Here is a 144,179-nt window from a genome sequence, read left to right as displayed (position 1 = left end):
CTGGGGAGCCAGACCCCTGCCTGCCACCTAGCCACACAGCACCACACTTTGGGCACTCTCATGCCCCAGCAAGCCCCAACACTGCCTGATGCTGCCACCTGGAGCTGAGGGCTGACCTATTGCACCTGCCAGCAGTTAACTCTGGTGTGAACTGCGCGGGAGTTTATTCTGTCACCTTAATTTCATGTGCAGATGCACCCACTGAATACAACAGTTGAGAATAGATAGGACCTACTTCAACAAAATTCAGGAGCATGGAATGCTGCGTTCCAAAATGTAACACACACTGGATGAACATTGCTATGCATTATTTCAATTCTTACAAGTAAATTAGACTCTACTTTGCTGAGTAGAAATGGCCATACTTACATAAGCCTTAAACAGAGACCTAATCTCTTCATCTTCCTGCCACCAAGATGTTGTTATAGAACAGAATGTGAAGAATGGAGGGAATTTGAATATGCAATGTATCCTAGAGAAGACACATGATAGTAACCGAATTAAGATGATCCTCTCCCAACATGTTTTAGTGATGATCAAAAAGAAGGGTTACAGTCAGGGTAAAAATACCCCAAACAATATAAACTCACAACATCAGAAGAGGTCAGCAGTGCAGGGATGTGGCCAGGGGCCTGGTGCACAAGTGTAGCTACAACATCTTGCTGTTGCTGTATTCAGAATTGCAATTGCACAGCTGCCAGCAGCAGCTGCTCTTTATTGCCCTGCTCTCCCCCTTCCCCCCAACCTACAACCCCCTGATCCTTAAAGCTGGTACCTGGGGCCATGCTAGGGTGCCCAATGCCAGTACACCCCTGGCCACACCCCTACTAATATACTGTAAGAAGTGTCACAGAGCCGATACTTTAATTTCACGACACAGGATGCTACTAGGTCAGGAAAATACACTCATTCTCTGTATAAATCACAGAGAAAAGCCTACAACACTATCCTTTTCAAGGCAGATATGATGATCCAAATGCTGCTAGAATGAACGTCATAAGCAATGCTTATCTCTCAAGACAGATCCACATATCAATTTACATTTCAGGGACTGTTTTGAGATTAAATGTTTATAGATCAACTAAGAATGCCTGTTGTTTTTTAAACGCTTCTAATTCTCTGTCCTCTAAGAGGAGTATTAAAACCTCCCCTCAGCAATAAATTAAATCACACTGCAAAACTTATCTGATGATTAAAGCTGCAGTATGTTACTTCTGCCATTATAAACTTGACATGACTTTTTCACTGTAGTCAGTTTTGTCATGGTATTTGCAGTATTCCCTATGTCACAAAAATCTTTGATAAATATTGCAGTGCTATAAACATCAACATTTCAATGATATCCACTGCATACTCACAATGTGCTAGTAAGTTTCTCCTACTGATTCCATTGCATTGGGAACTTGGGAGGACTTTGCACGATGAACTGAACATTCCCTGGACCACTCAGTCTGCACTTAACTTGTCAAGTCAGCCTATGTGAATGGATCATAAGCTGCTGCTTTACAGCTCAAATTGACTAGGGCAAAACTTGCTTTATGTGCAGCTGTAGCTTCCCCGCACACTACAGGTGACTTAAGTCCCTTCTCTTTTTTGTCTCTACACTTTGTGAAAGTAATCAGGAGAAGCACTACTACTTGTTCCTGGCCTCGCCTCTTAAAATCTATTGTCTTGCTTTCCTCCCCTGACCTCAAATTCAGCTTTTACCTCTAGAAATGGCTGTTCCAGCAAGTAGTGAAGAGTTACTTGGGGTATCTATCAAGTGAGTGTGTGCTGTACTGAGTAGGCCTGTGCAAATAGGGAAGTATTTCATTTGGATTTGGCCAATTTGGAGGACAGTGATCCAGTTCAAATCACTGTCCTGAACTGATTCGGCTGAATCGGCTTTAGAAGATTCGGCGCTGATTTGGACAGATTCGGCAATTTGAATCAGCTAGGGAGAGGTAGGCACAACTGTGTGGCTGCAGGTTCTCCCATGGCTCCTCTGGCAGTGCCTGCCTCTCCCCAGGCGGGGGGGAGCCATGGGAGAAGCCCCCATGGCTGCGCTGCCAGCCCCATCCCCTGCCCAGCTCCAGCCTAGTCCTGGCATTTAGAGAAGAAAAAAAAAGAAAGCCCCATACCTCACCAGCTGCAGCAGTGGCAAGTGGGGCCTCTGGGTTCTTGTGCAGAGCCCCCCCACACACACAGCAGGGGGCAGCAGGGATTGCCCCCCCATCTGCTACCTGCCCCATGGTGCAGGTGCTGGGTAGCTCAGCACCTGCGTAAGCTCAGTAGGGCATCTTTTACAGGCCATGAGAAACTGAGAATAAATGAGAGAACCCCTAAGGATACTCTCACTTATGCCAGGACTGAAGCAAGCTCCTGTACTTCCTTAAAATGTAGGAAAAGCAAATCCTGTTTGTACCTTCACCATCTATGGCCCAAACATGTAACCAAAACAGGGCCTTCTTTTTATATAGTACACAGATCCCCCTAAACCAGGGTTATAAAATGAATGCTTTAACGTGGATCATTGTATCACATTCCTTTTATTCCCAAGGAACAGCACGGTAAACAGGCACAAGCATATAAATCTAAAATAAAGAAGTAAATTCACCCACGCTTGACTGCTTGATTTAATACATATTGACAATGTCACTGCATCACTAGCAACATTTACTGCTAAAGAAGCATTTTCCTGCATACCATTTAGTTTATTTATTTGGTATGTCGTATCTGCACACGACATGCTAGGTTATACAATATCAGAGTTTTATTTGTTAACTCTCGACAAAGGGCTAGCTCAAAATATTTTATATAAAAAAAATTAAGCCTCAATTGTAAATTATCCCTATAATCAAGGAAATGGAGCGTGCACCTTTTTTCCTAGAAAAGCTCGCAATACACATGTTTATTGTAATGCCTTCTTTAGAGATGCAGCAGTGCCTCTTAAAATCCTGTGCCCTTCCCCCCATGTCATATACAAATGTTTACAGCACCAGCAAAGCATTCGATGAGATTTCTTCTGCTCATAGATCAGGGACCTGAGGAACCTGCCACACCTCCTCAAGAAGGGGATTTTTCCTTTTGTGGAAGTAATACTTTGAAGGCTTGTTTACACTGCCTGTTTCGACCTCATGACTGCCAACAAGAGACTCATCCTACCTATGTGCCTCTCAGAATGCACCAAAGCCTAGATAGGAATTCAAGGTTAGAACAGGTCTGAATGAGCATGCCAGGGACCCTCTTACATTTCCTGTTTTGAACACGCTTCACCACCTGTAAAAGCCAGCACCAGAGTAATCAATAAGCAATAAAATGTGCTTCTTGGAGGCATTTGGTATTTTGCCTAAATGGGTAATATTAGTTAATATAAAGCTTGTAAGTTTGTAAACTGCAAATGTAACTTGTCTGTCAAATGATACAATTAACTGTTCATGAAACTGACTGGGCCCCATAGGCAAAGCTGTAGCTGTAAGATTAGGAGACCTAACGGTTTTTTGCTCAGGGTTTAGCCTTGATGATAAAACTGGATCTAACTGCCTGGCACACCCAACACATTCCAAGAAAACACATCCCAAGAAAGCATATTCGAATGAAGCCTAAAAGGGATTGGAACTTAGGCGGAGCAATGTCAATTTCAAACCTAAAGATGCTGAATCATAATTTGCTTATTGGATAAACCCTAGTCTGGGTAGTAACCTTTTATGATAATTTTAACACCTTTCAATCCCATAGGGTAACAGCTATAAGGCAACATTATGAGTGGCTCTGAGGCCATCAGATTAACATAAGACTAGGTAGAAAAAGCATGTGCATTGGGTAACCAGCAGGAAGGAGGGAACAGAACGGTCATTTCTGTTTCATGCCCAGACCCCAGACTCCCAGTGCATGAGGATCGGATCCTGATCAAGGGTCCTTTCCTGGTAATCCCTGTGACAGCGTTGATCGAAGGATGCCTGACTTCACTGGAATCACTTGATGCATACCTGGCATTGAGGGACTATCGACAGGTTGCCAACCCATGTCGGTCTGTCTGTTGTTTGAACAGCCCAGTGGCTAATACCCTTGCAGTGCCCAGTTGGCCTGCAACAGAATTGATCTATCTCTCTGTTATTATCTGTTGTCATTTACTATTAGCTCTTTAATACTATATTATCTGCTTATTGCATTTATCTTTCTGTTAACTGTTGTGTGTGTGTAAGCTATAATAAATTTGCCTTTATTTCACTCCCAACTTTGCCTCCTTGATCCAAAACTGAACCTAACAGCCCAGTTGGCCTGTGATAAAATTGATACACTCACAGCACCCAGCTGGCCTGTGACAAGCACCCAGATCTGCTGTGAGTCAGCTATCAAAGCTCAGAAATTAGGCAGGATGTACACTGAGTAGAAGTGAGTGGATGGGATGCACTTTGTGACTTTGCTCCTGGGTTCAAAGAAGCAGTGTGGACTTGGCCTAACAAGATTCTTTTGAAATCTGTAATTAGCACTGTAATAAAGTTTTACCCATAAAGTCCACATGTACACCTACACTAATAGTACCCTAGCCTCCCAGATCTAGATTTGCATCGGTATTCAACTCTCCTTTCAGCACTGTAACTCTAGGCTACCTGCCAGCCGACTTCCTTAGACTCAGAAACAAATTCTTGCAGAACGTATTCAGTTCCATAGGGAATCTGTTTAACAGTTAACATAGAATTAAATGCCTTTAAAGAAGCCTGTCTTTACATCATGGTATCCTTTGGGATAATGGATTCTACTGCAAGGAAACCCTGAAACAGAGAATTTGAACAAAACACCCCAGAGGCTAAAGAGGTACTATAGAGCAAAAGAGTAAACATACAAAAAATGTTTAGATCCATGCAACTCAGGGGCTAAACCTCAAGCTTACTTTTTGGGTGAGCTCCCAGGCAGGAATCACCATTCTGATGGATGAGAACATCAGAGATTACTCCTTAAATACCTGGCTCCTTCTGGGTGGGTTGCTGCCTGGGAGGAGGAAGAGGGGATCTGAGCCTATTTTTATTTTATTTTGGGGGTTTTTTAGTTACATACCTCAGACTCTTTGCAAGAATGTCCGTGGGAGAGAGCCTTATCAACTCATGGACTACATCCACTGTATTTCATTATTTGAATTGGAAACACCTCAGTTTCCCTTAGTGATCATGGGATAGTTTTTAATATTCTATTGAAAAATGAAGTACTGTATTAACCTGGATTATTCTCGTTGCACGTCTCTGAACTGTGATACCTGTATAACTGTGTGTGTGTTTTATCAATGATCTAAACAAAAACAAAAACACAGAAGTTTATTTGGTGAAAGGTACCTCCTTCCTGTGCATATATATTTTTTATGTAATCACTTTTATCAGAACAACCAAAACTGCACAGAAGCAAGATTGGGAGCCAAAAATGCACAGTTAGTAGCAGTGGCTATGCAAAACAGCTAAGAGATGCATAGTACATATCTTCAAAATTTATAGGATACTATTAAACACCACAGTTAGAGCTTAGGTAGGGAAGAGTCTAGGGCTTGATTTATTTTTATTGCTTCAAACTTTGCAGATTTGTTTTCATTCTACCTTGGGGAACTAGAGTTTTTAATCTTGCTTGAGGCATACTGTGGTATGAGGGGCACTTGTCTTCAGCTAGACTATAACTTCTTTCCTATCTGCACTAGGCTTTCTCCCTACTCCCTCTCCCCCCTCTGCCCCACCTTGGAACAAGTTTCTTTTGATGTTCTTACCCTATACTTGGATAGCTGAGGATTTAAATACAGCAGCTCTGGCAGGTTGATCCAGAGTGGGGTTCATAAACTCTGGAGATAGTATGGGCAGTTCCCTGGAGTTCAGTGAGAGGAGATGAGTTCTCTGGCTGGCAAAAGATGATGTTTCTACTGTTCTCTGTTTTCAGTTTTTTCACATATTTTGAATTATGGTCCACTTTAAATGTCAACAGCCATCAGGACTATGCAAGTGGACACACAAGGTGGATAGATTTAAAAAATCTCTACCTAAGTGCTGGATTGCTCCTTCATTTCTTGACTTACAAGAAGAGATTCTCTATAGACTTAATGTCCTAAGAGCAGAAAGACATGAACCTTCACTCCTTGCCTCTAGCCTAGGGAAAAATACTGTTAACTTTCTCTTCCCTGGCAGCCAGTTATCTCCACCCCCACTAACTCAGCTGTGCTACCAGGAATGTGGGGATTGGGAGTAGAGCAGAGACTCTATCTTGCCCACCTGCATGGTTGGAGGCAACATAGTGTAGGTATTCTACAATTACATCTCACTGGCTCTGGAGGTGTTGGGAAGCCATGCTGGGCAGCAAATATACCTGTCACATTGCCTTATACCCTACAAATGCATAAAGTAAGGTCACAACCTGGCCCTAATTCTCTGTAAAAGGCATTTAGCTTATTTTCCTTTAAAATCCATATAGGCTCATGGGGAAAACACATTCCCCTGCTTCCCTTGTATATGATCTGGGACAAATCCCAAAACATAAATTAAAATTAGTTAGGGTAAAAATTTTCAAGGCATCTTGCTGTGTTGTGTAGGGTACACAACTGCAGGCATCCTAAAGAAGCCTAATTTCAATGAAGTCCTCAGTCTCCTGCCTCTGAAAATAAAGTTTGTTTCAAGTGGCTGGGCCCAGAGGCAGGCTCAGGACAGGGTCATAGCCTGAGTCTGTGATGCAAAAAGCGGTTCGTTTCTTTGGAGGCTCGCAAAGAATCTCAGACACACACTTATTAGCAGCACAAAAGGTGTATTTGCAAATAGGGTCAGAGCAGAGTCAAAGACTCAGATTACTCCGAACCCCTGAGGAACTTTGCAGCCCATATTTATCCTTTCCCTCCTGGGCATTGTGCAGAAACAGGAACTCTTACAGCATATTTCCGTTTCATACAAACATGTGTGTGGTTACGTCACTACATCCATCGCATGTACATTATAATTAACTACTTAAGTATGCAGGGCGGAGAAGTAAATATGCATCAGCTAATTGCCCATGCTCAGAAAGTTCTTTAGGTCACCAGAGTTTAAATCCCCCCCACTTTCAAGGACACAGTCAGTTGAATTCCAGCTTTTGTAATCTGCATGAGAAAAGCTAGGGGGAGGCTGGGGGAGAGTGTGATTTAGTATAAGAAGAACTGTGGCAAGGCTGGCCAAGGGAAAAAGTCCTTGGCAGTGTTTTTTTTCTTATCAGGTACGAGATGCAAACTGTGCATTTCTAACAACACTCCATTTCTAACATCTGGGTGGCAAGAACAGAGAGGGTCAGGAAGCTGGAATGGTGGTTAAGGAGAAGTCAGTGTCAAGGAACCAGAAACAGGAAGCTGCAAATCAAAACAAGGCCTAGATGCCAGAGTAAGGAAGGTGTGGATCATGCCAGGGTAAGAAGCTGAGTCACAGGAGCAAGCCCAGGGTTAGAAACCAGATTACAGGTACAAGGAAGTACAACCAAATTCAAGAGGGGTAGGAACAGGAAACAAGAACAGGAACCAGAACCTAGGCAAGAGCACTCTACACGCTCGCCAGAAGACAAGTTCAGACAGTTTGCCACTACAATATACCCTTCTGGTTTTAAGGATGAGTTTGGGGTGGAATCAGTTTCTGCTAGCACAGTAACTAAGGCCAGAAGGTCACAGCAAGACCTTCTGTGACTCAGCTCACAGGATCATAGGAAAAGACGGCTGGAAGGGACCTCATAGGCTCAAATAATTCAGCCCCCTGCTCAAGGTGGGAACATCCTTAAGTAAGCCATCCCAGTGCCATGTCTGCCCAGCCTGCTCTTAATAATTTCCATGATAGAGATTCCACAACTTCTCTAGGTAGCCTGTTCCAATGTTTAATCACCATCATAGTCAGAAAGTTCCTCTAATCTCCAACCTAAATTCCCACAGCTGCAGCTGAAGTCTATTGCTCCTGTTCCTGTCCCCATGGCCACATAGAAAAGCCCATCTTCATCCTCTCTGTAATCATCCTTCCAGTATTTGAAGACTGCTATCAAGTCTCCATCATTCTTCTCTTCCCCAGACTATATAACCGGAGTTCTTTCAGTGATTCCTCATAAGTCATGCTTCTCAAGTCTCTAATAATTTTTAATCACCATTTGCTGAAGTCTTTCCAATCTGTCTGCCTCCTGCTTGAAACATGGGGCCCAAAATTGGACACAGTACTCCAGGTGAGGCCTCACCAGTGATGGAATAGAAGAATCACTTCCATTTATTTGGCAGTGATGCTCCTGTTAATACAACTCACCATACTGTTGAACTTTTTTGGAACAAGAGCACATTGTTAGCTTATAGTCATTTGAGATCGTCCATTGCAATATCCTCACCTTTGGCCATAAAAGTTTCCCCTGCTAGCTGTCTAACGTGCTTCCACCCAGGATTTGCAAGGTAAGCTTCCTTATATCACAAGATAATTGCTTTCTTTCACATTCACTTCTTTCCATCTCTGCCAATAAGGATTCCAATTAGGTTGGTGATTATTTAAGATAGATGCATGACCACTTGGAGCAATAACTCTTCTTACTGATGCTCTGTTTCTAATCAGAAAAGTCTCTTGATCATTTAAAATATAAAATCTACCTGTGTCATGGCTTTGCACTCATTTTGCTTTCCTGCTTTCCTTAAACATTAGAATTAAATGAGATGGTTTTTGCTGATAGCTTCAATATACTTGCTTTGTGGGTCATCTTGAAATGAAGTAAATAGAAACATTCTGTATCTCTCTTATTTATATGAAATAAAACTCTGATTTTTCAGACAAGAGCTTCATTTTTACAGCTTCTCCCTACTGTTTTTGAATTACAATTTATTTGGATCATTAGGTAGGAAAACACTCATAAGTTATAATATGCTGCTTGAAAGCAGCACTAAAATGTATTCAGCAATTTAAAGTGCATTATTTTCTGTTAAAGATAGGTAATTCATAAATTGGAATACATTTATAACAGTACTTTTGTAAACACAGCTGAGCTTGTGTTTGGATGAGAATCAACTTACATGTGGTTTTGTAAAGAACTCACCTATTGGTGTAGAGAAATGCTCTCTTTAGCCATCAAAAGATCCAATGTTATGGAGGTAAGTGGACTTCCTCATGTCACCCTATTACATAAGACTTCCATAATGATCAGCTCTTTTCATACATATTTTGTTCACTGGAAGTAGGAATGTATATTTCCTCATATGAGGAAACAAAGGTTTTTTCCCCCCCAGCTACTTGGGAAGAGGAATTGGAATCAGGTGCTTTCAAAACCAGATAAAGATGTTTATCCATTATGGGGGAAAAATAGGAAAGAAATATTAGTAAGTAGTCCTCTCCTGAGAGCATCGCAGTTCTTCACAGGCTGCCCCTCAAAGTGAGCTAATGCAATAGTGCTTGATTGAATTGGCTTTTTCAGAGAAGACTAAGGCAAGGTTTTTCTCCAAGGGAAGCTTATTTTGCACTGAGTCACATCACTGTAAGTGGTCCTGTTGCAGTCCATAAAATTGCTTCCACATAACAGGGCTTTTTTAAAATGAAGTGCTCAGCATTTTGGGTGGTAATCCCAGGGTCCTGCTGTAGGGTGTTATGTATTATGGGATTTTTAGTGAGTAATGGGATACGCAGCAAAAGCAAACAGAAGCAACTGCAACTTTGGGATTTGTCAGCAAACTGAAAAATACCATAATTCTTCTTCCACTAGCCCATGCTTCATTTCTCTCTGGCTAGTAACAGATTGGAAATGATGCTTTCAGGAGAAATGGATGAAATAGTGCCCCATCAAATGATGCTGGTCAGATTCATGGCCTCGGCATATTTACAATAACATCTTGCTTATGTGGGAAAGTGCTTTCAGCTATCAAGCCCTCCAGCAGCTTTGAGTGCCAAAGGAAGGATCATGGATACAATGAGGATGACATCATTGACTAGTGCCTTGCAAAGGATCTCTTGTTCTATCAGCCTCAGTCACTGCAGCACCATTTCTGAGTCAGTGAAACGTGTGAACTAGTAGGAAATGAGCAAGCTACACACAGAGCAGGAATAGCTGCTAACAGGAATGTGCATTAAAATTGCCCTACTTCTGCACTGTTGCCAACATGAGAACCCACTGAACTTTTTTAAAGCTTGTGGTCCTGGCCATCTAGAAGCCTGCCACCCAAAATGGTTTTTGGTCAATAGCTAACCTATTCGGCGAAGACAGATGAACTGTTGTAACGGAGGTGTGTGCTACTATTAAAAAAGATATGGTCAGCCTGAGTATGAGGACTGGATGTTCACAGGAAATATTGACTATTTTTCATGTATCTGAATTGCACCTGGGCAAGTGATGGAACCCCTATTCCTATTCTTTGCCCCCTAATGCCAGTGAGTTTTTGGAACTTTCATGTAATTAATAAAAAGCCAGATTTGCTCCTAGAACCACCATGGACATAAATATTATTACTATTCCCCCTTAGCTTTGGAGGAACCTGCTTATCCAAGGAAGGGATTATTTAATTATCATACATGCAGATAAAGAATAGAGGTTGAGTAGGTGTTAGGAATTTTAAAGGGGAGATGCCACTGTCTCAGAACACAGACAGGGGCTGCCAGACAATATCAGCCTTCTGCTATATCTGAAGGTGGTGTTTTAGATATCTTTAAGAGCAAAGGAGAGAGTTTAATGAGAATTAGAAGCTGGGGTCAAGAGACTTTTAGACCAGTATGATCAGTCAATGAGATACTTTTTCTAAGATGAAACATTTTAGGGGCCTGTAAATCAAAATACCTTTTGTTCCTGCTTCAAGCATCCATTCTTGTGTAGCAGGCTTACCTTTTCGGACCTTGGGTTGAGTCCCAGGATCGAGGGTCTGCTGTTTGATTGGTGGAGCCTGCCCACCAATCTGGAGGCAGTACAAGGGAAGCAATGCCATGCCCTTTTCTGAAGGGAGGGGGCAAGGAGCAACTGGACCTGAATCAGAACTGCACCAGCCAGGTCCCGAGGACTTCAGAGGTGCAGCCCCTGAAGAGTATTGTCCCAGGGAGATGGCCGCCAGGGGATGGGGAACTCCCGTCCGCCCCCCCCCATGGTAGGACAGGGGATGAGGGTGACCCACCCCCACAGAGAAAGCCCTGAAACCAGGGCAAACTTAGCAATTTCAGGCCGGGAGGCATGAGACGAGCCGTGCCAGGAAGAGCTGCCTGCACGGTTTATAAGCTGCACTTACTTCTGGGTGGGGCCGGCCTGGGCAGCTGACGTCATTGTGGAACGCCGCCTGGCCAGAATAAAAGTCAGCACCAGCAGAGGCTCAAGGAGAGTGGGGGGAAACAGCCGGTGAAGGAGGCGCTCTCCACACTGAGCACAGGCAGTGCTGGCATACAGCTGAAGAGCCAGCGAGAAGAGAAGAGAGGTCCTCAGGTCCTCAGCAGGAGGGAGAGCAGGACACTGGGCTGTCGAGGAGAGCCAAAGGCATCACTAAGGAGAGGCTCTTGAGGGACTGGCCACCAGAGGATAAGCCTTGACTTCTCCAGAGATGAAGTATGAGTTACTGGGGAAGCGGGCCCTGCAGGGGAGGCTGACACAGGTGAGGAGGTTCTGCCGCCTCCACCCTCCATTGCGGGAGGGGCGTGTCCACATCCCAGGGCCCTAAAGGGGAGGGGCTTCAGGGAAACCCCTCGGGGAAGTGCTGAGTGCACTCTCTATTTTGAGGTTGTCATATTAAGGGCTATATAGCTAGGGGTATCCTTTAAAAGGGTTTATACGGTTTATGTGTTTTACTGTCTCAGTGTGTATGTTGGCATTGTTATTTGTGAAGGTTTAAAGAAATATTATGGCTAAGTTACTTGGGTGATATAGGTTAATATCACTATGTGTTAATTTTGTTGTATAGGTTGTAAGTTATTTGGTTCATATTTAGTATTATATGTTAAGTCTTGTAAATATTCTATGTATTATATTAAGTGTCTGTATTTATTCTTGTAATAAATAATACATAGTTAAGTATTTGGCTTTGGCCTAGCTGTATAGAGAGGGGAGGAAGCCGCTCTAGTAGCTGACTCCTTCCTCAGCACCCTGCCTGACCACCACCACTGCCATCAGAGGACAGGGCACATTTTATTTAGGGCTGATTTTTATGGTTTTCAAATCATGTTTTACTAAACTATGGCCAAGTGGCATGAGAACTACCAGGAGTCCAGTTTTTGTAACTAGGTTTCAGCTTGTTGATCTTGATTGCAAATTGTCAGATGCCATTAGTGTGACCTTGTCTCGCCATTTCTTTAGTGACAGCTTTGTATGCATCTGTCTTGTAAATGAACCTTCGCATCTCCCCAGAAGGTGAAGAAATCCAAGACTTTTGCACGGCTCCAGATGGGATGATTTCTACTTGGAAGTAGTTAATGGGCCTTTATACATGCCACAAAATTGGACTTTAAAGTGTAACCCGGGCGGTACTCCAAGAGGTACCCCCTCTCCAATAGAAGGGATCAAAGCAGGTGCACAAGCGCTGTGGGAGGTGTAGGGACTCTCCTCCCCTACAGAGCAGAGCCAGACCAACAACGGGGACTTAACCATATACCTTTTAATACTGGGAACATAACAGGCATAAATCAGAGAGTATAGTGGACACTACAATGCCCCAAGGGGGTAGGATTCAACAAAGGTTAGACAGTTACAATCATTGACAAAAAACAGGGTTAACAATATATAAAACACAAACAGCAGAACAACCAATACAGGTTGGTGAAATAGAAAAAGGCACAAAATGCAAAATGTCAAATGACAAGGAAATATAGGGCCTTGGTACCTGGAGGGGGAGGAAACACAATGGCCCCCTTCCACTGCAAGAAGATTTGCTTCTTGTTAGTTTACTCACCTGAAGTCACTTCAGCTAGGATTTGAATGCAGATCGCCCACATGGGCAGTAGGAACACTGCCACACAGCCACCACTGGTGGGACTGCTCCAGCCTGCTAGGGTCTTGACCTTCCCGGAGCCCCGGCCTCACGTCAAGCTGCCTGGCATCTGATTGGAGGAGCTGGAAGCAGAGCTGGGAACCTCTCAGGTCACTGCTCAGATCCTTGCTGGGGGGGAAGGGGGAGCCTCTCCTGCTGGCTGCAGCCTCTCGTAGAGGATCTTGGAGCCCAGCAGGGAGCCTCTCCTGCCAGCCACAGGCCACACTGCTGAGGGTCCCACTGCTGCCTGCAGGTCCTGCTTTTTCAGGGTCTTCTGGGGCACTGCTCCGGCCCCGCTGGCTCAGCTCTTGCTAGCTCTGTGAAGCTCCTTCCTTGTTGTCCCTTGCTGGTCTCTCTCCTGAGTCAGCCCACCCCGTCCAGGTGACCCAAGGGGCCAATCAGGGGACACAGGGGGTGAGTGTCTGGGGCCTGATTGGTGCGGAAAGGGAATCCCAAATCCTTCAATCATCTTTTACCCCTTCAAAACCCCTGGGCCAAATCATAACCAGATTGGTGAGGAAAGGCAATCCCAAGTCCTCCAACCATCTTTTACCCTTTCAAAACCCCTGGGCTAGGTCACTGCCAGCTAACCCGTCACAAAAGTTAAATGCCCTTTTGCACAGCTTTAATGGCACTTCTGTTTGCACGTTTGGCAGTGCAGTCCACTTTAATAGCGTTGCTATTTGCATTCTCAGCGGCATATTCCGCTTTAAATGACTTCAGTATGTAGCAAGATAAAACACCTTCGAGGTGTTTTAGTTTTCTACTTAAAGTGCAACATTGCACAGGGGTGCTGGAAGCTGATGTGCTAGGGGCTTGATGAGCTCCATGCAGATCAGGGTGAGCCTGATATTTTTTTTTTTTCTCCCTGGATCCTGCCTGTCTGCCTGAGCTGTATGAGGGCCAGGTGCTTTCCTCTGTGGCTGCGGTGCCCCCAGGACCACAGTGGGCAGGTGCCACCTGAGGCCCTCCCCGTGCAGCTCAGGGACTGCTTAGTCCACAAGCAGCTCTCTCCCCTCCCCCAAGGCAGGTAAGGATCGGGCTCCCACCCTTGTGTACATGCTGTGGGGGTTCAGTTCTCCCTAAATTGAAGTGGTGTTTTTAAAAACCCACTGTTTCAATTTAGAGAGAACTAAACTGAATTAAACCCTTTGGCATGTACAGTCAATGTGTCCAAATCTCTTCTGTGGCAGCTTAATGCTAACTGAACACACTTTTAAACAGGAGGGCAGAATATGCATCCTCTGGCTTCTTACTAAGAACTGTGTCATATGGACACATTTTAATGCAAATAAATTAAGCTTATTTGCAAATTAAACCTTTCAGTTGAAAAGCTCTCATTTGAAATATTGGATATAGTAATCTATGGAAACCTAGCTGCTCATTTAGAAAGAAAAGGAGAATCTTGCAACTCCTTAAGTGGCAGAAGGTCACTCACTTTCCACTCATGCCTCTCCTAAATCAAAGTGCAGCACTTGTCATACACATCTTAAATTGTGTACCATTTATCTTCTCTTTCTCATTCTACTTCTCCTCCCTTCTTTGTCCCTCTCTAATCCCTTGCCTTTTCCCTCTCCCACCTTCTCTACATTTCAGAAGTGTCAATAGCCATTATAATTTACTGACTTTACACTGACTGCTGTAATGAAGCCAGCAGCTGCCCAACCTGAGCTGTGTGCATGCATTGCAATGTTATAGGCACCAGCGTCTTAGTGCAAAAGCCTAAAGAAAGGTTTGTGGAAACTAAAACCCAATGGAGTGCAGCAGAAGAGTACAAGTAAAAATAACTCTTGTGGGAGTGAAGGATGATTGCTGCAGTGAGTGAGGAGAGAGCCTGTTTCTATAGGATCATTTTGTTGCCACATTGGAAGAATCAGAGCATTCCAATAGCTAAGATGAAAGTTGAGTGCCCTTTCTTTACTGAGGTTTACCATTTATGTATTTTATAGCACCTACAAGCCCTAGTCATAGACAAGCATTTTCCCAGTTACAGCTGCTGTCTGAAGACAGAAAAAAATATGGCCCCTCCCTGAGAGAGTTTAACAAGCAAATATAATCCAAGACACATCATGTGAACACAGACTGATGGAAGCACGAGGAAACAATGAGACAAGAATGGCTAATGTAATAGCTGGACCTGACACATCAGCAGCCTAGCCATTTTTATGACTTTTTGAAGACATCATGGCAAAAGGAGAGTTTAGAAGGATCTAAAGGAGACTGAATGGCAATTTTATGGATTTTCCAACCAGGAAGGGCAGCATGGGAGCAAGCACAAAGATATTTGTTTAAAAATAATATAACTAGTGATGGAAACTGGCATTAGGAGTTAATCTCTCAGTGGTGAGAGATAATAGAGTTGGGAGCGGGAACAAAATATGAAAAGCAAGGAAAGTAATTTATGCTCAGTAGGATAAAGAAGAGGTACAGGCTCCTGCCATGGTCAGATGTGGAAACTTCTCTGAAGGATAGAGGCCTTGTTTCTAACACTGTCTATATTAGTCTATAAACTGATCTTAAACCTTATGTGTGTTGGGCTTATGCCCCTGGCTGTCTTCATCCTGAGCCTACTCTACTTCTAAAGGTTAGATAGTTGATCTAGAGGGTTTGACTTCCAAGGGTACCCAATAAAGATATGCATGCTTTCATACCTAAAAAAAAAAATCAGGCTTCACTGATGCCAACCAGGTGGCTCACCTATCTCACTTAGCCAGGGAATTATGCCAATAACCTTCCAATACCACAGGTTTCACCTATGCTTATAAACAAAGATAATGCTCCTTCTCCCCACAGCTTGGGTTTGAGTTCAGGAGAAAAGTAAGGGTGGGAATGTACCAGTTAGATCTCCCAAGGCAGCAAGCTTATGGGAACATGCCCAACACCACACTAAGGCAGCTATTGTTAAGACACAACATTGTCTCCATTTTTAAAACAGAAGGAGAGAGACCAAGGTGAGAGAACAGAGACAGACGGCTGATTTATGGAACAGTCACATTTAGCTGAATAGGTGCTCACATCCCTGTTAGAAGCCACCAGTAATTGTGTTCTGTTGGACAACAATTGTGCTAAATTAAATTTGGTAACATGATTCCATCTTAGTCAATCAAATTCCATTTGCCAGCAAAAAGGGTAATAAATAGATGTATGCATAAAGCAAATGCGGCTGCGCCATTTGTGAGTAGCAAAGCCACAGCTAAGTTATGCAGATCATTGAAAAAAACATGGCAGGGATTCCTGTTTAATACACTAGTATACACATTGCACATCTCCATATTTTAAACTATTTATCACCAGCATGGCTCACTACTTCTGTATTCATCATTAAGTAATTAAGATATACTTTGCTGTTTTGTCCCCTACCATGCATCAATGGTGCTTGATGATTTATTAGAGAGGTCATTGTTAGAAAAAAACAAAAGAAAAAAAAATCCTGGGGCCAAGCTATTGGGGATGCTAGTTCTAAATGGAAAATTATGGTGTAACACTGAATGTACTTTTAAAAGAGGTGTTACATGGGTTATTCTTTACCCACTTTTAATTGTGCAAGTTTTGTTATCAGCTTGTACAGAAAAATGGAAAAGATGCTATTCAAATTGTGGATGATAAAAAGTTAGGAAGGTATAAGAAAACACATTTTAATATACAATGTACTTGATAAAGTAGAGGAATGAGCTGAAATGCATATAACAAGATTAAACACAGACAAATGGAAAATCATTCACACACAACCAAACACATAAATGTATCTAAAAAATGCTATGCAGTAGGACCAAAAAGAAGTATGTTGGGCGGGGGCAGCAGAGGGGAGGTAGTGGAAATGAAATCGTTAAGTGGTATCATCAATTAATTATAGCCCAGAAATCTTAGAAATCTTCCTTTGAAATATCCAAGCATAGTATCCAAAAGCATGGGGTTTGTGCATAGGATCTCCCTGTATATCTTGAACTAGGACCACATATTTTTGCTACTACAACCATGGAAACCAATGGAAAGGCTTTCATTAGTTTCAACAGGAACTATATCCTACTCTGCGCCTGCACAATAGAAGGTGCTCATGAATGCAGCAGTTGTTCAATATCTATTTTATGTCCAATGCCTTGCTCATATACATAGTCCAGCTTCCACAGTTATTGAGGAGATGAACTTCCACTTGCTTAACTATCCAACCTTGTCTCAGTCCCCATTCTATCTATCTGCCTTGCCTCAAAGGGCAGTCCTAACATCTGTTATTATGGAATTTGCTATGTAAAGAAAAAATAAGAAACACTGTGTGGAGCTTTCTTGGTTCTGCCTGCTCTGAGAACTCAAGCAAAAGAACTCTGTCTCACTGAATATACGTATTTTGAGGCATGAATTATCCAAGAATTTATATGCAACCTCATGCAATATACACATTAGTCACATATCTCATATCATATAATCACAGTATTATAGAACATTTGGGTTGGAAGGGCCCTTGGGAAGTCATCTACTTGAACCCTCCAGTCAAATAGGACCATCCCCACCTATATCATCCAGCCAAGGCATTGTCTATCCAGGTCTTAAAAACCTTGAAGGATGGAGATTCCACAACCTCTCTGGGTAACTGATTTCAGTGGTTTTCTCCCCTCCTCATACCTCATAAGTCATCTCATACATGTAACTGTGTGTATATATATGTATGTAGGCATACTTAAATATATAAATAAAGTGCCGTATGTTATACCTTACCCATAATCAAATCATTGCCAAACTACTACTGAAAAAAACTTTACAAAAAATAACTTGTCCAACTCAAAAATGGATTTAACCCAAGCATCAAAACTCACCTTTACACCCTAGTGATTATTTCTCTCTCACATTTCAGGATTCTCCAAAATTCCATGCTACACTAATTAGTTTCTTATATAACGCTATTCTTGAAAATGGCTGAATGTGTTCTTACTCAGATTTAACAAAGATGATGAATCCCAGGCTTAGAACAACCACTTGTTAAATGAACTTTTTGGCACAAAAAACCTTCTTCATCACCCCCCAATCACAATTTTATCTATTAAAGTATATTATGAATCAATGCTTGGATCTCTCAGTCCCCAGACTATCACAGCTACACTATTACAATACTATTAGGGTTGGGGTAGAAAAAGACAAGCTAATCAGTTGAAAGCTGCCGATACGAAGGAAGAAAGCTGCCTCAGGTAGAGATTGGTAACAATAGTGGGACCAGCATTCCTACTCTTCGTAAAAGTGCCATTGGTTTCTTATTTGGTAAGCACAAACATTCAGGATGACCTTTGCTTTTGTCACTTCTGTCAGAAATAATGCAGTGAGGATAGAAAGAGAAGAGTGCCACCTACTGATCACCAGCAGCACTTTTTAGCAGTCCTCTGACTTTTCTCAAGTGATGCTATTAGCACTGTATTATTAATAGCCATGGGTTCATACCACCTAACCAAATAAATAAGGGTTAGTAATGTAATAGTGTTGCAAAAAAACTTCCATTCCAGCCTCATTGGATGGGTCCAAAATGAATGAGGCCAGAACCCCATTCTACTCAGCACGGGAAAGATCTCAAACAAAAGAGTGAGTTCCTTTGGGGAACTGAAACAGCAACTAAGTTCAGAGAAGAAAAAGGAAGCAGTAGGAGCAGAGAACAACAGCAATGATGAAACTAATACTAAAGCTCTCAGTAGTCTCACATGAGAGACCTTGCCTGCCACATGCAATAAGAATGAGTTGTTAGAGTCAAGATCTGCAGGGTAGAGCCCAGAGAACTCAACAACTGACCAACAATTCAGGAAAAGTTAAGAGAAATGGTCTCTTTCACATCAGAGAAACAATCTCTGACAGAAGATACAGGTAAGTGATATACTGAGACAAAATGAAAACAACATAGGTCAGTTTTCATTAGTGAGAACAGAAAGGAATAATGGGCTGAGGGTGCATGAAAGGAAGTGTGAACCGTAGCAAGAATATTTTTACAACTGAGAGAAGCCATTGGACAGACAGTGCCCATGAGAAACTGTAGTATAACCTCCTCTGAATATGCTCAGCAATAGACTCAACTAAAAGGACTGATCATGCAGTCTGAGCACACAGCACAACCCCTCATCTCACTGCTCATGAATCACAAGTGCCCATTTGGTTCTCGGTGTGGGATGTAAGACTACACTGTCTTACATTGTCCGCTCAGCAAACAATCCAGCTATTGACTGATTTATTGGTAAGCAACCTCCAGCAGTACCACAAATGCAAAGGGAGCAGTCTGAACCTGGCAAGGTTCCTGCTAAACCCAAGTGATTCTGCACAGTCTGTTTCAAAATAATTTCATGCAACAGAACTGGTAACTCTTAAACTATGCTAGTGAGCAATAAGGCAGCAATCATAGTAAAAAAAATGTGTAGATAGATGAACATGTTCAGAAGTAATGTATGTGGCTAAATTATGACAGTGCTGCCTGGATTTCATTCTAAATTTTCTAGTTCAGTTCCATTGACATGTCTCTCTAAATTAGAAGACTGGCAGTAAGCAGTCGCTGGAGATTTGGAACTGCCTTTAGGTAATTTTTTTTGAATTTCAGATTAAGAGATTGTTTCCTTATTCATTTTTATACAGTCTGGGGCTACTTGGTGAAAGTCCATACCCAAAATAGAATTCTGCAAATTTATTAGTTTCTGCTTGTTTAACTAAAAAGTACTCTTCTGTGAGATCCACAGGGGTTTTCTAATCTATCGCTGGATGATCTTCATAGGTGAAACAAGTGCAGCATTTGAACACTTTTGTCATTTTTTATAGCCCTTATTGCAGACCTTCTCTTCACTACTGACATATTTATTTTGAGGGGATTGATTATTAAACAACTTCCATTTTCTTGATACACATACACCCCAGAAGACTGAGATAAGATCATCCATACTATTGTTACATGTGAACATTGTTAATCAATGTAGTAGATTCTCCGTATGCATCATTCTCTTCAGTCCTTATTACATAATCGGCACCATATCTCTATCATATGAGTGGGGCAGGGGGCTGGACTTGTTGATCTTCTGAGGTCCCTTCCAGCCCTAATGTCTATGAAATCTATGAGTGATTTATGTAAGGAAACAAATGAGAGAAGTCCATATTGCATTTTCATGCTGTCTTAAAGTCATTTATATTCTCCAATTTGAGGAACATGTTGGCCACTGCCTTGAGATTGCTTATAACAGGTTCATCTTGGGAGGAAATCAGGATTATTATAGGTGAAAGAACCTCAGACAGATGTCATCATAGCCAGATAATCAGAAGGAAATTCTCTATGTTGATATGCAAAACATAGCAAATCTATTTTCAGCACTCACAAAATCTTGGATTTTGTCATGCTTAACTTGTCATGTACAGAAAATTCTACCCATTCAAACAGCTAAGGAGTAGAATCAATAGGAAGACACAACAAACACTCCATGACTGCTATAGTGGATGTGTTACTACCAAACCTTACACAAAGTGTCATGAGGCTCAGAGAAGCCAACCGAGAAAAAAAATATGAAGAAAGAAAACTGGAACATCAGTATGAAAAGAACAGTTTGACAAAGACTGAGCCACAGAGAATTTCTACAACCTTAGTTCAGACCACTGCAGAGGGGAAAGGGTGCCTATGGCCCTTGACACGTTACATCTATCATGCAATTAACTGGTTAAGTGCACCGTAAGTTTAGGCACGCCACAGATACAAAGTAATTATCACACAATAAAAAATGATCCCCCATTTTTAAAATATAATAAATACAATATAATTATAAATAATATTAATACAATAATAGCAATAATACCATTGTTAATTAATTATAAATTAATAATAATAAAATTATTAAGTAATAATTTGTAATTAATTGATAATACATAATTCTAGTAATTAAAATTAATTATTATTCAATAATATTAATTTATAAACGATAAAAAATGGGGATCCCATTACAGTCACACACAGGGTGATAGTGTTTGGCAAGTTCCCAAGATACATTTCCCCCACTCTGAAGATCTTGCCCTTTGAATATGAAGCAGGTCACATGGCATGACAGTTTCCATTGAGTAGCTTGATGAAAGTTTCATTCTGTTGCCTGATGAAAAGATCATCTTCTGAGGACTTACCATTAAAAAAAGAGCCAAATCCCTACTCATAGACATGTTCTTGGCAGAAAATTTCTTTATGATCATAGCACTTCTAAGGCAAGAAACAATTTTATTTCTAAGTTCATCTGTTTCTAGAATGGCCTCTCAGGGCACATCTACCCTACCCCTTCCCCAGTTCTGTGTACATTTTCTAACCAACAACCTACTGGGCTGTATCAGTGTGGTGGTTGCCTTACCTTAGATATTAATTTGAGATACATTCATATGGCTGCAAGTCTTTCCATATGTCACTTTTAGTGTAGGCAGATGATGAACGCTGATGAAAATTTACTATGGCCCTCCTCATTATTCATTATTCAACCAAGACTGGATGTACCTCCCTAAAATAAAATGTGTAATGGTAACTTGTCATCCACTGCAGCATAAAATATTGAAAAAACAGGCCTTTTAATGAGATGTAATAGTAACAAGGGTTTATCATCAATAAGGGTAATAATAACAAACACTGACTTGGGACTACAAAAATATTGTTTTACACTCTCAGGACAGCAGAACAAAAATGTGAGAGTGCTAAATATAACCAGCCAGACATGAGATACTTGCAAATTGTTAGGAGGAAGGAAGCCTGTTAAAATACAATAGATTTAAGGTTAGCAAAGAAGAGGGAATAGCTACATAACTACTCTTAATTCACTGAATTGTCTGACTTGGTTTTTATAATCCTTAACTTCTCCTCTGACTTGATTTAAGATATCACTCTGCTCAAGACAATGAGATTCTGCATTTAAAAAAAAGACAATGAGAATAAAGTAGAAAGATATTAGGAAAGAGAAAGAGTAAATCACCAGTAGTTGTGTTAGTAAAACATTAAGTCCGTTTTAAAAAGTTAAAGATTACAGGTATGTAGCTATTTGCCTAATTTCTGTGTCGCACATTTTTGGATTCCTAAGGTCCTTGGAAGACATTACACTAAGATGTGATGAACAAGTTAGTCATATCTTTGAGTAGTAACCCAGCCACATGTTCATGCAATTAATGGTGTGATAAAACAGGTAATAAGCCATAAAATTATTATACAAAATAAATGTAATAATTTTGTAGCCGATTCCCATCTGGCCTTAGACTGAACATCTGGTCAGTATGCTCCCAGCGTTGAGAGCCTTGCTCAGCTTTTTGGGGCTCCCACAGCAGCAGTGCCAGTTAGCTTATCAAAGCTCCCAGCCCTGGGAGTACACTGAAATATACCCTTCTAATAATGAAGAAGTTTTTCTCATATCCATTCTAAGCCTGCATTGCTGCAACTTCAAGCCAGCAGCCCATGTACTCTCTGCAGCAAGGGAGAAAAAGTGTTTTCCCCTCTTCTTTATGGCAGCCCTTCAGGTATATGAAGACCGCTATCATGCCCCCTCCTAAGCAGCTTTTCTGCAAGCTTATTTCCTTCAACTTCTATTTGTATGACTTGTCTTCCAAGCTCTTTGTTATTTTTATTGCTTGCCTCTGAACCATCTCTAACTTCTCCATGTCCTTTAAAAAATATGGAGCCCAAGACTGCACACAGTACTGTAGATGGGGTCTAACCAGTGCCAAGTAGAGAGGTACTATAAACCTCCCATGTCTTGCACCTAATGGCGTTGATGCATCCCAAAACTGCATCTGCCTTCTGTGCAGCTGCATAACATTGCAAACTAATACTGAATCTGTGATCTACCAAGACTCCCAGATCCTTCTTCATAAGCTGACTGGATGGCAACACATCTCCCATTTTGTATTTGTATTTTTGATTATTCTCATCCTGTTAGCTCCAGCCTAACTTTTCAATCTGTCATGATTCTTCTGCATTGTGCTCGTATCCTCCAACATCTTCACAATCCTTACCAGTTTAGTATTGTCTGCAAATTTGCTCAAGATGTCTATGCCAGAATCCAGATCATTAATAAACCTGCTGAACAGCACTGGGCCCAGGACAGATTCCTGTGGGACTCTACTTGAAGCCTCCTATTAAGCCAGTTGGTTATCCACCTTAGTTTTGTCTAGTCCACATTTCTCCAAATTGTTTATGAGAAGGTCCTTGTCAGCAAAGGGACCTTGTCAAAATCTTTGCTGAAATCCAGATATGCTATAATCACAGCTTTCCCTTCACCCACCCAAGTCATTCCTCTATTAAAGGAGATTTGATGTTATTTGTTTTTCATAAATCCATGCTGGCTGTTTGTGATCAGCCTTTCTTCCACCAGATGCTTTCAAATGACTTTCTTAGGATATGTTCTAGTACGTTCCCAGGTATTTAGGTGAAGCTAACTGGTCTGTAGTTCCCTTTTTTCCCTTTTTTAAAGAGGGGCACTGCATTGGCCTTTTTTCCATTTGTTGGGTACCTCACCTGACTCCCAACATTTCATAAATGTTATTGCCAAGGACTCCAAGATCACCTCTACCAGTTCCTTCAGTGTCCTGAGATGAAGTTCATCATGTCCTGTTGACTTGAATCCTTTCAGACTCATCAAAAGGTCTCTGAATGTATTTTTTTTTTGTTATTTCATCCCTCAGCTTGTCCCCTTCCTTATCCAAAGGATCATTATTAGGTGTTTTCTTGAAGCTTAACTTTTCTGTGAAGACCATGGCAAAAAACTGTTGAGTAGCTCTATTTTCTTTGCATCTTCTGTTAAGAGTTCACCTTGGCTATTTAACAATGGACCCACAGCTTCCTTAGTCTTTCTTTTCTTGCCAACCTACTTATAGAAACTCATCTGGTTGTCTTTAAACTTCCTCCCTAGGTACATTCCTCATTTTGTCCCTACATGTTATTGCTGTTTTCTGGTATGCTTCTTTGGTGATCTATTTTTCCATTGCCTGCATGCTATCCTTTTGCATTTACAGCATCCCAGAAGCAACTTGTGCAGCAGTCACACTGGTCTCTTGCCATTCTACTTGTGCTTCTTGTGGGGCTTCCAATACTGTGCCCTCTAGAAGCTCCCAGCCCTCCTGCACACATTTATCCTTTTGTTTTCCTGTGGCACCATGCCTATCAACTGCCTGAGTCAGCTGAAATGCACCAAATTAAAATCTAGTGACTTGGTTCTGTTGATGTCATGCTCTCCCCACCTCAGGATCTGGAATTCTATCATATCATGATCACTTTTACCCAAATTTTCCATTAGGACTGTGCAGTTTTGGATCACAATTTGGATTCAGAGATGATTCAGAGGCTGAATATACAAATCTGAATTGAATTGCTAGAAGCTTGAGGCTGTCTGAATTGATTCAGAGCTTACAAATTCAGAAAAGATTTGGCGATTTGGCCATAGGGTATAATGGGGAATCAATGACCTATCTATAACTTTGTTGTTTTTTAGCTGATTTGGATGAAACTTGTAGGAGTGATAGATGCTGCTGAAAGCATAAATCCTGCTATGTTTCAAGGTGATAGGCACAGGGGTTTGTGGGAAACTCCACCTCAGAGTTCTGAAAGCAAAACTCATGTCGTGTGTGTTAAGCCACAGTGGGGTCAAAACTACAGGGATGGTAGCTCTTGTTGAGGCTCTTGTTGAGGCCTGCCAGGTTTCAAGGAGATAGGTGCAGGGTTTCTGGGAAACTGCACCTCAGACTGTTGAGAAACAAAACTCATGACACAGGTGACACTGTGTGTGTGTTCAGACACAGGGAGGTGAAAACTGCAGGCCTGCTGCAGCCACAAAGCCTGTCAGCTGTCAAGGAAATAGGTGCAGGGGGAGTCTGGGTTCTGGGTGCCTGTGGGACTGTGTGTATGTTCAGGTGCGCCCTTCCTGGCGCTGGGGACTCGGCACAACACAGCAGTGTGCCCCTGTGAGGCCTCCTCCTCCCCTACAGCCTCGATCCAGTCCACCACTATAAATGACAGCAGGTCAGAATAACTTAGCTGGCTTAATACCAATAGCACCAGCAGCATCAAAGGCAGTGGGGAGGGGGAAGGGGGATGTAGCAGCGTAGGTAAAAGTGGACCAGTACCTGGGGAGTCAGATGTTCGGCAGGTTGCAGTGTCTCAGATTTCCAATGTTTAGTCTATATTGAGTCCATGAGTTGCTGTACCTAGGAGGCTGATGAAGTGCAGTTCATAGGCCTGGCTGTGAAAAGTGGTTTGTAATTTGTTCCCTCTCAGGATCAGGCCTGAGAGACTGGAGGCAGAGTATTTTTCTGTTGAGGAATGTGCTCCCACAGGCAGTTGGATATTATTGTCTTTGATAGATCTGACTCCCCAGGTTCCTCTGCACTTTTACCTGTACTGCTACATCCCCCTTCCCCCACACCTGTCCCTCACCCCATGACGCCTCCATTTCCATTTTCACTGACTGGCTTTTCTTGCCTGCGTTGCATGCCAGCCTCTGGCTTCTTTATTATTCCTTCCATCCGGGACCACAAGACACACCAACTGCACATACTTCTTCAGCCTGACAAAGGGTTTTTCAACCCGAAAGTTTCTTAAGATATATTTTTCTAACTATTTCAGGTTTTTTTCATAATAAACATATAAACATAAAAACGTAAGATAAGCCATCGTGGCTTGACAGTTGGCAGGATTTGTGGCAGCAACATGCCCTAGCAGGCCTGCAGTTTTCACCCCCCTGTGCTTTAATCCACACACAATGTCACCTATATCATGAGTTTTGCTTGTCAGCAGTTTGAGGTACAGTTTCCCAGAAACCCCTGCACCTATCTTCTTGAAACTTGGCAGGCTTTGTGGCCTCAGCAAGAGCTACCATCCCTGAAGTTTTCACCCCACTGGCTTAACACACACGTGACATGAGTTTTACTTTCAGGACTTTGAGGTGCAGTTTCCCAGAAACCCCTGCACCTATCATCTTGGAACTTCACAGGCTTCATCCCCTCAGCAGCAGCTACCATGCCTGCAAGTTTCATCCAAGTCGGCCAAAAACAAACAAAATTATAAATATTTCATTTATTCCCCATTATACCCCATGGTTGAATCTCCGAATCTCTCTGAATTGGCTCCGAATCAATTTGGCTACATTGAATCAGAAGTGCAATTCAAATTTCTGAATCTAATTGGCCAAATCTGAATCAGCCGAATCCAAATTGAACAGTTGCCTATTCGCACAGGCCTATTTCTCATCATCTTTACATCCTACACAAATTCTTGCCTATTAGTCAGGACAAGATCCAAGACAGATAATCCCCTAGCTGTATCCTCAACCTTCTGGAGCAGTGGTTCTTAACCTTTAGTACCTTACGTACCCCCTGCCGATCAATGTAGCAAAAGTGAAACCAGAAGTCTCACTGTGACATTTGCGGTTTTGCCACTGTGGGAGCTCGATGCCGAATTATATAGGACTGAATTAAGCACAGGCTCAGACCTGTTCAATTTAAAACTTTTATTGTTTCACAAAGTCATAAACTAAAGGAGGTCTGTTGGTTCACAAGGTTCCCAAATCAAGCCCTTGCTCTCTAACCCGGAGGCTAGGTGCGGCTGCCTGATTCAGTAGTCTCAGAACTGGTCAACAGCTCATTTAAAAGGAGTCCCTTATCTTTTTTTAGGCAAAAGATACAAAACTGTCCCCATGGTGGAAGTGAGGCATCTAACATAACTTTACTATTAGTTATATATGATAACACTTATACATATGCATTTCTAATTCTTACTTCTATTGGTTATTTAGTTAACTTATCTATATTATAATATCAGGTGATAACCTTTGTATTATAATCATTACGCTTCTTATGTTAATTCTTAATGACCTTTATATTTCTTATGCTAATTTTCTATAACCTAAATACATTATTCATCTATATGTTTTGCTGGGTTTTGCAGGGTTAAAATGTCAAAACTGACATAATATGCAGTTGTTTTTTCGTCATTGCGGTTTAGCCATGCAGTTTCCTATTCTTAACAATGTAAGCGGCATGTCTGCTATTTTTATCATTGTTTAAAGGTTAGAAGTTCAGTATTTTCATCTAAGGGTCAGAAAGTGATTACCAGAATGTCAATCGCTGACTCCTCAACCTCCTTGAAGCGTTCTGGGAGTTTTAGTGCATTTTTTTTAATGCTAGGCCTTGCTTAGCATAAGCACTCTCTCACAGCCGCCACAAGGCAAGTCCCACTTTTTCCATCACAGCAAAGTAGCCTGTGCGGGGCCTCCCTCCCTATCCCCTGGCACACTCACGCTGGGAAGTGAAAGTCCTGGCACACTGGAAATGGTGGGAGGGGCAGCAGCCAGAACTTCTGGCTTGAGCAGGCAAAGACCAAAACACAGCACCCACATACCCCCTGCCTGTGTTTTGCATACCCCCAGTGGTACATATACCACAGGTTGAGAAACACTATTCTGGAACATAAAGTTGTCCTCCACACAGATTAGGAACTGGTTTGACATTTAATGGTTGGCTGTATTGTTTTAGCAGTAGATTCCTGGAAAATCAAAGTCTCCCATCAGTGCTATCTCATAACTTCTGGATAATTTTGTCACCTCCTTGAAGAGTGCTTCATTCACCTCTTCTTCCTGATGTAGTGGCCTATAATAAACCCCCACCATTATATTGATGCTGTATCTTCTGCCTTTTTTGTTCACCCAAATGCATCCTTGTCTGCTATCCTCTTCTTCCTTGACCAGGGAACAAGGTGACTTTAGCATCTTTAGCAAGGCAACTTTGGCATACAAGGTGACTTCAACACCTTTTCCCAACTCTGTTCTTCTGAAACAGAATGTCCTTCAGTGTCATAATAGCTGTCCTACCAAGTCTCTGTGGTAGTGCTTTTCACAGGCTGTGACTTACAGCTCATCTTGCTTATTCTCTGTACTTATCGTATTTGTATGCATACATTGGATGTATTTTACATTTTGAGTAGTTTGATTTCAAGTCAGATACTAGTGCAGCATTCTAATATAAGAAAAAACTGAGTCTGTCTGTCTGTGTGCCTGTCTGTCTGTAATGCTTTTGGACAACTGTGCATGTGCCGCTGAGAGGGTAGGCAGTGTTTGGCTATGGGGACTCTGCCTCATCAGGCAGGGAAGGAGCTTCTGCCATCTCAGACAGGGAGGCAGGAGCCCTGTTGCTCGGTGGGTGGAGGTGGAGGCATAAGCGGAGGTGGGCGGGTGGACAGAAGCCCTCCTCAGGTTCGGAGAAGCCCCACTGCTCCATGAGAGGAGGCTAAGTCACAGGCAGGCGAGTGGGTGGTAGGGAGGGAGCCACCGCCGCTGCCACCGCTGCCTCCTCAGGCAGAGGGAAAGGCCACTGCTCTGTGGGAGGAGGTGGAGGTGGGTGGGCAGATGGGAGAGAGGAACCGCCACTGCTGCTACCTCCTTAGGTGGAGGAAAGCTCCACTCCTCTTGTAACAAGGGGTTTTCTTAGGGCTGCCCACCAGTTTTGGGCCAACCACCCACCTCCTCTCCTGCCACACCTTGTTGTTTCTTAATTGTTTTTAATAAGGTGGGAGGCTGCCCAAGCTTGCCCTGATGCCAGGGGGCACTATCTGCAGCTCCATTCCTCCCCTGCACTGCAGGCCAGGCCTTGCAGATGGCATCCAGGTGACCTGATGCTCCCAGCCTACAGCCGGACCAAGCTTAACCCTCGTTGTCAGGCCTCAGACGCACACACATTCATACCACCCTCCTCTCACTAGGGCCTCTCACACTCCACCCCCTCTCACAGGGTCTCTTTCATGCCTTGACAACTTATACTGCCTTGCTCCCTCCCAGAGCGGGCCCCTTTGGCCATATGCTTTATCTAGGTCATATCTTGGGTGGCAGACGTACTGTCTTTTGGGCCTCTTCCACGACCCTTACCAGTAGTGGCCAGCCAATTATCCGACTGGGTCCAAGCTTGCCCTGGTCCCTCCCAGGGCAACTCTATACACACCCACACACATCTACTGGGCTCCCAGCCCTTTGGTTTCCCCCTCACTGGGGCTCCTCATCTCCGCTCCCTCACTGAGACCATGGGGCTTCCCTCCCCAGTGTGGCCTCAGGTGACGGTAGCCGTGCCTGGCCCTGCCTGGGTCTTACACTCTCCTTGGGTTCAGGTGGCCGTAGCCATGCCTGGCCCCCTTGTGCCCACAGTATTGTGGGGACTAGGGGTTAAGGCACCCTGACCCACCTTCACTGGGGTGGTAACTGGCCTGGCATTTCCTGGGGGTTCCTGCACCACTGGGAGCCCCACTAGGTAAAGTTTTAGGTCATGCCCAGGACCAAGAGCCTCCAAACCATCTCCTTAAGCTCCTGCCCTTACCTCCAAGATGTTGCATACAGCCTTGCAGCCAGGTGGTGTTTCTGCCTGGCTTGCCAGCAGTGAACTGCTTTGTTTATATAGGTGGCCAGAGTTCTAAAATGGCCACCATAATCAAGGACCCACTGGCTGTTTGGCTCAGCCCTTAAAGTGGCAGGCACCACCAGTGCCCTGCCACACCTCCGTGGGAGGAGGAAGAGGTGGGTGGGAAGGTGAGCGGAAGGAGACTCTTCCACCACTGCCACCTCCTCAGGTGGAGGCAAGCCCCACTGCCCTGTGGGAGGAGGAGGAGGAGGAGGCAGAGGCAGGCGGGTGCATGGGTGGGAGGAGAGAAGAACCGCCGCTGCCTCCTCAGGCAGAGGGAAGCCCCGCTGCTCCATGGAAGGAGGTGGAGGCGAGTGGGCAGGAGGAGAGGGAAGCTGCCACTGTCTCCTCAGGTGGAGGGAGTCCCTGCTGCTCCATAGGAGGAGGTAGAGGTGGACGGGTGGGCAGAGGGTTGGGGGTGGTGAGAGCTGCTGCAACCATCTCAGTTGGAGAGAAGCCCCGCTGCTCCAGGGGAAGGAGGCAGAGGTGAAGGCAGCCATGCTGCGAGGAGGGAGCTGCCACTGTCTTAGGCAGAGGGAAGCTCCACTGCTCTGCATAGAGGCAGAGGGGAGGGAGCCACCGATGCTGGCACTTCCTCAGGCAGAGGGAAGCCCCGCTGCTCCATGGCAGGAGGTGGACACAGGTTGGGAGGAGGAAGCCACCGCACTGGAGGTTGGAGGAGGCAGCGGTGGTGGCAGAGGAACTGTTTACATGCCCGGCCCTGAAGGGTGAGTGAGGGGGGTGGGGGAATGTAAATACTCCCTGAAACACTCCGTCATTCATGATGGGCAATTGGCTAGTAAAACAGACTCATCATGCTCTCTCAGATATATTATATTTGTTTTTTCTTGATTTCATTCACTTTAAATTAGACTGAAAGTATAAGTAGACTTATAGCAATTCTGCACAGGAAGCAAGAACTCCAGTGTTCAACCTTACCCATACACTGTTGAATTCTGAACACACTGGATGCATCTACACAGGACACTAACTGCACAGTAGCCTAATAACACTGTCTGACAGTGTGCCAGGAAAAACCTGTGCTAATATGCTACTGCACAGTAGAATTAGGCTACATCATCAGTAAAGAGCCATGTGCCAGTGCTGCTGTGCAGTAGCACCAGTTACTGCACATTGATTTAGTACTTGGTTATGTACTACGGCACATTAATGAATGTGTAGATGTACCCACTGAGCAGGAAGTGCATCTCTCTAATGTACCTTCTTGGAAGATGTAATAACCCCAAATTGTACTTTGGCAGTTTCGTATTAATTATTTTTTTAAAGAATTGGACACTTAAGTGATGTGGTGATTTTGTGCAGTGTTTTGGACAATTCTTGATATAATTTCCTGGAGCACATAAAACTGTCTGTTTTCTCTTCGGAGGGACTTCCGGTTTATTTCATCACAAATGAAGATTTCAACCTTCTTTCTGTAGTTTTTTGATGAACATGTGCAACTGCTATCTCTCTGAAGTCTTTGTTCATAAGTCTGATTCAAGAAGCAGCATATAACACAGCTGTCGCACACAATTTTAAAAGATTACATAACAGAAGATAGTTATACACCCAAACCCCATAAATAAGTCATAAGAGCAAGTGCTCTGAAAGTTTTGCAATGTCAAAGTGTAGTCAAGGGTGTTTTCTGAGGCTGCTGATGTTGTTATTTATCTTACTCATTTTTACTGTGATCATCCATAGGCTGATATACCTGTACCACTGGTTTCGCTTGAGTACCACCCAAACTATAATTCAACAAAATGAAATGCAGCAAACTGAAACCAAGCAAAACAGCTTCACTGCAGAATGAAGAGCTCATTATAGCCTGTTCAACTAACTGCTTTACACCAAATAATAACTAGCACAGTAACAAGAGCTACAGAACAAGCAGAGGATAATTATGCCACCAAGTGCCATTATAGATACTGAGCTTGACAGTTTAATTCCATCCAAAATCTGCTCCAACCACCAGTCCAAAGGGCAGATATCTAAATCCTTTTCAGTCTAAGGAAAGGAGAGCGAGGAAGCAGGCTAAAATACTGGCTATGAAGGAAGATTAATGGTTTGTTAATTCTGGATGTATAAATAGCAGGTTCCTCTTCTCAATATGACTGCTACTGAATACCTGGCAAAAACAAAACCCACTGTCTGCATGCTAGTGGGGTACGTAGGTTCCCGGTGACCCCTCACAGGAGCATATCGTATGACCATTACTTTAAGTTCAACATGGGGTCTAGGGCTTGAGTGTGAGAAACTCCACAGCTCAGTTTAGAAACACCATTTTGTTCTTTCTGCCCCTACTTCTGACGATGTATCTGTTCAGATGTTTGTTTTCCACCCTCTTCATCTTTTGGCAAGGCTCCCAAATGTTGAATGGACAACGGCTGGATCCTAGTCCAGCAGCTGCTTTCATTTTATTAATTCATATCCTAGATACCCAAAACAGCTTGTTTGGCCCATTTGCAGGCTGGCAACCCTGCCAAAGCCTTGTGCTTTTTTGGCAGGAGGGAGGTGATAGAGATAAACAAACAGACCAAGTATAAGAAAGAAGATGACTTCGGCAGAGATATTTTGATTTACCTATCTACTAGCTCTAGATCTGCATACAAAACAGGCAGATCTTTTAGGTTATAATCACTTCAAGAAAAATAATAATAATGAAAAGAAGATAAATGATCCCAGATAGAAGGAAACAAATAGAAGCATTTTTTTAAACCAATGTCTGTTAGAGATGAATGAAACTTTGAATAACTATGATCTTAGATTGTCCTGTTAGCAATTGCTATTTTTTTCCAAAACAGCTTCAGATTTTATCACAGTTTCTTGAGTGATTCTTTGTGGTTTGTGTATTTAAAACAAACCCTGCATGCCACCAACAATGACATGGAGGTAAAAATGGAGACAGGCATCCTATCAACAGCTAACATTGCTCCAAAATTGCTGGTAGCAAACACATTATCTCTCTCTTATTTTTTACATAAAAACAAATGTGTAAGACCTGGAAGGATTTCAGAAAATTGTGGGGATGTCTGTGAAGTAAGATTCTGTAGATGTAAGTTGGCACGTTGGACTCTGAAATTCTCATTAATAACCCCATCCAAAGTCAATTTAGGGAATGCCGGGATGTAATCTAAGTTACAATTGCCAAGATGCGTCTTCCACACAAATTATCAAGAAAGTCATTCAGTTCTGAGCATAACAAAAATCTGACATAAATTTCATAGAACACATCTAGCTATAAATGCTCTTATTCTTCACTACCTAAAGAGTGGCTCTACCCAATTCACTTACATTTAGCATTTAGACTGTAACTAACTTGAATCTTCTCATGCCAGCGTTTCTCTTCCTATGCTAATGATGGAGTTACATAACAAATGAAGAAATGTCACAAGCCATTCTTAAAATGTTCAGCTACTTCCAAACCAATATGAGAAAACGCAGACCCTTTTAGCTTTTGAATCCAAGCCAGGTTATGGCTATTTTTGGAGCCAGGGATTCAATTCTGAAGCCTTAAATATTTTAAAAGATTTGGGTTGAATCTTCAAGATTTGATCTTTCTCTAGCTAAAATTGAGTTGGAAAGTTAAAATGACAACTTGAGCTGGGCAGATTTTTTTTTTCCAGTTAATCGTTTATTTGGCAAAAGTTTGATCAGCACACAAGTTTGAGTCACATTCACCAAATTGTTTTTTGTGAAAGCTTATGGGGTGGGGAGACTGACACACTAGATTCATTAAATGGAGTAGCAGAAAAGAAGAAGGAGGAACTACCTTTTTGCTAGCAGCCCAATGGTTAGAGTATTCAAGTATGATTTAGGAGACTCAAGTTCTAGTCCCTCTCATATCAGAATGGATTTGAACCCCCATCACCCATTACCCAAGGCCCTAACTATCAGGCTACATTTTGGTCTAGATGCTCTCAGCTCTCTTCTATTGAAGCTGTTCCACCTTGTATAAAATAATTAAATATTGTTTGGGAACAGAACTTCAGATGCCCCATCTCTCTGGAAGACTGCCTAACCAGCCTGTAGAATAGTACTCACTCACACTGTATAAAAGACATGTTTTATTAAAAGTGGAACAGCACCAATTAGATTAAGGGATCCCCACTCCAGAACCCCATACGATCTGGTGGGAGACTACCAGAATTAAGGGTGAAGAAGGCACGACAATCTCTACCTCTACAACTGCCACCTCTTCCTCAGATACAGGAATTGGATTAAGTCTAGCCCTTCCCTTTCACTGATTTGCTTTTGTCACATATGCTTGAAATGGAATAGAAATGGGGGGTTTTTTTGCATCAAATGAAATGTTTCACTTCACAAAAAATGAAGGAAAAAAACCCAACCCTTTGCCTTCAAGCCAAACTAAATGTTTCTTTGAACGGTTTGGGGAGCTGAATGAAAACATCAATTATTCAGACAACCTTTATAAAATCTGAGTTAAGACAGAACGATTAACTTGGATTGTCAGACAGAAATGAAATGATATACTTACCACAGAAAGAAGATTTGATAATTAGACCTACAATAGTTGGTACCGGGGATCTAGCTAAGGTACTAGGGATCCAAGTCCAACTAAAGTACTAGGGATCTGAGTCCAACTCCTTGTAGAGGTTCAGTAGGCCAGTACAGTGGCTGGAGGTTTGCTGCTGAGGAGGGAGAAGCCACCTCCTTTTTTTTGCCACCAACATGCATGTCAAATGGCCAAAAACACACAGGTTTTCAGAGGCAAAAAATGAGGTGACACATCCTCTATCAGCACTGAAACATTGGTCTAGCACTGCTTGCTGCTGCTCTTTCAGAACCACAGTCACTTCAGGGAAGGTACAGTTTGCAAGGGAGGGAAGAGGGAACTGGAAAATGGGTGAGAGGGCGAGGTGCTCTCCAGTCCCCAACACCCAAAAGCCGACATCCAGGACTTTTGCCCCACTCACCCACCTGCTGTTACACTCCTGACTCATGGCTCTACCAGGAGAATAAAATATTCAAACCAGCTACTGTTTTTAATACAACAGGCCCCTGAGCTCATCTTGAGTCTCTAAGATAGAGATTCCTGAAGTGTGGCCCATGAACCCACTGGCACATTTTTTTGGAGTAATTACCCGGGATTCCCAAAGTGTGGCTTGAGGACCTAATGGAACTCATGAGTCCCTCTGATGTGGCCCACCATCTTGATCCACCCCTTTGAAATGGCCTTCAGGAGGGAAAGTTTGGGAACCCGTGCTCTGAAAGGTAGACATTATCCCACTTACTAGATTTTAACGGCCCTGCACCATTTAAATGTGATCCTGCTTAACTCTGTTGGAGACCCCAAGAAACTTCATGTGTCTCCTTTTGTAATGCACTTTATTCTTAGTCCCAGGACTATATCACAAAAAGTGGTAAGGAAAAGAATAGAGGGCCCACTTACAATTAACAGTTTGCAGGGAACTTGAGCAGGGTAGACTACAACTGCACTCAGGTTAGGTTGATCTAAATACCTAAGTGCAGAGGATTCACAGGGCTTAAGCTGCCCAAGAAATGGGCAGCCTCAGAATGATAAAGGTTAACTTGATTTACAAAGACTTAACCCAACCTAGCGAATGCCGCACCCTGAGTTACTTACCTAAGGCTGCCCATGTCACTTCCAGCAGTAGCAAACATCTGCATGTGCCTCCCTGGTTTAGGTTTAGGTGGCTTAAAGCAAGCCACCTAAATCTAAACCAGGTGCAGTGAATGCTTGTTCACTCCCATAGATGCCTACAACCTGGCACTGATCTGCCCCAGGTGCATACAAATAACTCTAGTAATTTTAAAACATTTTTTTGAAGTGAACTGTGTTGCAACTGTGGAAATTACTTTTGGACTTCTGGGTTTGCTAAAGATCCCATAATGAATAACTCTGTAACTTTTTTGATATTGTCAGTACTATACACATACATTCTGGGTTGCCTTTACTAAAGAGGGAAGTACTGACTGAGTTAGAAATTGAGCACACGTTTGCCTCCGCTTCGAAACATTTGCATTCAAGTTTTGCAGTCCATCGTTAAAGAAAACGATATGCTTTGTGACCAAAACTGCAGGGAAGTACTTTTCCTGGTGGTATTACCTGTATTATGTTAATGTCAGCTGTGAAATTCTATTTCTATGTCCAGTATAGTTCTTCTGCTTGCTCGTAAGTTTAATACAGAAATTAATAATAATATGACAAGGTATAAAGCAGGTTAGAAGAAAATATCAGCATTAAGTACCAGCATCTGATACTTATAGTAAATTGCATGTATATATATTAGGAGAAACCAGAATCTGGGCCCATGAATACTGATCAGGCAATTTGTTTCCAATATGACAGCTTTGTGGCTGCCAAATAAGATTAATAGACACAGGAAATACATCAATTGTCAGTACATCACAACATTCCTTAGACAGTCTGTCTCTGCTAATTCATTTGTTAGTATAAACACTGCTATTCAAATCATTTCTGGATGAACATCTAATTACCTGTCTCAGACTGCTAATTAGTATACCCATTTGGAGGGGCCAATTATTATTCACTCTAAAAAAAATGAAAACCTAACTCATGGTAAAAACATGAAAAAGTAGAATTAAAAAAAATACAACTGGTCTATCCTAGGCATTTAAAGAGAATTGATCTCAATAAGATATCGGGGTGCTGATATGAGATGAGTTTCCAAAGGAGAAGCAGCTAGATATAACCTAAAAAGATTCATGTATTCCATTTACCTAGTGCCTTGCATCTTGAGAGAATCACAAAGCATTTACAAACTGTGAATGAAATGCAGCATATAAAAACACATTTGTTCACTAATCACTAGTACAGAACCAGTTAACCCAGATATTTGATGCTCTTGCTACTGAACTGGAAAAATGCACAAGATTTTACGACAAAGTGAATAAATACTATAGAAATTTTAACTTTAGGGAAATTTTGGATAAACAGGATAGTAGTACAGAATAGAACATCATAGGTTAATGCCTGTATACATAGGAGAAATACATTTTCATGAGATAATGAATGATCAAGATCCCAGTTTTAAATTAAAACTTACTTACTTTGTGACTCTAACGGTCACAAACTGATGGAAGACCATTTTAGACTGGACATAAGGAAAAACTACTTTACCGTCCGAGTCTGGAATAGACTCCCCCCAGAAGTGGTACAAGCACCTACTTTGGATACCTTTAAGAAATGCCTGGATGCTTATCTTGCTAGGGTCATCTGACCCCAGCTGACTTCCTGACCTTTGGGCAGGGCTGGACCTGATGATCTTGCAAGGTCCCTTCCAGCCCTAATATCTATGAAATCTATAGAAGCTATGAAATCAGTGACTCCTAACTCCATGCTGCAGCATGCCCTAAATTCATTTTGCATTCTTTTTGGATCTCACCCCACTCTTTCTTTTTGTTCAATCATGCCAGGTCCACAAAATCAGGGAAAGGAATAAGATTTGCCCCAAAATATTTAAGGAAACAAGTTCCTGACAAGTGGCCAAGGTACTTCAATACCCTTGACTTGAGAACCATAACACAGACCACCTGCATTCTTGGCAACCAGAACTAAAAATGTGTTAGCAGAACAGCCAACAGTAAACCAAATGCATATTACAAAAAGAGGTGGGTAGATTGCACTTCTACCTGATGGCAATCACAAAAATGACAAATGATGATACAGCAAAGGGAGATGCCAGTATGGAAAAAAGCAGAAGGAATCCCTAATCAGCCTAAAGAAAGAAAATCTGCTGATTCATTACTACTTATAAAAGATTAGAATAGCTCTATACACATGCACACATATTGCAACATAATCACATACCTATATCAAGCTTATAGTTTATGCATCAGACCCTTTGCTACCCAAGTGCAGCTTATGTTCCATGAGGGTTGACTCCAGCATATTTTTTTAATGCAAGAAGCATTGTGTACAAAAGGCAACACGACGCTAACTACAAATGCCATTCTAAAAAGTAATCTCAGATTCTAACTTTATAGTCTGCAATAGGGCCAGTGTCATTCTTTCTTCTAGACAAAATTCAGAGCCTTTCACCCTGAATAGGTACTGCATGGAGGAGTGGGCACAAATGTCTGTACAACTGAGTAGATCTAGCTTGGCTTCAAGTATTATTTTAAACCAGTTTGGTGCAAAAGACCTTGTGGATCCTATCATTTAAGTGTAAACCAGACCTACTTCAGTTTTTCTTAATGTTGTGAACATATGAATAATCCACTGTGATGTAAAAGAAAGAAGGGCTTTACCATGCAACCACTGCTCCATGATAGCTGTCCATGTACTCATTATCTTACAGTAAATGGAGGCAACTGTGCCAACTATCCCCTCTTTCACTGTGAGTTAAGCTTCCCTAGTTTAGCTTCCACCTATTACAGGGCAGGAACATACACACCATCAGTTACCATGCAGCACCTGATATGTAATGAAGTTGCATTCCTTTTTACTGTGCAATTGATTGTTCATATGTTCAAACCTAAAGTGAATATGAATTTGTCTCACTAAACTGAAATAAGCCACTTCAGAATTAAACAAGTGTGTCCACATTGGCTTAATTAACCAGTGCAAAATGCAATCTAAGTTAGTATGTAGAAGAGCTCCAAGATCTGTGTTCTGAGAACTGAAAGTATACACCAAATGGCAGTGGTTATTTTTAACTTATAACTGGTGTGATTTTAAGCTTTTTAAATTTAAATTCATGCAGCTGTGCATGGCCATTTTTAAATCCACTTCAGACTGACTTATATCCATTTAGCTTGCCAGTTTTAAGCTGACAGAAGCATGTCCAAATAGAGGTGTGCAAATATTTGACTAATCTGGTTTAAAAGCTGATACCAGTTTGTATCCACAAAGCCTCAGTCAGAATCCTAAACTCATCTCACATGATAGATGAAAGTTAAACTGTATTAGCTTAGCCACACAAGAAGGTAGACTTTTCAGAGAATCACTAAAACAGCCATACCAGCCTTTCAAAAATTACACTTCTCCCTAAAGTCTGTTTATAGTATTGTTACAGGAAACTGCAGATTCGGGATTGTGAATGTTCAGAGGATAAAGAAGCTCTTTCTTTTGCAATTATCTGACACTATATTACAATGCCACACACAATTAAAGCTGCTTCACCGAGATGTCAGAGAAATGCATCTTTCAGTGTCTTTGTCTGGAATTATATTTCATCTGACACGATAAAAAAGTATGGGAACTGACAAATGGAGGAAAAAAAACTAAGAAAGTAGAAAAAGTGAAGACACTGAAGGAAAGAGAAAAGACAGAGGATGAGAAAAAAGCCATAACTTAAACCTTTGGCTTACATTTGGAGGAAACCATTCGGAATTTGTAACTCGGGGGGGGGAGGGAAATCCAGAGATGAGTTGTCATGCTTTAAGCCTTTAAAGGCATCCAGAAACTCTGCTCTACTGTCCTGGGATGGGACATGAGGACGCCACTGGACAAGGCAGGAGCGTGAATCAGAACACACCACTTACGTGGCTATTTTGAAGGCTCCAATTAATTCTACTGTGTCTGTCTCTTGCCCAAGCAGTTTACAGCACCCAGTGATCCTGTAGTCTCTGGATGTATCCTCAATAAACCATTTCTTCTCTCTACCTAATAGGTTTGATTTACTAAAATGTGTGCAACCAACCTATCTAACAACTACATTTGGTAGACCTGGGAATATAACAAAGATCTCTACTTCTACTCCAGTATCCTGTCCTCTGGAGCATATTTTCTTCAACCAGAGGTGGATTTACAGGGCATGCATAGTGCAGTCAAACCCTCATTTGAGAGCAAGCTGCAGGAGAAGCAGCAGCAGCCAGGTAAAGAATTTCTCTCATTTTCCTTCCATGTTCAGCCCCACAACCTGATCCTTTCCAATCTCTCTTCTCTCACCTACCACTGCTACTGTTCCTGGCTAACCGGAGGGGGTGGGGGTGGTGCCTGAGCCAGTCCTGACAACTCCAGATGAGCTGCGTGGGGAGCTGGGCTCAGCTGGGAATGGCATCAGCAGGTGGGTTCGGCCTCTTTGCCTGGTTCCCACGAAGTGTTCCCTACTAGCTTGGGAGCAGGTGCTGAGACAGATAAGCCACCCACCACCACTGTCAGGAAGAGGGAACCTGCCCACTGCTGCTACCACTGTCCCCAGGGCAGAAGTGACTCTGGAGCTTCTCCTACCCCTGTGGCAGTGGCAATGACAGAGAGGGGATGGGAAGGAAAGAGAGAAGCTGCTGAGCATAGAGTAGGATGGCTTGCCCACACCAGCGCGGCGTGGAGGATAGGTAGAAATGGAAGTGCAGCCAGCCCTGTAGTGTTGGTTGCTGCTTCCACATCTCTCCTCCCCCTTTTCAAAATCTTGATCTGCCCCCTATGCCTCCAATGATAACTATACCCAGAACTGAGCAGCACAAGACAGAGTCTATGAATACTGCTTATGGTGAAGGGTAGAGAAGAAATTGAAGATTTTTTTCCACAAGGAATTTAATTCAGAGGGGTTTTGTCTTCAAGTTAACTAATGTAGAGAAACCTGCTCCAGAAATATTTTCTGAGTAAAGAGCTGTTTATTTTCAGGGCCTCTGCTGCTACCAGAAGTCTTGGGACCAGTTCCATAAAGCCTCACTCTCCACATGTTGGTATTCAAAGTACAGAGACAGGAAAAGAAATAATCTCAGGAAAGACAGATTTCACAGTCAGATCATGACAGCTTTGTTAGCTAGATGTGGTGCACTTTGCCCAATTTGGTGCCCTTTGCTGATTCCTCAGTGAAAGGTTTATGAATCTAGAGTTCATCTTAGCTAGCTTCCAGGCTTAACAAGTAAATGAGGTCCTGAATGTGTATGCAAAGATTTTTTATTACAAAGCACTGAGTAACATTCATTTTCACTCATGAAAGCAGAGACGCCTTCAACCATGAGAAAATAACAATAATAATTTTCAATACCAAAAATACAATGCAAAAATGTACAGGTGAATGCTTTGCTTTTATTTTTAACAATTAAAATATTCATTTCTTTTCTTTGCATGAATAAGTTTAATGAATTTATATATTCAAATACTGTGCATCTGAGAAATAGGCCAAGAGAGCAAAGCCATCTGGCATCTGAAAAATGTTGCGACAAATCTGACATTCATTCTGGAATATTTATGAATTGCTTTCTGTAATTCAAACAAACAGACTACTGCAGATGAAAAGTAAAACCCTCTTCTTTTCTTTTTTATGAATTATGTAGTCCTGATAAGTATGGATTTTTAATGTAATCTTTTTTGCCTTTTTTGCTTGATTTTACATTGTAAATTGAAGTCTACTCCACCTTGTATTTCTTGGGAAACTTAGAGGATGAGTACAGGGACAGCTATCATGGAGCAATGGTTGCATGGTAAAGCCCTTCTTCCTTTTACACCGCAGTGGATTATTCATATGTCCACAACATTAGGAAAAACTGAAGTGAAGCAGGTCTGGTTTACACTTAAATGATAGGATCCAGAAGGTCTTTTGCACCAAACTGGTTTAACATAATACTTGAAAGGATGATCACAGATCCAGCAAGTTTAGATCATAAAAAGACCTACATGAATAAGACCTCACTGAGTATTAAGGCTGTTTAACATAATTTGTATTTTATTTATTCCTTCTTAATCTCTTCAACACTGATAAGAACTCTTTGTTAACAACTTGCCCCATTCCTTCCATTAGGACAAAAAAATTCTCAATATATATCCCTGAAGCATCCAGAAGTTGCTAATAAGAGGAAAAAGACAGCCTTTGCCTAGTTAAGGTAAAGAAAAGTAGGAATAAACCTTTTACAAGATATTCTCTCTGAATCACAAATAAGGGCACAACCTCTTTTTTATCGTCCACCTTGAAGACCGTTTTTCCTTGAAAGCTACTTATTCCACCAATATCAGCAAGAGGATCAGCTCATCCTAGCACTGGTAGACTGGCAGCTTTATCAGACACTTGGAGGATTTGGCAGCATCTATTCAGCAGTTAGAGTTAGTGTCTTTCAGATGGGTTGCATGGAATACCAATGGTACATTTAGTATATCTACATATCACAATGCAGTGCTATGCAGAGAAACACTGAGCTAGCTGTAAATGAGCTAACTCAGCTATCAGAATCAGTATAGCATCATGGCAACATTACTACAGTGCTTAGCCTGAGAAGCTACACAAAAGTATACAAACAAAAGTCTGTCTCTAGACACACCATATATCAGTACATGGAGCATCTTTGTGGCTGGTTTGCTATGGCCTCACACCATGAATTGGCTGAATGTGTGGCATGTTATAGTGTATCACAAGATTGACATACTTGTGCGATAAATGTAATATCCACCAGCACTCTTATTCAGAGCTACCTTAGCATCCCTGAAGAGCACCGCTGTATGGTACCTAGCTTTTGAAATTATGGGCTACATATTGTTGAAGCTAACAGTACAGCAAGATATAAAACAACATAACAATATCCACATTTATTTTAACAAGGGCAAAACACATACATTTTAAGGGGAATAAACATAATATTAGCAGATTGGATTGGAAAGAAACATCTCCTCACTCCTCCAAAGTATGTGGTGTTGGATACTTTTGGAGATAGGATGTTGGATTAAATGGATTCCTAGCCTGACCTTATTGACCTGCAATGCTCAGTAGCATAAATAGGGGAATGGTTGGTGACTGGGGCAGTGGCCCTAGGTGTCATCTTTGTGGAAGTGTATAAAAAGAGGCACTGCTACAATTGGCATGGATGGAGCCAGTGCTGCCCTGTAAGCTATACAGCTGCTCCAAGTGTGGAGCTATGCTGGTATGCCTCTGGCAATGCTTGTTTACCATTGTTCTTTTAAAAAATCATCCTGTCTATCATCTTCTGCATAAACTGAAATACAATAGTAACAATTTCAGGTTAGGAGTGATGAAAACAGAATATTCATTTCATCAAAGTTTAATTTACTTATACTGTTATAGGAGTGGATAGATGAGAGAAGCATAGGTTCAGCTGGCATGCACATGCAAACAGTAAGCTTATCTTTGTTTTTAAAATGAGGTATCATTAGTATGTGATCACAGTCTAAGCTTACCATTTGTTAGTTCTAGTAATTAACTCAACAGCTGCATGTTGAATTAACAGATTAAAGGATTTCCATAAACAAAATCTTTAGATTCATGAAGCTGTCCTGGCCCCACTGAAATTAAAGGGAAAACTGTCACTGAAGTCAGTATAGTCAGGATTTCATCCATGATGAATAAATACAATTAACTCTGCAACAGGCAACACATCTGTGGATCTGCCCACCTGAACATAGAAACATTCTCCCTCAAAAATCCCTGTAATTAATTACTCAAAAATCCCTGTACCACGTTACAATCTTTTCTTGTTACAGGATCATTAGACTATAGAACTGTTTTAATTTCCTTTGCTACAGCAGAACTAAAAAAGCTATTAATAATTCTTGTTGCAAAAAGCCCAATTAAATTTTATTCTATTATGTGAAGCCTTCCTTATCTTGACTAGTCAGAGAGCAACTAAAGAAGATTTCGTGCTTTTAATTAAATGTTTACTGCATTTGACATGCTAGTTTATTAGTCTGTTTTTCTTTTTAAAAAACGCAAGTTTTACATTTAAAAATACAATTTGTATTTTTCTAATGTGGCTGGAAAAATTGGAGGTCATACTTTCTTAATTACTATGTATATAATTGCCTACCTACTCAGTCAGCTGTTTGGAAATGACAACATTTGATTTTAAAAATGTTTCTCTTTCTCTCAGCAGGAAGTACTCAAAAGCAAAGCAATTCAGAATAACTTTTTTTTAAAGGAAGTGGGCAGTAGTCGTAATTCATGAAGTTTCACCATGGGTTTCTATCTGGACCTTCAGCCACTGCGGTATAAAATACCCTCACCAAAACCAGTGTGCTTTCAAATCCATATAGTCTTTCTCCGCTCCAGACATAAGGAAAATGTATTGTTCACCTGATTCATGAGGTCCTGAGAAAAGATGACCAATAGAAAGGCTTATAATAAACATTCCTCTATGCAGAGTCATAACTAGCAATATTTGCAGCCTAGAAAGAGATGATGTCAAGTGCCAGAGAGTACATAATGGGGAATAAATTAGAGAAAGAAAATACTGCCCATGGTTGGTGCTCTACTCACTCCACCCTATTTAGAATTGCCTTCCTACATATAAAAAATTATGGCATCTTTATACAATACCACGTATACTTGAGTCAAAATAGACCCAAAGGGTTATACCAAATATGTTTTCTATCCAAGGCAGATACTTGCTACAATACATTTATCTCCGACACCTCTGGATTCTGACTGCTTAATATTCTGGCTAAACATTTTTACTATGTCATGACAATGATATGTTATTGATATGGATTTAATTCTGAGAATTGCCGCCTGGACAAGTACATCTGATAATTTAAACAGACAAAATAGGGGACACTGGAGTTACTACTGTATTAGCAATGGGTTACATTTCTCCCCCCAAAAGGAGCAACATAATTACAAATGTTATAACAGAAAGGAAAATCAACTAATGGCCCTCACTCCTTTGCTCATATGTTTTAAACATGACCAAAAAGTAACTAAAAAAAAATTAAAGTTGGCATCTCTGTTGTCTCACAAATACTTACTTTGGAGTCTACTCCATGCAGAATTGCCTACAACCTGAGAAGACATGAGGAATGAAAGAAATCTATTAGGAACCATGACTTATAAGTCTATTGTGCACAATGTTCAGACTTCACTGATAACAAGCAATGTAAAACCGTAAAGTACGTTATGGAATCAAATGGGTTCGTCTCTTAATACCTTTGCTTGCCCTTTCAACTGCTATCTGTTTCACTGGTTCTCAAACCTTCTTGGGTCACATAGCATAGAATTATAGAATCATTGAAAATTAGCGTTGGAAGAGACCTCAGGAGGTCATTTAGTCCAACTCCTTGCTCAAAGCAGGCCATCCCCAACTAGATCATCCCAGCCAAAGCTTTATCTAGCTGCTTCCCAATCAGTCAGCCCCCCAGCCTGTACTGGTGCATGGGACTGTTCCATCCCAAGCGCAGGACTTTGCACTTGTCCTTGTTGAACCTCATAAGGTTTCTTTTGGCCCAGTCTTCCAATTTGTCTAGGTCACTCTGAATCCTAGCCCTACTCTCCAGCATATCTACTATTCCCCCCAGCTTGGTGTCATCAGCAAATTTGCTGAGGGTGCACTCAATGCCATCTTCCAGGTCGTTGGTGAAGACATTGAACAAAAGCGGCCCCAGGACTGACTCCTGGGCACTCCATTTGATACCGGCTGCCAACTAGACACTGAGCCATTGATTACTGCCCTCTGAGCCCAATGCTCCAGCCAGTTTTCTATCCACCTTACAGTCCATTCATCCAGCCTGTGCTTCCTTAGGTCACCTGCGAGAATGTTGTGGAGACCACATCAAAACCCTTGTTAAAATCATGGTATACCATATTCACTGCTCTTCCCATGTCCACTGTCAGCTCATCATAGAAGGCATGACTTGTCCTTGGTGAAATTCTGACAGTTCCTAATCACCTTCTTTTGCTCCCACCTTAAGAGTTCTATATTACTGCGTACCCCTGTAGTCGTTTATCATCGATAGTAAAAAAGTAGTACCTTATTTCACTACAGTCACTCTGTATCCTCCTCAACAACCTTGAGCATATTATTCTTATTTCTAATATTTTCTCCATGTATATTTTCTCTTTGCCTTCTGGTTTTCAGTTCCTTCCTTTTGCATACCTTCTAGAATTTTACCATGAACCCTAAAATTTTCGCATAGCACAGTTTAAAAAACCTTGATTTGATTAAGAGAGCATGCTCAATCAGGGAAGGGACTGCATTTTACAATGTGCTAAGTGGTACATAAATGTAATGGGCCCCCAGTCTTGATTTGAACTTCTAAGTACAGCTATAATACTAAACAACAACAATATGTGAGAAAATAGTCTTGACTGGCCCTTTGCACTGATTCCAGATGTGAGATATTCATTAGGGTAAATATGATGTGGGCTGAGTGAAGCTTTGATGCTTTCAAGCATATATTAATATATATGCTATTTGCCTTCAAAGACACCCATAATATGTTAAGTAGCGGTGTGTGAAATGGGCCATATTTGATTTGGATTCAGCCCGAATAGGGGACAGTGATTTGATTTGTTGATTTAGATCAGTCTCCGATTTGTTTCAGCTGAATCTCAATCTGAAGATTCGATGCTGATTCAGAGAATCAGTGATTTGGTCATAAGACACAGATTTAAATATTTTTTCTACATACCTCAAGGTAGCAGGCATGGCTCGTGAATGCTGCAATGCTGGAGTGGATGGAGTGTCCCACAGGAGTGCGGGGGGAACCCGCATGCTTGGCAATGAACCCAGAAGTGGACTGGAAGTACTTCTCATCCACGTCCGGGTCCGTCGGGGAGTGCATAGGCCCCCCCCCATGCTCCCCAGCTTGGTGATCGGCCGTGGGGGAACCCCTGGTGCCCCCCCAGATTCAGGAGGCACCAGTTACCAAGCTGGGGGGCCCCCCCAGCGCACTCCCTGGTGGACCTGGAAGTGGACCAGATGCTCCATCTGCCCCTCCATCACAGCAGTCATGAGCCACCTGGTACCTTGAGGTATGTAAATAAAATATTTAAAGCTGTGTCTACATCCAAATTGCTGAATCTTTCCAAATCTCTCCAAATCGATTCGGAGGGTTCCGATTCAATTGAGAGAGATTAAGGGGTCTCCTGATTTGATTTCGATTTGGAGATTTGGCTACTGAATTGGGCCAAATCTCCACCGAATTAAATCAGGGACCAAAGCTTTGCACAGCCCTAATGCTAAGCACTATTCCTACATATAGAAACACGCAGTCGTTTTCCTGAACTTATAATATAAGCAGCTGGCTATCATCACAGGATGGAAGAGCATTTTTTAACTTCCAGTGTAATTTATGAATATCTACATCCTTCAGCAATGCTGGGAAAACAGATGCACCCCAAAAATAGCAATAACTTCTGCCATTCCTTTGAAAAAGCAAATGATTCAGTCCAAGACTGTTTTGCCCTTAATACTCAACTAAAAGCTACTAAAGGAAGTCACATGAAAAAAAAATAATTTCACTACAGTATGTCAAGAACTTCTGGTTGCAAAGAAAATGAATAATAGACCATTTAGTTTGAACTATCTATAGAGATGTCATTCATCAATAGATAATGTAGTTTATTACTCTGACATTTGCCAGTGACTCTAGAGAGATCTGATAACAAGTCTGCACTGCTGGACTCCAATTATATTAGAAGTTTGCCCACTTAGTAGGTCTACTTAGAAGAAGAAAAATTTGGCTCATATATTAGCTCACATTCTTAGCTGAGAAATCTTGTAAAACGTATCAGGAATATATTGATATTATCTGTTTTCTTTTCAAAATCATAGCTGTAGCTAGTCAACCTTCTTAAATAGAAGTTTGCCGTTTTATTTGTTTCCATTCTTTTTAATTTGTTTGCATGCCATTCCATTTGTTTCCATTCATATAATTCCATTGGCATTCATATTTTGTATTTCCAAAAAAAACCCTTTTTCTATCACTGTATATATTTATATATTTAAAGTATCTAGCAATGCATAAAGAACAAATAGAATCTAGCATAGCATACATAAACCATAGTTTCTGACTATTAACCCTCACAGTTTGGAATATAGAATTAAATAATCCTCTGCTAGAAAAGAAAAGAAATCATAAACCTCTACCACCCTACTCAAAATACAACTTCTTATAGGAATATCCACTTTTGTGGGAGAGGCAATAGAATTTAACAACACTCAAGCATGTCTGCCATTCATCCAGTAGAGGGGGCAGCAATTAACGTGGAACAAGAAAAAAACTGAAAAAGGCAGAAACTCAGAGGCAAAATGGAATCCATCTTGCAAAAATAAATAATTCTTGTTGTTTATTAAAAAAAAAATTCACTATTAAGGAAAATCCACAAAACCTTTCCAGGATTACTTACACATTCATTTTGTTATTCATTTATTTGACTTTAAGCTCTTCCGAATTAAGAAGAGAATATTTTGCATGAAAAAGCAAAATTTTCCTTTGGTAGAAAATCAGGTTGTATTAAAATATGAAAAGCCTCCAATACTGTATGCTTCTGTCTCTGCAAGGAAGGGTGGTTTACCAAAGTCAACTGATTTAAATTGTTTGATAAAATATGGAAGTTTTTTTAAAAAAAATGGATTTCTGCTGTAATCTTTCCAAAGACTGGGCAAGAAAGAGGAGTCCTTACTCACATTGAAGAGAACTTACAAAGGAAAAGCTGATATAAGTGAGTCTATTTTTTGAGCAAGTGGTCACCAATGTAATGATATTATTAAGGAAAAAAGAAGCCTGTATTTAAGAATTACATTTGTCCTTTATTTGAACTTTATAGATTGACCTTTGCTTGCTACGACTTACACTTCTCCCTAACCTGTGTCTCTAGTTCACAGCCTCCTTTTCAAGATGAAGGATGACCTCTGCTCTCTGCTGACACACTTATTTCCTTATGCAACAGCAGCAGCCACATCCCACAAACAGGGTACATAAGAGCTCCACAGCTGGGCCAGTTGAGTAATACTTATGCAAAGGAACAAAGCTACTGAAGTCAATAGGATTATTTATTCAAATCAATAAAGGCTGCAGAATAGGGCTATTATCCAAAAAAACCCCAAACAAGTTGTTGTGTGCAGTGTTGTCAGTATGATTTGGCATCCTGCTTCTGGAATTACAACAAAATTTCCCCACAAGAGACAATCCTTGTGGGCAGACAGCTCATGCTGACATGATAAAAATGGCTTGAATTCCTCCGCCAATTTGTCTGCAAGCCAGCCCCTCCTCACCCAGTTGAGGACACGGGCAAGGATAGGGTCTTTTGCAGTCATCCTTGCTATCTGATCAGCCTGAAGAGGGCTTCTGGCATGGATTCCAGCATGAGGACTTCTGCTGGCAGAGGAGTAGAACAAGCAGGTATTTGTAGTGGTAGGCAGCTCACTGCATCAGTATTTGCAATCATTTTCCCAGGTTTGTACACGAGCGTATAGTCATATGCATTTAGCATGATGCTCCAGTGTTGCATGCGGGGAGACAAAATAGGAGGAGATGGTTTGTCCATAGTAAAAATTCCAAGAAGGGGTTTGTGGTCCATTCGAATTTTGAGTTTGTGGCCATAAATATAATTGTGAAATTTTTTAACTCCTGAAATGTTTGCCAGTGCTTCTTTATTAAACCATGTGTAGTTCCTCTTGGCTAAAGTCACTGTTCTTGAGTAAAAAGTAACGGGTGCCTCCATGCCATCAGGCAATGTGTGACTGAGGACAGTGCCAACACCAAATGGTGAGGCATCACAAGTAATGGACAGTGGCTTCTGATCATCATAGTGAGCAATGACAGTCTCATGTCAGCAACCTGACACTCTCCTAGTTGACATTTCTCTCTTTTGACTCTGATACCTGCTCTATCGAATCTCTGTAAAACTTCTCTTAGTCTCTCAGTGAGTCTCTCTCTAGACAGCCCCATGATCAACACATCATCAAAGTATGGAACAACCCCAGGAATTCCTGCTAGCATTTTCTCCAGGAATCGCTAGAAAATTCCTGGTGCCACAGAAATTCCAAACTGGAGGCGCTTGACACAGAACGCTCCCAGTGTGTAATTATTCTTTGGGCCTCAGCAGCCTTGTCATCCACTATCAATTGCTGATAGGCTTGAGCGAGGTCAAGTTTGGCAAAAACCTTCCCTCCCACAACAACAGACAGTAACTGGTCAATGGTAGGCACTGGGTGCGGGTCCTACTTAAGTGCTTTATTAATAGTGAACCTGTAATCCCCCAGATGCAAACACTACCGTTAGGTTTTAAAACGGGAACAGTTAGTGTGGCTAAGCTTGTATGTACAATTGGCTTGAGATGCCCTTGTGTGATAAGCTGATCTAATTCTGCATCAATTTTCAGCCACAGTGCAAAAGGTACGTTCCGAGCCTTCATAAAGACAGGGGCTATCACAGCATCCATTTGGAATGTCAAAGGTAGACCAGAGTAAGTTCCTAATTCCTCGGCAAATACCTAGGGAAACTCCCTTGCAAGCCTTTCCAGACTTTCTGTGCAAAGACTGCATGCCTTGAATACTGATTCCCAATGGTGAGAATCAATTTCTCCCCAGAAGACTTTTGCAGGAACCATTAGTGATAATGAGGGGTAGACGCTGTCTAACAGATCCAGTGGCAATGCACAGGGCACATTGCATGAGCATCCCCTGAGAGCGCCAGTGCACTCCCTGACTGGCCACGCTCCCCTCTTAGGCGATGGATGTGGGGGGGGCAGGCAGGAACACTGGTGCCCTTCGCAAGGGCCAGCCAGGGAGTGGGATCACTGGATGTAGGGATGTAGGCCTCAGCTACTTCTGGAAGTGCCATGGCTACTTCCAGGAGCACTGTGGCCGCTTTGAGGAGCAGCGTGGCTGCTCAGCGGTTGGTACATATTGACACAGAGGACCCTCCCCTCGGTCAGAGAGATTGGCCATGGGGGGGAACTACCACCCCAGTCACTGACTGGTCACTAGGGGGAAAATACCCTCCCAACTAAGGTGGCACCAGTTGCCCATGAACAGATCCATACTGGACATCTACACTGCAGCTACCCAAAGTTTCCACAATCTGTCCATTATAGTCATGCAGGCAACACTCAGATTTCAATAGCTTGGGGAGAGGGTGCTGAAACAACTGGAAGAATGTGTTTTCACTTACGAGGGATACTCCTGAACCGAAGTCCACTTCCATTTTGCACTGCTTTCCATTTATTACTACATTTGCTATCATCTCAGAACCTTGAGTTTCAACAACACCAACATTTTGAATCAAATATAGTTTTTGTACCTCACGTTCTGGGGAGGACTCTAATCTGTGAGTGGTTTGGGAGCAAATAGATTTGCCACCGTCTTTTGGCCTCCCGGAACTGGCCTTTGAGTGGCAAACCCTCTCTACGTGGACCTTCTTCTTGCAGGTATGACGCTCTGCATTCCTAAACCTGCACTCCCTTCATCTATGTTGGCTGTCACAACTCAAACTTGTCTGTGGATTAATTGGTTTATGTGGTACTGTTGGTGAGGATATAATCCACTGAATTTGCGGGTGATGATCCAATTCTTGATCTTCTTGGAGTAAGTGGACATTGCTGGAGAATGCCTGGTGAATTTCTCTCACATTATGGGATGCTGCTTCAGCTACCAAGGCTTTTTCTTGTGCAGTGGCCAAGGTAAAATTTGGTTGAGAGCAGATGACGTTGGATTGCTTCCTCTTGAACCCAACAGATAAGACAGTCATGAAGCAGGCCATCCAGGAGATCATCAAACTCACGAAGTTCTGCAAGGCGATGGAGCTCAGCCAGGTAATCTGCTATGCCTTTGTTGGCCTTTTGGCCTCATTTAAAAAAATGAAATCTCTGCAGTGTGACAGATGGCCTTGGGGAAAAATGTACCTTTAGCAGGGCAATTAGATTGGCATAAGACTGTCTGTCTGGTTGGGAGGTGGGGACAAGTCCACCCATTCTTACACCATTGGAAACCTGTTCTGAAAATTATTGTAAGATTTTGGCAAGTCTGTTAGGCCCTTGTAATTTCAATATGTCTGACCTTTTTTTGGCTGTTTGACTAAGGGCTAGTTTCCAGTCTAGTCAAAATGAGATCTGTAATTCCCTTCTGTATTAGTTTGTGGAGTTGAATGGCACTACATTCGCAGAAACATTATATATGTGCCTGCCCCATATAAAATGGGAAAATATGCCAGAAGACTCTGCGTGTTCTTACATGCATTCCTGGGGTAGGATGGTGGGGCTCTTTAATTAGAGTATCTCCAAGAGTTGCTCTAATTAAAGTGCCTGAAGTGTCTCATGTGCTTTAAAATGGCAGCAGGGGAGCTTTAACTAAAGCACATTCCATGATGCCAATTAGCATGCTCCAGCCAACTCGATTAATCGAGTCTGCTCCAACACATGGTAATTACAGTGCATCAGAACAGCCTCCCCACACATCTACAGACACCCTCCAAGTACAAATGCAAAAATACTTGGAAATGAAGTTTTTTCAGTTTCACCTGAAATCAGGGAAGTAAGATGCAGAACACAAGGAAAGACTAAATAGAGAGTAACTGTTTTAATTCTGCAATCTTTCCAGTTGTATTCAGCTGTGTTTAATTTAATGCAAAGTGTATCTGTCCTTTTTATGCTTTTTTTTTTTTTTACCTATTTAGAAATAGAGACGTAGATGCATGTGTACATAAAATTAACATGCTTCAGTCTAAAGAGGGATTGGGGGAGATTTGACTGATTAAAAAGATAAGAATGATTTTTGCCCCTACTGCTTCCTTACTTGGATGCTGTCATTATTCAGCTGATATAAACAATTTTCAAAAGAAGCAGTTTCATCCATGAACTGAAAGCAATCATTTTTGTTTTCATTGTTGTCTTGAGCATTTGTATTGTGCTTCTTATACCACTTCACTTGTGAGAGTGGATACAGCCTATTTGTTAAAATACTGCCATGAAGAATATCAATATGCAGTAGCTTAGCTAAGCATAATTCATTGTGTGACATCACTTTTCATAGTATGAAAGTCTTCCAGAAAACAATCAGCCTTGATTCCTTGACTGCAGTCATAAAGGAGGGGGTGAGGGGTAAGAACTGGCTGAAATTCTTGGAAACACAGCACTTCAGTTATAAGGTATAGAGCTTTGTTGACATGCATAATTTTACATTCAACTGCAATTTAACCTCAAATATTTGGACAACATTTTGGGAGGAGACACTAGAAGTCATTTTAATCTTGTAATTGCCTTTTGATTAAGAAACAAGACATGCCTTAGAATGCAGACAAATACAGTCAATAGATAAATCCTGGTCAATAGACGAAGCCAGTGTAACACCTATCAAAGGACAAGCTATTACAGCATACAGGAGACAAAAGATGAAAACTTAGGCAAGTTAGCAAGAGAATTCCCTAAAGTTTTCAGCCCAGACAGCATTAAGGGATGCTCTGCCAGAGGGATGCAGCTTGAATCAAAGCAAGGGATGTTATCACTTCTCTAAGCCATCACATTGTGTACTCTATCTCATGCCAGTCACTGGAGGGAACATGGTTGCTCTGACAGGATGCAATCTAGGGATTCTGTGCAGGCAAGCTTAAAAGGCTAAGTCTGACCTTCATCAATGGCAGCAAAGCACAGAGCTCCATCTGATTTTGTGATTCATCAGACAACATGCCCATAACACTGGAGTCTCCCTGGTTCATGGCATCCTGTATTCTGCCTGTATTTTAAATGCATTTAATTCCTAGCCTCTTGATAATCCTTTTGCACTGGAGGGAGAATACGCCAATTTGACAGGGCAATTTTTGACAGAAGCAGAAGTTACTGTGTTTTAACTGTCTTATATTCCTGTTCCATAGAAAAGCAGTATGTTGCTTTCTAAAATGAGAGCTCACATATGCTAGAAGGCAGCCAGCTAAAAGTCTGTTTGGTCTAGAACAGTGCCTTGTTATCCTGCTGCTGACAAAGCAGTCAAGTCATCATTTTGGGGGTCGGGGGGCATTGATATTTTTGATTGGACCCATGTGTAGCTGAGAGATGTTTGAGCTCAAAAGCCTGTCAAAGTGCCCTTTCTCAGGTCTGGGGAGAGAAGTGACATGACTCTGGAACTAGGCTCTGATCCAAAGGCAACTGGAGTTAGAAGAAAGACTGAATCAATCCCAAAGTGAAGAACAGAAAATGGTTAATTGGATTCACACAGAATAGGCCATATGTGCTGCATTGCTTCTGGGAACAGTCTTGGAAGATTTTTCTCATAGTCTCATTGATGTCTTCCCAAGTGCATATGTGATTCTTCCTGACATAATAGACAATGGTTTGGGCCTTGCTTACTAGAGGTGCATGGATACATCGGTCCGATATTGGATCGGTACCAATATGAAGAACATTTTTTAGATTGGATATAAGCCCTATGGGGCTGATAATTTGGCTGATAAATGCCCGTGCTGTCCGCAGCCGCAGTGCAGCATGGAGCAGAGCTGGCAGCCTGGACAGCTGCCTCCAGCTGGTAAGTCAGAAGGGGAAGGGGGAGGGAAGGAACATGCGGGTGCAGATCAATGCCCCCCACAGTGAGAGAGGGGGCAGGGGTAGGGTCTGGCACTGCCCAGCCAGGGTGGGGAGGTGTGGGACGGAGCCACAGCTCGTGGGGTGGGGGTGGCTCCTGCTGCTGCTTGCACCCTGGGAGGGTGGGGGTGGGAGGGGGTGTGCCCCCAGATCTGCACAGCACGGGGCAGGCAGCAGCTGCGGGGGGAGCTGGAGCCAGTGCTGCACAGGGCTCTTCTCACTAGAGGCTGGGCTCAGAGCAGGTTCCAGTGGCACAGGGAGGAGGCTGTAGCCACCCCAAATTTCACCACAGCACTCCCACTCCCTGGCCAGCACTTACGGGCGGGGGGCACTGGTGCTCCCATCTGCCCCCACTGCCCATTGCCTTAAGTGGCAAAAGTGGCTGGTCAGGGGGTTCACCAGCACTCTCAGGTGGTACACGTGTACCCCATGCACTCTCTACGCGTCACCACTGGCAAGATGCTAATATTGAACAGTTATTCAATTTCATGCAGAATATTTGTAGCGGATTGACTTGAGTCATTCTAGGTTCTTGACACAGGAAACTGAAGCCATTAGCATCCTCCTTAAGAACAGTGTTAAACTATAGCTTTCTTCATCCCAACATGCTCTACAAATTGCATGCAGGAAATATTTTCTGCAACTAAAATTAAGATATTGCTTGTGTTTAACACAAAAGATATTCTGTTTTCACAGAACATAAGTTTAGATCAGGCAGTGTATAAGCATGAAGATAATAAGTAATAAGCAGGTAGGAAGGCTGAGAAGGGAAACACGAAGGAAGGAATAAAGAAGTGGGGATAGGATAAGGAAAGTGGCAATGGGAAAGTGTAATTGCAAAAATAATAGGAGAAAATGGAAGAAAAAACAGAAAAGAAAATAAGAGAATTGCATCCCTGCTGTCCTCCAACATGTTATCAAATCAAAGGGGTGTAGGTCGTGGGTGGGGGAAGGAATGTTCTTTGTTGTATTGCTCCCAGCCCGGGCTCCTCTGATCCGATATGGGGGAAGGGGAATATTTTTCCCCATTTACTGTCAACACAATAATTTGAAAGATCCTGCATGAAACCTGTGTACATTGGCACACCCTGACTCTGAAACATGTTTGAAAAAAATGGAGGTTTTAAAAGTTGACACCTAATATGGCGCTTCATGGCTTTCACTTGTAATCACTGCCTTGGGTGAAGTCTAGCTTGTTAATAGTGGAATTCCTATCTCATGGTTATTTCATGGGCTGTATGGAAATACTGCCACCATTATCACTACTACAAGGAATGCTAATTTTCTCTCTCCTGTGTCTAGCTGGTTTAACTAAAGCTCTTCCCATAGCCAGTGAAGTTACTCTCTCACTAATAATGTTGAAAAGCAACCCTCTGAGGATGATGTTCCTGAGTTAATGTTTTCTTAATAGTGTCTGTATATATAATTCATTGTTATATAACAGGATATAACTTGCAGTTGATCTCTTCAACCTGGTTTGCCATTACAGCTGCCAGCAGAGGTCCAGCTCAGGATGTACTCTCAACAAGCCGCTTATTTTCATATGTGAACCCCTTTGTTTTGCACTTTGCTGCAAAGCAGTTAAAGTGCTTTTGCATTAAAGCACCAACCACAAATTGAATATAGTTTGGTTATGGTTGTGTATATATTAGTCTTTCCAGCTTCTCTGCATTCTAAGCAAAAACCATATATTTGGTACTCAGTGTTCCATATTCGTGGTTAAAACAGAATGCACTCGGTTCAGCATTCAGTAAAGGATATTGTAAGCATTTGAATTAGCATAGTATCTGAATGGTTTTTATATTTTAGTAAAATATATGGGCTGGTGTCCTTTTCCAGTCTGCTTTATCCCTATTACTTTCACATGGTTTTCCTTCTCCTTTAATATGAAGGTAATAACCATCATTAAACAAGACACCCCCTTGTCGCTAAGGTAACTGCTACCCAAAAGAGATTTGTTAGTTTTCACCAACTGCAGTCGACTAATTAAATGAACTCTGAAAGCAGGGAACAAAGACAAAGGCATTATCATAATTTGTAATTTTTAAGTCTTTTTAAAATGCAGCCTACTAAACTGCTGGTAAAAGCCAATGTATGAAATTTTTAAAGTTTCACTATGCAGAGAGAAATTCATTTGGAGGTGTGTGGTCACACACCATTGAGCTTTCTTTCCGCAGTTCATGTGAGCCTCTGAGGAGTCTTGAGATTGATTTAATCTTTCACCAAATGCCATGGGAGGAAGGAAAAAGAAAATCAATTCCAAACTCTCAGGCAAGCACTTATTGCCATCCTTAAGAATATAAAAAGTAAAGCCTAATCCTGACTCTGCCAAACAGTCTAATTAGTTTTTGAAGTTCACCTTTAAGTTGATCAGAGGAAATGGCAAGCAGACTTTAAACTTCAGTTAGAACACAAAATGATTACATTATTCAACAATATAACTCAAGCTTCTTTTTTAAAGTCCTTTGGATATTATGTGTTTAGAGATGCCCAATTTAGTCCTTGGTGAAAGAAGGGACACTGTTTGTGCTGGCAGAAGTCATTGCACAGCTAACATACCAGTTTATCTGAAAGACTCTGGGCAAATAAGGGTGTTGTTCAATGCCTAAACCTAATGCATTGTAATTAGTGATGAACAAACCTTCAAAGATTAATTAGTTATTGCTAGTCAGGTACTTTGAAAATGATGAAGTGCTTCGCTACTGCTCAGCATTATTAAACAGGTCAGAGCCTGATTCAGGTAGTACTCAGATGTTAGACTGCTTAGTTAAATTTCATCTGACTCTCTCTCAATCTCTCAGGGCTACCAGGGCTGAAATAAAAATCTTATGCACTCCTCTTCTTTCCCAGTACATCCATCCTCCAGTCATTGGATGGGAGTGTATGGGAAGAGGATAATGTAACTGTAAGAATCCTGATCCTTCAGAAAAGGTGAGTTGCAGCTCTTGACTTTCTCCAAGCTACTGTTCATAGTAAATAGGCTGGAGCATGCTGGTGCCTTAGGAACCCAAGTCATATCTGATACCACCATATCTGGTGTATTTTAAGCACAGAAACCAACTAACAGATTTGAGGCCAGGCAGGAGGTTTTGCCCCAGGTCAGGCTGCCAAGGACCACTGAGTTTTTTCCTCTTTCTCTGTCCCATAGGATTGTGTGTTCTCATTTGGGCATACTAGAACCTAATTTAATTTTCTGGCACTGCTCTAGCAAGGCATTGGCTAGTACCCTTGTTTTCTCTGCTCTTTACCAGTGACCTAATAGGCTTCCATTCCTCAACCTCCTACCCTGCTGGTTGCACCAGCACTATGTGAAAAGACACAGGAGTAGGCATTCTTGGGGATCCTACTGGACACGCGGTTACTTGCAAGGGAAGGGAGAGGACATGATGACTTGGAAGGCCGTCAGTTCTATAAAACCTGGCCCCGGAACATCTTAGAACAACTAGCTTTCTAAATCCACAAAAGAGCCATTGAAATACACACTGCAACAGGATATTGTGTATGTGACCACTATGGTTTATCTATAGATCCTGATGCCTTTTGTTCTAGCCACTTTTAAGAAATTTTAAAATATTGTACAGTCTTGAATGCATATCCTAAACTTATGTTCTTTGAAGGCGAAATCTCTTGTGTTAAACCCAAGCAATATATTCATTTTAATAGCAGAAAATATTTCCTGCATGCCGTTTGTAAAGCACACTGGGTTGAAGTAAGATGTAGATATTTTAACAATGCATCTAATTACTGTTTCTCTCCTTAACTATAACTAGGGACCTACCTAATTCATGGAGGCTGCCTCTGTATTTTGTGGTCCCAGCACAGCATCAGATGCCATTTTCACAGTAGACCATGCACTGTGGCAAGTCTGTGTCTCTCCCCGCCACCTACAACTTGCTGAGGGGCCCAGGAACTACCGTCTGTTCCTGGAGATTAGAAGATGACCCCCAGTCAACCTCTCAGCGGGGAAGAACTTCTGGGGCCCCCTGGCCAATCAGAGGCACAGGGAGGCCCTCTTGCCCCTCCCTGGAGATTGACAGGCAACCATCTATCAATGTCCAGGGAGCAGCAGGACTTTCAGGGCCCCTTGGGCAATCAGAGGCATGGGGTGACCTACCACATACAAAGGCAGCTCTAATGGAGCCTGCTGTGCTGTACTGTGAAAATCCCACCCCCGCCCTCCCCCACTCCTGTGCTTCAGGATGCCAGGGCTTCCTGCCTCTGTTTGCAGCTTCCTTCCCCACTCTACCCTTCACTTTCCTGCTTTTTGTGGTCCCCACACTTTATCATGGGGACTAGGTTTTTTTTCCACAGGGGAATTACCAAATTTGCAGTTTCTGTGAAAACTGCAAAATCGTGAATTTGGCAGGTCCCTAACTGCAACCTTCTGGTGACTCTTCCCTTGGTGGCAACTCAAGCTTTAGTGGAATTTGCAGTAACTGGAAATGCCCTCTTGAAACCCATGGCGTTATTTTTTGGGCTAGATTTCAAGATGGAAATCCATACCCGTGCATTTTTTACAATGTTTAGTGGTGCTCCAGTTTCTGAGAGGTACAACTGTGATGAAAACAACATCCTTGTTGTTTCTAAGGAAACAAACATGATACTTTCCCATCCCATCTCATACTCCCAAAAAACACCCCCTTCCCACACAGCTTTCACTTTTTCTAATAAGCATGACTCCTGGCAGATTGTTTTTAACCCAAAGAACAGGGTTTACTCCAAATGGACTAAATGTTAAGTTAACATCAATGTATGCAAAGTCCTAGTTTGAATTACCACTGATAACTGAATTATCACTGATAACTGGACTGAAAACTTCTTTGTGAAATACACCTTGAAATTTGTAACAAATGCTGCCTGTCCATTTTTCAGAAACTAAATTTTCATTTGTTGTATGCTAGGGGTTTTTGTTTCAGGTGTATTTTGATATTTGTAATTGAGTCACTTCTTTTCCGTGTGCCTCTTAGAGCTGCCTTTTTATTCTTTGGGCAATTGAAAAGCTTTTTCTTGACTGCATCTACTCCACTTAAATAGTTGGGTTTCTGTGTGTACTTCTTGGACTAGAAGAAGAATCATATCTCTTCAGAAGTTGGAGCTAATGTGGCAATGGGGCAAGTAATTTGCTTCCACAACAGTGCATTTTAAAGAGGCTTATTTAAAAGGAACACTGTGCAAATTGAAAAGATGACTTTCTGCAAGCAGGCCCCTAATCTTGGGGAAAGATGGTGTGCTCTTTGGAGACTATGATCTGTCAGTCATTATGAGATTCACTCCCCTTGCTGAAGAGTGAGTGTCAAAGTAATTATCTGAGTATCAAAATAATGGCTTCAGTGTTCTATGTTTGAAAAGGAACGGATGAACCAAGGTTTTGGAGGAAATAATCCAAATTCATTCTCCTTTGATTGTATCATTTTGATTTATTTGAAGCACCTCTAGCATTCTAGCTACTTTTATGTTCTTTGTAAAGCACACACATACAATAAATAGAGCCAAATCAATAAAACAATTAATCCTTTTCCTAACCTACTTCACATCCAATGCTCTTATACTCTAAAACAGAAGGCAGAGTAGTAGTCTCATAGAGTAACTCACTGAGAGAGGCATGAGCTTCTGTAAGTTGCACCCTACTTCATTAGATGGTATGAATGGACTTGCAGTGACCAGAGTTACTAAGTGGAAAGGAATAAAGTCATCCAAACACGTAGCGTAGATAAAGGAGGAAGTAAGAAGGCACCTTGCTGAGAGGCATAAGTGGGTTGAAGAGATCAAAAGGGATAAAGAAAACAATTAATAAGTGATGGATATATATAGGGATTAAAGAAGCTATTCCAGGTAGTGGGATAAGACCATTCTGAGACCATACTTAACACAAACCACCTTGCCTTGCCTTCTGCCTAACTTTAGACTAACATCTCTAACTGCTCCTCTCTATTCTTCTTAAGTCATTCCAGAGAGAACCTGGGAAAATGGAGAAGGCTTTCATGTACCGAAGGTCAAAAAGTCTGGAATCTATCAAATAAATTAAGTGCATGCCTACAGTAAAAGCATCCTGCCACCAGCTCTATCCCTTTCAATCAATGGTGGGTTGAAGTAGGATGGAGAACTGAAGGGAAAGCATGCCCCATCTAAGTCAAGCAAAACATCTGGAAGTGTCTACTTCGAATTCTGGTTTCAGTCTAAAGCATCAGTTTATTTCATAGAAAAGTTAAGCAAACAACAACACACAGAGAAGAACATCTTCTCAGAGCTCTTTGTTTGACTCGCAGGCTCAGCAGGGATTCTGTAAGCATACTGGCAACTTATGGCAGGTATGTAAAAGTATTATTCTCTAGAAAGGTCCTGTATCACATCAGCCACCACATTTATGCAAGTCCTAGCCGTGGCAGATCAGGGTATACCTAACTCTGAAGTACCCACTAGTATTTCTGATGAAGCAAAATAATTAATCAGAGTCTTTGAGACAGACCAAGATACTTTCAGTCTCTGTCTCCTTGAACTAGTTTAAACATACTTTCTTCCAAGAAAGGAATGATCATGCATGCTTATTGCTTACTGCTGAATTGCTGCCACTAACTGCTAAAAAGAGCCTGTATAAAGAGCAGCAACAGAACTACAAATGGGAGGGAATGGGGTGTTGGCATAGTGAAGAGTTGGGAGAGAGAAAACCAAAAGGAGTAAAAGGTGCAGCTGAAGTGAGGAGAGGTTAGGGATAAACAGAGAAATATTGATGAATAAGCAATGCTAGATAGGACTTTAATTTGAGCCAACCTAGCTTCAGCAAGATGCTTCTTTCCCAAGCACAGGCTTTCCTACAGTGAGAAAGACATAAGGATTTCAATTGGAAAACTGGCTGTCTCTGCCAGGGGAAATAATATAATGTTAAAGGCTAGGGGAAAAGGGTTGAGTTCAAACTCATCCTAGTTTTACAAACTCTTCAAACTCCAGGAGATAAACAGCAGCCATTATTGGTCCTATATTGTACATGAATCTTATCAATAGCTGCAATGATTGTCATCTGACAAGTAGTGATTGGTCTGCATTCAGCCCAACTGTCTCCTCTACCTCAGCTGGCAAATGAACAACTGAGCTAATGCAACCATTGTATGTTCACAAGTCCAGTGTGCTCTTAATCTTTAAATAAGGCTGTTATTTTAAGCTTAATGACAAATGTACAATAATTTATGAATCTATAATTGCTCACCCAATGTGGTTTTTAATGAAAAATGATAAAATTATCCCCTAACCTATTTTAGATGTTAATTGTATGGCTGCCCCTTCCTTGTTCCAGGGTGCAGTCCCTGCGGAGAAGTCCCAGAGCTTGCCCGGCCAGGGGAAGATGCTTTTACACTTTGTCTAGGTGGTTGCATTATTGTCACATGAGGGGGTGGTGCCATGGTTACTCCTCTTCCAGGGCAAGTTGCATTGCTGTTTTTTGCCTTACTTTCTTCTTTAGCTCCTGGGCTGTTTTTATTAGTAGAGTCTGATTTGGTATCTTGCATCAGCAAAAAAAAAAATAAAACATTGAAGACAGGTGTAAAGATTATTTTTGTTATTATGGTTAGAGTAAATGCTTTTTCTTCATGCATTTCCAATAGCAGCTGCCATTTTAATACACAATAAGCCAATGCTTATAAATCTCAGCTCATGGTGCCCACCCCTCCCGCAAACCCTAGCATCTGTCTCTGAGGATTGGTTGGAGACAGTGGGTCCAGGACATGACACTGCCCCAAGCCTGATTCCACCATTGTGTAGGGCATGGCTGTCATGGGCCCTGGGGCTGCTCAAGGTAGATCTCTCTGCTCAGCTGAGTGTCAGGAGCTGTTATGGGTCATTCCCACCATGCTGTATGTTCAACTTAAAGTGTGATACAAATGAGCCACAACAACATTTCATGTTATATCTTCATGCCTCAAAATGGCTTTAACATGTGACTGGGTTCCTATTTATGGTGCAATTAATACCCTAATATCATCTTAAATTTAATTTGTGTCAGGACCCATAGTCTCATAAAATGTACCCTGAGGTATGGTCATAAAATCCCCTTGCTGTGGTGTCTCTGAGGTCAGTATGTGGCCTAATTTCTTTATTCCTGTAATCATCTCTCAGTTAGTCCCCCTTCTGCCCCAAAGTGTACAATAGTTTTTACCTGCTGTTGGTTGGGATTGACCCCCACTCTTTGCACTTGGCGTGAGAAAGTCCTCTAAATCTTGCGTTGCCAAGTTAGTGGTAGCTTTGTTGTTCCTCTTATTTTTCTCATCTTCACGTTGCTGCACCAATTAAAATTGTTAGATTTATGTTGTAATTGAATGTATTTTGCCAAATAGCTACTTGCTATTATAGGATTCCTGAAAGGTATTTTTGTGGAATTCATAGATTGTAAGGCCGGAAGGGACCTCGGAAGATCATTGGGTCCAGCCCCCTGCATCAAGTAGGAAAGATAACTGGAAGTCAGATGACCCCAGCAAGGTGACTGTCTAGTCTCCTCTTGAAGATTTCCAGGGTAGGTGATTGCACCACTTCTGGAAGAAGCTTATTCCAGTCACCTACCCTGGAGATTGATTGGTCAGCCTTTGATCTATGGATTTTTTGGGGTTTCATTTCAGAAAAAATGTTGGGCCTGGCAAGTTAGAGCCCTAAAAACTAAAAGGGACAGTTTATAACAATTGCTTTTAAGTGTGTCAAAGATATGTCCTTCTGCACCCACCCTTATATTTCTTATTACAGATTTCTTTGGCTGAAGATGGTGTGCAGGTACATGCATTTAATAGTGTATATTCTTTGTCAAACTTGGATTCCAAGTCATAGCATTATTTCAGTAAATGGCAGAGCCAGTTCAGAAGAAAGGCATTTCCCTCAGGTCCTTCTGTGCATTCTCAGACTGTCAGTGCCAAGAAATCCCCCCGGTTCCCATCATCTGGAATGGTATCGCACCTTCTGACCCACTAGGTTCTTCTCTCCCTAATGAGTGAAGATAATGATACTAAACATTTTCATTAGGGTAGTTTGGGAACTATAGGTAAGCAATGCTGTTATGGTTGAACTACTGTATTCCTCCTGTTATTAACAGGGCCTTTTCATAATGTTATAAAACTTAAGTTAATTTAGGAGCGCTTGTTCATCTCTGGAAATCTCATTTGCCTTTTGGTATTCATTGTACCAGCATTAGTGGTAATGAATATATTTGGAGACAGACTTTAGTTTTAAGGTGTGACGTACTGTTCTTGGGAAATTTCAGTGTCATTTTAATATCTATTAATATTATTATTGAGTGTTACCCATGTGGCACTTAGTAACTGAACACCAAAAAGGATGATTTTCCACATTGTATGATCTATACAGAAAATGCATTACTCCTATCATAGTTCCATTCTGTGGTTTAAAGGGAAAAGCAATTAGATTAACAACTTGTATTTCAAAATGTGTGTGTGCAGAATATCAAAAATCTTTGGGCTGGGTAAATCAGAGGCTTACCATTTGCATTTTCTTCTTCAGTTCTGCATTGGCGTGTTGATATGCTTCAGCCACTGCATTCAGGTAGTAGATGGCTAGACTATAAAAATAAAAACTATTGTTGTGATGACAAGATAAATATAGGCCTATCCCAGAAAGAAGATATGCATATAACACCTGCAGTTAGTGTATGCATATCCATCAGGTAAACTTGCAGATGAAAACACTGAGAATTCTTTCAAAAGCACTGAATTGCTTGAACACCAAACAGTAAATATGTTTTCTTTTATTTGATACGCTGCTTGCCAATTTTGGGAAACAAAAAAGTAGTATGTTGGAAAAGAACTCAGTATTGGAGGTCACTGGTCCAAAGCAGAAGTAGCAGGCCAACTGGGCAAATGATCTTGAAAGGATATAGAAAAGATAACAGATGCCCAAAGGCTATATGTAAATGTCTGTGTTCATCTGTGATGCAATACCACTGATTTTAAGAAAGGTTTCACTATGATCTACTCTAAGCAGTGATTAGTTTTATAGCTGACATATACACTACAAGATCACCCAAGAGCACAGATTGCTTACCTTGAGTCCCTAGGGTATGTCTATTCTATGGTGACAACATGTATTGATCAGCATTTTCATAAGCAATGCTTTATTCACCTACTCCCTCCTGAGTGCTTCAGGGCAGTGACCAAAATCTTGAGCAGGGGTGGGCAATTATTTTGGCTGGAGAGCCACTTAATGAGTTTTGGTGAGCTGTTAATGGCCACAAGGGTAGCCCCACTTCTTGACAGGTGCCCTGCCCCCTGGTTGCCATTTTAGGACTGGAAGTCCTGCCCCTAACCCTTGACCTTTGCCACTGGAAGTCCCTTCCCTTGCCCCAAGAACTACTCCTTTTAGGGAGGAGGGTTGCCAGATTGGAATGAGAAAAAAACAAATCATATAGTCTTGGGGGGTTTTGATTGACCACAAGATGAACATAAGCCACCAGTGCGATGCTGTGGCCAGCAAACCAAACCAAACTCTGGCATGCATCCACTGATACATCTCAAGCAAAACCAGGGACGTCATCCTCCCACTTTACTTGGCCTTAGTGAGGCTGCAGCTGGAGTACTGCATCCAGTTTTGGGCCCCCCACTTCAGGAGGGATGTGAATAAGCTTGAGAAAGTCCAGAGGAGAGCCACTCATATGATCAAAGGCCAAGAGAGCAAGCCTTACGAGGAGAGGCTGAGTGACTTGGGACTCTTCAGCCTGGAGAAGAGAAGACTCAGGGGGGACTTATAAGTATATAAAGGGTGAGCACCAGGATCTGGAAGAACCAGGGCTCCCCAAGAGATAACAAGGTCTAATGGCCAGAAACTTTTGGAAGACCAATTTAGACTGGGCATAAGGAAAAACTTCTTTACAGTCCAAGTGTCCAATGTCTGGAACAGACTCCCCTCAGAGACAGTGCAGGCAATTCCCACATTGAAGCAAGTCCTATAACCACTAGATAAGTTTTCTATTTAGACTAGGAATTATTTTGCTCCACAGCTTTGAACTGAACTGTTGCAAATAGGTAGAGATTGGGAAATTGGTACAAACAAGCCAGGTTTGAGCGGAATTATGGCTTTGGGCTTGACCCCCAAAAAGGAAAAAAAAAAAAAGCCAAATGAGAAGGAAACAAAAGGTGAAGGGGATTGGAAGAGATGTACCGGCAGGCAGTCTTACAGTTGCAGTGAGACACATATTTTAAAATGCTGAAGCATCTGAGTCTGTCTCATCATCACTGCTGCCAGCCACTGATATTTTGGTTGTCAGATGTCTCATCCTGCTTTTGTAGAATAATTTTATTCTTTTTAAAATACAAATATCATCTGTTCAGTGACTCTAAGCCATTCCTGAAAGATCCATTTGGCTCACCACTGTTGATTTTTATCCCCCTCCCCAATATGAATATGTATTTTGGATGTGTACAAAGCTTTCTGACAGTCTATAGTTTGACTGTGTAGTCATGGCTTCCTGGCTAAGCGAGGCTGCAAGGAGTGTTTGTTTTTTTGTTTGCAGAGTAGATTTAAAAAAGAGGGAGCATCTAAGTTTTTGGAGGTGTTTTTTTTTGTTTTTTGTTGTTTGTTTTTTTTACTTCCTTGAAGGCAATGTTTCTTTACTGAAGTGCTGTAGTACCCCAAAATGCTGTGAGATCCTTTAAGGAGTGCCATGGCTAAGGCACTGCTGCCACTACCAGGTGGAACTTCCCTGTGCATGTTGCTCAGAGCCTGATTGGGAAGCAGCTGTGGCAGGAGCATTTGCTGCTCCTGCAGCTGCTTTTCAATCTGGCTCTACCTGATTGAGAACTACTGAGATAAGGCGAGGAAGTATGACATGACACCGACTCTCAACCAAGGTGCTGCCAAATTCAGAAAATTATGGAGGTCTGCCTTATAGCTAAAAAGACTGCCAATCACTGTTTTAAAGGAACAACACATAGAAAGCATCTATCTGGAAAGAACATACTAAGCTTGTAGAGACCCTTGTAATGCCACTAAGGCAAACATCAATTTACATTTTTGATAAGCTGCTGATGCTAGGCTACCCAGATGAAAAATCTGGGGCAACAAAATCTTTCCTTTCACCCTTTTCTTTAATGTAACCACAAAAAAAAAAGAAAGAAAGAAAAAGAAGAATGGCTTCAAGGCCTCTGCTCATTAAGTTTTGACCTTACTGTACTTAAGTCCATATAAAGGAGGCATGCTTTGTAACAGATTAATTAATTTGCTTCTTCAGACCCTTTTGGGACTACTTTATCTCTGCCTTATTCTTAAGATTTTTGAATTACTACTTGAGTAAATCAGTTTTGGGGGGGGGGTTCATTTGTTTTTTCCAGATTCCCATTTCTTTTTCAGGTTTATGGTATCTTCTTCCTTAGCAACAGTGTCTATTCAAAACAAGACACCATAGTGACAAGCTACAGCAACCTAGCTCATTGCTACAGCGATATAGTGTTGGCAGGCACAAACTGTGATGCAGCACAAACTGTGCAGTAGTAGTGCACTACTGCACAGTAGTTAGTTGCTACTGCACAGTTCTTGGAAATGACCTATGTACCACCAGGACTGCGCAGTAATGGCAATTACTGTGCAGTCATATAGTACTTGCTAAAACAAGTACTAAATGACTAAGAAGTAACAACTGTGCAATCAGGGGCATGTGTAGATGTGCCCACTTTGTATTTTCTGGCAGATGAAGTAAAGAATGTAAATGCAGTTGAAGACAGCATTCAAATTGTTCTGAAAAATGAGAGGGCATTATAGTGGTGGTGAGGATGACTTAATTCAGCTCTTAGAAAGAGAAAACACATTTTATGAGTATCTGGTGGCCATTGAAGCCAACTTAGTGTAAATTTATGATCCAGCAGCTACAGCCTGGGGAGGTTATTTTTTTTATTCAGGCTGCATTGCAGGTCGTGTCATCTGTTTCATTTATGAGGAAAAACACTATCTTTTGGAACTAAATGAGATTCTGGCAGCTACTTTTTCTTTCATTTTAATGTTATTGTAGTTTAGAAAGAGATCAACCTCAGGGGCTAACTCCAGTTTAAATTCATTGCCTGTGAAAATAAAGTGATGGGTAGGGGCAGAAGCTAAATAATTGCGAAGAGAGGAGACAGAGATGTAGTTAGCTATGTTAGTTTGAAGTTCCATGCAGAAGATGGGACAGGGTGGCAACTTTATAGTGTTAGTCTATCAAGTGCTACTTTATTCTGCTTTCGGCCTAAGGAGGGGAAAATCAAAATTTGTAAAACATTAAATCTTACTTACTCCCAGAGAAAGAGGTAGGTGAGATGTAACACCAAGGTCCTATTACTTGCAGCCAATAATTATAGCATGCTTAGTAAGAACTATAATATTAACCTTGGTGTCCTTGCAAGTTTTTGCTTCAGGTAATCGATTCAGACTCTCTGCACTTTCAGAGAGACTTAGAATTTCCTCTGCCTGTCCAGTTGTGCATGGTTGCTCTGTAGCATTCAGTAGTGAGCATGCCCTACACTAAATGTGGTTGCATTTTTTATGTGTATTTTGCATCAGTCATTTAAGACGGAAAAAGCTCTTGTAGATTCTTGGAAGGCAAAAAGTATGGTATTAAACATAAGATGAACATCTGCACAGAAGGTCTTGAGAAAGGCAAGAGAGAGAGCCAAAACTATGTGGAAAGTTTGCATAAGACTTGTAGAAAAGGCACTCTGGTGGCTCATGGGAAAAGCAGAAATGGAGACAGCATATGGCTACATAGAGGAGGAAAACCAAAGCGGGTTGGGTAGATAGGAAATACCTTATTTAATCATAGAATTATGGTAATTTCTGCAGCACACAGAGTTCCTGCACCCCCACTACAGGTTTGGTGGCAAGAACCTCTTTCTTACTGTGAGAGTTTTGTTTTGGTGGGGATTTTTTCTTTCTTTTTTGTCTCACATGAAAGACACAAAGCACATGTCTGCCCATCTAGATTGCTTCTTTTGGGACTCCTGATCACGCCATTGAGAAGCACAGTTTCACTCATGCTTCTGCTCCACACACAGCAGATGTAGAAATAAGATGATGAAGTAGCTGTAGGGATGCTTGGTTTCCAATATGCTTGAGAGTGGCAGTGGGGAATCCCACCTCACTGCTGGATTTGACATCTGTAGAGCAGAACCTTGTGGTCCAGGCTGTGCTTGTGTGGGATCACTGAGCACTCTGAATGTTCAGTGTGAATTATCTGTGCAGAAGTACAAGAGAAGAATGCACAACTGTGGCCCAACTTCAACATGAAACCTTTTTCCTTTTCATGTATTTGGCACTCCTGGGGGTACAAATGGTGTCTCAGTTCTGACTGAAGTGCATGAATACCAGGGATCCAGGTTTTCTGTTTCCCATGGAAAACACAGAAAAATACAGATTTTTCTCCAGAAAATCATGGATTTTCCTCTTTAAAGAAGAAAAACCTGGAAAACCATAGGTTCCAGCCAGCAAGGGGCTGTTTGGGGCTAGGGTGAGTGGCAGGAGGGTGATTAGAAGCAGGGGACCATGTGCATGTGGACATGCACGTGGCCAGCACTGCAACCAGGAGAGCAGCTCCTGCTGCTCCCTTCAGGTAAGTCTATGGGGGGAGCATAGGAAACACATGGAGAGCAGGTGTAGATGATGTGTGGGAGAGGTGGGGACGCAAAGGTGATGCATGGGAGGGCGTGGAGGGGCACATGCTCCCCAGATTTCTATGCCCACAGTGGTGGTCAGAGCACAGCCTGTGGAGCCACCTTCTGGCTGGACTGACACCAGGCAGAAGCCACCTCTGTGGTTGCAGCTTTGATCTCTGCTGTGGATACAGAAACCCAGTGGGGCATGTTGCCTCGTACCCCCACAATGTGTTGCCTATGGCATTGTCTATGCCCACACACCCTCTTGCCCTACTGTAACAGGGGGTCTTCCCAGAGCAGCCTTCCCAGTGGCCTGCCCACCTGTTTCTGGGCTAACCACCCACCTTCTCACCCACTACGGCTTGTTGGTAATTATTTAATTGATCTTAATAAAGCAGGAGGCTGCCCGTTTCCTGCCCTGATGCCACGGGGCGCTATCTGCGGGTCTGATCCTCCCCTACACCACAGCCCAAACCTCACAGAAGGCATCCAGATGTTCTCACAATCACCAGCCCCACGCTGGGCCCCATAATCCTAGTGTTGAACCTCTCTATGATCCCTCCATTCCAGCAGCCAAATCTGCCTTCATCCTGGGCAGCATAGCTCCCTGAACTGCTTCCCTTTCCAGGTGTGGTCCTCCTGGGGCCTTTGGCTCACTAGCCCTGGCCAACCTCCAGGCTAGTCAGAATCCCAGGCCCTCAGCTCTTGGGTGTTCCTCACAGTGGGCCCCTGGCCCTTCGACCCTTCCGGTCCTGGCCCCAGCACTGACCAGTCAGGGGAAGTCCAGACAGGCCTGAGTCTATAGCCTCACTCTCTTTCTCTGGGGGTCCACCCTCCAGAACCTACAAAGGTGTAACCCACCCGGTTGTGGGGGTTAAGGCACCCTGACCCGACTTTCACCAGGGTGGTAACTGGCCTGGTATTTCCTGGGAGCTCCCACACCACTGGGAGCCCCACCAGGCCACCCACTCCCGGCAGGGTGCAGTTTTAGGTCATACCCAGGATCACAAGCCTCCTGACCATCCCCTACAGCTCCTCCCTTACCTACAGCAGCCCTCTGGCCAGGCAGTGTTGTTGCCTGATCTCCAGTAGCTAAACTGCCTTGTTTATATGGGCAGCCCTAGACCTAAAATGGCTGCCCTCATTAGAGACCTGGAGGCTGCCAGCTCCAGGGCCTTAAAGTGGCAGGCACAAACAGTGCCCTGCCACATCTACACAACACCCTATGCCCCACACACTGGAGTCTGGGGGTGGAGAGCAGTGGGTCAGGAGTGAGGGGCACCAACAGGGCTAGGGGGAGGGTAGAGGACTGTGGGTTGAGAGTGAGGGGCACTGACAGCACACAGGGGAAAGACTGTGGGTAGGGAGTGAGGGGCACAGGTATGGGCAGGGGCACAGCACTGGCATACCAAGGCTGTTCAGTGCCACAAAGCAGCAGGGGGGACAGCTGCAGCTGGGCCTGCATCCTGATAAGCAAAAGGTGCGGGGGGATTTTCTGTGATAAAAAAATAAATAAATAAAATAAAATGACAAAATATATAGCTATTAATTTTATTATAATGACTGAGGTTCTGTTAGGCTTCCAAATTGCTTTAAAATTACTTTAAAATTGTAAATCTATCAATAAAGCTGTGCGTTCAACTGATACCTATGCATAGAGTGGCATTTCATTTTAATTGTGGAAAAATATGGATTTGGGGTGTTTTAATCAGAGGATTTGGGATTTTTAAAGAGAGAAAACCAGGACCCCGATGATCATTTTTATTTGTTTCAGATCAGAGGGCACAGGGTAGCAGGAAGGTGATTTATTCTTCATTGAAACTGAATAAATATTTGGGATTTTCTTTAGCTGTTTGCCAGAGCTGTCCCTAGTGATGTGCAAATCGCAGCGACTGCCCCAAGCCCCGTGCTTTGGGAGCCTGCAGAGCTGGGTGGAGCAGCTGTGGCAACTTTGGCAAGGCCACTGGCTTCACATCCGGCCGCTTGGCACCCCCACTCCGCCGCCGGCTTCCTCACATCCAGGGGTGCGGTGCTACACAAGCTGATTTGCCCTGGGCCCCGCACTGTGGTCGGGTCATCTCTGCTGTTCACCCTCCTTCTCCCTTCAAAACAACTCGCCCCCACAACAAATATACAACTAAAATGTAATGGTTGGGCCTAAATTTATCTCCACTAATTTTTTCAGATTGAAGGATTTTTCAAAGCTCACTATGAAATTTAGCTACAGAACACCCACTCATTCCAATGGGCTTTCATGGCTTTGAAAATTAGAATAGCAGCGTGTTATACAATTCATAAATGTATTTAGAAAGAGTGAAATGGGAATCGCATAAGTTCAAATTCTTGTGCAGAAACTAACTAGTCAACATGGTTGTGCAGATAAGCTTGCAAACTTAAAAGGAAGCTTAAAGGATCAGAAGGAAAAACCACAAGCATACACACATACACAGGTATGCTATTTTTTAAAATTGGAGCAATTTTTGAAATGTGTGTCAAGATTTTTGACATCTTGGCAATTCTGTAATCATAAACCTTGTGTGTCAATAATTGCTTGCTTAGTCTTCAGGCAACTGATTTCATTTTGACTAGTTAGAAAATTTCAGTGATAAGCTCTGAAAATACTACAAGCCAGTTGTACTATTCTGTTTAGCTGTGGCTTTAATTGAACCAGAAAACCATAAAGAGAATAAAGTAATGATAAATAAAAATAATAAAAATAATGCAGCAAGAGGAGTCCTTGCTTATAACTCTGATTTGTAAGTTCCAAGATGCAGCCAACTCTATCTGATTTCAATTGTAAAATCTACTGAATGTCCCAGATAGTGAGGGTGAAATAACAAGAGTAATTCATAGTAGCATATGAAACATACATAAACCAATGACTTCGTTTATGGCACATCTGCAGCAAAAGGAAGTAGCTGGTATTTCTATATCTAATTAAAATTTTATTATTCTTCAAGTCTTCCTTTTGTCCCCTGTATACGTATTATTGCAAATACTTACACCATAAGCAGAATTGCAGGTATAATCAGTCCTGGATTAGCCACGTAACTGAAGATCTTGGCTACAAAAGCTGGGAAATCAAGCTCAATGGTCTCTTGAATTACATCAGACATTCTTTTCTTTCCACTGGAAAGATAAAACCATCAATTAAATACTGTTTATGGCTCCTGAAAGGCAGCAGTTATGCCTTCTTTAACAACTTGAACTCATTAGGGTTTTTGTTTTGTTTTTTTTAAGAATGATCAAGAATATCTCTTTATTGTTTGCCAACATGATGATTCCTGTTAAAAATTTTGACATTAAAATGTTTTTAAGTGATTTCATTTACAAATATCTTATATCCAGTTTTCATTGAATTCGAGGAATCTTGATTATGTAAATGACAGCTACAAAAACTAACCAGCTTCAAAGATCTGTAGGTCTATGTGTGTTCTCTTCTGAAGCTACTAAATAAGCTCTCAAGATTTACTTCTTTTTAATGAGCAAAATATTATTTCTGTTACTTGGATAACTTATTTCAACCCATAAACTTCTGATTCTAATATCATATTGGCCTTTTCCTTGTGGACATGCTTTTTCCTACACAAATCAGTTATTTTCAAAAATATGAACCAGTGTCAACAACAGCTGAGAAACAGTAAAAATTGAAAGAATCATTTTAACATAATAGTAAGGCTACTGAAGGAGTCATTTTTAAATACATTTTAAAATTAAATTTAGTTGTAACCAAATGGAATAAACCTCCACAGACCTAGACTTGAGTTAGATGCTCTATGAGTACTGTATCAGTACAATGGACATGTCTCTCCTCACCTTCACTTCTCATCTACAGAATTGCTGAATGCTTAATAATTTTTATTAAATAGAAAACACTTTTGAATTCTGATTTGGAAAGTCAGATTCTATTTCCAATAGGGACTGACTCGACTAGACAGTACTGCCAGTTTGCCAGCTTTCCTTAATCAAGTAGCATTAAGTTTCTATCAAGATCCTTCAATATTGTCAAAGGAAGGATTTGCTTGGGAGGAAAGGGGGAGCATGTAAAAGAAGCAGATATGAATGACTTTGAGAGACTGCAAAATTAAAATATCTGTTCTTTAGTGCTTTAAGCAAAACTTAGATCTGTGAAATGTTAGAAGTTTATTTATGGCATTGAAAGTCTCTTATCACTCAGCTACACCAGGCACATATGCTTACATTAAGTGGAAGGTTGGAGCTCAACAATTTAATATTATTAGCTTGCAAGTTTTTATTACCTGAAACTACAATGTCTCTGAAAGGTGCTGGTTTGACAGCTCTGGGACTGAAGCCTGTCTGTTTAAAACAAGTGCAGTATGAAGAACAAAAAGTTCCTTGCATGGCTTCAAAGGAGAGGGTTCATCTCTGGTGATGGAGAGTAAACAGACATGTCTCCTGTGACTTACAAAGAGTTACCAGTTAGCTTTTAAGAATGGACCCTCTGTGGTGGGAAGGAGAGTAAGGCCACTGACTACACAGGTATGGGAGGATGCTAATCTGGGGCTTGGGGATCAGATCCCAATCACATCCTACTTGCCAGTAAAGGAGGAGTCTGGAATCATAATCCTGGACTCCCCTTGCACCACTAAACTGAAAGCCAGGAGCCTAATGCTTGGCTGAAAGCTGGCTGCCTCTGGGATAGCAACGGAGCTGAAACAGAACCCAGGCTCTGGAGCCTGCCAATGGTCAGCTGATGTTCACATAGATTGAGTTGATATGGGAGCTCAAACCCACCCTGCTAAGGTCCCCTCATTGGGGTGGGTTGGAGTTCTTGTGCAGTTCCAAGTCCAGCCAATGATCGGCAGATCCTCCTCTGGCTGGGACCAGACCCAGTTCTAGTGCAGTCCCTGATCTAGCTGATGACCAACTGACTGTCCTCCAGCTCTGGGGACTGCACTAGGGCACATTCAAGCCCCAGTATGGTCCTAATCCAGCCAATGATCAGCCGATCGCTGGCTGGTGGGGACCACAACAGGCCTGATTGGAAACCTGATGCAATTCTAACGCTGCCACACCTTCAATTTAAGGTGCAATGAAGACCAACTACAAAATATTACATGCTTTTTGTGTGATATTTTTGTGGCTGTTTTCCATTTTTGTGGCACAATTAAGTGTCTGAACATGTGGGTGGGTTACTGTTTGAGATGCAATTAACAGACTACAGTGTGCTATCTACCAGGGGCCTTTTGTTAATTCTCCTTAACGTTCCAATGTTAATTCACAATTTGTGGCTCCCTGTGCTAGACTGACCTGACAAGATGAAAGGTTCTGCAACACCTCTCCAGGTCCCCTCAGGCATCCAGTCTTATTGTAGTTACTTAATAATGGGTACTTGTGGATATGGGGACAAGGCTGAGCCTATGGAGATGGGTACTGGGAAATACTTTCAAAGAATAAGAGCTCTAAATCCTGCAAGTGCGGTCCATACAGTTAAGCACATCTTGGTATTCCTCTTGTCTCTAAACTCTTCACACGTTTTTACCACTAATTTTAATTATCAAATAAAGCCCAAGGCGGTGCAACTAAAGAAACAATCTGTCCCAATTTGATTGCTCACTGGGTGTGTCTACACATTCATTAATGCACCATAGTTACTGCGCATTAAATTTAGTACTTGCATAACCAAGTACTAAAACAATGTGCAATAACTGGTGCTACTGTACAGTAGTGCTGACACACAGGTCTTTACAGATGCTAACTGTGCAGTAGTATTAGGCTACTGCACAGTTAGTGTCTGTAAAAACCCGTGCACCAGCACTACTGCAGTGTTATTAGACTACTGTACAGTTAGCATCTAGTGTAGATGCACTCACTGAGTCAGACAAAAGTGTACACTAGGTAAGTGTTACACAATCCAATGAGAGTGGATTGCTCTGTTAATCCAGGTGTAGGAGTTTCATGAGATCATAGGAAAGTAGGGCTGGTAGGGACCACATAAGGTCATTTAATCCAGTCCCCTGCTTAAAGCAGGATCATATCGACTAAACCATCCCAGCCAAATGTCTGTCCAACCTCCTCTTGAAATTGTCCAGGGATGGAGATTCCACAATTTTTCTTGGTAGCCTGTTTCAATGCTTGACCACCCGCCTAATTCCCAACCTAAATTCCCCTGTTTCCCCAGTAATGTTTTGCTATTGAAGGCAGCTAGTGCTTGAATAAAGTGAATTCACTGAAAGATAATATCACTGGAAGACAGCAGACAAAAACTAGGAGTAAGTTCCTCCTAGGAGTAAGTAACCTGCCCTGCCCCACCCCATTCACTATTGGTTCCAAATCACAGCTTGTAGCTTTTCTTTATACTCTAAAGAAGATTATAATGTGACTAAAACTGAAAGCGTTGTCCAGTCACCACTGAATAATAACTTCTTAACAGTCAGCAACAAAGTTTTGTTTTGTTTTAAATAAATCTTTTTTTGTGGGTTTTGGTCATACCTGAATGGTCCACAGTCAAAGGAAGGAGGGAGGGACATTATGGTGTAGGCCACAGGGAGTAGGCTTAGGAACAGGATGAGTAGTAAGAGTCCCATATAAAAATTGTTGGATTTGGATGCTTTAAAAACACGCTCATGAGGAACATTGCTACTCATAACAGCCCAGCATTGAAAATACATGGAGGTTAATAAACGCAGCACATTTATACCAACAAGCCCTGGTGCATAAAAGGATCCCATCCTAGAAAGAAAAGGAGGAAGAGAAATTGCTGTTTATTAAAATCAGAAGGGTCATTTGCTTTAAGAGCTGCAAGCCATATGTTAGCATAGTTATAGAGTATGTTTGCAAATGGAATCTAACCAAACCACATCCTAGAAATGGTGTCAGCCAGTGTTACTCTTATCCCCTCACTCACTCAGAGGAGAAGTTTCAAATCCTGGATGAATATCCATCCACCTATAGCTGGGCTAAAGCCCAGTGTAGATATGCAAGTACATCAAAATTGCACCTGTCTGAAAAGCAGGATATCACTTCTAAATCCAATGATCTTTTTTTTAATTGCTTTCAGTCCAGTTCATATATATTAAAAGTGGTTTACCCATGAGCCAGAAATTTTAAGAAAACAGGCTTTTGAAAACCTGACTACACAGTGTTTTCAAACTAAAATATGTTCTTCAGGCTACAAAGGTGACACCTCTGCTAATAACAGTTTACCAGAAAAGCTGTCTAGGATATTAGTAAGTGACTGTGTTTGGAGTCAGGAACTAGGAAACACTGCCATGGTTAGTGCCCCTGACTCATGAGCCTTATAATTTTGGTATCCCTGACCTTACGCCAGTTCACTTAACGAGTATGTCCCAGAGCTGGGAAACCCTGGAAGCCCCAGACACTAAGGTCTGGGCCAGTCCAGGGTCCCTGCCTTGGATTCTATAGAAGAAGATGTGGTTCAGGCTCACAGGGGATGGACATTTCCTAACAACCTTTTGTTTTGTGAGAATATTTCTGAGTAGTTTGAGATTTTTAATTGTTAAAAAACAATCTAGCCCTTACAGCTGAGAAAAAAAGCTTGAATATACAAACTGGGTGCATCTACATGAGATGTTACTGAGCAGTAACAATGAGCTACTGCACAGCAGACTTGCTACTGAGTAGCATCTGAAAAAAAACCATGTGGCAATGGTACTGTGCAGTAATGCCAGGTACTATGCAGTCATTTAGTACTTGTGCAAGTACTAAATGACTATGCAGTAACAACTTCACAGCTCGTTGCTCATGTAGATATGGCCACTGAGTACAAATGGAGTATAAGAAATGCAGAAACATCTGTTTGCATGAACAAAATGGAAGCCACTTCACACTAGAGCAGATTAGACCCCTCTGCTCACTCGAGGGGTGACCCTGTCATTGCTTCCAATGCAGCTAAGACAAGAGATGTTATTGTCACTTGTGCGTCCTTCAGATGGGCAACAAACATCCACTGAGTTGTGCCTCTTGTTCTTTTAATCTAAAGTGTGCCAAATATTTTTTACTTTGTATCTGAGGACTGGGTTGTAATCGTATTTACCTGTTTCATAACAAGGAATAGTACTTTTTAACAAAATACAAAAATCGATACTTCTAGTTTTCAAATTCTAGCCGCATTGCTAATCTTATGGTTACATAATACCATTAAAGACCTTCTGCTCAAAGGCTATACATGGAAAAAGGTATCTTACCAGATCATTCCTTGATTGAAGATCAAGCCCAACACATTGCCACTGATATCAAATTCAGCATAAGAGGGCTATACAAAAAGAGGTGAAAATAATTTTGCAATAAATATTCTGATGCTTGTTGTGGCAAGGTGTAAAACGGCCTGCCTAGTCAGATAAGATATTTCAAGGTGCTCTCATGTTCTACTTCTATTGCCCAAACGATTTGATATGGAGCTAGGAAAACAAAGGGGGAAACTAATGCACTGTTGGCTATTTCCTCTTCTGATTTGCTGGGGGTGCTTCTCAAGTGTTTGGTTTTCAAGTCTTCTGTGTTAATAAAACCAGCTACGATGAACGAGCCTGTATCTGCGGGACTGATTTTTTTTTCTTCTCTGGGGGCATGTTTACACCTCATGCTATATCGCCGCAGTGATGCGCTACGTCACCATAGCAATGTACTATAGTGACATAGCAATTACATGCAGCTACACATCACCAGCAGCTACTTTGCTGTATCAGTGTGCTCCCCTGTTTTAGCACGCCACTACAGCAAAGTAGCAACTAAAAATAACTGTGCGCTGTGTGTACGGTGCAGTACGGGTGGTTAATGCACCATGCTTTAGTACTTCCAAAAGAAAGTACTAAAGCACAGCGCAGTAACGACATTGCCATAGGGTGATGTGTAGATGCGCCCTGGATGGGGTATCTAGCCACTGGCTTGGTTTCATCCTGGCAAAGCATTTCTTGTTTACATTTCTGACAAGTTTGAATGTGAAGATTTCCCAGCTACATCCATTCCCACTTAGTTTACAGATAAGGATTGGGTAAAAGTGGAGAGAAAGATATGTTTCTGAAGGAGATTGTGGCATGACTTGTGTGATGCTGTTTTGTTCTGAATTATGCAAAAACCTAAAGGTCAAATGACTTTACTGCTATATTATGCAAGTCAAGAGTGCTGAAGTTTACAATGGGCAAATATTTTAAAATCTTACTGGAATATAGCATTGATCTTTAAAGGGCCGTGGCAAAAGCCTCTGTTCTTGGGACATTTTAAAAAAAGGAAAGGATAAGCAACTGAAGAATATGCACAGGAATAACCCTCATCTTGACTAACAAAGGGGTTGTAGTGTAAAATGAAACAGATGAACTAATTAGTCTTTTCTCAGTGTGTGTACGATTCTTTTTAGAAAAACCTACTGTGAAGCACTGTTTTCTGCTGTAATGTAAGTGGGTTGAGGCAGGAAAAGAGGGGAAGGTGGGCAAGAGAAATCTATCCGGCAAAATGCTACATGCAGCCCAAGTAGGGTGAGCAATATTGTTTTGTTTATGTACAGATGACATTCCCACATATTTTTTCTATGTAGGAACCAGAGGAACAGCAGTCCTACAACAGGCATTGATTCAGAAGGCTTGGTCTCAGACATAAGGGAGAACAACTTTAAATGCTTGTGATTTCCATTCATTTCACAGCAACAGTATTTTGTTAAGTCAAGATTTAAAACAGATGGCAAAACTGAAGCTGGTTTTATAAAATATTTTTGGGGAATATATAAAATTTGGAAAATGTATGTACGTGTGTATATACACACACACACACACATATATACATATACATACATACACACACGTGTGTATATACGTGTGTGTGTGCGTGCGCACAAACACACACATTCTCTCATATCTTCAAAAATATTTCACAAATATTTCTCTCATATAATGTATGTATGAGAGAAAGTATTTTTGGAGTACCAGGATTGGCTTAGACTGGTGTTTTGTTTATCCAAATGCACACAGTTTTGGACAAAATGGGCACAGCATACACTTGTGGTTCTGGTCCATCTCTAATATATTGCTGTTCACCCAGGTGGCTTTTTGTTTCAGTGAAATAGCTGCAACCTTCGTAGGCTGCTGTCTTGTGGTCAATTTTAGCTTTGGGCACTTTCAAATTAGTAGGCAAGGTTGCATCAAGGGCATGTTCACAATCTGTGACAGAAAAATATGAACATTAATGGTATCGACCCAAATACTGGATTTGTATGGACGATTACCAGCAGTTCCTGTAGCTTTTTAATAGAAACTGGGGAGGCTGTATTTTAAGAACAAGGCTTTTTGCAAGATTTTTTTTCCCGATGTTACTTAGCTAGCTCAGAAACCGTGAGGGTTGCCTGTCCTATGAGGACTAGTATGGTAGGAACCAAATGAAAGTAGGATGTTCAGGGAGGTGTGAAAAGAAGGAAGAGGGGAGATTTAACTAAGTAGACATGCAGACTTTCAAAAGGACTTGCTTTGGATTTTGTACCATTTTGGAGTTATAAAAACTATAGGTTCTGCTTTTTAGCTGAGAGAAACATATTGTTCCAGTATCAAGCTTCTATACAGCACAGTGTGCACGGTTCAGGGCCATGAGGAGAAAGCAGTGTCTTCCCCTAATGGAGACTGCTGCCTGAAGCCACAACTTAGTCCTTGATAATCAGGGGCTTCATTCCACTCCAACAGAATTTCCACAGAACTGGATTAGGCCCCAAGGCCTTAGCCAGTTTCACCTGTTAAGCTTGTGATTAAATTTGGAATGTGATTTATGGTTGAAAAATGACCTTGCAACCTGACTGTGACTATCAGGGCCAGGGAGAAAAGGAGAAGGCATAAAATAAGCCCTACAAGCAGCACTTGTTAAATATCACTGAAACAGACAACGGATGTAAAAGGAGTGGGTTTTATTTAGCAAAACAGGCCTTGGGGACAAAAAAGACCTACAGGCATCTGCATTACTTTGTTAAAGGCATCTCGTGAAGCAGCCACAAAGCATAAAAGAAATGCCAAAATAGCATTCTCAGAGGCTGTTTGACGAAAGCATCCAGGAAAGTCAAGTGCATCTAACAAAGAGAGAGAAAATCAGGAACAGGGTTGTGGCCTGGGAGAAAAATGATTCTCAGAAAAGGAAATTTCATAAGCACTAGCAACTGGAGGAGGAGCCATGAATAGTAGGGCTGTGCAAAGCTTTGGTTCCCGATTTGATTGGGTGGAGATTTGGCCTGATTCAGTAGCTGAATCTCTAAACCCGAATTGAATCAGAGAACCCTTTAAACTCTCTGCATCGATTTGTAGTGATTGGGAAAGATTTGGAGATTTGGACATAGAGGCAGCTTTAAATGTTTTTCTACATACCTCTAGGTAGCAGGGGCTTGTGAGTGCTGCAATGCTGGGGCATGTGGAGTGTCCCACAGAAGCACGGGGGGGTCCCCAGTGTGGTCAGCAGCAGACCCTGAAGCGGACCAGAAGCACTTGTGGTCCACTTCCAGGTCCTCTAGGGAGCATGCGGGGGGGCCTCCACGCCCTCCCAGCTCGGTGACTGGTGCCTCCTGGGCCCAGGGGGCACCCGGGGTCTCCCTGAGGCCAATCACCCAGCCGGGGATGCACAGGGGGCCCCCCCAGCTCACTCCCCAGCACTTCCAGTTTCGCCACCGGCCCCCCTACACTCCTGTGGGACGCTCCATGCGCCCCAGCATCGCAGCAATCACGAGCCGTGCCTGCGACTTGAAGGTATGTAGAGAAAACTTTTAAAGCTGTGTCTATGTCCAAATCACCGATTCTCTGAATCAGCATTGAATCTTCATATTCAGATCTGGCCGAATCGAATCAGGGACAGCGATCTGAATCGATGAACCGAATCACTGTTCCTGATTCAGGCCAAATCCAAATCAAATAGGGCCTGCTTCGCACACCCCTAATGCATAGTCTGGTTTCTTCAGGTTGTGTAGATCTCCAAATTCTATCACAGGATAAAAGTTCAAAGTGGTAGCAAGGATAAAGCACTATAGCTCAGGCTCAGGCAAAATCCCACCCCCTCACTCCCTCCTTGCCCTTCTCTCCCCCTTAAAGGTGCAATAACAGAGGAAAGGGAATGGATGAGCAACAAACAAGAAAAATAGACCTAAGGTAAAAGTGTGGTAGGTTTGTTGTGGTGTGCTTTGAAGTCCTGACTCAACCTTGTCCTAAATGCCATGCTGAAAGCACCCCAAACTTCAGATAAAGTAGAAAGTAGAAAATACTTATTTTCTAGTCTATATAAGACATTGACTTACAAATCCTGCCTCCAGATCCCAGCACCAACAGTAGTTCATAAATCTAACAAAACAAGCACGGAGGAAATCTCCCACAAGGATGGTTACGTAAGTCACCAGAATGTCAGACACAGTGAGCCTCACAAACTCCTGTAGTTGAACACAAAGAAAGAACAATTAGCTACTATATTTTAAGTGGCACATATAAAGGGGATATTCTCCATTGATCTGTTGTGAATATGTGTTGTAATTTAAGGTTATTGGAGCAGGATATGACCCGGTGATAATCTAAGATTACAGTATAGCAAACTTGTTCACAGAATTCTCTGCATGATAATGCATTTTGCCCATGTAGCTCATCCATATGAATTGTCATTATATGAATTCCAGTTTCTTGAACAAGTTTTCCTAATACTTCTTTTCAATTTGTCGATTGATTCAGAGCCTCCCACATAGCACTATATCTACTTTTTTTATTACCTACTGGGTGAAAGGTGACACGTTGTGAACAATGTTATTTAAAATAGCTCTTTAATATAGTAATGTACAATCTGGTAATAAGGTTTATGTAACAGACTGAAGTAACCAGAAAGAGCTTTAACTAGGTGGCTAGTGTTTATGAAAACCAAACAATTTGGAACACACACAAAGTCAACATTCAAGTGATTGCCATTTCTGAAAATTTCACATTAAATAGTTTCAACAAAACATTGAGTTGGTAAGAGAGAGAAGAATATGGATCAAGTCTCCTGACATGCCATACGCTTTCAATAGGACCAGCCTCCTTTCCAAGAGTTTCATTCTGTGCAATGATGAATGCCTGTATCTCCTTTTAATGACAGTGGCAACTGAAATTATTGAGCTCTTGGGAGGGATTCAGAATCATGACTGTGTGCTGCATGGCAGTGCTTCTACCAGCATACATAAAAAAATAATCACACCAGAAACTTTAAAAAAATTTCTTATCCAAGATCCTCAGATTGCTTACAATGCCAACAGTTGTTTCCCAACAAGGTCCTCTTGGCACATCTGCTGGGTCAATAGGAGGTGGACTAAATGTACTATTTTTGACTGCAGATGAGTTATAGTAATTAAGCAGGGTCCAATGTGTTATGTTCTTTATTACATCTTCTTCAGTTAGCTAAAACAGAAGAAATATATCCGGTTGAAAACATCCCAATGGGTCCAAATTAACCCAGAAGCTCAGAAAACACTTCCATGGTGGCCAAATGCACTCTCCAGCCTGAATTCAAACAGGTCCAAGCTACAGGCATTTCATTTTCTCTCTAATGTGGCTACCGGCATGGCATGAAGGTGCCATTCCTAACTTGACTGCTATCAGAGATGAAGCCTATGGATTCACAATTTCATTCTACTTCTTAAATCAGGAGGTGGAACAGTCTCCTCTGACCTAATGGATCGTGACATCTCAGGAAACCATTAACTTTGCTCAACACAGCAACTCAGAGGTTCAACTGGGAAGAGATGCAGCAATTCCTCCATTGAAAGCTCTGGACTCGGACTTGGGTCCCAGCTCTACCACTAGCCTGTTGTATCACCTCAGATAAATCATTTCTTTCTATGCCTTAATTTCACAATCTGTAAAATGGAGATAATATAAACTGCCTGATTAAAAGAGCTGGGTATCTTTCATAGGGCTTAGGTAATAACCCATCAATCATTCCTGTATTGCAGGAAAGGGAGGGAGTTTGCACTTGATGAAAATCCTTTTCAACAGATTACAGATAACCTGAAAAATCTAGAAATCATGTTGGAATTAATAACAGTTTGCCTTTTCAATACCTACTATTGTAGTGCTCATATTAAGCCTAATTCATTTCCCCTACTGATACTCAATACCAGTGTAATCCACAGATTTTCTTATGGATGTGAAAGGGATTACAAGTGGATCAACATTTGTATTCACCTTTCTGAAGACATGAGAATCTGGCCTCTCGTGAACAGATAAAATTGAATAGTTGTGTGTGTTTTTTACAAGTGTTCAGAGGAAGTCTTCACTGATTTATCTTGTAAGAACCTTTATTCACTTTGCGTATTGTTTTTCAGGGTAGAACAAGCTATTTTGATTATCTCTTACTCTTCATTTTATAATCAAGTGCATTTCAGTGTATCCATAAAACACCTGTTCTTTATATGCATTTAACCTTCCAGCAAAGCTCGAACAGAGGTGTATAAACTAAATAGAAGGGAATGCATTAATAACAACTATCAAATAAAAAATAATATTCAAATTGTTCTAATATTCAGTAATGACAGAGGACAAAAAGGTGGTGTTGTTTTTTTTCAGGCTGGTAGCCTACATAGACTCAGCAGGGTTGCTCAGGTTAGTCATTTCTCAAGTTGCAAAACATGCTTTAAAAACTCTTGTTTTTAATAATGAAGGGCTGCATTATAAATGTGTGGCACCAATACAACCATTTGTTGTAAATAAGTGACTGCTAAGTAGTTTTATATACATTTAAATATAAACATTTCATTCATATAACATCACAAGTGAACCTTTGGATCATGGTAGTTATAAGAATTATGATCTTATGCATGTTGTATTCTAAAATCTATTAGGAATCCAGTTTTTCTGTTTTATCTTACCTTTTCATTGACATCATCCATTAATGCCAGTAAAAAGGTATAGAGGTTCCCCAGAAACAGAGCAAAGATCCGTCCCAGCTGCCATTTCAGTCCAATGCGAGGATGGTAATTCTCCAGGGCAGCAATGGTTTCAAACAGTGGAGGACAAAACATTCCTAGCAAAGACATCACAATTTCAACCTGTCAAATGAAGTTATAGTGGTTAGTAGAAAGAACAGTGATGTTGCTATTTGGAGTTCTTATCAGCATTTAGGCATGACAGCATTTCACAAATTAAGGCAGTAAGATCTATTTCTAATGAAGAACAAAACAGCAACACTTTTCAGCATCTGCAAACAATTCTCCATCACTGTATCTTAGGAAATTCAGTAACAGCAGTTTGTGCTGATGCAGTTGGACCATATAGCCATGTGCAGATGAATGTGGATGTTTGGTGCCCCAGGGACAAGCAGCAGCAGTTTGCCCTTGCACTGATGCTTCTTGTCCCCAGGGAACACCCATGCAACGCGTGCTTTGGCACACAGCAAATTACCCCAGGGGTGGTAGGGGAGGCTGGGCCCAGCACTGTGCTGGCCCCTGAAGCCTTACCTGAGGTCCTGGCGGCCTCCTGGGGCTGCAACAGTGGTGATCCTGCTGACAGAGTCTGGCTGGCAGCCACAGCACAGCTCCGGGTGACTTGGCTCAGCTTTTCAGTGGCGCAGTGCATCTCTAGGGGAGATGATTGCACCACCTCTGGGGGGAGCTTGTTCCATAGTCTGGACACCCTAGTTGTGAAGAAGATTTTCCTAATGTTCAGCCTGAAACTATCTTCCAGGAGTTTGTGGCCGTTGTTTCTAGTTTTCCCCCAGAGCACCCTGGTGAACAGTTGTTCACCGAGCCCCTAATGTACGCCTCTGATATAGCGGTAAACCGCAATCAAGTCCCCTCTCAGCCTTCTTTTCTTTAGGCTGAAGAGTGCAAGATCCCTCAGCCTTTCCTGGTATGGCTTGCCATGCAAGTCCCTGATCATCCATGTGGCCCTTCTCTGGACTGTCTCAAGCTTTAGCACATCCTTGTTGAAATGTGGCGCCCAGAACTGGATGCAATACTCCAGCGGCGGCTGCACAAATGTTGAGTAAAGCGGGAGAATCACTTCCTTGGTTTTACTGGAGATGCACCAATTGATGCATGCCAAGATATTGTTGGCCCTAATGGCTACTGCGTTGCATTGCTGGCTCATATTCATGCTGGGGTCTATTGTTACCCCCATTTCCCTTTTGTTTGTGGTACTGATCAGGTTAGCAATGCCCAGCCTGTAGGTGTGCTGGGGGTTCTTCCTTCCCAGATACAGCACTTTTTGCATTTCTGTATGTTGAACCTCATCTGGTTCCATTCTGCCCAACATGCCAGCCTGTCCAGGTCTGCTTGTATCTGCAGCCTATCTGCAGGTGTGTCCATGCAACCCCATTATCTTGGTATCGTATGCAAACTTGGCCAATGAGCTTTTCACCCCCTCATCCAGATTGTTGATGAAGATATTGAATAGCACTGAGCCAAGTACTGACCCCTGGGGTACGCCGCTGCCCACATCTTGCCAGGACGACACCGATCCTGTGATTGTATATGGCCAAACTCATCTCTATTCTTTCCAACTATGAGAAAAACAGTTTCAAGCAAATGACAATGAACAGCAAGTGGTTGGGGTCCGACAGCTTTCTGAACATGTTTGAGTTATCAGAAGTTCATTTTCTGATTAATCTTATTTGGCTACTGTACCTCCTACAGTCCAAAAGGCTGAATACCCTGGGATGAGCCTGGTTGTTTGTGTTATTACATTAGAGGAATGAGGCCAGAGGACTCTTCCTTCATGAAATCTCTGAAGTACTTAATACCCTGGGATAAGCCTGGTTGTTTGTGTTGTTACATTAGAGGAATGAGGCCAGAGGACTCTTCCTTCATGAAATCTTTGAAGTACTTAGCTCCTAGAAGTCCCATTTCCTTCCAAGGGAGCCCAGGGCACTCAGAATAATTAACCAAACCAGGCGTTTTGCCTGTGCATGAAATACAAATGCATGGTTGTATGTGTGTGCAAGTAAAGATGCAATGTTTTTTTCCCCATCTACTTGCTATCTCCATATGTTAAGCACGTTACTGACTAGGGTGGAGAAAAAGTTTTGTTCTGAAGCTTAAGAAAACATGCTATATTTATTTTTTATTTTTCAATATAATGGATAAGAATGACTTAAGCACTGACAGTACAATGACTGTAGGGGCAAATATAGAAGTCAATATTATTTCAGGTATGCCTCACATATTCTGTCTTTGATTATACATATGTAACTTCTATTGAATTCATAGGAAATTGCACTTATTCTGGCCACTGGTAGCAACTAACTCATAGGTTATTCTACTTCATCCCTTAGAAAGTGTTAAAATTAACCAGAAATTGGACATCAGGAATGTGCCATTCTCTTCTTGAGAATTGCAGTGATGTTTTGGATGCTCACCAGAAAAGCCTCAGAGATTAGATTTGGCTTCTTTTTTTAATCTGTACAATTCTGACTCATCAAAACAAAAATATTTTCTGGGAATCAACAGATTATGACAACATTTTTATAGGTATTTTGAAAAGTCTAGCTTTTGAGTTTGTTTCTAATTTGATCTTATAAGATATAAATATTTTCATAGACATTAAGGCTGGAAGGCACCTCAGAAAATCATCGAGTCCAGCCCCCTGCCCCAGGGGCAGGAAGTCAGCAAGGATCATAGGATCCCAGCAAGACAAACATCCAAATGTCTCTTGAAGGCGTTCAAAGTAGGTGCTTGAACCACCTCCGGTGGCAGTCTATTCCAGACCTTGGGGGCTTGGGCAGTAACAAAGTTCTTCCTTATGTCCAGCCTGAAATGGTCATGGAGGAGTTTGTGACTGTTCGACCTAGTCATCCCTTGGGGCGCTCTGGTGAGCAGACGTTCCCCCAGATCCTGGTGAACAACCCTGATAAACTTACAGGTGGCCACCAGATCACCCCTGAGCCTGCACTTTTCCAGGCTGAAGAGCCCATGATGTGCTAAACAGTTTTGGTGGTGGTGGTGATGGTGTTTGAAGTGGAGATCACTTCTAACACCCAAGGATCCTTCACCAAATCAGTGTGTCAATATTAGCTATTGTAGGGGAGGGGGATTTTCAAAAGTGCTGAAAGGATGCAGGTGTTGAAATCTGATTGACCTGCTTCAAGCGTTAAATAACTTAGGCCATGTCTATCCTGGCTTGCTGCTATGCTCAGACCATCCACCAAGAAATAGTCCTTGCCTGTTCACTTTGACTCTGTCCTAGTTCAGCAGTTAAGTAAAACAGACTGTTCAGAAACCAGAGAGTGGGATTAGGGCAAATACTCAGAATTCTTTTAAGCTACCTAACTGGCTATGCATTGGGTGGAGCTTGTTTTTCATGACAATTTCACGTTCAGCAGGCAGACAATTTAGTTATGGCCTTATGTGCTTTTTAAAATTTTACTCTCAGTCTTGATATGGGATTTTAGGCCTACAACCCTCCAGCTAGAAAATCAGAAACAAACCATTCTTACCTCATTTCTCTCATACCACCCAATGTTTTGCATTTTTGAAAATGTCTGAGACCGTTTCACCACAAAGTAAATGAGGTAACCACTTCCACATAAGCAGCAAATGATGAGCACGTTTGCAAGAACTCGAAGGAATCTTCTCAGATGAATGTTCTCATCCTTGTTACTTTCTTGCTCATCCACAATAGACTCCTAAATAGGTGAAGAATTGTAGTATGTGCATAGATTCACAGGTTTAGACCAGAAAAGAATATTACATTATTTTATCTAAAACATAGGGTCCTTACATTTCACTATTATCACTGAGCTCAATGACTTGTTCTTGACTAAAGCATATCCAGAAAGACATCCAATCTGGATTTGAACACATCAGGAGATGGAGTATCCAACACTTCACTAGTAGTTTGTTTCAATGCTTAATTAGCCTCAATCTTAAAAATGTGTGTCAAATATCCATAGTGATATTTGGTGGGGGGCTTTGGCCAAGCTTCAGGTTACAGCCATCAGTCTGTTAAATGCCTCTCTCACATAGATTATAGAGCCTTCTTTTATCTCAGTGAAGGAAAGTTTTTATGCTATGATTAATCTTTTTTATAAACTAAATAATTTATTAAGTCACTCACATAAGTCATTCTGTCTATCCCTGAACCACCTGTGGCATTTTTTTCCTGAGACAGAGTAAACACTAACTCTAGAACAGTTGGAAATAGCTTATGTGTTTTATCAAATGTCCTGGTTTTATCTATACTTGATGCACTTGTGTCCTCTCTCCTTCTCCTAGGTTTTCTTTTAACAACAAAAATTCAACTATTTTATGATTAACTACTAAATTACAAAGTTTACTTGATTAAACTTCATAATCTGAAGTATCAATAAGTAGCATAATCTCCAATAGAATATATTTTTATTGTTTATATGAGCAAAGAAGCGTTTGGGTATCAGTACATATTCCAACACCAAGTCACACCAAATAGTGGGAGGAAAAGACAATGATTAATGGATACTTTGATTAGTTAGGATTTTAACTTTTGACCTGAATCCAATATCAATTATAGAGTCCTTAACTTCAAACTAAATCTTTTAATATTGGTCACACTCAAAATATTTATTTGATGAAAAATGGCTTCTTAACCAAAAAACTACCAATTGGAAAATTCTAGAAACCCTGCCCCTATCTTTTTAGGTTAAAAAATGATTGGCTTAGCTTTCCCTTAAAGTTTTTGCTGTTTTCATTCAGTGAGAAAAAATGTGATTTGGAAGTAAACTGACCTTTATTGGAAACTGACTTTTTTCTGCTTGATTTCTGGATTTGCAATGAATTATGAAAAAAAAATCCCTTGGAAACTGGTTAAAATTGTCTGCTGAAATAGCCATTTTAAAATTAACTATAGTTGATCTTTTTACAGATTGCTCTTTTCCATAGCAACTTTCTTGGGAATTAAAAAAGGTCAAATTCTGTTCTCAGCTAAACAGAAAAACTGAATTCAGTATAAAATAACAATGCATGCAAATTCAGGAGTGATGCATAGGGGGTGCACATGCACCCTCTGAGCATGGCGGTGCACCTTCTGCAAAAAGGCCACCAGCATCTGCGGGGGTCCATGATCGCCACTGGCTGCTGCGGGTGGTTGCTGACCTGTGGTCAGTGCTTGCCACCCTCCCCCCTGACTGGCCCCAGTGCCAGTGGTGTTTGTGAGAACTGTGTGCTTACTGCCGCCGGGCTCCCACCACCATGCTCCTGCCATTGCCAGTGCAGCCATGCCCCGCCAGCCACTGGGGGCACCCACCATTCATGTTCAAATTAATGTAATCATTGTAGGCTTAAGACACTGTAACTTAAGTAGAATTTTGGCTTATGAGTTAACCTACTGAAACTTTCTGGCAGACAGGCAGGTGGGTCTCATTTTAGCAAAGGGGATTTTAAATGAGATGAGAAAATAGGAGCAGCAAGAGGTCTTGAAAGGAGAAGCCCAGGAAATAACTATAATGTGATGGTGCATAGACTTAGTGGCTATAATCACAGTTTTATTTCTAAAACAGACTCTAATGCAGCAGGAAAAAAAAAAATGTTAGGGAGGGAATAAGCCTGGACTGCTTATGGGTTGTTGGTTTGTTTTTTTTTGTGGGGGGGCATCATCTTTTTCTTGACCATGAGGAAAATTAGTATATAGATCCAAATTTCCTAAACCTACTTCATCCTTAATAGGAAAGAAAGAAAGTTCAACAGGAAATTGACCCTAACTGATAGTTTTCATTCAGTGCTTAAAAGGAAATTTCAGAAGTATATACAGTGGATTGCTATTATTGGAATCACTTCGGGAAATGGTGATTTGATTCTATTAACTGGATGATTCTATTAAAAGGAGACCCTTTTTTTTTTTTTTTTTTTTTTTTTAAGAACACAGATACTCATTCCTCCCCTACAGCTCCCTGGCCCTGCTTGTGCCTCTCACTCCCCCTCCTCCCCGCAGGCTCCCCAGCCCTGCTGGTGCCCCTTGCCCCCAGCCACAGCCCCCTGGCCCACCAGAGGGCCCCCCTCTCAACTGCTAGGGTTACAAGACCAGGGACCCAGGTCCACAGCCCCCTTCCTCTAGTGGTGGCTGCTGCAGTGGAGTAGAGCCCAGCTCTCCACATGCTGCTGCCCGCTGCGGGCTCTGGCACAGGGGGTGGGGCCAGGTCCCTAGCATGGCACACACTCCTGGAGTGGCAGGGGAAGACCCATGTCCCCAGACCTGTGCATGCAGGGGGCACGTTGCCAGGGAGCCTGGCCCCTGCCCCCAGTCAAACTGCCTGCAGCCCCTTCCCACTCCCCAGTCCTGCCCAACCCCCTCCCTCCATCCCTCCCTAAGAGGGCTCAATTCTCCCCCCCCCGCCTTACCTGCTGGAGCTGCTCTCCAAGCTGACTAAGGACACGTGCATGTACATGCACATGGCACCCCCTGCCTGGCCACCCTCCTCCCGCTCCCTCCAGGCTGGAACTCTGCCAGCCTACAGAGGGTTTCTCACAAAACTGCAAAATCCCAGGGCTTCTCTGGTAAAATGATTCCAAAAACCAAAAATTGTGATTCTAATATGAGTGATTTTTATGTGTAATAATATACAAATGGTTTTGGTTTTCCCATACTGATTCAAATAAGCAGCTGATTCTATTAACTAGCAATTCTATAAAGGTGGTACATCTCTTAACTACGCATATGAGTTCAACCAAGTGTATATTGCCTAGAATAAGGGTTGAATTATGTCATCCTAAATTGTCCTTGAGATGGCATATAAGTATTCCAAGTATTTTTTTTCCTTTTGAAAATCTGCTAAGCTACATTCTAGCAGCATGTCTAGAAGCATGAGGCTCCCTGTCAAGGAAATATGTCATTTACCTTGAAGCTGGTTGTGATAGATGCAAACTTGTTGTCAGCTGTCTCTGGGTTGCCAATGAGGTAGTCCCAACTAGTGAACATTTTCCAGCTGAAAATGAAATCATTGTCATCCCCATCACCTGTGCTTTCATTGGCATTGCGGGCCATCCTGCATGAGGATACAAATTGTAATGTGTTGGTCTGTAACAGGTTAAGCAGCCACTAGATATATGTATTCTAATATAATAAAAGCTTTAGTCTGTCTGCCCATAACATTTTATGAGCACTGTGATTGGTTGTCTTGGCAGCCAATAACAATGTTGACTGAAACAACCAATCAGAGTGCTCTGCACAGATATATATATATATACACACACACACACACACACACATACACACACACACAGAGGAGCATCACCATGACAATGGGCCTTAACCCTAAACCTGCCTCCCCCAGCTCTACACTTCGGAGGCCGAGAGGGACAGCAGGGACAGACTGGCATAGCAGAGTGCTGGGGGTGAGGGGAGGGGAGGAGCAATGCTGGCTTTGTCCCCCCACCCTGCTTCTTGGAGGTGGCAGCAGCATGGCGTGCTTGCAGTGCAGCACTGGCCTTATCCCCCTGCTCCGGTGTCATCGCCACATCCAAGGGATGTCCTTGCCCCCCGCCCCCCAACCCAGCCATGCTCCTTGAAGGCAGCAGTGGCATTGGCCAGCTTCATCCCTGCCATCATGGCAGCACTCCGTCTCCGGCAGAGGGGGATGCAAGGGATGCGGACTGGCACAGCAGAGTGCCACTATGATGGAGGGGACAGAGCGAGGGGATGAGGCCAGTGTCATTCCAGAAGCACCATGCACCACTGCCACCTCCAAGGAGCAGGGTCGGGATGGGGGGCAGGCCTCCCCTTGGAAGCAGCAGTGGTGTGGGGTGCTGGCAGCGGGGACAGCAGAGCAAGCTTCCCCCCTCCCTGCTCCTGGCAGGTGGCAGTGCAGCATGGTGGGTAGTGGCACTTCGTCCCCACCCTTCCCCCCTTAGGGAGGGGGACGTGTTGGGGAGGAAGGGAGGGAGGGAGAGGAACGGGATGGTGAATGGGGGGTGGTTTCCGGTGGCAGCATCCCCCCCCCCGCTGCCAATGCTGCTGCCGCCCAGCTCTGACAACAGCCAGCAGAGAGGGTGAGGCAGTGGGGAGAGAGGAAGGAGAGAGGGAGGGGGGACTGTTCTGTGCAGCTGGACACAGCACAGGGCACTGGGTGTTGGCAGCCACCACTGTGTGCAAACTCCCCTCCCTACCCATTCCTGAGAGCTGGTGGCAGGGCAGGGTGGAGCAGCAGGGGGTGGGGAGGGCACACAGGGCTGCACTGGGAGTGGTAGGGGGTGGGGGGGCCCACAGTCCCAGACGCAAGGGACTGTGTACAAGGGGGGTGTACAGGGCCAGAGGCAGAGTGGCAGCCCTACGGGGTGCTGGGGTGTAGTGCTCCATTCCCCCCACCCCCCATCATTCATGACAGGTAATTTGCTAGTATAGAAATAAAGATGGTTGTGATCTGAGGCTCTAGTTGTGACAGCTATTTTTAAGAAGGACTGGTTTCATATGTAAGAGAAAAATAATTGTTCATCACAAAAGGATACATTACTGTTTAATTGGTTCACAGTACCCTCAGCGAAGTGGAAAAGGAGAGGAGTTGGTCATACAATATCTAGGAGAATAGGGTCTTGTTCTGTAAGTATGGCTCCTAATTCCTTTGGTAATACTCATAATGAATCATAATAATAGTAGCTCTTCTTAGCATGTTATTTAACTCAAAAAAAATCAAATCTCAGGTGCTGTCTGATATACTAGCGACACAATATTCCAGTGAGAATCAGTGGCTAAACAATGCTGGATTAAAGAAGTTGTAGGAAACCAAAGAATCAGTTCATGAACAGATGTGTGTTCGATTGGCTCCTCTTTCATGTTTGATCCCAAAAATATTTTTTAAACTGCCATTCAATTTTCCAGCATAAATTCCTCAAGCAGAGATAAGAGTACTGATTTTGCATTTTCATGGCAAATGTATAGCAAAGCCTTATGTCCCACTTCAACAAAAGCCTCAATATTTTAAGTGCAATGAAGAGCAACGGGCCTGTTTCAATAAAAATAAAAATGAATTTTGTGTACCCTTTCCTATTGTGAGGAAGGATGGTCTCACATTTATGACATATAGAGCATTGCCAAAAGATAGAAGGTCTATCCCTTGATTTGTATACACTTTCACTGTGACCTTATGCAAGTTACTTAAGCTTCCTTTTCCTCGGTTTCTGTAAAGGGAAAAGTGAGAGCAATATTATCTGTTTCATAGATGGTTTGGGAGCCTAAATTAAATTCCTCTGAAATGCTTTGAGATCCTTGACTACAAAGTCATTAGATTAGTGCAAAGCATTATTATTCTATATAGTTCACACTGGTTTGAGGCTGTTTCTGCAATACTTAAGTGTTTGGATCTGATCTGTACTCTTATTCACAGCAGCAACTCTTGTTGCTTTTTATGGAAGCATTTAAAGTGCCAGGATTGTGGAAATAGACCTCAGTCTATTCAGTAATCAGGATTCTCTTAAATACTCCCACTTCACCTGTTATGTAGTGTCACAGCCACTTGCTGTAATTCCTCCTTAGAAATGTCCATTTTTGGGGAAAACAAAGGGGATAGGGCAGGACCTTATATCATTTGACTTAGCAGACATTAAAGTCAAGGCATGAGGTGTTTGGGGGAGGGAATGCAGTAGGTAAAATAGCTACGGGCTTAGTTCCAAGGATCATCATGAACTAGCACAGTTAGATGGACTAAATGACCCTAATCCCAAGTCTCTCTCAAGGTTATTAAAATAATAGAAGTTTCCAGATGTGCAATTGTTAATTGCTATTATTACAATGTATGCATGTATGTGTGTGTATACACACACCACGACACACTCAAATTAATGTAATAACTGCATGTATATACACACACAGCAGCAGCAGCACTGAAGCTGTCTGCATAAAATCAAGGACTTCATGTTTCATGGTTCTTCCCCACGTACTATTCTCTCTCTCACACACACACACACACACACACGCGTACGTCGGGGGGGGTAGGGAGTGCCCTGAAAATGAACTTCTGGATTTTATGCAGACTGCTGCAGCGCAAGGTTTTCAATAATGACCCATTATGTCCCAGACATACTCTGGAGAAGAAGCCTCCAGTCTCCAAATTCTGTCCTTGTTGTCTCTGCTCAAGCTGCCATACAAGGGCTTTTGTTGGCAACTGGGATGGCTTTTGTCACATGGATCATGATCCACAGAAAAACTGGACTGAGAGTGCCAAGTCAATACAAGAATTTGCTATCTGAACAAGGTTCCATAGAGGGGAGAGTTGAAATGCAACAGAGGTTTGTATGAATGTCAAAGAAAAAGAAAAGAAAAAAACCCTGAAGAACTTCACTTACGTTCTTATAACAACCACCAAGCTATAGCCAAATACACTAATTCCAACCATGAAATATGCCATTGGCAGCCTGTATTTTAACCATCCAATTGTCCGTTGGTTGTTGTAGTAGCCATAAAAAAGAGCAGAGTACTTGATATACCCCTGGTGAAACATACAAAACACCAAAGTTAGATCTCCAGTCAAAGTTATGTGCATTTTTCTGTAGAAGAAAGGTCACAACATTGTGTTTATTTCAAAATACATATATATATTTTGTAGACGTTGTTGAATGAAAAAGGAGAGACAAATAGATTGTGTTTTTTAGTTGTGTGTCCTCTGTATGTCCTCTGTATTTAGTGAACAGTTTATTAAACTTTTCTGTCATTCTGAAATGCCTTTGATAATATGCTCTTAGCTCTTCCACTTACTGGAAGAATCTCTCAAGGTGAAGGGAAGCTGATGAGAAAGTGAAATGTGCAGTCTAAACTGAATTTGCCCCTTCACCGATATCTAACTTTTCACCTGGGCATCACAATCTGCTCCTTGTCTTAAACCTCTCTTTTGTTACAATTAATAAAACTTACCATATTAGTTACAAACTTACCATATTAGTTACAAACCCCAGGACTAAACTCCCAAATACCTCAAACACTATGGTAAATCTGATGTAGACAACCTTTGCATTCTCCAGGTCTTATCAAACCAGTACAAAATGATTTATTCTAATTGGACAATGAAGCACTTCTAAACCATTAGAGATTCATTTCTTTTATGGTCCACTGCTTGTAATGGAAAAGACCAAAGTCAATTATCTTTAACCTTTCTCATAGAAAACAGATCTCTGATGGAAAATCATCTCCCTCTTCTGAGGTGGAGCTGTGTTTTGTTGCATATACATGCACATGTGCACACACATATGAGTGAACATTCATGAAGTACATAGACATTCATTTTATTTCTCAGAACACTGATGGATCCCTCTCCATTTTTCTGTAATCTCATCTGAATTGATGTGTATTACAGCATGCTGTGTTTCTCTTCTGATTTGCATTTTGCCCTCTTGCTGCCTATTTACAGTTTACTGAAGCAACAGGGTTATGACATTCTTGGAAGCCTCCCCTGTTCTGATCGGCCATTTGGAGAAACCAACGTAAAGGCATCACTTGAAGGCCATATGTGAGGCTATATGCCAGACCAATTTCCAGCCCTATGTAAATGCCCAGGTGAAATGTACTTATTAAGTTGCTATTTAAACACTTCCTTATTTATGTAACGCTTCTACTAATTTAACGCATAATGTAGGATGCATTATTATTTTTGTATGATTTCCAGTGGTGTAAACACTGTAAATTTAAACCTTATGTTGGAGGTGCAAAGTGATCATTCACTTTTCTCTGGAATTACTGAGCAGCTATTCAGTTTACTGCCAGCAGCACAGCAGCTGTATGGCAGAAACACAGAAACTTGGAAATTGTAGCAGATTATATAGTGTGCTTTGGGGAGGAGTAAAGAAAAAAACCTTATAAAATATGAAGAGGACAATTCTGGTATTTATTAGAAAGACTGTTTTCAGGTTGGAGTCCTATTCTTCCGTCTATCTAGTTTATAATACTGTAAGGACTAAAAGGTATAGTCTACCAAACATAATGCAGTATGCTCTTTATTTTCCATCTGTGAAATAAGATATTGTGTCTGAAGTCCAAATGAGATGTATTGTTTTCTACTGCTGTCATCAATTATGTAACCTACTTGTTGGTATTCATTGGGCCTGTGTGAAGCAGCTAATATTTGTTTCTGATTCCAATTCAGCCAATTAAGGGGACAGTGATTTGATTCGGTGATTCAAATCACTGTCCCAAATTGATTTGGCTGAATCTGATTCAGAGATTTGGCCACTTCCAAATCGTCCTGAATCTCCAAATTAGACAGGCCCCATCCCCTGCTCGCTCTCCCAGCCCATCAATGGCTGCCCCACCCTGCCCCAGCTCCCAGCACTTTAAAAAATAAATAAAAAGCCCCCACTCACCAGCTGCTGCCAGGCAGAGGGGGTGATCCCCACTGCCCCCCAAACCCTGCCCACTCTCCCAGCCCCCTCCCCCCCATGGCAGCCCCACCAGCCCCAGCTTCCAGCTCTTTAAAAAAAAAAAAAAGAAGAAAAGCCCCACATTCACTGGGCTCCTGCGAAGCAGGTGGGTGAGCCCCACTACCCCCCACTGCCCTGTGCTGTGTGGGGGGCTCTGCTATGAGCCTCCAGAAGCCCTGAGGCCACTGCAGCAGCTGGTAAGGGGGGGCTTTTTTTTTTTTTTAAAGAACCGGGAGCTGGGGCTGGGCAGGGCAGCCATGGGGTGGGGCTGGGAGAGTGGGTAAGGGATGGAGGCTCATAGCGGAGCCCCCCCTACAGCACGGAGCAGTGAGGGACAGTGGGGATCACTCCCCTGCCTGGCAGCATCTGGTGAGTGGGGCCTTTTTTTTGTTTTTTAAAGAGCTGGGGGTGGGCGAGGCAGCCATGGGAGGTGGGGGGTGGGAGATTGGGCGGGGTTCGGGGGCACTCAGGAGGGACTGGGGGAGCAGGCAGGGGATGAGGCCTGGTGAGGGTTAGGATTAGGGTTAGGGGTATGACCTTTTCCCATATCAGACTTCCTTGATGTTACATATAGAAATTAGATACCTTAAATAAACACACATCCATTTTTGATTTGCAACAAATTTCTTTTATGTTTGCTTACATGTAATTGGCTTCTGCGTTTCTTTCATTTTTAAGATGCAGAACTCTTAGGCTTCCTTTATTTATCCAGAACCTTTCCTTGCCTGATTGGAGACATCATATATAAAAACCCAACCAAAGTAAATTCTGTTCATTTCTAGATGGAGTATTATTTCTGTTATAAAATTCTTGTTGCAAATGAAATTAATAGTTCAACTTCTCATTTTCATCAAAGAAGTTATGCATGGAGATATATAGGACTTTTGTTTCCAGGGCTATATGGATAAAAGTACTTTTAGGGTGCCTGTATGTGTCACAGGGTTTAATCCTTATTAAATTGCTCCAGGACCTTGGTTGTCATGGGTGACTTCAATTACCCAGACATCTTGTGGGAAGATCACTCAGCAAAATCCGAGCGGTCGCAAAGCTTTCTCTCGTACGTGGATGACCTCTACCTGACTCAAGAAGTCTATGGGCTAACGAGAGGCAAAGCGCTGCTCGACCTGGTACTGGCTACGGGGGACGAACTAATCAGCGACCTAGTGATCGATGGGAAGCTGGGTGACAGCGACCACGAGCTGATCACCTTCACCATCTGCCGTAAAGCTGGCAAGTCAGTCAGCAACACAGAAGTCCTTGACTTCAGAAAAGCCGACTTTGACAAGCTCAAGAGGCTTGTCAGTCAGGCCCTTAGGGACCATGACCCCAGGGAGATGGGAGTTCAAGAAGAGTGATTGCTTCTCAAGGAAGCAATCCTCAATGCACAAGCCAAATCTATTCCAACATGGAGGAAAGGCAGCAAGAAGGCACAGGAGCCCTCCTGGCTCTCCAGGGACCTAGCAGACCTCCTGCGGCTAAAAAGGAAAGCCTACAAAGGATGGAGGATGGGATTCACCTCCAAGGAGGATTATTCTGCGCTGGTCCGGTCCTGCAGGGAGCAAACCAGGAAAGCCAAGGCTGCAACTGAACTCCAACTAGCTTCAAGCATCAAGGACAACAAAAAGTCCTTTTTCAGATATGTGGGGAACCGGAGGAAAAGCAAGGGCAACGTTGGACCCCTGCTAAACCAGATGGGGCAACTGACAACTGACGACCAGGAAAAAGCCAACCTATTAAATAGGTACTTTGCGTCAGTCTTTCATCAGTCCCACGGGACGCCCATGCCTGCTATGGGACAGGGAGATCCGGGTGATGGGGATCCCCTACCCTCCATAAATGCTGACCTCGTGAAGGAACATCTTGAGAAGCTGGATACCTTCAAGTCAGCTGGCCCTGACAATCTGCACCCCAGGGTACTCAAGGAGCTGGCGAGCGTCATAGCCCAGCCCCTGGCACAGATCTTTGAAAACTCCTGGCGCTCTGGTGTAGTGCCCGAAGACTGGAAGAAGGCCAATGTGGTGCCAATCTTCAAGAAAGGGAGGAGAGTGGATCCGGCTAACTACAGGCCCATTAGCCTGACTTCTTTCCTGGGGAAGATATTAGAAAAGTTTATTAAGGAGGCCATCCTTGATGGACTGGCCCAGGCTAACATCCTAAGGGATAGCCAGCATGGGTTTGTTGCGGGTAGGTCTTGTTTGACCAATCTCATTTCCTTCTATGACCAGGTGACCTATCACCTGGACGAGGGAGATGAGATTGATGTCATATATCTTGACTTCAAAAAAGCTTTTGATCTGGTATCCCACGATCACCTCTTGGTCAAACTGGCCATTTGTGGCCTTGGCTCCATCACGATCCGCTGGCTGGGAAATTGGCTCCGTGGTCAGACCCAGAGGGTTGTAATTGATGGCAGTCACTCATCGTGGTGCCCTGTGACCAGTGGGGTCCCTCAAGGCTCTGTCCTGGGACCCATCCTGTTCAACATCTTCATTAATGATGTGGACATTGGAGTCAGGAGTGGACTGGCCAAGTTCGCCGATGACACCAAACTTTGGGGCAAAGCATCCACGCCAGAAGATAGGCGGGTGATCCAGGCTGACCTGGACAAGCTCAGCAAATGGGCAGATGAGAACCTGATGGTGTTTAACACCAAAATGCAAGGTTCTCCACCTTGGGAGGAAAAACCTGCAGCATCCTTATAGGCTCGGCAGTGCTACACTGGCTAGCACTACAGAAGAAAGAGGCTTGGGGGTCATCATTGACCACAAGCTGAACATGAGCCTGCAATGCGATGCGGCTAATAAAGCGACCAAAACGCTGGCTTGCATCCATAGATGCTTCTCGAGCAAATCCCGGGACGTCATTCTCCCCTTGTACTCGGCCTTGGTGAGGTCGCAGCTGGAGTACTGCATCCAGTTTTGGGCTCCACAATTCAAAAAGGATGTGGAGAAGCTTGAGAGAGTCCAGAGGAGAGCCACGCGCATGATCAGAGGTCAGGAAAACAGATCTTACAATGATAGGCTGAGAGCCATGGGACTCTCTAGCCTGGAAAAGCGCAGGCTCAGGGGTGATCTGATGGCCACCTATAAGTTTATCATGGGTGACCACCAGGATCTGGGGGAACGTCTGTTCACCAGAGCGCCCCGAGGGATGACGAGGTCGAACGGTCACAAACTCCTGCAAGACCGCTCCAGGCTGGACATAAGGAAGAATTTCTTTACTGTCCGAGCCCCCAAGGTCTGGAACAGTCTGCCAGCGGAGGTGGTTCAAGCACCTACATTGAACACCTTCAAGAGTAAATTGGGTGCTTATCTTGCTGGGATCCTATGACCCCAGCTGACTTCCTGCCCTTTGGGCAGGGGGCTAGACTCGATGATCTCCCGAGGTCCCCTCCAGCCCTAATGTCTATGAAATCTATGAAATCTATGAAATTAAATAGGTTTATAAAATTTAAACTTGTTTATTTTGGAGTGTTGAATGAGTGTTTGCACGTACTAGATTTTTGAATGAATGAAGCCTGGTCCTCAGCTTGCCCTGCAGGAGAGTGGGACGGTCCTGCACTGTTCCCCTCCCCCTGGCTCAGGGCTCCCCACCCAGTGCCCTGCCACATAGCTGTGGGAGCAGGGAGCTGGCACACAGCACAAGAAAAAAAAAGTGGCAGCAATTCAAAAGTGGAAGCAGTTTGAAGCAGTGAATTACAAAAAGTTGCAGTGCCATGTGGTGGATAAAGCAGCTCATTACACGTCTGAGTACCTCTGTGTTCGTAGGTAATGAATCCATGGAAGCAGCACTTTACTTTGCAGTGAGCCAAACTAAACTATGGCCAAGGAGTTTTAGTTTAATTCACCAGAAAGACTTTTAAAGTGTCCAGAAAACCGGCTCATGCAAACAGTCATATCACTGCAGTTCAAGAAACAGCAAAAAGTGTGTACAAACACCTTTGGGTATGAAAAATAGGTATCTGACTGTGATATTATGGAGAAGCAGGGATGGAAGGGACCTCAGGAGGTCTTCCTAGCTAAATTGTAAGTTTAAAGTACTATAATTACTTGTGTAACCTATTCTGAAACCTGAAGGACCAGGCTTCTTGCACCACTACTGACCACAATGCCACAAAACAAAACCATTTCTACAATTTGAGAAGACACATTTTCAAGCAGATTCTCTAGTTATATATTCACTTTCCGTAAAATGTATCTATTCCTTTCAGGCAGAACCAGCAATTGCATATGTACCCAAGATATGTGCTACAAATATATTGCAAGTGAATGTTTACCAAATTAATATTTAAATGAGTGCAAATGCAGAATAAATTTCACTCCAAAATGTTTTGGGGCCTGCTTACTCTGGTAAATGAATATTTGGTTCTTACCTCAAAATCCCAAAGGACAGAAAAATCCATGGCTGTTGCTTGTTCAGCTCTGGGTACAGTTTTTCTCGGCATACTTCCATAAGGCATTCCCATCAAGACCTGATTTAAGTTAATGGAGACATATTTATAGTCTACAATACTGTACATCTCCCTTCATTTTCCCTTAATTATATATTTTCCTTGTTGGAACAGGTCAAAAGAAAGGGATGATGGAAGTCTGTTTATAATGTGAACCAAATTCACAAATAGGACCTTAAAATTGTATGGAGAACTCTGCTTGTAAGTACTTAATTCAGTCTCAGTGAGCTCACTTAGTTTATGATCACCATAAATTTCCAGTGCTGCTCCAGATAGCTGAAAGTGCAGTACCTCCCAACATATTCCTATAGCACTGGACCATTGGCCTTGTAGCCCCAATTCAGTAAATTGCTTACCAGAGTTAATGATGTGTGTATGAGAGATGGCTTTTGAAGTTAAGAGTTGCCTGTGTGATTTGAGAAAATAAGTTCTGATTTAGAGAGACAGGTTGATTTTTGCTTTTTTCCTGATGCATTGTCACAGTGACTAGCAAAGAGTTGTACTGAAACCATGGGAGCTTTTAGAATAACCACCACCATATTTTGAAAAATGTATTAAAACCAACAGGATGCTCTCTTTGTAATGGAATGAAATTTTCCCAATGCTTATATTGGTAGGTCTTGTGACAATTTGGAATCAACTGTGAATAACACAGGTGAAAAAAATGTGTTAAGGTAATGTGAAACACTCACAGACATAACCCCACTGATGTCTATTTAGGTTTTTGCTCCTGACTTCCTAGCCAGTTAACTGCTGCTTTTCTCCCAAAGCCTCACTTTTATCCCTAACCTTATCCCTTTATATTCAGTTGAACTACAGCAAAACAAAACTGGTGAGAGAAGTAACTCATACCATTTATAAATGGCCACTACCCCTTTCACTTTGTTCACATATTCCATATCTCTTGAAGCCCATACAACAGCAATTCTCAAACAGGGTGCTGCGGTACCCTGGTCTGTCCTGAGATTCTTTCAAGGGTGCTATACAGTGTTAGCACTGTTATGTAGGCAAACACCTACATGATTCACAAGTTAAATCCAGATATTTCAAATAGGAATTCATGTAAAAAATGTTTTGACTTGTTGTAATCTTTTTTAGTTTTTTGCAACAGAAGAATTTCTGTATTACTTTTCTGTAGTCAAAAAAGGAATGACTAATAAGAGATGGCATTTTCTGAGTGGTGCTTTAAGCCTAATGTGAGGTGTACTGAGTCTAAAAAGGCTGAGAACTATTGCCATAAAATGTGATGGGGGATAGGGGTGTGTGAAATGGGCCCTATTCAATTTGGATTTGGCTTGAATCAGGAACAGTGATTCGATTAGTTGATTCAGATCACTGTCCCTGATTTGATTCAGCTGAATCCAAATCTGAAGAGTCAATGCTGATATGGACATAGACACAGCTTTAAATGGCTTTTCTACATACCTTGAGGTACCAGGTGCAGCTTGTGAATGCTGTGATGGTGGGGAGAACGGAGTGTCCCACAGGAGCATGGGGAGAGGGGTCCTGCATGCTCAGTGGTGAACCCAGAAGTAGACCAGAAGTATTTCCGGTCCACTTCCAAGTCCACCGGGGAGCATATGGGGAGGGTGCACCCTCCTAGCTCAGAAATCAGCCAAGGGAGTACCCTGGGTGCCCCCCCCCCCCGACCCAGGATGTACCAGTTGCCAAGCCGGGAGGGAGGGGCACGGGGGGCAGTCCCCAGCGGACCCAGAAGTGGACTGGAAGTGCTTCTGGTCCACTTCCGGGTCTGCTGCTAAGTGCACTGGGGACCCCCCACGCTCCATCTGGCCCACCATCCCACATTCACAAGTTGCCTGGTACCTTGAGGTATGTAGAAAAATCTCTTAAAGCTGTGCCTATGTCTGAATACTTGAATCTTTCCGAATCTCTCTGAATCAATTTGGAGGGATCTGATTCAATTCAGAGAGATTAAAGGGTCTCCTGATTCAGTTCAGATTTGGAAATTCAGCCGCTGAATAGGGTCGAATCTCTGCCGAATTGAATCAGCAACCAAAGCTTTGCACAGCCTTAATGGGGGATGTGATGGAAACAGTGAAACTAAATTAAAAGGTCAAAGTTTGGAAGAAGCCTAAGAGGTGGGTTTCTGGATTTGGGCAAGTGAGTTTGATTTTCCAGGAAGAAATTCAGGAAGGAGTTCACTGGGAGCAATGGCAATGTTTATCTTTTGGGCATCCTGAACCACAGGTTAAGTTTTGGTCCTCTACTCTCTATATAACTAAATTAATTGCAATGTAATGAAGGCCCTTATTAGCTCAGAGCCCATCATAGCCTTTCTGCTGCCCTGGTTCAGATAAAATTTAATAGGGAAGTGATTCATGGCCTCTCTGGGACAAGTCCTAGCCCTGGCTACACTGCTATAAACCCAAAAAAACTGCAGTCACCTTAATGGAGTGGGTTTAGAATTTGACCATCTTACTGTCTTTTCCCCTCCTTCCCTTAATAATACAGTGACCATTGTATTACTGTGAAATTCTTCCTATGTAACCTCAAGTATACAAATTCAATAGGAGCCACTGCTTGCCAGACTGATGTTTCTTGAATAGTTGAACTGTAGAACAGTTGTGCCTATCAAAATCTGATCTGGGTACCTGCAAGGTTGTTTTTCACTGTGCTTTTCTTCAGCCTTCTAAATATAGGAAACTGTTAGATTTAAGTCACTGGTGCCTCAGAAGTGTTTTCTAGGGCATGGTGGTGAACTTACACACAAGCAGCAGTTGGGAGATGGTAGAAATTTTTACATTTAAGATAGGTTTTTGATCTTGATGCTCCATTGAAATTCTTTGTTTAGCATCAGGCCTCATCTAGGCAAAAATGGTTCTGCGGAAGCCATAGTGAAATAGCATACAAATGAATTGTCAGTGGGGGAGGAAGCTGGGTATCTCAAGGGCCTGGGATTGAAAAGGATATCAGTAGTTAATAGAGTGAGATGTCCAAAGAGTTGCCAACAGCATCAATAGGAGCAGAGTTAAATCAGTTGCTGAGCACTGCAGATATATCCCATTGATGTGTATGCTGATCCTCTTTGAATATTTTTTCCTTTGTATGTCAGAGGGCTACCTGAAAATATTATACAGTTCTGGAGTAATGAAATCAATCATTTTTGGGAAAACAATCATTAAATGGCAAGGGACAAAGGGAGAACAGTGAAAGGTGGCATCAGCAAAGTAGTGTGAAGAACAATATTTTTCATAATGCAGTTGTATCCCACAGTAAGATAGGGCAGAAATAGCTTCAGAGCAAGACCACTATATGCCAAAAATAGTTGCCTGGGAGTGAGTCATAAAGACTTAATAGCATATTTATAGGTAAGTTGTGGATAATGTGCAGCAATGTCTAAACACCTCATAAATAGCTTATAGAATATATTTAAAGCCACCATAACACAGTCATAAATAAATAGTGTGTGTATTTTAAGGGCTGCATTTAGATTTAAAATTATTTTTAATTAAATCCTTATTGACAAGCTCTATTTACATATCTTAAGAGATTAGCATGCAAAGGACAATCATTATGCATACAGAGGAACATCCTTTCCTTCAGGCAACCATGCAATATTATGATGTAGTATTTTTCCTTTGGTTTTTCCCAAGAATTTCAGATGTTAAAATATCTATAAGCAATATCATTTGGACAATATCTGTATATTGCGACCAAGCATGTTGTTTTCTTCTGGACCATATGGATACTCCAAGCTTATAAGATTTGATGGTTCTATTTTTCATTCTGGCCAAAACTTTAAAAATTCCAGCCTGAAGTTGAGTTCTAAATCTGCATTTAATTGCCTCCTCATAGCATTTTCAAAAGCAATTCGAGTAAGTTAGGTGCACTAACATCAGTGCAGCGAGACTTTTAAGTCACTTAGGTCTTGTTTATACTGCTTCCCTGCCAAGACCGGGACCACTGCTGCCTATTTGTTCCACTTGCTGCACACACATGACAGCAGTAGGACAGAGCAAAAAGCTTTGAAGGTTCCTACTGGTTCCTTTCTCCCCTCCAGCAAGAGAGTAGAACAAACCAAGAATGATTAAGCCTTTAAGTAGTAACAATACCCACCAAATATATCAGTAAGACAGTCTAGTGTCATGTACCTGCATAACTGAATTCTGCTCATTGTAAATGTCAAAATGAGGAATAAAAATTGACTGATATTCAGATGATGGCATCACTGGAGATAATGACACCCTAAATCAGGGAGGCACTTTCATTTGGCCCGTGATGCCCATCAATGAATTGTGCCTGCCCAGCCCTTCTGCCCACAAGGGTGGGAGTAAGGCACCTATACCTGCCCCCAACATACCCTACTATGCCTTGCTCCCAACCTCGTGGGTGGAAGGACCTGGTCCTAGTAGCACTGGGAAGGGCTGCTGCTGCTGGTTTCCCAGGCATCTCTCTCCCTCCAGGCAGCAGATAGGGAAGCAGGGATGGGGGCAGGGCTACAGCTGGATGGGAGCACAGAGCTTGGGGCTAAGGCTGGCTGCAGTGTGGAGCCCATGCCCAGGGGGGCAGTGGCAGCGTGGAGCTCAGCTGGGTAGCATGTGGGTGTGAGGGAGGGTGGAAGGTTTGGCTTTGTAACACACTGGTCTCTCCTGCAGTCAACACAGGCAACGCTGTGGGGTAGGAAGGAGGGGTGTGTAAGGGGGGCTTTTCTGGGATGTGAAAGAGGGTGGGGACTCCCCCCCACACTCTCCCCATGATGCAGCAGCAGGCAGGGGCGCTTGTTGCCTGGCTCTGGCCAGTGCACTGCACATCTCATTGAAGAGTACAGTCCCCGCTGGGAAGTCTCTATCACTGGTGCTTCCCAGCACTCAGGGGTGGGGGGGGAGGGAGGGGGGGAAGCACCACTGCACATTGAGGTGAGGAGTGCAGCCCCTGCCAGGAAGTTTGTACAGCCAGAGTTCCCCGCACTGGTATGGCACAGGAAGGAAGCTCCAGGTATGGGAGCTGGCTGCGGTCGGGAAGGCAGCCAGGTCCAGTGCCTGGGGCTTCCCTACCCTGCCACCTGAGTGCTGGGAAGTACCAATGATAGAGACTGCCCAGCAGGGACTGCGCTCCTCAATGAGATATGCAGTGCTGGCCAGAGCCAGGCGCCAGTGCCCCTGCCTACTGCTGCACCATGGGGTGAGTGTGGGGGGGGGTCCCAAACCCCTCCCACCCTCCCTTAGTCCCCACAAACACCACTCACCCTGCAGTGTTGCCTGTGTTGACTGCCCAGAGACCAGTGTGTTCTAAAGCCAAACACCCACACACCAGAAATGCCACGCAATCCCCCAACATACCCTATGCCCCCACACATAGCCACACCCCCTCACAAACTCCCCCGTGCCCCCTCACACACACAAACCCTCCACCATACACATACCCCACCATACACCCCCACCATACACACAATAAAAGACCAAAAATTTATTTTGAGTTATTATGCAATCACCTCTATCTACAGTACACAAAGACAAATCATAACAAAAAAATTTTTTGTAATAAAATTAAAATATGTTATAATAGGTGTTTGACTTTTAGTGTATGATTTGTTTTTTTCTGGCTCTAAGATGGCAACCTTCCATGCAAAGAAGTATATCTGGGGGGCAAGAGGAGGGACTTCCAATGGCAAAGGTCATGGGTTAGGGATGGGACTTCTGGTCCCAAGATGAAGAACAGGGGGCAGGGCAACTGCCAAGGAGCAGAGCTACTCTTACGGACCTCGACTGCTCACCAAATTTTGTAAAGCAGCCCTCCAGCCAAAATAATTGTCCACCCCTGCCCTAAATAAGGTCCCTGGAAATGAGAACATGTTAGATCAGATGGTATTCTATATGCAATGTTATAAGTCAAAACTTTTCCATTTGGGGGCATGGCCCAAGGTTGTTTTTTTTATACTTTTTAATTAAATCCACATTTAATGATTTTTATAAAATATACTCTATTACTTGAAAGCCCAATAATGTAAAACACCAATGTGTGCTGTTAATCTCATTTTGACATTAACTGTGCCCTCAATGCTATGTGCTATGACCTGAGTACACAAATTGGGTGTGAATTCTTACCTGTTTTTTTCCTCTAGACTATACGGCTACAACCTGGATACCTGACACATGGAAGATATCACATTTTAGCCATTTTTTTAATGAAATCTTCATAATTTCACAAGGAAGAAGCATCTTTGACCACCTGAAACCTGAGATACTGCTTCTGCCTTTGTTCAAGGTAATTTGCATCATCACAGAGCCTCACAACAGAGCTCAGAGTCACCTTACCAGGTAAGAAATGCCTGCCCAGAGAAGTATTCCATCTATTGACTCCTCTGTGAAATCCTATAAAATATGAACTTTCATTTCTACCCAAGAGAACTTTTACAAGCTTTTCTCCAATTCCTGATGAAGGGTGTTTTTGCCCAAAGTCTTGCATTTTTTTTCCTAAAAATCTAGTTGGTCTAATAAAAGATATCACCTCTACTATGAGTCTTTAATTCTTACCTCTGGAATTATAACTAGTCCAAATATTAAACCAAAAAGAACCAGATTTACCCCATACATCCATCGCAGAAATATGAAGTAAGATGCTACTGAAGAGCCAAAGTGACCTTAAACAAGAAGAAAGGTAATGATTAGAACTGTGGTGATGTAACATTCTCATTTATAAGAAGTTACTTTAATACATACAGAACAGAGCAACAAAATGTTTTTTATAATGCCTCACAGCTTAAGAGCAAATTTCACTTACTTTCCACCTCTTTTATCTTCATTTCCCAGGGTATACACTGAGTTTTAAAATTGTCAAAATCTCTTTTAAATTTCACCCATTTCTGAAACCAAAAAAAGCATTGCAAATTAGAGACCAGCTAAGATGCTGTTGAAGATGACTGTGGGGCTTGTTTGTCTAGGGAGTTTTTTAGTTCTTGGTGAAGTTGCAAAGAATCAGCAATGCAGAAATGGGGCTGGATTCCCAAGGCAAATCAGAAACAGCAAGCATGGAATTGCCAGTCATAGCTACTTTTTGGGAGGTGACGGGGGTGGTGAGAAGGGGGTGAACCACACATAGTCTTTAATGGGTTCACTGGGTGCAGAAGCACTGACTTTATTTCTTTAATTGTCTCTTTTACCAAATACTTGTTAACTGCTTAGTAGGGGTGTGCGAAACTTCCATCACTGATTCAATTTGGAGAAGATTTGGCTCAATTCAGAGGCCAAATCACTGAATCTGAATTGAATCGAGACACAAAAAAACCCCTCCAAATCGATTTGGAAAAAGATTTGGAGATTCTGAGATTCAGAAGACAGTCTTTCAGGGGAACAGAAACTGAGAAGAGGGAGGGGGAACAGGGGGGATCTGTAGCTGGCCAGTGACTGTGATCTTTCCCTAAGTCCCCTTCCAATCACAGTGCTCTGGGAAGGGACATAGAAACAACATGTAAGCCTCTGTCTGCAGCCTTTCTATTTCTTTTGTGAACTGTTTCTGCCTGAGGGACAGTGTCTGAAAGTTACTACTGGACTGGCTGGGCTTCCTAATTGGTCTCCTGTTAGTCTGTCTTCTTGGACTAGGTACAGCTTACTAATTACCCTTGCCTAGAATCCCTCTACTTATTCCTATCCAATCCATTTCTTTCAACTTATTCTTCCCCACAAAACCTCTCATTTGATCTTGTTATTTCCCCCCTACACACACACTTTAAAAGAAAGCGGTGTTTTCTCTGGCAGTGTGATCCATCACTGTGTAGGAAAACACAGACATTACACACGCACACACACACACACACACACACAGAAGAAGAGATATTAATATTATTAATTACACACACTTACAGTAAACAGAGAAGAAGAGATATTGGACACACACAGTAATCTGAGAAGAAGAAATATTGTTAGTTACACACAGAGAGAAGAAGAGATATTACAGCTGCACAACACATTCTCCAGCACAGGAAAGATTAATATGAAGCATGCTGAAAAGGCAGGTGCAAGGTCTTCTGGCAGGGGAGGGAGAGGGGATAGAGGTGGTAGGGGGAGAGCTACAGCTTCAAGTTCTCCCTGCCCCAAATAGACACATCCGCTTTCCTGGCAGCCATAAGTCTTCTGCTGCCAGTGGGAGCAGTACCTGTCCCTGCACCCGCACCACCTCCCCTAACATCCGAAATAGCCGCCAGCACCAGCATGACCATCTCCTCCACCCCAATTTCATCTCCCAGCATAAGCCTCCCAGTGCCAGAGGAGGAGCTGGATCTGGAAGCCAGGGACCTGAGCATCCTAGCAAAAGAAATTCTGAGGAATGAGGCAGAATATGATTGTGTGCTCCACACCTCTCAAAGTTCCACTAGAGCCAGGTCTCCATATCTGGAAAGCACCTCGGTGGAGGTGGAGGAAGCAAGTGGCTCAGTTGAGTCAGCTCCTCCTGTTGTTGTGCCTCAGCCTGCTGAGGAGGGGGATGAGGAAAGGTCCCCACACTCAATCCAGAAGCTGGAAGGTAATGTACTGTGGAATCATTTTGAGGTGGCAGATGATCCTAAGTATGCTATCTGTCAGCACTGCCAAAGGTAGATCAGCTGGGGTCAGGAGGTAAAACACTTAACCGTCACAGAGATGCTGCTGTATCTCAGGAGGCAGCATCCCATTGCCCTTGTTCCTCCTCAGCCTGGCATCAGTGGGAGCATGCTCAAAGGGAAGTCCCCCTCTCACTCCAAAGCCCCCCCATCCCTACAAAGCAGAGACAGGCCACCCTGGGGCAGTGGGGGAAAGCCGCAGACAAAACGGGTCACGTTGCAAAGGTGAGCAGGGTCACCCAGAGCATTGGGAGATGCTTGCTCTGGCAGTGTGGCAGCCCCAAGAAATGCCAGGACTGAGGACCTCCCTGGTGAAAAGTGGGTAGGAGATGTCTTATACCCTCCAGCCACTACACATATGCAGAGTCCTGGCTGGAGAAAGCCCAGACCCCTAAGAACTTTGAGAGGCCTGAGGATTGCTGGTTGCAGTGGAGTTGTGAGCGAAGTGAGCTGAGCTTAGCCACCTGAGATGCCATCTGCAAGATGTGGGCTTTCAGGTTTAAAACCTTTCATCAGGCTGAGGAAGTATTTAGCATCTAGAATTTACAAACCACTTTTCAGACAGGCCTATGGACTGCACTTCATCAACCTCCTAGGTACAGAAACTCATGAACTCAATACAGACATTGGAATTCTGACACACTACAACCTGCCGGACATCTGACTCCCCAGGTACCTCTCCACTTTTACCTGCTACATCCCTGTTCCCCCCTACCCCAGTCTGTCTCTCACCCCCTGATACCTCCATTTCTATTTTCAATGACTGTCTTTCTTGCCTGCATTGCATGCCAGCCTCTGGTTTCTTTACTATTCCTTTCATCCAGGAAGAGCACATACACAACAACTGATGCTTTTTCAGCCTGATGAAGGGTTTTTAAACCCAAAAGCTTGCAAAGAAGAATTTCTCCAACTATTCAGTTGGTCTAATAAAAGATATCAGATTGACCCCAAGAACCTTACCTGGGGTATGTCCTTAGATCAACATGGATACAACCTACACCCCTTAACATACACAAGTGACACAAGTTTTGCTTTTAGCTGTTTGAGGTGCAGTTTCACAGAAATCCCTGCACCACTCTTTCTGAAACCTGGCAGGCCTCCCTCATGGCCGCACAATGGGTGACGTATGTGGCAGGACAGGGCAGCTATGTGATGCCCCGCTCTCAGAGCTGGAGGCAGCAGTTTAGTTTCTCACCAGCCAGCAGGGAAAGAACATCTCCCTGCTGGGCTCCCATACCAGGAAGAACTTGGAGGTATAAAGGCTGGGACTATATGGAATGGAGGCCTCACATCATCCTGGTCTTGACCTAAAACTGCATGCTGCCAGGGTGGGTAGTCCTGGGTGGGACTGCTGGGGGTGTGGCAGCCCAATGAAATTCCAGGACTGTAAACCTCCCTGGTGAAAGACAGGTGGAAGCAGGAGGCACCTGATAACCTCCAGCCACCGCACAGTCCTGGCTGGGGAAAGCCCAGAGCAGTAAGATCTTTGAGATGCCTGGGGCTTACTGGTTGCAGTGGAGTTGTGAGAGTGAGAACAAGGGCTGACCATCCCTGCAGTTTTCATGCCGCTGTGCCTTAACACACACATACAGTCACACGTCACGAGTTTTGCTTGTTAGCACCTTGAGGTGCAGTTTCCCATAAACCACTGCACCTATTTCATTGAAACTTGGCAGGCCTCATGGCCTCAGAAGGGACTACCATCCCTGCTGTTTTCATCCAAATCTGCCCAAAAAATGACAAAGTTATAGGTATTTCAGTGATTCCCCATTATATTCTATGGCCAAATCTCTCCGAATCAGCATTGAATCTTCCGAAGCCGATTCAACCTAATTGATTTGGGACAGTGATCCGAATCTCCAAATCAAATCACTGTCCTCCAAATTGGCCGAATCTGAATCCAAATCAAATACTTCCCAATTCACACAGGCCTACTGCTTAGAGCACAAATATGCTGCATTAATGACTGAGCATTCAGGCTTCTCTTTGCCATTACTGCAGCTCTTACCTTTGCCATCATCACTTTATATGCGTAGAATTTTTTGCCCTTTCCTTTTCCCAAGGCTCCTTCAAACTTCTCTACAAAAGCTTGTGCCTCCCTAATTTAAAAAGAGAATATTTTACAATAGCTTTCAACTTCTGTGAATTTATGCTGTTTGCAATGGGGAAGAACATCTCACCAAATACTTCCTCCCTGATTTTAGACCTACATAAAATAAAAGCTCAGAAGTCACCTGCATTTCTGATAGTATTAATATTCAGGGTCATCTTTGTGACTCAGTAGTAGAAACCATGATCTTCCCTATTCTACAGCTCATTAATAACACATGCATCAAGAAGAAAGGGAAACTTGCTAGCAAAATAAAGGCTGAGATGGAATATAATTTCTTTGTATAAACACGTTAGTTAGATAAATACTAGGATACGAGAAGAGCTATTTTGGCTAAAGAAAAGAATACTTAGGAATAAATTGGCTAAGAATAAATTTAAACTGGAAATTAAAAGAAGCTTTTTTCAACAGGCTTTGAGTAGGAGTATTTGGAGCAAACAAAGTAGTTTTAGGATTGATCTTGATAACTTTAAGAACAAGAATATATGACTGTTGCCTGTGAAAGGAACCCTTCCATTCCCATGCCCCTACACATCATAGGTATTCTCTTTACACATCACAGGTATCACACAATTAATTGGATAATTGTGTAATTGCCTTAAGACCAGCTACACATGTGAAGTAGCTATCACATGATAAAAACTTCCAACCAGCTATAGTTAAATCTTGAAAATTTGTACTGTCTTTTATAGCTGGTTGCTATTGAGCTTTAATTTGCACGTGTAGTAGGATTTCCCTTGTGGCTGAGAGCACCTTCAACTGACAGACCTCCCACCCACAGGGGTGTACCATGCCTAGTGTGCCTTTACCTGCATGTGTAGAGGGGGCCTAAAAATCATATTATGGTTAATACACTCACTTATAATGTGACCTTGGACAAGATGCCTCGGAGCACAGTTTCACAATAGGATGCTTACAGCTAGGTCCCCAAATCAGTGCATAGGCACTGATGTTTGAAACTAATGGCTTTAATCTTTGTGGTCCAGTTTTATCATCTGTGAAATAGGGCTAATACATATCCATCCTACAGATATGTTTATAAAGATAAATTGCTTCATACTTATAAAGTAGATTGAGATCCTTGGAAAGAAATAAAAAGTATTAGTGTTATGAACTCTAGCCCATGCTCCTAATGCAGCCAAGGTGTTGTGGCAGTGTTGTTTGAGTTGAATAAGCTTGCTCCCCTCCACTGTCAAGAGAAAAGAATAAAGGAGAGGGAAATGTAGTTGATCATGGCATCAGCTGCTAAGACTGCATCAGCAGGAAGATATTCTAGTAATAATAATCTTTTGCCCCTTTTAGTAGCATCTTTCATTCTGAGTCTCCAAGCACTTGACAGATGACACTGAATTCCATTTTTGTGGTACATGAACTTTATTCTGCCTCCTACCTCCTTTTCCCCATACAGATTAATGGCAGCAAAGGACTTGAACTGCACATTGGGAGGTGCATGCAGGTCAGCTGGGCTACTCACAGTAAAAGGAAGACTCAGACAAGCCGTTGCCCATTGTGGCTAAACAAATAAATCACCTATAGGCAAATGCAGTGCACTGAACCTACTCCTATAGGTAGATTCAAGCTTATTTTAGGATTGAAATTTCCTCTCCTTGATACTAGCTTTCAAATCCCTCACTATCATCCTCAACACTGTGTTTTGAATTATTCTCTCTCAGCCCACTATTGGATAAGATAATTACTGGAGAGAAGAGCCATTCTTTTACTGACATGTGGATTTTTGGTTCCTCCCCTCAGTGTTCCTTCATCTGTTTCCCCCGAACAGCCAGCTATGTCCTCCACTGTAAATATCTGTATTACTTGCACATACAGTACTGCACCTTTAGCAAGATAGGTAATACTGTTGTGTGCTCTACACATCTGTAAGTAATACTGTCTTTTCCTGAATACTCTAACATGCCGTAAAGCTTCTGGCAGTGCAAAGTAACCCAGAGACTAGCTGCTTGATTTCTGTATCTCACTAGGCATAAATAAGCAGAGAAGGGCTCAGTTTGCTTTAACAAGGAGTCCTGGAGTCAGTTGTTCAGCAGGCTTTAAATAAAACGGTAAAATGATCCCAGCCTGGGAATCAGGCAAACAGATTTTGTCCAGCATCTGTTCTCTGGTTACAGACACTGACAACAAAATCCTACCTCTGAACCCCTATCATGTAGACCACAGCACACTGGCCTCATTCCACTGGTTGCTTTTTCCAAGACTGGGGTTTTGAGATGGCAACAGGAGCATCAAGATGTAATTAATCTGAATTGCAGTGTACACTCCATGACTATTAAATTCACACTCTAGTTTCAGTGCTTCCCACCATAGAAACGGAAGAGTTAGGAATGCATTAGGCTACCTGAGCACTGTTAACTTCTTTGCCATACGCCAAGGTTTGTTCCTCATGGTGGATATCAGCTTTTTCTTTTCCTCTACCTGCTCCTTGAGCCTTTCTAGTTCTTCCTCTGACAAAGATTCTTCATCAGATGAGTTGGAAGCAGATGGGGAAGAAGAGCTAGGGGAGAAAGAGAGTGAAGTTATGAAGTAGAAGCAAGGGGAAAAAAATTAAAATAATAAAATAAAAATGGGGTGGGGGAAAACAGAGCCTCTGCAATACTTGAGGAATCCTGAAGCCATTTCCAAAGCACTAAATCAGAAAGTTGCCATTTAGAGTGTACAAGAAAATAACCATTATGTACTTAATAAAGATGCCAGATTTTCTATGTTTGAACATGTTTAGGGGTCACCTTATACTGAAAAATGTTTATTTTCAGTTCTGTTATTACCTAAGTAAAAACTACGATACATGAAAGTTTTAAAATCAGAACCTGTATGAATTGTCTACCACCACCTAACCTAGGTAGTACTGGATTTCCATGAGCTGACACCACCTGAGCTAAAATGAACCATTGTCAAAGGCAAAGAATACTTTGCTTGGGAATCCAAGTAACAACAACTTAGTCCATCACCACTTTTCCTGTTCTTCTTCTTGTAAAATGACTCAACCTTTTTATGACAGCTACCTGCCTGTGATTGCTGTGGGGTATCTGATAATAGGGCTGTGCGAAGCTTCGGTCACTGATTCAATTCAGCAGAGATTTGGCCTGATTTGATTTGGCCGAACCGAGCCGAATCTCCAAAACCAAATTGAATCAGGAGACCCTTTAATGTCTCCAAATCGAATCAGAACCCTCCAAATCGATTCCAAGAGATTCAGAAAGATTTGATGATTTGGACATAGACAGTTTTAAATGTTTTTTCTAGATGCCTCAAGGTGCCAGGTAGCTCGTGAATGCTGCGATGCTGGGGTGGATGGAGTGTCCCACAGGAGTATGGGGGGTCCCCAGCATGCTTGGCAGCAGACCCAGAAGAGGACCAGAAGCACTTCTGGTCCACTTCCAGGTCCACCAGGGAGTATGCTGACAGGCCCCCCTGAACCTCTCCCCAGCTTGGTGACTGGTGCCTCCTGGGTCTGGAGGGGCACCCAGGGTCTGCCGGTGGCCAATTGCTGAGCTGGAGGGAGGTGCAGGGTGGCAGACCCAGAAGTGGACTAGCAGTACTTCTGGGTTCACAGCTGAGCACATAGGGGCCCCCCTGCACTCCTGTGGGACACTCCATCTGCCCCACCATTGCAGCATTCATGAGCCACGCCTGGTCCCTCGAGGTATGTAGAAAAAACATTTAAAGCTGTGTCCGTGGCTGAATCACCGATTCTCCAAATCAGCATCAAATCTCCAGATTCGGATTCGACCATATTGAATCGGGACAGTGATCTGAATCAACTAATCAAATAACTGTCCCCAATTTGGGCCGAATCCAAATCCAAATCCAAATCGAATATGGTCTGTTTTGCACACTGCTAAGAGTCAGGCAAAAAAAAGGCTGGGAGAAAATAAGAGGACTGCAACAAAGAAAAATCAAAAGGGAAGCAATCTTAAAGCTTAGGAAATCCTTTCTAGGTTGTTCTCTTGGTTGACCCAAGGCAGCCCTTAGAAATATGTGCTTTGTTACATATTGAATTTAAACCAGAATAACCCTGATTACATTTTTTAAAAATTGATAATTTACAGCCATCTCTTATTTAGCAACCTTGACCAACATGACACAGGTTCACCATTAGAAATATGCTGGCATAGAACAAAATTGAAATTCTACAATGTGGCTTTATAACTGGCCATTGTTAAAATACCTCTCTCCATTGCCTTTTTTCTTTTTGTTTGTTTGCTTCTCCTTATTTTCTGCCTCCTTTTGGTCTTTGGTAGCAGCTTTTCTGTGTCTCTCTCTCTTCCCACTTGGTGCTTTATCCGATTCACTTTTCTTACCACTGTTTTTTATTCGGCGATTTTTCTTTCTAGTGAGTCTTTTTCTCCGGAAAATCTCATCTTCCTCTTCACTTTCGTCTACTTCCTTATTTTGCTGATTCTTCTCTTGTCTGCTTGACTTGATTGCTTCCCTTGAGCAGGGCCTTTGGACTGTCTCCTCTTCCTCCTCATCTTCTGTAATACATTGTGGAGTAGTAAGGGTTTAATTCCTTTCCTGAGGGTTGACATGATGACATCAACAGGAAGTTGTCAGCCACCTTTGTGTGTGTGTGAGCAGTTGCAAGAAAGCCCTTTTGAGAGAAAGAAGTCTCCCTGCCTTTTCCTGAGCTATGAGATAGCACACATGGAACTAGTTCTTTTCTAAACACTTAACACATGGTGTTAATATAGTAAAGATTTGCCTGCCATATAGTGAATAGTGCATGCACCCTTTCTGATCTAGAGCCCACTGAAATAAATGAAAAGATGCCCATTTGTTTTCATGGGCTTTGGATCTGGCTCATACTGAGAATCAGTTTCAGCACTTGGTTCAGCGCACAGTTTCCATTAGCAGTAATAATAGTGGGACATAAATTTGGGCATCACTGAATGGAAAGTGACCCCAACAGCTAAAACTAGCAATCATTTCTATAATAATTTTTTTTTTTTTAAATACTGCTATTGAGTGAGCAAGCATGAGCATTTTCTTGAGCTTTCAGTGTGATAGAACTGTGGAAGCAAAAAGAATATACTGTAAATGAAATACTATATTTTTTCTTCTTATAAAAATTATAAGTTAAATTGTGTGCATGAAAGTTGCTTAACGGCTATGCTCTGAGATAAAAGTTCCTATATTTCTATACAGGACAGAGACACTTCAGGCAGCACTGACATAATCTTTTTTTATCCTTTCCCTTCAATTGATTGTAACTGTTACTTGGAGGAATCATTTCCAAGCAGGAAGAGCTAGATATTCTCTCTGCTCAATCTACTTGTCATTATCAGCAAGACCACCAATAAGTGCTACTTGTGATGGATATTATAACTTGTCAATATATGGAATATAGTTTTGAAATAAATCTTTGAAATTTAAAATTGTTTTGCATCATTTAACAAGCTTTGAAAGTAAACTTTTTTTTTCAATGATTAATTTTTTTTTTCTGAATGTTACTAGTTTTCCTTTCTTCTATCCCCCCTTTCTGCCATTAATTATCACTAAGGGTCTAATCGAGTCACGATTCCATGGATTCTGTGGAAAACATGAAATATAGAATTGTTAGCAAAATCAACTTAAAAAAATAACTTAATAAAAATAAAATGTTCTCTCCCCAGTGCAGGTTGGTGCAGGGGGGAGAGGGAAGAGGAGGTGCCAGCTGGCAAGGTGGCACAAAGAGCAGCATTCACCTCACTGAAGGCTACTCCACCTGAATCCAGCTACACACAAGATGGTGGCTGCCCCTTCATCCCTTCTCCCCTGCCAGTGCATAGGAGCCTACCTTAATGGATTTTTACTAATCTAAACATAAATTTGAATTTCTAAACTTAGTTTGTACAACTCTACGTATAATTTGCTTTGTTGCATATCATATATCAGCACATCCAGGCAATATCCACAGAATTTGCTATTTATATCATGATCAACCCACAAAAACTGTTTAGTTGCTCCATTATTTAAGTAGATCCCTATCAATATTTGTTTATAACTTTTCCAGCTATTGAAAAATTACAGAGTGATCAAAGCAAAGATGAAGCTTTAGTTCTATTTGGATTAATATTTGGAGGAATTTGTAGAAGATAGATTTGTGGATGGAAAAGTGAAAGGGAAAAAAGTCAATGAGAAAAAAATAGTCCTAAAACCTCTGGACATAACTGATTCTCCTGTATTCAGTGGCACAAGAGAAAAACTGGAGAAAAGGTCAAAACTAGCAGAGAGTTCAAAATAATCAGTTTTTTTGTGTAGGTGGATATCTGGAATATTTTTAATAAAGCAAAGTGTGTTTTTTAGGGGTGCACCGATAAAAAAAATTTTGGCCGATACCGATGGCCAATTATTAACCAGCCATATTGGCCAATATGCAGCCCAGCAGCTTAGAGAGCAGCATATGGCAGATAAGTCTGTGGGGGGAGAGGGGATGTGGGGGGAGCCAGATAGAGGCCCCCATAATGAGGAAGGGAATGAGGCTGGGGCAGTGGAAGGGGCAGGGGCAGGCACTGCCCAGATGGGGCAGGGCATGGAATAGAACCATGGGTGGCTCATCCAAGGGGCATGGGAGGGTACAGAACCTGCCACTACATGCACCCCCGGGGGAGGCATGTGGGGCATGTGCCTCCTGGATTTGTGCATGGGGCAAGGGCAGGATGCCTTCTGCAGGCTTGGGGCCAGGGGCTGCACCAGCCTCTTCCTGGCAGGGGGGTGGGGGTGGGGGTGGTGCTGGGAGTGGTAGCTATGGAGGGGGCTACAGGAAATTCTGGGTTGGCTATAGCCCACACTATAGCCCCTGCTCCCAGTGCTGCCACTGCCTCCCCAACCCCCACTCACCCTGAGCATAGCCCTGGCCCTACCCCCCCTGCCGGGAAGAGGCCAGTGCAGCCCATGGCCCTGAACCTGCAATGGGCAGTCTGCCCACACACAAACCTGGGGAGCACATGTCCCCCCCATGCCTCCTCAGGGCTACACACAGCAGTGGGGAGCTGCCCCCCCTTCTCCACCCCACCACAGCCCCTGAACAAGCTGTCTTCAGCAATGTCCTGCACCCTGCTCCACCCCAGCTGGGCAGAGCCTAGGCCTGCCCCAGTCTCACCCTCTCCCTCATCATGGGAATCTCCATCTGCCCCACCATACCCCTTCCCCCCCACAGACTTACCAGCTAGATGCTGCTCTCCATGATGCCGGGCTGCATTCTTGGCTACATGCATGCACACGGGATTTATTGGTGACATTATCAGCTACACTGGCCAAAAAAAGCTGATGATGTCAATTTTCCTTTTATAGGTACTGATCAATACCTCTAGTTTTTTTTTACTTTGCTCTGAATTTCTCATCGGAACCACTGGTGGTGTGCAACACATCACAACCCACCAAGGGAATCTCAGCAGACAAAGTTTTAGTCTTGCATCTGTATTTCCAAATAATACTACAGCTACTCTTCTCCCCTTTACCTTCGCTTTCTGGGTCACTTTGCACTTGTCCATCAATCTCCATTCCAACTGCAAGACAAAGAATGATGAATAATTGAATTGGTCAGTGGGGTTTTTACATACAATATTTTACACTTGTAGCGCTTAACTACTGACTGACAAGTGAAAATGTCCTTTCTAATTATGTATTAAATTATTTTAACTAGCTAGAAGTCCCTACTATTTCTCTGAATTTTGGAAGCCAGTTACTAGAAGTTTCCTACATGAGAAAAATATCAAATATACAATTTTGAAAAATATCAAGTAATGCACACATTGTTTAAAATAAATATTTGGTTTTGTGTTTGTACTGACCATTTTCCATGATGACCTCTAAGGCGCATTTCCCTTTCTTTTGCATGATGATTATTCCTTTTTTGTCACAAATGTCGAAGTCCTACTGTTGTGTACACATCAGTAAAATAGAGGTTGCTCTCTTTTTCAGTGCCCATTTATTTATTTCCACACAGCCAAGCACAAAATATTACACAATGCCAGAACTGCACTGAATCCTCTTTGAGCTGGTTTGCGTGCTACATGGTAACTTCAAGGGCTGGGGGCGGTGCGGGGAGTCCAAACACTTTCTGCTCTGATCATTTTTCAGTGTGGAAAGCACCTGCTCGCATTATGTTGCATCACATAATTTAAACATGAAGGAAAGCCCTATGGTGGATACTCAGTGAAATGAAAACACAAGTCACATTCATTTCTGATACAAGCATGTACCCTAAAGCTTTGGGAGTGGGGTGTTCCCCCCACCCACATACCTTTATATAACCTTACTCATCCTCACCCTTTTATCTAACCTTACTCGACCTCACCCCTTATCTTACAGACTTCATTGCAGTGCCTCTCATTGACATGTCTTTGTCTCGCCTCTTTTCCATGTGCATTCTCTATAGAAGATGTGTGGACTAATGGTTGATGCACAGGGCTGAGTGACAGGACATCTACAATTTATTCCTTAGTCTTATCTGACCGTCAGCACATTGCTCTCCACTTAGTTGGGATATATTTTTGTCTGTTGGTGCTGGGAGGCTATTTCATTAACATGAGACCCTCAATGCTTCAGTACTGTGAAGTATTGTACTGCCTATTTAATTATTGTAGCCTGAAAATGTAACTTGGAGAAAAATTTCCATTGACAGCAAATTTTACTTGAGGAAATTTCAGTAAAAGCTTCATAATATGCCCCAGTGGTAACATTTTGAATAGGTGTTCAGTTTTAATCCATTCAAGGGCAATCAAAGAGCAGAGCTTCAGAGGCTGCAGGGCACAGTCAGAGCTAGTACTTTCAGCTGCGCAGCACAAATTCATGTCTGCTCAGGCAGTACTTTCTCTTGCAAACACTCATGCTGTACAACATAATGCTTTTAAGGAGGAAAGTCAACTACTGTCCAGATCCCTGTGATCTGCTGGTCTCCTGAAATTCTGAACATGATGATCTGTAACACTGACTTGATAAAAAAAAATATGCAAAGGCAGTCTTTGAATAGTGGTAGAGGAATAAGATAAAGTTCCCTTTACCATGCCCCTGAGCAGAGGAGGTGCCTTTGGGATAAAAGGTATTTGCCTCAATTGACTGCTGTGAAATATGGAATCCCAGAGAAAAGTAACAGAAGCAAGCTCTCCTGGAAGGAGAGTGTGACAGTTGTGCCTCCCTGGGGCCGTCTATTTGTGGCCCCGCAACACCAATCAAGGGCCAACCGCCCACCTTCTCTTCTGCCATGCCTTGTTGTTATTTGGATTGATTGGAAGATCTTAATCAAATGGGAGGCTGCCTATTTTCGGTCTCGGTGCCTTAGGCACTATCTGCGGCTCCTGACCTCCCCTTATACCGCAGCCCAAGCCTTGCAGATGTATCTGGTGTTGTTCAGGTCTGTCCTACTCCCTGCCACGTGGATGCCGTCTGGCTTATCCCTCCATCTGCACCCTAGCCGGCGCCCTCTAGCCCATCAGAGTCTGCGCCCCTACTGGCACCCTCTAGCCTGTCCCGCACTGGCCGTTTCAGGACTTCTTGCCCGTGCCAACTCTGGGGCCCCTCACTGCCCCCGAACTCTGGGGCTCCTCCCTGGCCCCCTTCCTTTGGCTCTGGGCTCCTCACTGCCCCCGGCTCCGGGGCTCTGGGGCTCCTCACTGCCCCCAAACTCCGGGGCTCCTTGCTAGCCCCTTTTAGTTGGGCTCTTCACTGCCCCCCCTAGCTCCGGGCTGGGCCAATGCACCCCCAAACAAAGCTACACCCTCTTCGGTGCCAGGAGACCCCACGCTATCGTGGAGCTCCTATGAGGCCTTCGCCAACCCCTTATAGCCTCACCCGGTCCTCCAGTGAAACAGAAAACACAAAACGCAAAGCCCCCCCGGGCTACAATACAAAAGCTAGACCATTCTGGTCAAAATACGACTCTCTCCCTACCAGAGAGAGAAAGAGAGAGTGCATCGACCCCCAGCAGGAGCCAGGGGATGTTCTGACCATCAGAGTTCTCCCCTTTGTTCTGGCTGAGTTCCCCCTCCCTAGGCCGCCGGAGGGGAAATGCCCTCCTGGCCTTCTGCCTGGGCTTAAGAAGGGCTAAGCTCCGCCCCTTCCTGGCTCTAGGTTTCCCTGGTTGCTAGGGCAACCAGTACCTGTGCAGTCCTGGTGACTGGCAGCTGCACTTCCCCCTTCCCACCAGTAGGGGTCTCTCCCGAGCCATTTCTGCTCTCAGTCACAGGGCACCTGAGAGCTCTGCAACAGAGAGGAAATCCTAATTGTAGGAAGCTTTATTTCTTTTGTTAAAGTAATTTTCACTGAACAAAATCCTTCTTCCCTCCCTCATTTGAACTCCAATGCCAGGGCTGGTTTTACCACTCCTGACCTTAACTTGTTACATGCACACACATTAACAGCTCTGCCACACAAGAGTAATTGTGGTGTTTATATCATCTATGTTCCACACAAAAGGCCAGATGGGTGCTGTGGAGGGTGCTGATGCTCTTTTGAGACCCTCCAACAAAAGCACCATGCCAATTCCTCTAGGTTGTGCAATTGTTCAGAAGAAGTTTACTGAAACACAGCATTGCTGAATTAGCATACCCCTGAGAAGAGCATGGCAGATCTCTCAGAGGTGCTATTCTAGGTTCAATGTAGATTCTATTAGAAAGCATAAGTTATGTCTTTGCTAAAGTAGCAGAAAACTCAGTCATGCTTTTGCAGAAATGATTGTGCAGCAAGAGTAGATGGGCAGGATTTATCAATCCTAGATTTAAAGCAGTCAGAACTGGAAGGGTGCTTCAAGATGCTGCTATTGAATACACCAGAAACACTGATCTTGAGCTCAGTTATACTGGAACATTGTGGGTGGGCCAGTCTTATTTCTTCAGTGGCATGACTGAGCCCTCTGCTGCTATGGTCCTAGGCTAGTGGTCCTCAACTATTTTGGACTTAAGGCACTCCTCAATAAGTTTTATGAATTGAGTGGCAGCTATTTCAAAAACAATTTTACATCTTGTAGTGCTTACCTGCTTGCAGAGGGGCCAGGCAGTGGATGGAGGGGAACTGGAGCAGAGGCAGGCCTGAGCCTGTGCCTATCTGCTTACCTACTCATACCTGGATCATCTCTTCACATCTCATGGCACCCTTCAAAGGATCTGGCTGCACCAAGGGTACCATGGCATCTTCTTGCTGAGAATCACTGGTGTAGGCATAGTCCCAGCATCATCTTTCTACAAGAACAGCTTAAACTTTTTTTTATTAAAGTTGAGATTCTAGAGAATGGGACAGTACATGGAAAGTAATGCCAACATAATTATGGGACTCCAACAGATGTGTCCAAATGCAAATCTCACACTCTGCATCATTATTTATACTGCTGGTTTTGCCTGTGGGTTATTTTATTTTTCACTGAAAACTGACAGAAGCTGAATTACAAATCTGAGATACAAAATATGCTTTGGGGCAAAGCATCCATGCCAGAAGATAGGCGGGTGATCCAGGCTGACCTGGACAAGCTCAGCAAATGGACAGACGAGAACCTGATGGTGTTTAACACCGAAAAATGCAAGGTTCTCCACCTTGGGAGGAAAAACCTGCAGCACCCGTATAGGCTTGGCAGTGCTACGTTGGATAGCACTACAGAAGAAAAAGACTTGGGGGTCATCATTGACCACAAGATGAACATGAGCCTCCAGTGCGATGCTGCGGCTAGTAAAGCGACCAAAATGCTGGCGTGCATCCATAGATGCTTCTTGAGCAAATCCCGGGACGTCATTCTCCCCTTGTACTCGGCCTTGGTGAGGTCGCAGCTGGAGTACTGCGTCCAGTTTTGGGCTCCACAATTCAAAAAGGATGTGGAGAAGCTTGAGAGAGTCCAGAGGAGAGCCACGCGCATGATCAGAGGTCAGGAAAACAGATCTTACGATGACAGGCTGAGAGGCATGGGACTCTTTAGCCTGGAAAAGCGCAGGCTCAGGGGTGATCTGATGGCCACCTATAAGTTTATCAGGGGTGACCACCAGGATCTGGGGAAACGTCTGTTCACCAGAGTGCCCCGAGGGATGACGAGGTCGAACGGTCACAAACTCCTGCAAGACCGTTTCAGGCTGGACATAAGGAAGAATTTCTTTACTGTCCGAGCCCCCAAGGTCTGGAACAGTCTGCCAGCGGAGGTGGTTCAAGCACCTACATTGAACACCTTCAAGGGTAAATTGGATGCTTATCTTGCTGGAATCCTATGACCCCAGCTGACTTCCTGCCCTTTGGGCAGGGGGCTGGACTCGATGATCTCCCGAGGTCCCTTCCAGCCCTAATGTCTATGAAATCTATGAAATCTATGAAATATTTTACAAAGGATTGGATTAAGCATCAAGATGTCCTGATTACTTGGCTGTTAACTGGTAATTCATTCACCATCTAATGGAGTTGACATGACTCCAGGCTCAGGCCCTGCGTGTTTGACTTGTCATGCTTGCAGATCTTAAGTATATACATTTGAAAAGTTCCTCAGGATATTCAGTAGAGTAGTTCTACTCTAAATGAAGTACAAGTTCATCTTGCTTTGATTCAACAATGTGTCTTCAAGGCCTGTGTACATATCCTCTTCCTGACATATAGGCTAACTGTATTCAAAAGGACCATCTTCCTTAACAGTAATAACTGCAGGACAAGGTGATATCTCTAACTGCTAAAGGGCAGCCTGGATACCCTTTTCAGATTAAACATGTTCACATCTGTGGTTTGGCTTAATATGTCAAGGTGGGCCTTTCAGCATGATCTTTGCCTTGGTTTGGTGTAACACTACCAGGTCAGTTTTACATACAGAAAATAACCTATGTTAGTGTGTCCGTGCAGGGAACCGCTGGTTCTCTCCTGCCACGACTTCAATCTTGTTAAAGAAATGGGGAGGAAAGCGATGACGTGATAATTGGTACCCGCGGAAGGACCACGCTTGATCTATTTCATAATCTACTTGCTTTTTATTCTCTCTTTTGCAGGGAACCAGTTGGGAGGCAGCAGCTTGTCAGAGTTGTTCCTGGGATCACCCCCATGCTCTGTAGAGGATCATGTCCCTCAATTGGGACGGTAAGTGAGGAGGCACATTTCGCCTGCTTGTGGCTGTATTGAATAATCAGTGCCTGCAGGGTCCCCCTCCATGTCCTCTGCCCTGCGAAGGGGGTCTCTGGGCTTCTCAGTCTTATTTGAGTCCTTGCCTGCTCCCCATAGTCAAAAAAAGTAGAAGGAAAAAGAAAAGTTTCCTTTGGTTTTTTTAAGCCTGGGCTCCCCATCACTAATTACATTAGCGGCTTGTTACAGATGCCTTCCAGCCTCCTGTGTCGCGCAGTGCCGATATGCAGGTTCAGTAGTTCTCCCACAGCCAGGTCTCGAGCTCTCAGCCCCCAGCGTTCCTCTCCCCTCAGGGTCTGGATGTGGCGCCGGGTCTCTTCAGGGGTCTGGGCAGCTGACGCCCCTCCCACCGCTCCCTTTGGCTTCAATTTGCCTCTCCGCATCCCGGTGCAGAAACTGCAGCTTCTTCCTGCACCGCAGCTCTGCTCTTCCCCGCACTCACCAGCGTTCCCGTGGATTCCTGGTAAGTAGTGTGTGGGTCCAAGCTCCGGGATCCCTCGGCTCACGCTGATTCCGCGTTGTGGATCACTCCTCTTGGATCCTTCTCCCGGAGAGTGTCCCCCGCAGCTCCTCTCTTGTCCTGTGGTGCCCGAAGGCAACTTTCCCTAGGGAGTGTTCTCTTCATATCCCCAGGCACCGAGCCCCATTGGCTCTCTGCGGGCGTGGGGTGTCTCCTTGCCCCACTGGGCCATAATCACTATCAGCTGCAAGATTTCTCAAGTAACAGAGCTTCGGTCTCAAACCCTGTTACAACCCACTTCACAACCAAGATGGGGGATTATATGTCTGGGCAAACTGGTCAGTGTTTGTACAACTTGCATCTTACAATTTCCACAAGGTTGTGGGGGTACATGGGGCAGCTGGTGTAACATATAGGAAGCCACCTGACAAACAACTTGGCATCCTGGATTTCCTGTCCTTGGTACCTACAACAATAGGTATTTTATTTCTCATTAGCATGACAGGGGAAACATTTCATGCATCTCCATCCTTTGTATTTAGATGAAAAACCATCAGAAGGACAATAGTGCTTAGAAAGGGCATAGTTAACATGTCTCAGAAATATTCAATTTTAAAAACACAGTAAAGACTGGCAGGTGATATCAGTGGCATCATAAGAGGAACAGCATTTTACAAAATGGCCTAGCCTTAGCTGTTGCCATCATATAGGGCAAAACATAAAGAAAGGTCAGCTCCACTAGGATGAGCAAAATGTCCTCCTTTTGATCATTATGTTAAATTTCCCCCTGGGGACTGTCACCTTTCCTGTTACACAGGTCTGAAACGGACTTGAGTGTATTTAAGAACTATGCATATATAACCTGGATCTAAAAGGTACCTGCCTGTATTTGTAGTAGAAATTAAGGTGGATGTGATACTTATACATCTGGATCAATGTGACTCAATGACCAGGGTTAAAAATAATTAAAAGTTTTTTGCCACCCCAATATTGTAAGTAGGGGATTTGTTGCCTCTGTGGTATTTGTGTTGTGAAACTCTATAAAACGTGTTCAAAGCACAAGTTATTTCAAACATTTTTGGCAGTGGGTCTTTCTCTAATGGCAAAAGAAATTTTGTTACAGGAAGCATGGCAATAAATGAAAGGGTTAAATGGCTAATGGGAAGAACTGCATTTACTCTGAGGAAGGGCATATTTTCCTATCAACATATGAGGACACTTTTTTATGCATGTCCGTCACTGAAATAAAAAACAGACCGCAAAATTATTCTATTGGATTCATGCAAACTTCATATACTCATGGTGTGCCTAATAATTCATTTCACACTTGTTTAGCACTGCGTCTCTGAATCCTTTATTTTTCTTGGCTTGTGGGGTAGATTTTCCTAGTAAGATAAAATGTCTTGCATAGATTATGTCTTCCTTTAGAATTATGGGATGGGGAATTAATGAATTGCACTTTTACCTCTGAGTCTGTTCAACATAAGACAATAAATTAGTCATGCACAATCCTGAACCAAAACTATTACTTAAGTAAATGTCAGACTTGTGTATGGAACGTAAACAGTTTCTCTCTGGTTTTGTACATTCCTAAGGCTATATACTTTGTGAGTTCAGTTTTAGTATAGTGGGACATTAAACTTTTCACACGCATCCAAGTGTTAAATAAAACGCAATTGTGTTATGAAAAACCGTAACTTGATCCTAGAAGCACATACAACATGCATGTAAATGTTTAATGAGATAGTGTTTCCTTTCTTGCTTCCTGGTTAACAGAGCGTTTTAGCTAATTAATCCATGGGTTACATTTATTCAATATTCATTTAATCCATAAATAATCTATTTCTGGAGGAGGTTTCCCAGTAAAAATACTTGATTTGTGCACACTAACATTTTGAGGCGGTTCTGTGAATCTCAGTAGCAAGAGCTAACCTTATAATGCTATGTTAAGACAGAGAAATCAATTACCATAGTCTGAAGACAGGACATTTCAAAAGTCAAGGGGCTTTCTCATCATTAACTCAATCATGCTGTACTTATTTAATAATATTGTAATGTATTATTGGTTACCAATAAAATGTATGTGCATTTGGGCATAAATGGATCCCCAACACTCCCATTTGAAAAAAGAAAGGGATGTAAATATTAGCAGGAGGAATTCAACTGAAAATAAGAGGAAATTGTCAAAGAACAAAGAACAATGATTATGCTTCTGAATCTGGTCAATGGTAACAATACAGTGACCCTAATAATAATAATGCAATAAGGGCTCCTTCTTATACTAGGAAATTTGCAGAGCAAGTTACTATGTTTAGAAACACTGAGACTAGAGGCATATTATTTAAAAGAAAGTAGTCTTTTTTTTTTAATTGCCAAAGATATATTAATTTTCCCCCCCATACATAATCTCCCTACTTTTTTCACTTGTTACTTATGCATAGAGGCATTTCATGAACTTAAAAACCAGGGCTAAGTATAGATGTTCAAAAAGCCCCTGGAGGAAAGCACTTTAACTATTACATTTTACTTAAAGTACTATATGTTAGAGTACATTCCAACCAAACAGACATGTGCTGTTCAGTACGGGGGCTCAGTACACACCTGCACTGGTCAAGGCGAGCAGGTGGGGGGCACTCCTGCAGGCCTCCCGGGAGGCTGCTGGAGTGCCTTCCCCCCCAGCCCTGCCACCCTCTGCCAGCTGGGGACTGTCATCTGCAGCTGCAGGTAGGGATCAGAAGGGAGCCCCCCACCTGCCTATGTGGACCCAGGCTGGCCCCCACCACCAGATCCCCACCAGCAAGCTGTAGGGGGGGGCCTCAGTGGGCGGCTCCCTTCCCCAAAGTGGTCTGTGCTACTTTGCACAGACAACTCTGGCACATGGTGGATAAAAAGGAGACCCCACTAGTGGGAGGGCCACCCCAGCTTCCAGGAAGGTGGGTCCCCTGCAGAAGGAGGGCTCCTTTTCCGTCCCTGCCCTGACAGAGTTCCCAGTGCTGCAAAAAACAGCACGGGAACCCACACTGCCGCTGCTGGCTGTAGCTGAGGGGATGAAGCCTCTCTGCCATGGTGGGGCCTGGCTTGTCCCAGCCTAGCCCAGCCCCTTGAGACCCAAGCCAGCAAGCTGGGGTGGGGGGGCCACCCAGCAGGGGGGCTCCTTTCCCCTAGCTGCAGTCAACAGTGGCAGTGTGGGTTTCCTGTGCCACTTTTCACTGCACTGAGAACTCCAGCAGGGTGGTGAAAAGGAGACCCTCTGCTACAAGGGGACCCAGGCTGGTCGCCAGCAAGACCCAAACCAGGAAGCTGGGAGGGGGGACACCTAGCAAAGAGGCTCCTTTCCCCCAAGTGCAGACAGCAGCAGCACCATAAGCTTCCTGTGCTACTGCTGTCTGTTCACTGTGCCAGGAACTCTGGTGGGTGGAGATGGAAAAGAAGTCCCCCTACTGGGTGCCCCCCAGCTTGCTGGCTGGAGCTTCAGGGGGGTTGGACCAGGCCTTCACATGGCTGCTTTTCCAACCCCCAGTGCCAGAGTTTCTGGAACAGTGAAAAGCAGTTCAGGGAACTCATGCTGCTGCCGCTGGCTGCAGCTTGGGGAAAGCTGCTCCCCTCCCCACCTGCCCGGCTGGGCTATGGCATGCCATGGGTCTGGGCTGTCTGCGGGGAACAGAAACCCTGCTTTCCACTCCCCTCACCCCCCAGTCCCATCCAGGCTGTGGTTCACAGCTAGCCAGGATCAGAGGGTCAGTCACAGCCAAGGGGGCAGAGCTGGCCTGACACAGGCAGAGTAGATAAGCATGCCAGAATTGAGCATGCTACTTTGAGAGGGGCCCCTGGGATGCTGCCAGATGCAACCTAACTTAATGTGGATGGATGTGACACAGACATTCAAAAAATCACTCTAACCTGAAGTGCTGTAGTCCATCAATGTTTAACTTAGAACCTTTTTTAAAGCTCTTTAAGTGCTGTGAATGTCTGTTCTGTTACAGCTCTAAAGTGTTTTCTGTGCACTTAATGCACATTAAGTGTAACATCTGTACCTAGCCCAGGTTATTTTTAACAGTCAGCACATTCTGTGGAGTTCCTGCAGAAGATCAGGAGTATTTATAATGTTTGATGAAAAGCATTGCTAAAAGCCGTATCCAATCCTCCAAAGATCTCCAGTGTATTTCTACTTCTCCCCTAGAAGGTGACTAAGATCAGGACTCTGTAAATAACCTGATTTTTTTTTTTTTTTGGTCAAACTGAAAAATAAAAATGTTATTCTCCAATTTGGGGGATTTTCTTCCCACAACAAAAAATATAGATTTAGCTTTTGTTAAAACATTACATTCAACCCCAAACAAAAACATCTTGCTTGATACTTGTAAGGGAAACCTAAAATAAAGGACTCTAAACAGGTAGAAGAAGTGGTAGAGATGGTGGTGACGTACTCCTTTTATCATAAAGCTTGGTGATTGGGTTTCCTGCCCAGAATGGACTAATTCTTTCCTTGGCCTGACATGATTTTCCCCTTTACTCACCTCTTGGATTCATGGATGGCTGCTCCCCATTTGTCCTCTTGGAGCAGTTCTGTTTTGAGTTTTGACTACACAGTAGTCTTTAGGATTATGGGTCTCTCATCTGCTAGTTATGCCACTGATCTGGGAGGTGGACCATCTTTGCACCAGTCTTTGCTTCAATGATTGTTTAAAAGTGTCAGTTGGAGGGACTAAAGCCATCTTACCTCCAGAATGACCTGGGTGGAGGTTAGCCATTCTCTGGGTAGATGGAGAGATGTGGGTTTGAATCCCCTCAGAGGTGGACACTGACTCCAGAACTCTCAAATCCTGGGTGCATGTCATAACTCCTGAGCTATGGCATAAGAAAACTACCATCAACATCTCTTTCTCTGGCATTTTATGAACCTAGCCTCCAAAAGGTTTTCCAGTCAAAACTGGACCCTAATGCACAACCTTTTGAGATAGCCAAAACTTCATTTTTTCAGTGACTAGTAAATTCTCGAAATTAGTCCAGCTCTCATTATGAATGTGTAAAAGATTTTTTTTCTCAACCCCTTTTCACTTGAAATGCATTAACAAAGCTTGGGAGATTACTTAAATGAATTATTCCCTAGCTCTTCTTCAACAGAGATAGCTGGGTTTGAGAGTGGGGAGACAAGGCTGTAAAACTGACATGCAGCACCAAATGTCAAGACGTGTTTTTTATGATACTAGTGAAATATAGTCTCTACAAAAATGAAGAAGAGAAAAGAGAACAGGAGTGTGATGGGAAAGTGGTGGGAAAAGCTTTGGCCATTAACACCAGTGAATTGTCTTCAAAAAGCAGAAGTGGAAAAAGCATGTCAGACATGGTGCTAGTTTTCAAGATTTCGTAGAATCTTAGAAAGTGAGGATTGGAAGGGATCTCAGGAGGTCATCTAGTCCAACCCCCTGCTCAAAGCAGGATCATCCCCAACCAGATCATTCCAGCCAAGGCTTTGCCAAGCCTGATCTTAAAAACCTCCAGGGATGGAGATTCCACCACCTCTCTGGGTAACCTATTCAAGTGCTTCATCATCCTCCTAGTGAGAAAGTTTTTCCTAGTATCCACCTTAAACTTCCCTTGCTGCAACTTGAAACCATTGCTCCTTGTTCTGTCATCTGTCGCCACTGAGAACAGTCCAGCTCCATTCTCTTGGGAACCATCCTTCAGGTCATTAAAGGCTGCTAGCATATCTCCTCTGAGTCTTCTCGTCTTCAGACTAAATTAATTCAATTTCCTCAGCCTCTCCTCATAAGTCGTGCTCCAGTCTTTGAACGATTTTTGTTGCTCTCCACTGGACTGTCTCTAACTTGTCCACACCCTTCTATAGCAGGGGTCCCAAAACTGGACACAGTCCTCCAGATATAGTCACAACAATGCAGAAAAGAGCAAAATAATTACTTCTTTTGATCTGATGCCAACACTCCTACTAATGACCAGTATGTTGTTAGCCTTCTTGGCAAGAAGGGTACATTGCTGAATCATTCATTTTACTGCCCACTGTAACCCCCAGGTCCTTTTCTGCAGAGCTGCTGCTTAGCCAGTCAGTTCCCAGGCTGTGGCGGTGCATGGTATTGTTCTGTCCTAAGTCCTGGACTTTGCACCTGTCCTTGTTGAGCCTCATGAGATTTCTTTTGCTCCTCCAATTAGTCTCTGAATCCCAGCCCTACCACCCAGTGGATGATCTACCCCTCCCCCACACTGCTTGGTGTCATCTGTGAACTTGTTGAGGGTGCACTCCCCATCCCATCTTCCAATTGTTAATGAAAATACTGAACAAAACTGGCCCAAGGACCAACCCCTGGGGCACTCCACTTGATACTAGCTGCCAGCTAGACACTGATCCATTGATTACTACCCATTGAGCCTGACAAACCATAGACTTTTCTATCCACCTTATAGTCCATTTATCCAACCCATACTTCTTCAGTTGGCTTGCAAGAATGCTGTGGAAGACTATATCAAAAGCCTTGCTAAAGTCAAGGTATATTTTGTCAACTGCTTTCCCCATATCCACAGAGCCAGTTCTCTCATCATAGAAGGCTATCAGTTTGGTCAGGCATGACTTGCCCTTGGTGAATCTGTGCTAACTGCTCCTAATCACCTTCACTCCTCCAAGTGCTTAGAAATGGATTCTTTGAGGACCTGCTCCACGATTTTTCTGGAGACTGAGGTGAGTCTGACTGATCTGTAGTTTCCTGGATCCTCCTTCTTTCCTTTCTTAAAGATGGGCACTATATTTGCCCTTTTCCAATTCTCCGGGACCTCCCCTGATCACCATGAGTTTTCAAGATAATGACCAGTGGCTCTGCAATCACATCAACGAAATCCCTCAGCACCCCCAGATGTACTGCATTCAGCCCCATGGACTTGTACACACCCAGTTTTTCTAAATTGTCCCTAACCTGTTCTTTCAACACTGAGGGCTGCTCACCTTCTCCCCAAACTGTGTTGCCTGGTGCAGTAGTCTAGGAGCTGGCCTTGCCTGTAAAGACAAGTAAAAAAGAGGCATTGAGTACTTCACCCTTTCCTTCATCATCTGGCACTAGGTAGCCTCACCCAATTAGTAAGGGATCCACACTTTCCCTGACCTTCTTGTTGCTAACATACTTGTAGAAACCCTTCTTGTTACCCTTCACGTCCCTTGCTAGCTGCAACTCCAACTGTGCATTGACCTTCCTGACTTCATCTCTGCATACCCAACCAATATTCTTCTACTTCTCCTAAGTTGTCTGTCCAAGCTTTCACTTCTTATAAGCTTCCTTTTGGTATTCAGACTCACCAAAGAGTTCTCTTCCAAGCCAAGCTGGTCACTCGCCACATTTGCTATTCTTCCTGCACATCAGGATGGTTTGATTCCTGTACCCTCAATAAGGTTTCTTTAAAATACAACCAGCTTACCTGGACTCCTTTCTTAAGGTCAAATTTCATCTTAATTTCATCCAGCTACAAAGTCTAGCAGTTGAGATCTTGAAGCTGTTAGACCTTCTCTTCTGAATTCTGCTTCTTACTCTTTGATGTAGTTTCTTTTCTTAAGGTTAATTCGCTCTTTAAGGAAAACAGTCAAATCTTTCTAGAAGAACAAACCCCTGCAGAGGTAAAATGACAGCATCTTAAAGGCCCTATTGAGGCTGGGGCATAGGTTCTAAATTTAATCTACTTAGCTATCAATTTAGTCACTTCAGCTCTTTTGGGAGCTCCAGTTTGGGCAATGCTGCTGGTGTCATTAGCATGTGTGTGTAGATGAAATGGGGGCCCTAAATTTAAGTGGTGGGTTTTTAAAAACACTGCTTCAAGTTAGGGCCAATTAAACCCCTGTGTCACACCCAACTTACCTGCCTCTCTGGCTGTGAAAAGGAGAGGGTGAGCTGCCAGTGGGCAAAGCAGTCCCTGGGCTGCGGGGGGGCTGGTGCTTCCTTCTGTGGCAGCAGCAGGCCCCCCCACCAAGTAGCACCTGCCCACAGGCACCCAGCTCAGGTGGTCCCAGGGGGCACTGCAGCCATAGAGGGAAGCACCGGGCCCCCGTGCAGCTCAGGCAAGCTCTGGGGGGGGAAAAAATCACAGTTGCTTTTTTTTTCCCTCTCTTGGATGGAACCTGCCTTCCCAGGCTGCTGCCAGGCTGCCTGCAGGGCTCCCTGCAGAGCCCCTGAGCTGCACAGAGGCTGGTGCTTCACTCCACAGCTGTAGGGTGAGCAAACTAAAACTTCTCAGATGAGTTTTAGTTTGCTGTGTTCCAAGTCATTTAAGGCACATTATGCCGCCAAATTTGCTATGGAGGCTGTAATTAATCCACAATATGCCGCCAACATGTGCAAACACTAACACCATCAAAGCAGTGCAGAAGCATTTAGCCTGCTTTAAAGTGTCGTGCACACATGTCCCTCATTTCGTCTACACACAGCTCTTAATATTTAGTTAGGACTCATCTAAGCAGTAACAAATTCAAGTGTTACAACTGCCTGCTGTAGTCAGCATCTTGTTTCTAGTAGAAATGCCCATGTTGCTAGTACTGCGGGAGCTGAATCATGATTAGTCAAAGGAATATGTACATTGCTAATTTCCTTAGCATACATAGGAGCTGGAAAAAAAAAATCTACTTAGCTAGGGTACTCACCTTTCAAAATGTGCCTTTCTGCTGTTCTCTTCCTTTTTCTCTATCCTCTTTCAGGTTATTGCTTCTAAACAAGTATCTCCTCATCCATAATCCATCTGCTCACACCTATTTTTTCAGGGGTTGGCAGTTTCTCCAGTGCCCAGTGTTTCCTGCATAGCACTTTGGGTTCCATTGATTACAGCAAACATATTTATTTGCTCCCTGGAAGCAGTGTTATTTGTACCCTGCTGATTTTGAAAAATAGCAAAATTCAGCCGCAACATCAAAATTTGCCCAACATGAAGGAGCCGAACTGTGAAACAATCAGTGACTTCTTTTCCCCTTTCTATTACTAAAACACGATCTAGCAGGAATCTGACAACGCACTGAAAGCAATGAATGTTTTATTTAGGTTACTGACAAGGTAATCCTAATCCTCACACTTGATACATTTCCTAGTCCTTCGTCTAAGAAAGGTTTTTGCATTCTGTTACATTATTTATAGGAAATTATCCAGCGCTGCTAATGGTAAACCTAAGTGTATTAGTACCCTTGGCTCCAAGTTAAGGATTTTGTGAAAGGGGTGGGGGTGGCAGTATCCACTCCCATCCCAACCCAAAAACAGGGAACAGGGCTGAGATGGTGATATGTCCAAGCAGAGAATGGCATATAGCAGTCATGATCTCGTCATACTATCTCTATCTTTCCCTGTTTTGATGGAGTTTCTGATGTACCATGTCATTCAGGAGTTGGTTAAAAATCAGAGCCTGACAGAAGTGTTTCATTCAGTGTCCAAGTTCAGTAGTATATAACATGATCATTTGCACAGCACTTCAGCTGTATTTGATTGGCTTAAGCCAGACCTTCACTGTAAAGACCTCAGCAAGTCTGAGCTCTGTTCTTTCACAATAATGAGAAGGTAATATGTTGACCATACAGCTGTCACAAACAGTCACAAAAAACATTTCAAAAAAAATATCTTAAGGGACACTTAGCTTACCAAGTGATTACTTATTTTTAACATGGAAATTCTGGTGGGTTTTCAAGCACTTGACCTTGACTTTGCACAGGTGTCAGTTTTATCTTGGATTTGTGGATACTGATGACACCCTTTCACTGCTTTTCTGTTGACATTTCTCTTGCAGCTCCTGCAGCTACATTTGGGGAGAAGATGGGAGGATACTAACTAGAAGGCGAGATGACCTATTCACAGAAAAGAGAGGTCATTAGTTACTTTAGTGCAAATCAATCCTGCCTTCTGTCTATACAGAGTAAACCTTTTAATCAGTGAATTAAGTCTTGTTTTTTGTGATGAATGGTCTACAAACAAGTTTCAATTTCCTTTGAAATAAGTGTTTGAAAAGACCCTTGCTAACTATAAGGGTAGTCAGGCATTGGAACAGGCTACCTGCAGAAATGGAAATCTCCATCTCCCTTACCTTTCATGTCTATAGAGAAAAGAAACTCTTCTGGGAAGGGACTGTCTCTTACTGTGCTCAGCGTCTTTCACAGGCAAGAAGGTGACAGCACAGAAAGAGAAGCAAACAGCTTGGAGTCTTTTAAAGATCTCTGCATCAGGACACACTCTATAGTTTAAATACAACAACTGTAAACAAAGTAAACAAAAATGGAGATGACCAACATTGGCTGGTAGAGTCCAGGGGAAGGTCTTTATTTGTAATCTGGAAAAACAGGGACCTATCTTTCCATGTACTTCATGTTGCTTTCCTTTGATAAACTTGCTACCTATACACGTGCTCCAATGTGTTCTGATTAGAATGCATCAGTCTGCTGGAACGTTCTGATCCAAATGCTCCAGTGTGCCACAGCGTCTTGTGTATTCACCATCCTGTGTTTCAAAATGGTGGTGGGGTGCTTTAACAAAAGCTCATTGAACAAGCTGTAGTTAAAGTGCCTCTGTTGCCCTTCTGAAACATGAGAGGCTTTGTGTGTTTTCATTAGAGTGGCTCCCAAGAACTGCTTTAAATAAAACACTTCCCCCACACTCTGGAGCACATGTAAAAATGCTACGAGAGAGAGAAACCCATTTTCTAGGCTACTACTTCACCTTCTCACAGTTGGCCACTACCAATATGATAACATTTCTAGAAACTGGGAGAGTCAACAGAAGTCAGCAGTTGGCAAGAAGTGATAGATATCAGAAAAAACAACCCATTGGCAAATATTTGTTCAATTATAAAAAACACATCTTTGATTGACAATATTTATAGTCCCGCTTGTTTCTTCTGCAAACATTTGTCAGCATGACATTTTGCTCACAAGAAACCACAAAAAGGGAACACTTCAGAAATCGAAAAACTTGTATCTATTTGGCTAATATTTAAAGTAGAAGTGTTTGTGCAATTGAAAGCTCCTCCTTAGTGTGCAGTCATGCTACCGGGGAACAGATACAATATAATATGACCCATAAAGAACAGTAACTGTGAATACTTGAAAGCAGCAGACAAAGAATAGCTCCTGAAAAGCAATGTATTGAAATACTTTAATGTATGCTCTTGAAATTTTCCCATTTGCTGGCTTGGATTGCTATAATAATAGTGAAGTTTAGCCAGGTGTTTTAAGTGTTACCTGTATGAAGTTTAACAATATTGTCTCTACTCTGTCTGGCAATAGCTTGTGCTTCCTCAGCAGAGATTTATGCTGTAGGCACTTCCATTTGTTATGTCACTGTTCAGTGGCTTAGAGAAATGCTCAAGTAAATTGTTATGAAGATCTGAAATATAAATGACAGAAGGAGAACTGTTACAACAGGTAACTTCAGAAAATCAATTATCCCCAGATGAAACATTTACCTTTTGCACTGATGGGTGCAGCTTTTCTCTTCCTTCCCTCTAGGAGTTATTTATGCTCTAAAATAACTTGCTTTTGGTGCAATTTGTTAGCCAACAGTTGGTTGTCATTTGATTGTACAATCACACTTTTAATGTTATAAAACGCCTCTGTATAAGTTGCTGTTTTGTGTACAGTGTTGTATCCAGGTCTGCTTTATCAAAACAGTCTAAGATAGTTCTTAGTCCTTACAGAAAGAGTGCAATCAATATACACAGACTTGATTCAAACAGATAATGTCGATCAGATCCATCCTGCATGGGCCTGCAGAAGAGGTATGAATTCTACCTAAAGGCTCTGTGGGGGTTTGAACTCCTCCTTTATTTTGTCTCTCTCAGCAGGGTACTGGCATTTCTTCTATGAAGAGAAAGAGAGATTCTGTTAGGTTAGTTGAGGAAAAAGAACACATCTGCTGAAGTGCATTCTCTCTTCTCCAGGAACCCATGGACTGTTTATTTCGCTTGGCTTTATGATATTTTACAAACCTTTCTCCAGAGCTTATGCTTTAATGCACACAGAAGGGATGTGAAATGCTCTCATTTTGTCCTACCAAATTTAGTGTCCCTTTAGGGTTTGAAAAAGTTTTGAGCTCTTATCTTGTTAAGGTACACTACAATAGTTTTGTAATATACGTTATTGCATTACAACAATAGTGCCATTATTACTTTTCGACATTTCTATAATGGAACGAGTACATTTATTTTCAGCACCCTATTATCATTATCCTGGTGGCATTGATAGGGGAAAAAAGGCAAAGGACGGCAGTTTAGGATGTGGTCCAATTCCAAGGATCATCTGGATATACTTTACCTCACATATTTGTTGGAATCAAGAGGCTTAAATTTTGGTGGAATGCTTGCCATTCCTACTCTCTTCATGTGCCACATTGTGATTTTTTGGGTGGCTTTTGCTTGTTTGTTTGTGGGGGAGAGAGGCTGTACCTTTGTCATGGGATTTGGGGGTGAACATTTGTGGCCTTGGTGTGCTGGGTAGGGAATGGAGCAGATGTTTCTGTGCATGGGTGACTGGTGTCTCCTGAGTCTGGAGGGGGGGCACCAGATCACCAACTGGGGGGGTCCCTAGCAGCCAACTGCTGACTGGGGGGTCCCCCCCCAAAATCACCAGCGGTGAAACTGGAAGTGCACTTCCGCTGACACTTCCCGTTTCTGGCTGGTGTTTCTAGGGGAGGCATGGCCAATCTCAGTGGGGCGACCCACTATGTATTGCCAATGTTTCTGCGGACGTTTTTAAAGTAAATGTCTAATAGTTGCCCGTGATTCCAGGGGACTGGACTTGATGATTTATATGGTCCTTTCAGTCCTACCTATGGCTTAGCCCAGGAAGTTGGGACAAGAAAAAAAGGATACAGATTACCTGGTTCTCAGTCTTCTGTTTGAGCCCAAGGCTATAAGTAAATGAAACAGATCCAAGGTTTGACACTTTATCCATCATATCACAAATACTGCTATCTGCAATTTTACCTCTCACTTTTATGATTATATGAAGTTATTTTTATATAAAAAGTTTTATAGTGCAGTGTGCTGGAGGTCATGGTTACAAAAGGCAATTATCTATATTTGACCAGTTACATTATTTGCTTTGATGCAGTGTTCCGAGTAAGAATTTGTGCCTTCTGCTTGAGATCCTGCAACACAGCCAAATTCCTGTATTTATCAAATGGCAATCTGTTAATGTGGAAAAGTATACCAGTGTTATTCAGACTTGACTGCTGTACCAAGCAGAAAAAATAAGCATGAACTTGAAAGGATCAAAACTTTTTAAAACACAAGTACAATCTATAATTTATTAACTTTACAAGAAAAATATAATGAAAATCTTGTTAAAATCTCTCTTGTTCAGGTAGGTGTCAAGAATGTGACACCTATTGTATTTCTTCCTCTGCCCAAAGACTTAATGCGTGTTGGGTGGCTGCCATCTTGGATGACACTGGAGAGTAAAGTGGAGGCATTCGCTACAGCTTGGTGTAACAAGCCAACCTGCTTAACCACAACTATGAGAGACTCATATTCTGTGTGGATCTGTTCCAGAGCAGGGTGTATAGTTCTACTGACAAAGGAAGCTTATCAAGTTTTTGAAGTGCATAACAGTCAAAATCATGGATTAGCACCTACTTTCATGATGGGTCTTCATCCAGCACTAAATACCGAAGAAGGGATATAAGGAGTAGAGCTAACCAGAAAACAAAAATGCCTTTTCTTGCAGTGTCAATATTTTAAAAAAATGTGTTTTATTATGTACTGGAATGGAAACGAGCTGTTCTGAAAATTATTATTATTATGGAGGAGGAAAATAATGGAGGGACCCATCCCAAAACAACCAATAACTTAGTGGTTAGAAGACTCATCTGACATTTGGTTGGGATGTGGGAAACCAGGTTTAGTTTTATTTGCACTGAATTGGACAGTCAATGGAGCTACACTTTGATGGGTGTAATATGCTCTTGCTTCTTCCGTTTTCTCTACAGTACCTTTTAATTAACAAATGGTACTCCTAGGCCTGTGCTTGTTTCTGCTCATATAGTTGATGAAGTTGGAGCCCCACGGCCATATGTAAACAAAACAGCCATTGTTTGATAATCATAGAAGTATATATAATTAGGGTTGGAAGAGACCTCAGCAGATAATCTACTCCAACCCCCAAATATTCTTTTAATACTATTCTTTTAAAAAGCAGTAGACAAAATGGAGATTTGTAAAATGATGTGCAATTAATACAGAAATGATGCAATTCAAAAGGCTTTCAGAATTTATTACAAGTACTCTTGTATGGGGGCCAGTACTCTTTAACATATTCATAAAACACCTGGATTCAGGTGTCAGAAGCAGACTGGCTAAGTTTGCAGATGACACCAAATTATGGGAAAGCATGGTCACACTAAAGGATAGTCTGGGGATTCAGGCGGACTTGGATAGGCTTGTGAAGTGGGCGGATCAAAACCTGATGACTTCCAACACAGGGAAATGCAAGGTGCTCCACCTTGGGAGAAAGAACCCACATCATACCTATAGGCTTGGCAGTGCTACAATCACTAGCACAATGACTGAAAGAGACTTGGAGGTCATGATTGACCACAAGATGAATATGAATCACCAATGCAAAACCACAGCTGGCAAAGCAAGCAAGGTCATGTGTAGACAAAACAAGGGGCATATGCGCACAACACTTTAAAGCCAGTTAAATGCTTTTGCACCACTTTAATGGTGTTGGTGTTTGCATGCATCACCAGTGTATTGCGCAGTAATTCCAGACGCTGTAGCAAATTTGACTGCATAATGAGCCTTAAATGACTTGGAGGAAATGGTTCCATCAAAGTTTTTGCTCCATTGTCCATCAAAGCTCCGAGGAGGAGAGGGGTCAAGACAGCAGGCCTTAGGAAGAGAAGCTGAGAGGCATGGGACTCTTCAGCTTGGAAAAATATAGGCTCGGGGGGACTTGGTGGTAGCCTATAAGTATATCAGGGGTATGCATCAGGATCTGGGAGAACATCTGTTCACCAGGGCACCCTAAGGGAAAACAAGGTCCAGAGGTCATAAACTGCTAGAAGACCATTTTAGATTGGACATAAGTAAAAACATCTTTACTGTCCGAGTCTCCAGAGTCTGGAACAGACTCCCCCCAGAAGTGGTGCAAGCACCTACTCTGGACACATTCAAGAAGCATTTGGATGATTATCTTGCCGGGGTCATCTGACCCCAGCAGACTTCCTGCCCTTTGGGCAGGGGGCTGGACCTGATCATCTCACAAGGTCCCTTCCAGCCCTAATGTCTATGAAACCTATAAACAACAGTGAATACCTGGATGATTTCTTGGCTCAGAGGATTATTAATAGTATTAGAGCTTTTACTTCTAAATCACTTGTTCTAATCTTTTTCAGGCTGGTGGTGGGCAGCTGAAAGCAGGGCTGTGTGGGATATGAAGGTTCTATTTTATTAAGCATTTTGAGATTTCTAAATTATGCTTTATTTTGTATCAAAACAAACAGATATTTCAAAATTCTTATGAAGACAAATTTTGACAAATTTCCATTGATGTGAAAATTTTAATTTGGTCAAAAATATTTAATTGTGAAACTAACATGTTGGTTTACATCTCATAATGCAGAATGTTTAAAAACTGAAATAAAAAAAAATCAAAAAGTCTAATTACAAAATTGTTGAGGGGATTATTTAGGACCCTTTTCCCTAAATTTCCTGCAGACTTGAAATGTTACTAAAATCAGCACAATAGACCTACATTCTTCATGGATCAAGATGGTTCCATCAAAGTTTTTGCTCCATTGTCCATCACAGCTGGCACTGACTGTCACACTTGTTGGCAGTTTCATCGGAAAAGTTAAAGGTTGAACGTACATAGAGACTGGTAGTCCCCCTTTAGTGTAAGGCTGGGGAATATTAGAGGATGCTAAGGATATTTTGGATGACTACTTTGTGCTGTATTTGTTCCATACAAACTGAAGACAACTTGAGTTACTATAAAATTTTAGCAAAGCAATACCTGGTTTTATGTACAAAATATAATTTTGCATACAATTAGTTAATAAATTCAGAAAATTGAGATACTAATTTATCTTCCATTTTGGTTTTCAAAGAAATTACAACTGGTAAATGGGGAATTTATCAATTGTTGTTGTAAGCACCAGTTTCTCAGAGGTCCATTTTATTACCTTATTTAACAAACTAAATGATTTTCATGCTCAATATTGTGTTCATTGGATACAGCACACATACATCTCACAGCTGGTCTTCTTCATACTTCAACATGTTAATCAAATATAATCCTAGAAATGGTAATCTAATTATAGGTCTTATTTATACATACTGACAGAAGATTAATCTGAATTAAATATCTGAAAGGAGGTACATTAGAATGATGAAAAGTGACACAATAGCCTTTACTGATAAGTAACATGAATGCTGGTTCAGGAGTAGAATTTTAAACTGTTCCAATTCAGAAATAAAATTGTTGCTGCCCACATTGAAACTAGTCTTTTGTTTAGTGTCCACATCATACAGCATATGCCAATAGTATTATGTGCACAGATCAATTTGTTTCTTTATCCTTGAATGCATCATACTCGATTCCCACACAGACCTCAGTTTTGGAATGCTTTTTGTCTTTGCCATAGTAAGCTAGCCTGCCCATAGCCCATTGATAAAAAAAAACTTAGAAAGCAGTAATGCATACATTGTAAATAGTGACAGAGGAAACCCTTTTTTACCATTTTAGAATTTTAAAAATTATTTGGTCTAGTGAGATTATTTTTTTCCCTCAAAGAATCTCTCTCCCAATTGTGAGAGGAGGAGGTAGAAGTCCAGTCTCTGTGGGTGCATCTACACTGAATTAACGTGAAGTAATAAATTCCAGAGCTTATTGCTCCCAGACACACCATTTGAACATGTGCCCAGGACTGCAGCATGCTCAGCCAGGTCAAAGCAGCACTGGCTGGCAGGGTGCCTGAAAAGTCAGCCAGCCTGTCAGCCTGGGGCTGCTCCCCACCAGCTCAACATGCTGCTGAGGGGCTGGCTGTGGCATGAGGATGCTCCAACGCAGGGCTAGCCAGTAGGCAGTCCCCATAGTGAAACATCCTTGTGCCGCAACCAGCTGCGTCAGCATCTAGGTGTGTGCTGTTGTGGAGTAAAACACTCTGCAGCAGGATATTACTTGTATTTACAGGTACTATCCTACTGTGGAGTTAATTAGATTACTGCAGCCTAGTAGCCCTGCACGTGTAGACATACAACATTTACTGCAGAAATAAATTAAGCTACTCAGTAGTAAACATCTCATGTAAACATGCCCTATGAGTTCTATTTCTAGCTCTGCCCATGGCTCTTTCTTTCAGCTAGTTTTCTCATTGGCATAAACTGATCCACCTTAGTATTTTATGATGCACCTTTGAAATTCTTCTCAAGTGCCTCCTATATAAAAGAAAGCAATATTATAATTCCTTTGCCATGAATTATGCACAAGACTTGCAGGACAAAATGATTCCATGATTCATATACAACTCCTAAACACAGACAAAGCTTCATGATATATTCAGGACAAATAAACACACTGAACTGAAGATTAAAAGAATGCTTTCATTGTTTAGTTTTCCTGGATACATCTATATGCTTATGTATCCATAACCCAATCCAAAAACTGGCTACATCTATAGTCTCATGTACCCATATATACTCTGTTATCATCCTAGTTCTTCAGTTCCTACTTATCATGTTCTGGAAGTCATGCCATTACCCAAAAGGAGCTATTTTGAAAGATATTAGGACTTGGTTCCAGTGACCTGAGTCTGAGATTCTTCTGTTGAATGTAACAGATTTACTCAATAATTTCAGTAGTGTAACTACTCCCAGAATTAGACTATGAATTCTCTGAGTTTCTATAAATACTGGAGAATAGGTTGGCTTTACTTCCAATTACAGGCTTAAAGGCAGGATTGGCTAATCTAATGGTCTACCATATCGGTCTAGATCAGGGGTGGGAAATGATTTTGGCTGGAGGGCTTGGTGACCTGTCACAGGCCACATCCATCTCTCTCTCTTTCTTTCTGTCGCTCTCTTTCTTGTCTCTTCCTCTTTGTCTCTGTTCCTCTATCTCCCTCCCTCCCACCCTCCAGTTCCTGGCCAGAGCTGTAGTTCACCAGGAGACCCATCACTCAGCTGTGGATCCAGGGACAGGGGGGCTTCTGCCACAGTGGATGGGCAGTGGTGTTTGTTATAGGTGTGCAGTAGTGTTAGCTGTGGGCACAGCCAGCAGGTTCTGAAGCCCAGAAGCAGAATCTGCTGGTGGTGTCCACAGCTGATGATGATGCCCACCCGGTGTGACAGAAATACCTGCCTGGTTCCACGGCTGATACCAACAGCAGGTTCCAGGTCAGGTTTCTGGGTATAAGCTTCTGGGTATAAGTGTCCAGAGCTGCTGCTGCTGCCCGCCTTCTGTGATAGAAGCCCCCACTCAAGTTCACAGCTGATGCTGCTGGGTAGAAGCAGTCCCTCCCACTTGCCCAGCATGGTGGCAACAGTCCTACCTGGCATCACATAGTGGCCAGAGCTGGAGCCACTGACTGGCTGCGAGCCAAATCCACACCCGTAGGCCAGATCAAATCTGTCGGTGGGCCAAATTTGGCCCTTATGCTGTATTTTGATCACCTCTGTTTGAGAGATATCTATGGCATGCATTGCTATAGCCTTAGAGCATCTCACAGATATTAAGTGCATCTCCACCACATTTTTTTGAGGCAGGGAAATCTTATTGTTATCTGTTTTTATAAAGAGAGCTAGAAGACATTTTTTCTGCCACCCTTCTTCCCACTGAGGAATAAAGACTACTTGTAGGCTGTTGATTACAGAATCCAGCCCTCTGCAATGATGTCTTGAATCCTTGTGTTTTACTGCTACCTGGGAATAATACCATGTTCATTTTTACCTCAAATAAGCTGACCTGCATCTGACACTGCTTTGCTTGCAGGTAGCAAATAGCCTCTTCATAGCCTCTTCTTCTATCTGGCTGCACTTTTGACTGTCAGGCTGCATGTTAAATTAGTTCCATGGTTCTCTTTTCAATTCACTGTGAAACGAGTATTCACTGCTTTGGCCATGGGATATGCAATTTCATAAAGCTTAAGAGAGAAAACTATCTTCATGTACCCTACACTTCAGCAGAAACACAGTCCATTAGAAATCAAATGGTTTGAGGTACATTCTTCCTTTCAGCACAGCAGCCTTTAAATGTGTGATGATTATTGAACATGCCCAATACTGAATACATCTTTTTGTCTTAGAAGAATCTCAGATAGCACTAGACCTTTATTTAGTATTTCAATTAATTGAATATTTCAAAGTCAGAGAAGGAATAGATTAAATATATGAAGGCATGTGCAGGTTCTCTATACAGGAATTAAGATTCTGGGCAGAGGTGATATCCTTTTATTAGACCAACTAGATATTTGCAAAAAAATGTCTTTATTTGCAAGCTTCCGGGCGCGCACACTTTTCTTCAGGCATAGGAGAATAAAGATAGTAAAATTTCTATGAATTTTCATTTCCACCAAGGAGAAATTTTTACAATCTCTGCATTCCCCTCTGCTTGAAGAAGGGTGTGCGCCTGAAAGCTTGCAAATAAAGAATGTTTTTAGCAAACTTCTAGTTGGACCAATACAGCTATAACCTGCATCCCTGGTTCTCTACACACACACTTTTAAAAAAAATATTTCGGGGAACAATTTATTGGATGAGAAAGCACAAGATCTACTCCAGTTTGAATGTTAGATACACAATGGGAAAACTGGATTTTCCATGTTAACCTCATATATTCTTTTTAAGTACCTGCCACATTTATACATATGAGGAAAAACAAGAAAAAACACACAAATAACAAACAGAAACATTGTTCAGTTCTTTTGGAATTTTATAGTATACATACCACTCCTTAATGACTGGTTTATGGTTATTTAGCATTTACATGGTTGCAAGTATGAGGAGCTGAGCAGGCTGAATACCTGTTGGATTGGCAAAAAAAAAAGATTTATGGTCCCAAACCCCAAAAATTTGCAGAATGGCAAGCAGTTACAGGTGATGGAGGCAAACTAGCACAATACATTGGAGGCTGGCGAACAGGAAAAGAAAACAGAAAATGTGAGCGGTCCTGAAAAATGACTGCAAGTTCTCCATCTGCTTAGCCATTATCAGACTGCAGTTTGCTATATTTGATTTG

General features: G+C 42.6%; 1 protein-coding gene across 1 annotated transcript; it reads right to left on the bottom strand.

Moving 5' to 3' along the window:
• Window positions 1–42,626: 42,626 nt before the first annotated feature.
• On the bottom strand, window positions 42,627–118,838 carry TMC2 (transmembrane channel like 2). Its single transcript, XM_090048849.1, has 21 exons — window positions 117,909–118,838; window positions 114,638–114,944; window positions 112,808–112,963; window positions 110,353–110,443; window positions 106,532–106,613; window positions 106,336–106,391; window positions 99,713–99,811; window positions 93,277–93,419; window positions 89,837–89,984; window positions 86,466–86,654; window positions 82,903–83,082; window positions 81,281–81,433; window positions 80,314–80,442; window positions 76,253–76,320; window positions 74,538–74,777; window positions 71,088–71,213; window positions 62,953–63,031; window positions 61,628–61,748; window positions 60,726–60,973; window positions 43,938–43,971; window positions 42,627–43,281 (listed from the first exon to the last, which is right to left on the bottom strand). Exons 1-19 carry the CDS (start codon window positions 117,949–117,951, stop codon window positions 60,738–60,740), a joined length of 2,646 nt encoding a protein of 881 aa, XP_089904975.1. The 5' UTR covers window positions 117,952–118,838; the 3' UTR covers window positions 42,627–43,281; window positions 43,938–43,971; window positions 60,726–60,737.
• Between the last annotated feature and the right edge of the window lie 25,341 nt (window positions 118,839–144,179).

Source organism: Crocodylus siamensis, chromosome 5, assembly GCF_052110815.1.
Source record: "Crocodylus siamensis isolate JL-2025a chromosome 5, ASM5211081v1, whole genome shotgun sequence".
In the NCBI taxonomy this organism is placed as follows: domain Eukaryota; kingdom Metazoa; phylum Chordata; order Crocodylia; family Crocodylidae; genus Crocodylus; species Crocodylus siamensis.
Note: the sequence above shows the minus strand (reverse complement) of the source record. Positions and strands in the feature narration are given on the sequence as shown.

Bases quoted from the DNA above. Each gene is read 5' to 3' on its own strand.
- TMC2 (XM_090048849.1), bottom strand. From the start codon at position 117,951: ATGGAGATTGATGGACAAGTGCAAAGTGACCCAGAAAGCGAAG. The intron at 112,964-114,637 runs GTATTTTAACAA...TTTCTCCCCTAG, and splicing joins AAAAAAGGCAATGGAGAGAG to CTCTTCTTCCCCATCTGCTT. The intron at 61,749-62,952 runs GTAAGCCTCTGA...TAATTGGTGCAG, and splicing joins TGAAGAAGAAAATGCAAATG to CAACGTGAAGATGAGAAAAA.